This window comes from Lathyrus oleraceus, chromosome 3, assembly GCF_024323335.1.
Source record: "Lathyrus oleraceus cultivar Zhongwan6 chromosome 3, CAAS_Psat_ZW6_1.0, whole genome shotgun sequence".
NCBI classification, from domain to species: Eukaryota; Viridiplantae; Streptophyta; class Magnoliopsida; order Fabales; family Fabaceae; genus Lathyrus; species Lathyrus oleraceus.
Genome location: NC_066581.1, coordinates 89,751,492 through 89,856,028, shown reverse-complemented (window position 1 = coordinate 89,856,028; position 104,537 = coordinate 89,751,492). Strand labels below are relative to the sequence as shown.

At 30.9% G+C, this 104,537-nt stretch overlaps 3 protein-coding genes and 20 long non-coding RNA genes across 29 annotated transcripts; 20 read left to right on the top strand and 3 right to left on the bottom strand.

Annotated features, from left to right (window-relative positions):
* The first annotated feature begins 3,134 nt into the window (after positions 1-3,134).
* LOC127125536 (uncharacterized) lies at positions 3,135-3,578 on the top strand. Its single transcript, XR_007804685.1, has 2 exons — positions 3,135-3,235; positions 3,330-3,578. It is a non-coding gene; the product is annotated as an uncharacterized LOC127125536 (long non-coding RNA).
* Positions 3,579-6,023: 2,445 nt separating this feature from the next.
* On the top strand, positions 6,024-6,472 carry LOC127125548 (uncharacterized). The gene is made up of 2 exons (XR_007804697.1): positions 6,024-6,129; positions 6,224-6,472. It is a non-coding gene; the product is annotated as an uncharacterized LOC127125548 (long non-coding RNA).
* Positions 6,473-8,910: 2,438 nt separating this feature from the next.
* LOC127125537 (uncharacterized) lies at positions 8,911-9,375 on the top strand. The gene is made up of 2 exons (XR_007804686.1): positions 8,911-9,032; positions 9,127-9,375. It is a non-coding gene; the product is annotated as an uncharacterized LOC127125537 (long non-coding RNA).
* A 2,424-nt stretch (positions 9,376-11,799) lies between these two features.
* Positions 11,800-12,248, top strand: LOC127125547 (uncharacterized). Its single transcript, XR_007804696.1, has 2 exons — positions 11,800-11,905; positions 12,000-12,248. It is a non-coding gene; the product is annotated as an uncharacterized LOC127125547 (long non-coding RNA).
* Positions 12,249-14,701: 2,453 nt separating this feature from the next.
* On the top strand, positions 14,702-15,150 carry LOC127125552 (uncharacterized). Its single transcript, XR_007804702.1, has 2 exons — positions 14,702-14,807; positions 14,902-15,150. It is a non-coding gene; the product is annotated as an uncharacterized LOC127125552 (long non-coding RNA).
* Positions 15,151-17,638: 2,488 nt separating this feature from the next.
* LOC127125539 (uncharacterized) lies at positions 17,639-18,076 on the top strand. The gene is made up of 2 exons (XR_007804689.1): positions 17,639-17,733; positions 17,828-18,076. It is a non-coding gene; the product is annotated as an uncharacterized LOC127125539 (long non-coding RNA).
* A 763-nt stretch (positions 18,077-18,839) lies between these two features.
* Positions 18,840-20,555, bottom strand: LOC127125554 (uncharacterized). The gene is made up of 2 exons (XR_007804704.1): positions 20,434-20,555; positions 18,840-19,085 (listed from the first exon to the last, which is right to left on the bottom strand). It is a non-coding gene; the product is annotated as an uncharacterized LOC127125554 (long non-coding RNA).
* A 1,996-nt stretch (positions 20,556-22,551) lies between these two features.
* Positions 22,552-22,989, top strand: LOC127125551 (uncharacterized). Its single transcript, XR_007804701.1, has 2 exons — positions 22,552-22,646; positions 22,741-22,989. It is a non-coding gene; the product is annotated as an uncharacterized LOC127125551 (long non-coding RNA).
* A 763-nt stretch (positions 22,990-23,752) lies between these two features.
* On the bottom strand, positions 23,753-32,010 carry LOC127125555 (uncharacterized). 2 transcript variants are annotated; one of them, XR_007804707.1, is made up of 2 exons: positions 31,932-32,010; positions 23,753-23,998 (listed from the first exon to the last, which is right to left on the bottom strand). It is a non-coding gene; the product is annotated as an uncharacterized LOC127125555 (long non-coding RNA). The 2 variants fall into 2 exon arrangements; XR_007804706.1 differs by lacking the exon at positions 23,753-23,998 and adding an exon at positions 30,306-30,551.
* Positions 32,011-34,025: 2,015 nt separating this feature from the next.
* On the top strand, positions 34,026-34,463 carry LOC127125549 (uncharacterized). Its single transcript, XR_007804698.1, has 2 exons — positions 34,026-34,120; positions 34,215-34,463. It is a non-coding gene; the product is annotated as an uncharacterized LOC127125549 (long non-coding RNA).
* A 2,452-nt stretch (positions 34,464-36,915) lies between these two features.
* Positions 36,916-37,448, top strand: LOC127125538 (uncharacterized). The gene is made up of 2 exons (XR_007804687.1): positions 36,916-37,021; positions 37,116-37,448. It is a non-coding gene; the product is annotated as an uncharacterized LOC127125538 (long non-coding RNA).
* Positions 37,449-39,813: 2,365 nt separating this feature from the next.
* Positions 39,814-40,346, top strand: LOC127125540 (uncharacterized). The gene is made up of 2 exons (XR_007804690.1): positions 39,814-39,919; positions 40,014-40,346. It is a non-coding gene; the product is annotated as an uncharacterized LOC127125540 (long non-coding RNA).
* Positions 40,347-42,712: 2,366 nt separating this feature from the next.
* LOC127125546 (uncharacterized) lies at positions 42,713-43,245 on the top strand. Its single transcript, XR_007804695.1, has 2 exons — positions 42,713-42,818; positions 42,913-43,245. It is a non-coding gene; the product is annotated as an uncharacterized LOC127125546 (long non-coding RNA).
* Positions 43,246-45,613: 2,368 nt separating this feature from the next.
* On the top strand, positions 45,614-46,146 carry LOC127125550 (uncharacterized). Its single transcript, XR_007804700.1, has 2 exons — positions 45,614-45,719; positions 45,814-46,146. It is a non-coding gene; the product is annotated as an uncharacterized LOC127125550 (long non-coding RNA).
* A 2,362-nt stretch (positions 46,147-48,508) lies between these two features.
* On the top strand, positions 48,509-49,041 carry LOC127125542 (uncharacterized). The gene is made up of 2 exons (XR_007804692.1): positions 48,509-48,614; positions 48,709-49,041. It is a non-coding gene; the product is annotated as an uncharacterized LOC127125542 (long non-coding RNA).
* Positions 49,042-51,412: 2,371 nt separating this feature from the next.
* Positions 51,413-51,945, top strand: LOC127125541 (uncharacterized). Its single transcript, XR_007804691.1, has 2 exons — positions 51,413-51,518; positions 51,613-51,945. It is a non-coding gene; the product is annotated as an uncharacterized LOC127125541 (long non-coding RNA).
* Positions 51,946-54,324: 2,379 nt separating this feature from the next.
* LOC127125544 (uncharacterized) lies at positions 54,325-54,846 on the top strand. The gene is made up of 2 exons (XR_007804694.1): positions 54,325-54,419; positions 54,514-54,846. It is a non-coding gene; the product is annotated as an uncharacterized LOC127125544 (long non-coding RNA).
* A 2,378-nt stretch (positions 54,847-57,224) lies between these two features.
* On the top strand, positions 57,225-57,661 carry LOC127125543 (uncharacterized). The gene is made up of 2 exons (XR_007804693.1): positions 57,225-57,319; positions 57,413-57,661. It is a non-coding gene; the product is annotated as an uncharacterized LOC127125543 (long non-coding RNA).
* An 8,177-nt stretch (positions 57,662-65,838) lies between these two features.
* LOC127125534 (uncharacterized) lies at positions 65,839-70,226 on the top strand. 6 transcript variants are annotated; one of them, XR_007804679.1, is made up of 4 exons: positions 65,839-66,042; positions 69,112-69,156; positions 69,654-69,860; positions 69,943-70,226. It is a non-coding gene; the product is annotated as an uncharacterized LOC127125534 (long non-coding RNA). The 6 variants fall into 6 exon arrangements; XR_007804680.1 differs by lacking the exon at positions 69,112-69,156 and adding an exon at positions 66,152-66,196; XR_007804681.1 differs by lacking the exon at positions 65,839-66,042 and adding an exon at positions 68,894-69,002.
* Positions 67,335-67,886, top strand: LOC127125553 (uncharacterized). The gene is made up of 2 exons (XR_007804703.1): positions 67,335-67,432; positions 67,527-67,886. It is a non-coding gene; the product is annotated as an uncharacterized LOC127125553 (long non-coding RNA).
* Positions 70,227-78,210: 7,984 nt separating the features above from the next.
* LOC127125532 (uncharacterized) lies at positions 78,211-79,796 on the top strand. Its single transcript, XM_051054332.1, has 2 exons — positions 78,211-78,299; positions 78,542-79,796. Exon 2 carries the CDS (start codon positions 78,584-78,586, stop codon positions 79,655-79,657), a length of 1,074 nt encoding a protein of 357 aa, XP_050910289.1. The 5' UTR covers positions 78,211-78,299; positions 78,542-78,583; the 3' UTR covers positions 79,658-79,796.
* A 186-nt stretch (positions 79,797-79,982) lies between these two features.
* Positions 79,983-82,700, top strand: LOC127125533 (protein root UVB sensitive 3). The gene is made up of 10 exons (XM_051054333.1): positions 79,983-80,134; positions 80,279-80,342; positions 80,693-80,776; positions 81,070-81,152; positions 81,256-81,385; positions 81,494-81,586; positions 81,735-81,873; positions 81,974-82,014; positions 82,106-82,293; positions 82,398-82,700. The coding sequence occupies exons 1-10, from the start codon at positions 80,102-80,104 to the stop codon at positions 82,494-82,496; spliced, it is 954 nt and encodes a 317-aa protein (XP_050910290.1). The 5' UTR covers positions 79,983-80,101; the 3' UTR covers positions 82,497-82,700.
* A 7,637-nt stretch (positions 82,701-90,337) lies between these two features.
* Positions 90,338-93,112, bottom strand: LOC127125529 (pentatricopeptide repeat-containing protein At5g50280, chloroplastic). Its single transcript, XM_051054327.1, has 2 exons — positions 92,289-93,112; positions 90,338-91,858 (listed from the first exon to the last, which is right to left on the bottom strand). The coding sequence occupies exons 1-2, from the start codon at positions 93,110-93,112 to the stop codon at positions 90,571-90,573; spliced, it is 2,112 nt and encodes a 703-aa protein (XP_050910284.1). The 3' UTR covers positions 90,338-90,570.
* Positions 93,113-104,537: the final 11,425 nt, after the last annotated feature.

The following is a 104,537-nucleotide window of genomic DNA, read 5'->3' as shown; positions in this document are numbered from 1 at the left end:
TTTTAAAAACTAGTTTATAAATAAAATATTAATATTTATTACCAATTATCTCATTAGAATCAATACTTTATATTTTTTTTATTCAATTTGTAAAGGATATATAAAGAATAAAACATATATATTTTTGCATTTGACTATATATCCAATTTTAATAATCTTTATAAAATAAAATAAAATAAAATATTAATTTATTACCATTAAGATAACTTTTTACCTATATAATGAAAGTAATGTTAGTGTCTTGTAAATCAAAAGTAAACACATAAGGTGAAATTCAAAATATGACTTCTAAAAGCTATCAATCTTCTTATATTCTAGTTGTTTTATGCATGAGTTTTATTATGATATCTGGTAAGTAGATATTTTTCTATCTTTGTAATATATGTTTAGATAAATAACTTACAAGATTTAATTGAAATTATATTGTCTTTGTTTGATTCAGAAATTGTTACAAGTTTGAAGACTCCAATATTAGTTGAAAAGCCAAGGCCAATATGTATTCGTGGGAGTGACGTAGACCCAAGATTTGCTGCATAGGGAGTAGTCCCACCAATTGTTCTACTGATTGCATCAATAAGGGATATGTAAAGGTGGACAGTGTAATTCTAAACTTGGAAATAAGTGTTGTTGTTTTGTATAATGAGTTCAATGTATCACTATGATTGTTGAAAATAAAGATGCACTTTTTCTTAATTTTGGAACTTAATGTGTAAGAACTTTATGTTTTATTGGAGAACCATCAACTTGATTATGAATAAAACCACCTTAAAATGTATGAGTGTTTTCAAGGTGATTTGAATGGTTTTGAAGAAACATTATAATATAAATTGTTTGGTTCCATTATGAATAACTATTTAAAAAATTGAATTCAACAAATTCAATTCAATATGGTTTATTTTCAATCAATTTTAAGATATTAAATTGACATATTAAATTTTTTAATTCAAATATTATAAATATGCGGCAAAATAATAAGCTTGTTTAAAATATAACATTTAACATATTAAAACTTAAAATTAGAAAATGAAATTCATCGAATATGTTTTTAAACATTTTTTAATGGAAATATAATATAATTGTTACACTTGAATTTTTCAATTATAGAAAGTCAATAAAGAATGTTAATAAAAGACATTTGTTGTGAGAAAGCATTAATAAAGTGTTTTAAAGAGGGACAAACTGATAACGAGGGATCAACCGAGTTGTCCACTACAAGAAATTGCTTGATTAGTCCGGGGCATTTTTGAGGTGAAAACCTCTCACTAAATTTCTATATTGTTTGGGTTTTTATCCCATTGCAATGCATAAAAAAAAAATTAATAAAGCAAATTGTGTGGGGTAACCCCTCCAAATCTTAAGAAGGGATATTTTAAATTTTGAAATTGACCATTTTTAGGGGAAACCCCTAGCTAAAAGTTTCGGTAACATTAGCAAGGGGAAACAGAAACCCATAGCTAATAGTTTCAACCATTTTAAAATTGTCCTGTCACAACTACTTTGTGTCAGTCACTTTAATAAAGGTGTTTACAATTGTGAAGGGTAACCCCTAGCCATATATTTCTGTTGGATTTCTGAGGGACAACCCCTAACTAATTTGAGTTGCATCTGCACGTTATCCCATCACCTGAGCGCACGTCAGTCTCTTTAATAAAGTCATTATAATTGTGATGAGCTACCCTAACTATTTATTATCGTTCAACTGGCATGGGGAGCCCCCTCAAATACAATCATATATTTGATGCACCACTTTCATTTCCCCATTCCTCCACCACTTCAGCATCTATTTCTCTTTCTACTTGTCTGATTTTTTCATTTCCCCCAATGTTACGTCATTAACCTCACTCTTCCACCACCAAACTCATATTTTTCATCAAAAATCTTCAACAGGCTTATTTAAAGGGTAATTTTATAAAAAAATCTTTTGATTTTGGATTATATCAAATCCCTAATTTTAATATATTTTATTCATTTTCTATTTTTTTAATAAATATTTAAACTTTTGCAAGGAGAATAAAATCAAAGATTCAAAGTTGTTTAATTTTTCCTCTAAGGTACACATTTCTTCTCCATGTTTTTTAAAAATCTGAATTTATGAATCTTTGAATCTTTTGTTGTTATAAGTTTATATTTGTTGGATATTAGTTAATATATTAATATTGACTTTTAGATATATATTAATATCTGATATATATATATATATATATATATATATATATATATATATATATATATATAGATATATATATATATATATATATATATATATACTATATATATATATCTCGGTCACATCCGATTCTCAATTCAATCAATTTGATCCGTTGATTCAATCCGATTTTTAAAATCTATCACTTATTTTCCAATTGGAGTAGATAATAAACATGAATATTTAAAAAGTAAATGCTTCTAACTAAAAATACTCTTACAATATTTCTTAGCAAGTTGTAATTTTAATAATACTTAAATAATAAAACTAATTTAGACAAAAAATCAATAAGAATTAAATTTTCAATCATATGATAGTATAATTTATATTTCTTATAAAATTGAGGAAGAGAAAGTGATTAGTTATAAACAAAATAGTAATGATGAATGTCATGAAAATGATTTAAATCATTTGTTTGAAATTATGTGTCAATCTCTTATTATTAAAATAAAATTTTATTAATTATAATTAATATTAAAAAAATAGTTGACATGCATTCTTAGATCTTATATTAAATAACTAGTGACTAATTATATTTATATTTATAGATAACAAATATATTTTATTACTAATTAAAAAGAATTATCTATTTAAATATATTTTAATCTCTTATTAAAATAGTATTGAAAATTAAACTACCAAATAAATTTTTTCAATTTTCACATTTCAAAAACAATTTTAAAACTAGTTTATAAATAAAATATTAATATTTATTACCAATTATCTCATTAGAAGTCAATACTTTATATTTTTTTATTCAATTTTGTAAAGGATATATAAAGAATAAAACATATATATTTTTTGCATTTGACTATATATTCAATTTTAATAATCTTTATAAATAAAATAAAATAAAATATTAATATTTATTACCATTAAGATAACTTTTTAGCCTATATATGAAAGTAATGTTAGTGTCTTGTAAATCAAAAGTAAACACATAAGGTGAAATTCAAAATATGACTTCTAAAAGCTATCAATCTTCTTATATTCTAGTTGTTTTATGCATGAGTTTTATTATGATATCTGGTAAGTAGATATTTTTCTATCTTTTGTAATATATTGTTTAGATAAATAACTTACTAGATTTAATTGAAAATGTTATTGTCTTTGTTTGATTCAGAAATTGTTACAAGTTTGAAGACTCCAATATTAGTTGAAAAGCCAATATGTATTCGTGGGAGTGACGTAGACCCAAGATTTTGCTGCATAGGGAGTTGTAGTCCCAATTGTTCTACTGATTGCATCAATAAGGGATATGTAAAAGGTGGACAGTGTAATTCTAAACTTGGAAATAAGTGTTGTTGTTTTGTATAATGAGTTACAATGTATCACTATGATTGTTGAAAATAAAAGATGCACTTTTTCTTAATTTTGGAACTTAATGTGTGTAAGAACTTTATGTTTTATTGGAGAACCATCAACTTGATTATGAATAAAACCACCTTAAAATGTATGAGTGTTTTCAAGGTGATTTGAATGGTTTTGAAGAAAACATTATAATATAAATTGTTTGGTTCCATTATGAATAACTATTTAAAAAATTGAATTCAACAAATTCAATTCAATATGGTTTATTTTCAATCAATTTTAAGATATTAAAATTGACATATTAAATTTTTTAATTCAAATATTATAAATATGCGGCAAAATAATAAGCTTGGTTTAAAATATAACATTTAACATATTAAAACTTAAATTAGAAAATGAAATTCATCGAATATGTTTTTAAACATTTTTTAATGGAAATAATATAATTGTTACACTTGAATTTTTCAATTAATAGAAAGTCAATAAAGAATGTTAATAAAAAGACATTTGTTGTGAGAAAGCATTAATAAAGTGTTTTAAAGAGGGACAAACTGATAACGAGGGATCAACCGAGTTGTCCACTACAAGAAATTGCTTGATTAGTCCGGGGCATTTTGAGGTGAAAAACCTCTCACTAAATTTCTATATTGTTTGGGGTTTATCCCATTGCAATGCATAAAATAAAAAAATTAATAAAGCAAATTGTGTGGGGAACCCCTCCAAATCTTAAGAAGGGATATTTTAAATTTTGAAATTGACCATTTTTTAGGGGAAACCCCTAGCTAAAAGTTTCGGTAACATTAGCAAGGGGAAACAGAAACCCATAGCTAATAGTTTCAACCATTTTAAAATTGTCCTGTCACAACTACTCTGTGTCAGTCACTTTAATAAAGGTGTTTACAATTGTGAAGGGTAACCCCTAGCCATATATTTCTATTGGATTTCTGAGGGACAACCCCTAACTAATTTGAGTTGCATCTGCACGTTATCCCATCACCTGAGCGTACGTCAGTCTCTTTAATAAAGTCATTATAATTTGTGATGAGCTACCCTAACTATTTATTATCGTTCAACTGGCATGGGGAGCCCCCTCAAATACAATCATATATTTGATGCACCACTTTCATTTCCCCATTGCTCCACCACTTCAACATCTATTTCTCTTTCTACTTGTCTGTTTTTTCATTTCCCCCAATGTTACGTCATTAACCTCACTCTTCCACCACCAAACTCATATTTTTCATCAAAAAATCTTCAACAGGCTTATTTAAAGGGTAATTTTATAAAAAAAAATCTTTTGATTTTTGGATTATATCAAATCCCTAATTTTAATATATTTTATTCATTTTCTATTTTTTTAATAAATATTTAAACTTTTGCAAGGAGAATAAAATCAAAGATTCAAAGTTGTTTAATTTTTCCTCTAAGGTACACATTTCTTCTCCATGTTTTTTAAAAATCTGAATTTATGAATCTTTGAATCTTTTGTTGTTATAAGTTTATATTTGTTGGATATTAGTTAATATATGTTAATATTTGACTATGTTAGATATATAGTTAATATGCTTATATATATATATATATATATATATATATATATATATATATATATATATATATATATATATATATATATATATATATCGGTGACACATCCGATTCTCAATTCAATCAATTTGATCCGTTGATTCAATCCGATTTTTAAAATCTATCACTTATTTTCCAATTGGAGTAGATAATAAACATGAATATTTAAAAAGTAAAATGCTTCTAACTAATAATACTCTTATAATATTTCTTAGCAAAGTTGTAATTTTAATAATACTTAAATAATAAAACTAATTTAGACAGAAAAATCAATAAGAATTAAAATTTTCAATCATATGATAGTATAATTTATATTTCTTATAAAATTGAGGAAGAGAAAGTGATTAGTTATAAACAAAAATAGTAATGATGAATGTCATGAAAATGATTTAAATCATTTGTTTGAAATTATGTGTCAATCTCTTATTATTAAAATAAAATTTTATTAATTATATAATTAATATTAAAAAATAGTTGACATGCATTCTTAGATCTTATATTAAATAACTAGTGACTAAATTATATTTATATTTATAGATAACAAAATATATTTTATTACTAATTAAAAAGAATTATCTATTTAAATATATTTTTAATCTCTTATTAAAAATAGTATTGAAAATTAAACTACCAAATAAATTTTTTCAATTTTCACATTTCAAAAACAATTTTTAAAAACTAGTTTATAAATAAAATATTAATATTTATTACCAATTATCTCATTAGAAGTCGATACTTTATATTTTTTTATTCAATTTTGTAAAGGATATATAAAGAATAAAACATATATATTTTTTGCATTTGACTATATATTCAATTTTAATAATCTTTATAAAATAAAATAAAATAAAATATTAATATTTATTACCATTAAGATAACTTTTTAGCCTATATAATGAAAGTAATGTTAGTGTCTTGTAAATCAAAAGTAAACACATAAGGTGAAATTCAAAATATGACTTCTAAAAGCTATCAATCTTCTTATATTCTAGTTGTTTTATGCATGAGTTTTATTATGATATCTGGTAAGTAGATATTTTTCTATCTTTTGTAATATATTGTTTAGATAAATAACTTACAAGATTTAATTGAAAATGTTATTGTCTTTGTTTGATTCAGAAATTGTTACAAGTTTGAAGACTCCAATATTAGTTGAAAAGCCAATATGTATTCGTGGGAGTGACGTAGACCCAAGATTTTGCTGCATAGGGAGTTGTAGTCCCAATTGTTCTACTGATTGCATCAATAAGGGATATGTAAAAGGTGGACAGTGTAATTCTAAACTTGGAAATAAGTGTTGTTGTTTTGTATAATGAGTTGCAATGTATCACTATGATTGTTGAAAATAAAAGATGCACTTTTTCTTAATTTTGGAACTTAATGTGTGTAAGAACTTTATGTTTTATTGGAGAACCATCAACTTGATTATGAATAAAACCACCATAAAATGTATGAGTGTTTTCAAGGTGATTTGAATGGTTTTGAAGAAAACATTATAATATAAATTGTTTGGTTCCATTATGAATAACTATTTAAAAAATTGAATTCAACAAATTCAATTCAATATGGTTTATTTTCAATCAATTTTAAGATATTAAAATTGACATATTAAATTTTTTAATTCAAATATTATAAATATGCGGCAAAATAATAAGCTTGGTTTAAAATATAACATTTAACATATTAAAACTTAAAATTAGAAAATGAAATTCATCGAATATGTTTTTAAACATTTTTTAATGGAAATATAATATAATTGTTACACTTGAATTTTTCAATTAATAGAAAGTCAATAAAGAATGTTAATAAAAAGACATTTGTTGTGAGAAAGCATTAATAAAGTGTTTTAAAGAGGGACAAACTGATAACGAGGGATCAACCGAGTTGTCCACTACAAGAAATTGCTTGATTAGTCTGGGGCATTTTGAGGTGAAAAACCTCTCACTAAATTTCTATATTGTTTGGGGTTTATCCCATTGCAATGCATAAAATAAAAAAATTAATAAAGCAAATTGTGTGGGGTAACCCCTCCAAATCTTAAGAAGGGATATTTTAAATTTTGAAATTGACCATTTTTTAGGGGAAACCCCTAGCTAAAAGTTTCGGTAACATTAGCAAGGGGAAACAGAAACCCATAGCTAATAGTTTCAACCATTTTAAAATTGTCCTGTCACAACTACTCTGTGTCAGTCACTTTAATAAAGATGTTTACAATTGTGAAGGGTAACCCCTAGCCATATATTTCTATTGGATTTCTGAGGGACAACCCCTAACTAATTTGAGTTGCATCTGCACGTTATCCCATCACCTGAGCGTACGTCAGTCTCTTTAATAAAGTCATTATAATTTGTGATGAGCTACCCTAACTATTTATTATCGTTCAACTGGCATGGGGAGCCCCCTCAAATACAATCATATATTTGATGCACCACTTTCATTTCCCCATTGCTCCACCACTTCAACATCTATTTCTCTTTCTACTTGTCTGATTTTTTCATTTCCCCCAATGTTACGTCATTAACCTCACTCTTCCACCACCAAACTCATATTTTTCATCAAAAAATCTTCAACAGGCTTATTTAAAGGGTAATTTTATAAAAAAAAATCTTTTGATTTTTGGATTATATCAAATCCCTAATTTTAATATATTTTATTCATTTTCTATTTTTTTAATAAATATTTAAACTTTTGCAAGGAGAATAAAATCAAAGATTCAAAGTTGTTTAATTTTTCCTCTAAGGTACACATTTCTTCTCCATGTTTTTTAAAAATCTGAATTTATGAATCTTTGAATCTTTTGTTGTTATAAGTTTATATTTGTTGGATATTAGTTAATATATGTTAATATTTGACTATGTTAGATATATTAGTTAATATGCTGATATATATATATATATATATATATATATATATATATATATATATATATATATATATATATATATATATATATATATATATCGGTGACACATCCGATTCTCAATTCAATCAATTTGATCCGTTGATTCAATCCGATTTTTAAAATCTATCACTTATTTTCCAATTGGAGTAGATAATAAACATGAATATTTAAAAAGTAAAATGCTTCTAACTAATAATACTCTTATAATATTTCTTAGCGAAGTTGTAATTTTAATAATACTTAAATAATAAAACTAATTTAGACAGAAAAATCAATAAGAATTAAAATTTTCAATCATATGATAGTATAATTTATATTTCTTATAAAATTGAGGAAGAGAAAGTGATTAGTTATAAACAAAAATAGTAATGATGAATGTCATGAAAATGATTTAAATCATTTGTTTGAAATTATGTGTCAATCTCTTATTATTAAATAAAATTTTATTAATTATATAATTAATATTAAAAAATAGTTGACATGCATTCTTAGATCTTATATTAAATAACTAGTGACTAAATTATATTTATATTTATAGATAACAAAATATATTTTATTACTAATTAAAAAGAATTATCTATTTAAATATATTTTTAATCTCTTATTAAAAATAGTATTGAAAATTAAACTACCAAATAAATTTTTTCAATTTTCACATTTCAAAAACAATTTTTAAAAACTAGTTTATAAATAAAATATTAATATTTATTACCAATTATCTCATTAGAAGTCGATACTTTATATTTTTTTATTCAATTTTGTAAAGGATATATAAAGAATAAAACATATATATTTTTTGCATTTGACTATATATTCAATTTGAATAATCTTTATAAAATAAAATAAAATAAAATATTAATATTTATTACCATTAAGATAACTTTTTAGCCTATATAATGAAAGTAATGTTAGTGTCTTGTAAATCAAAAGTAAACACATAAGGTGAAATTCAAAATATGACTTCTAAAAGCTATCAATCTTCTTATATTCTAGTTGTTTTATGCATGAGTTTTATTATGATATCTGGTAAGTAGATATTTTTCTATCTTTTGTAATATATTGTTTAGATAAATAACTTACAAGATTTAATTGAAAATGTTATTGTCTTTGTTTGATTCAGAAATTGTTACAAGTTTGAAGACTCCAATATTAGTTGAAAAGCCAATATGTATTCGTGGGAGTGACGTAGACCCAAGATTTTGCTGCATAGGGAGTTGTAGTCCCAATTGTTCTACTGATTGCATCAATAAGGGATATGTAAAAGGTGGACAGTGTAATTCTAAACTTGGAAATAAGTGTTGTTGTTTTGTATAATGAGTTACAATGTATCACTATGATTGTTGAAAATAAAAGATGCACTTTTTCTTAATTTTGGAACTTAAAGTGTGTAAGAACTTTATGTTTTATTGGAGAACCATCAACTTGATTATGAATAAAACCACCATAAAATGTATGAGTGTTTTCAAGGTGATTTGAATGGTTTTGAAGAAAACATTATAATATAAATTGTTTGGTTCCATTATGAATAACTATTTAAAAAATTGAATTCAACAAATTCAATTCAATATGGTTTATTTTCAATCAATTTTAAGATATTAAAATTGACATATTAAATTTTTTAATTCAAATATTATAAATATGCGGCAAAATAATAAGCTTGGTTTAAAATATAACATTTAACATATTAAAACTTAAAATTAGAAAATGAAATTCATCGAATATGTTTTTAAACATTTTTTAATGGAAATATAATATAATTGTTACACTTGAATTTTTCAATTAATAGAAAGTCAATAAAGAATGTTAATAAAAAGACATTTGTTATGAGAAAGCATTAATAAAGTGTTTTAAAGAGGGACAAACTGTTAACGAGGGATCAACCGAGTTGTCCACTACAAGAAATTGCTTGATTAGTCCGGGGCATTTGTGAGGTGAAAAACCTCTCACTAAATTTCTATATTGTTTGGGGTTTATCCCATTGCAATGCATAAAATAAAAAAATTAATAAAGCAAATTGTGTGGGGCAACCCCTCCAAATCTTAAGAAGGGATATTTTAAATTTTGAAATTGACCATTTTTTAGGGGAAACCCCTAGCTAAAAGTTTCGGTAACATTAGCAAGGGGAAACAGAAACCCATAGCTAATAGTTTCAACCATTTTAAAATTGTCCTGTCACAACTACTCTGTGTCAGTCACTTTAATAAAGATGTTTACAATTGTGAAGGGTAACCCCTAGCCATATATTTCTATTGGATTTCTGAGGGACAACCCCTAACTAATTTGAGTTGCATCTGCACGTTATCCCATCACCTGAGCGTACGTCAGTCTCTTTAATAAAGTCATTATAATTTGTGATGAGCTACCCTAACTATTTATTATCGTTCAACTGGCATGGGGAGCCCCCTCAAATACAATCATATATTTGATGCACCACTTTCATTTCCCCATTGCTCCACCACTTCAACATCTATTTCTCTTTCTACTTGTCTGATTTTTTCATTTCCCCCAATGTTACGTCATTAACCTCACTCTTCCACCACCAAACTCATATTTTTCATCAAAAAATCTTCAACAGGCTTATTTAAAGGGTAATTTTATAAAAAAAATCTTTTGATTTTTGGATTATATCAAATCCCTAATTTTAATATATTTTATTCATTTTCTATTTTTTTAATAAATATTTAAACTTTTGCAAGGAGAATAAAATCAAAGATTCAAAGTTGTTTAATTTTTCCTCTAAGGTACACATTTCTTCTCCATGTTTTTTAAAAATCTGAATTTATGAATCTTTGAATCTTTTGTTGTTATAAGTTTATATTTGTTGGATATTAGTTAATATATGTTAATATTTGACTATGTTAGATATATTAGTTAATATGCTGATATATATATATATATATATATATATATATATATATATATATATATATCGGTGACACATCCGATTCTCAATTCAATCAATTTGATCCGTTGATTCAATCCGATTTTTAAAATCTATCACTTATTTTCCAATTGGAGTAGATAATAAACATGAATATTTAAAAAGTAAAATGCTTCTAACTAATAATACTCTTACAATATTTCTTAGCAAAGTTGTAATTTTAATAATACTTAAATAATAAAACTAATTTAGACAGAAAAATCAATAAGAATTAAAATTTTCAATCATATGATAGTATAATTTATATTTCTTATAAAATTGAGGAAGAGAAAGTGATTAGTTATAAACAAAAATAGTAATGATGAATGTCATGAAAATGATTTAAATCATTTGTTTGAAATTATGTGTCAATCTCTTATTATTAAAATAAAATTTTATTAATTATATAATTAATATTAAAAAAATAGTTGACATGCATTCTTAGATCTTATATTAAATAACTAGTGACTAAATTATATTTATATTTATAGATAACAAAATATATTTTATTAATAATTAAAAATAATTATCTATTTAAATATATTTTTAATCTCTTATTAAAAATAGTATTGAAAATTAAACTACCAAATAAAATTTTTCAATTTTCACATTTCAAAAACAATTTTTAAAAACTAGTTTATAAATAAAATATTAATATTTATTACCAATTATCTCATTAGAAGTCAATACTTTATATTTTTTTATTCAATTTTGTAAAGGATATATAAAGAATAAAACATATATATTTTTTGCATTTGACTATATATTCAATTTTAATAATCTTTATAAAATAAAATAAAATAAAATATTAATATTTATTACCATTAAGATAACTTTTTAGCCTATATAATGAAAGTAATGTTAGTGTCTTGTAAATCAAAAGTAAACACATAAGGTGAAATTCAAAATATGACTTCTAAAAGCTATCAATCTTCTTATATTCTAGTTGTTTTATGCATGAGTTTTATTATGATATCTGGTAAGTAGATATTTTTCTATCTTTTGTAATATATTGTTTAGATAAATAACTTACAAGATTTAATTGAAAATGTTATTGTCTTTGTTTGATTCAGAAATTGTTACAAGTTTGAAGACTCCAATATTAGTTGAAAAGCCAATATGTATTCGTGGGAGTGACGTAGACCCAAGATTTTGCTGCATAGGGAGTTGTAGTCCCAATTGTTCTACTGATTGCATCAATAAGGGATATGTAAAAGGTGGACAGTGTAATTCTAAACTTGGAAATAAGTGTTGTTGTTTTGTATAATGAGTTGCAATGTATCACTATGATTGTTGAAAATAAAAGATGCACTTTTTCTTAATTTTGGAACTTAATGTGTGTAAGAACTTTATGTTTTATTGGAGAACCATCAACTTGATTATGAATAAAACCACCATAAAATGTATGAGTGTTTTCAAGGTGATTTGAATGGTTTTGAAGAAAACATTATAATATAAATTGTTTGGTTCCATTATGAATAACTATTTAAAAAATTGAATTCAACAAATTCAATTCAATATGGTTTATTTTCAATAAATTTTAAGATATTAAAATTGACATATTAAATTTTTAATTCAAATATTATAAATATGCGGCAAAATAATAAGCTTGGTTTAAAATATAACATTTAACATATTAAAACTTAAAATTAGAAAATGAAATTCATCGAATATGTTTTTAAACATTTTTTAATGGAAATATAATATAATTGTTACACTTGAATTTTTCAATTAATAGAAAGTCAATAAAGAATGTTAATAAAAAGACATTTGTTGTGAGAAAGCATTAATAAAGTGTTTTAAAGAGGGACAAACTGATAACGAGGGATCAACCGAGTTGTCCACTACAAGAAATTGCTTGATTAGTCCGGGGCATTTTTGAGGTGAAAAACCTCTCACTAAATTTCTATATTGTTTGGGGTTTATCCCATTGCAATGCATAAAATAAAAAAAATTAATAAAGCAAATTGTGTGGGGTAACCCCTCCAAATCTTAAGAAGGGATATTTTAAATTTTGAAATTGACCATTTTTTAGGGGAAACCCCTAGCTAAAAGTTTCGGTAACATTAGCAAGGGGAAACAGAAACCCATAGCTAATAGTTTCAACCATTTTAAAATTGTCCTGTCACAACTACTCTGTGTCAGTCACTTTAATAAAGATGTTTACAATTGTGAAGGGTAACCCCTAGCCATATATTTCTATTGGATTTCTGAGGGACAACCCCTAACTAATTTGAGTTGCATCTGCACGTTATCCCATCACCTGAGCGTACGTCAGTCTCTTTAATAAAGTCATTATAATTTGTGATGAGCTACCCTAACTATTTATTATCGTTCAACTGGCATGGGGAGCCCCCTCAAATACAATCATATATTTGATGCACCACTTTCATTTCCCCATTGCTCCACCACTTCAACATCTATTTCTCTTTCTACTTGTCTGATTTTTTCATTTCCCCCAATGTTACGTCATTAACCTCACTCTTCCACCACCAAACTCATATTTTTCATCAAAAAATCTTCAACAGGCTTATTTAAAGGGTAATTTTATAAAAAAAAATCTTTTGATTTTTGGATTATATCAAATCCCTAATTTTAATATATTTTATTCATTTTCTATTTTTTTAATAAATATTTAAACTTTTGCAAGGAGAATAAAATCAAAGATTCAAAGTTGTTTAATTTTTCCTCTAAGGTACACATTTCTTCTCCATGTTTTTTAAAAATCTGAATTTATGAATCTTTGAATCTTTTGTTGTTATAAGTTTATATTTGTTGGATATTAGTTAATATATGTTAATATTTGACTATGTTAGATATATTAGTTAATATGCTGATATATATATATATATATATATATATATATATATATATATATATATATATATATATATATATATATATATATATATCGGTGACACATCCGATTCTCAATTCAATCCATTTGATCCGTTGATTCAATCCGATTTTTAAAATCTATCACTTATTTTCCAATTGGAGTAGATAATAAACATGAATATTTAAAAAGTAAAATGCTTCTAACTAATAATACTCTTATAATATTTCTTAGCAAAGTTGTAATTTTAATAATACTTAAATAATAAAACTAATTTAGACAGAAAAATCAATAAGAATTAAAATTTTCAATCATATGATAGTATAATTTATATTTCTTATAAAATTGAGGAAGAGAAAGTGATTAGTTATAAACAAAAATAGTAATGATGAATGTCATGAAAATGATTTAAATCATTTGTTTGAAATTATGTGTCAATCTCTTATTATTAAAATAAAATTTTATTAATTATATAATTAATATTAAAAAAATAGTTGACATGCATTCTTAGATCTTATATTAAATAACTAGTGACTAAATTATATTTATATTTATAGATAACAAAATATATTTTATTACTAATTAAAAAGAATTATCTATTTAAATATATTTTTAATCTCTTATTAAAAATAGTATTGAAAATTAAACTACCAAATAAATTTTTTCAATTTTCACATTTCAAAAACAATTTTTAAAAACTAGTTTATAAATAAAATATTAATATTTATTACCAATTATCTCATTAGAAGTCGATACTTTATATTTTTTTATTCAATTTTGTAAAGGATATATAAAGAATAAAACATATATATTTTTTGCATTTGACTATATATTCAATTTTAATAATCTTTATAAAATAAAATAAAATAAAATATTAATATTTATTACCATTAAGATAACTTTTTAGCCTATATAATGAAAGTAATGTTAGTGTCTTGTAAATCAAAAGTAAACACATAAGGTGAAATTCAAAATATGACTTCTAAAAGCTATCAATCTTCTTATATTCTAGTTGTTTTATGCATGAGTTTTATTATGATATCTGGTAAGTAGATATTTTTCTATCTTTTGTAATATATTGTTTAGATAAATAACTTACAAGATTTAATTGAAAATGTTATTTTCTTTGTTTGATTCAGAAATTGTTACAAGTTTGAAGACTCCAATATTAGTTGAAAAGCCAATATGTATTCGTGGGAGTGACGTAGACCCAAGATTTTGCTGCATAGGGAGTTGTAGTCCCAATTGTTCTACTGATTGCATCAATAAGGGATATGTAAAAGGTGGACAGTGTAATTCTAAACTTGGAAATAAGTGTTGTTGTTTTGTATAATGAGTTGCAATGTATCACTATGATTGTTGAAAATAAAAGATGCACTTTTTCTTAATTTTGGAACTTAATGTGTGTAAGAACTTTATGTTTTATTGGAGAACCATCAACTTGATTATGAATAAAACCACCATAAAATGTATGAGTGTTTTCAAGGTGATTTGAATGGTTTTGAAGAAAACATTATAATATAAATTGTTTGGTTCCATTATGAATAACTATTTAAAAAATTGAATTCAACAAATTCAATTCAATATGGTTTATTTTCAATCAATTTTAAGATATTAAAATTGACATATTAAATTTTTAATTCAAATATTATAAATATGCGGCAAAATAATAAGCTTGGTTTAAAATATAACATTTAACATATTAAAACTTAAAATTAGAAAATGAAATTCATCGAATATGTTTTTAAACATTTTTTAATGGAAATATAATATAATTGTTACACTTGAATTTTTCAATTAATAGAAAGTCAATAAAGAATGTTAATAAAAAGACATTTGTTGTGAGAAAGCATTAATAAAGTGTTTTAAAGAGGGACAAACTGATAACGAGGGATCAACCGAGTTGTCCACTACAAGAAATTGCTTGATTAGTCCGGGGCATTTGTGAGGTGAAAAACCTCTCACTAAATTTCTATATTGTTTGGGGTTTATCCCATTGCAATGCATAAAATAAAAAAATTAATAAAGCAAATTGTGTGGGGAAACCCCTCCAAATCTTAAGAAGGGATATTTTAAATTTTGAAATTGACCATTTTTTAGGGGAAACCCCTAGCTAAAAGTTTCGGTAACATTAGCAAGGGGAAACAGAAACCCATAGCTAATAGTTTCAACCATTTTAAAATTGTCCTGTCACAACTACTTTGTGTCAGTCACTTTAATAAAGGTGTTTACATTTGTGAAGGGTAACCCCTAGCCATATATTTCTGTTGCATCTCTGAGGGATAACCCCTAACTAATTTGAGTTGCATCTGCACGTTATCCCATCACCTGAGCGCACGTCAGTCTCTTTAATAAAGTCATTATAATTTGTGAGAAGCTACCCTAACTATTTATTATCGTTCAACTGGCATGGGGAGCCCCCTCAAATACAATCATATATTTGATGCACCACTTTCATTTCCCCATTCCTCCACCACTTCAGCATCTATTTCTCTTTCTACTTGTCTGGTTTTTTCATTTCCCCCCAATGTTACGTCATTAACCTCAATCTTCCCCCACCAAACTCACATTTTTCATCAAAAAATCTTCAACAGGCTCATTTAAAAGGTAATTTTATAAAAAAAAACTTTTGATTTTTGGATTATATCAAATCCCTAATTTTAATATATTTTATTCATTTTCTATTTTTTTAATAAATATTTATACTTTTGCAAGGAGAATAAAATCAAAGATTCAAAGTTGTTTAATTTTTCCTCTAAGGTACGGATTTATTCTCCATGTTTTTTAAAAATCTGAATAAATGAATCTTTGAATCTTTTGTTGTTATTAGTTTATATTTGTTGGATATTAGTTAATATATGTTAATTTTTGACTATGTTAGATATTAGTTAATATGCTGATATATATATATATATATATATATATATATATATATATATATATATATATATATATATATATATATATATATATATATATATATATATATATATATATATATCGGTGACACATCTGATTCTCAATTCAATCAATTTGATCTGTTGATTCAATCTGATTTTTAAAATCTATCACTTATTTTCCAATTGGAGTAGATAATAAACATGAATATTTAAAAAGTAAAATGCTTCTAACTAAAAATACTCTTACAATATTTCTTAGCAAAGTTGTAATTTTAATAATACTTAAATAATAAAACTAATTTAATCTAAAAAATCAATAAGAATTAAAATTTTCAATCATATTATAGTATAATTTATATTTCTTATAAAATTGAGGAAGAGAAAGTGATTAGTTATAAACAAAAATAGTAATGATGAATGTCATGAAAATGATTTAAATCATTTGTTTGAAATTAATGTGTCAATCTCTTATTATTAAAATAAAATTTTATTAATTATATAATTAATATTAAAAAAATAGTTGACATGCATTCTTAGATCTTATATTAAATAACTAGTGACTAAATTATATTTATATTTATAGATAAAAAAATATATTTTATTACTAATTAAAAAGAATTATCTATTTAAATATATTTTTAATCTCTTATTAAAAATAGTATTGAAAATTAAACTACCAAATAAATTTTTTCAATTTTCACATTTCAAAAACAATTTTTAAAAACTAATTTATAAATAAAATATTAATATTTATTACCAATTATCTTATTAGAAGTCAATACTTTAAATTTTTTTATTCAATTTTGTAAAGGATATATAAAGAATAAAACATATATATTTTTTGCATTTGACTATATATTCAATTTTAATAATCTTTATAAAATAAAATAAAATAAAATATTAATATTTATTACCATTAAGATAACTTTTTAGCCTATATAATGAAAGTAATGTTAGTGTCTTGTAAATCAAAAGTAAACACATAAGGTGAAATTCAAAATATGACTTCTAAAAGCTATCAATCTTCTTATATTCTAGTTGTTTTATGCATGAGTTTTATTATGATATCTGGTAAGTAGATATTTTTCTATCTTTTGTAATATATTGTTTAGATAAATAACTTACTAGATTTAATTGAAAATGTTATTGTCTTTGTTTGATTCAGAAATTGTTACAAGTTTGAAGACTCCAATATTAGTTGAAAAGCCAATATGTATTCGTGGGAGTGACGTAGACCCAAGATTTTGCTGCATAGGGAGTTGTAGTCCCAATTGTTCTACTGATTGCATCAATAAGGGATATGTAAAAGGTGGACAGTGTAATTCTAAACTTGGAAATAAGTGTTGTTGTTTTGTATAATGAGTTACAATGTATCACTATGATTGTTGAAAATAAAAGATGCACTTTTTCTTAATTTTGGAACTTAAAGTGTGTAAGAACTTTATGTTTTATTGGAGAACCATCAACTTGATTATGAATAAAACCACCTTAAAATGTATGAGTGTTTTCAAGGTGATTTGAATGGTTTTGAAGAAAACATTATAATATAAATTGTTTGGTTCCATTATGAATAACTATTTAAAAAATTGAATTCAACAAATTCAATTCAATATGGTTTATTTTCAATCAATTTTAAGATATTAAAATTGACATATTAAATTTTTTAATTCAAATATTATAAATATGCGGCAAAATAATAAGCTTGGTTTAAAATATAACATTTAACATATTAAAACTTAAAATTAGAAAATGAAATTCATCGAATATGTTTTTAAACATTTTTTAATGGAAATATAATATAATTGTTACACTTGAATTTTTCAATTAATAGAAAGTCAATAAAGAATGTTAATAAAAAGACATTTGTTGTGAGAAAGCATTAATAAAGTGTTTTAAAGAGGGACAAACTGATAACGAGGGATCAATCGAGTTGTCCACTACAAGAAATTGCTTGATTAGTCCGGGGCATTTGTGAGGTGAAAAACCTCTCACTAAATTTCTATATTGTTTGGGGTTTATCCCATTGCAATGCATAAAATAAAAAAATTAATAAAGCAAATTGTGTGGGGAAACTGTAACACCCTTCTAAAATACCCCAAATATTTAATTTAAAATAACAACATATATCAATCAGAGTAATCATGCAATTAAGGGTGTCACACAATTATTTCACACCATTCACCATAATAACTGTCATGCTCGTTTATTTCTTCAAAACATAAAACATTTTGCATAATACGCAGCGGATAAAGATCAAATCAATCATATCAAAACATGTAACACAATACATGTAAACTGGTTCACAACCAACAATAAAACACTTAAAACATCCCATCCCGATGTTACATCTATCAGAGCATGACCCACTAAGGAGACTACACTAGACTCCAAGCACTAGCTCCTACTCAATCACTGCTCGTTACCTGAAAAATAGTTGTAAGGCTGAGTTCCTCAATCGATATAATAAGCATTATAAAATATCATGTCATGTTAAGTAATTTAACACATTAATCACCCAAATCAGATTACACATTCAACAACGGCAATATCAACTCAATCATGCTCAACATCAACACAACACACAACACACGTATAATACTGGAATACATCCAATCATATTATACGCCATACATACATTATGCAATGAGACTCCATGCATGCGGTACCGACTATTCGTGAACATATAGTTCAACCTCACCGACCAAATCCAGGTACGGCTACCAAGCTCACTAGTCCCACTCATTTGAGACCTAGTGACTCACTCACTAATTCCTCACCATGGGAATTAGCTACCACCCCAAGGGCCATGCTATGCACGCTAATTCACCTAGCATGCAAACATCAACAACAGTCCATAATGACTAACTCACTAATTCCTCGCCATGGGAATTAGCTACCACCATAAAGGCCACAATATGCATGCTAATCACCTAGCAATGCTAAATCATCAACAACAATTCAAGAATAGACATATGCTCACACTCTAAGCCATAAAACAGTCTATTCACAAATGCACACATAACTGATACATTCACAGCATCATGCATACCATCACACATCATCAGTATTTTATCACATAAGCATATCAGATCATGCCAAATAACAACCACAGTATTAACACACTCTACTAATACTTATACTACTCAAAACAACGGGAAATGATCCCCAATATATCATACCTCAGCTAAATTACATTACTCAGCTGAACAGCTAAAAACTGCACAACAACAGCTCAGGAAAATCACAATCTTGCCCATACGCGTATTGCCTAGTCCCATACGCGTATTGCCTGCCTCATACGCGTATGCTACGCGTACCACATCCTCATACGCGTACCAACAGAGACAAAATCACGTTCAAAACATCATCTTCCTCATCCATACGCGTATTGCCTAGTGCCATACGCGTACCAGACCATCTCATACGCGTATTGCCTAGTGCCATACGCGTATGACCAGAAACCAGAATTTCCAGATCTGCTATGGTTTTCTCTGCTACGAGATCTATCCAATTCAACCTCCCACAGTCCAATTTTACACAGTAATCGTTCATATCATCTAACACAATTCATACCCTATTCAATTTCACCAATTCTAACATTATTCCATCTAATCTCTACGAATTTTCCTTCAATTATAATCCAATTTCGTTCATCCAATATTTCACAATTTTCAGCATACATCATTCTAATCAGAGTCAAATCAATGGTTTATCACTACCCAGTACATGTTATCCCAGAATACCCATTAAACGCTGATAAACCCCCCTTACCTGAGTTAATCCGGCAATCCTTTAGCTTCGAGCTCTTCTTCTCTTCAACCCTTGTTCTCTGGCTCTTTGCCCCTTTTTCCCTTTTCCACTTTTTGAGTCGTTCTCTGTTTTCACGTGAAAACTCTCTTTTACCCAATGAGACCTTTTCTAATTCCAACTTTTATTCCAATAATAATAATAATAATAATAATATTCCAATAATATTCCCAATTAATTAATTAAATTAATAAATATTATATTAATTTAAATTAAATAATTAGCCTTATTTCATCGGGGTGTTACAGAAACCCCTCCAAATCTTAAGAAGGGATATTTTAAATTTTGAAATTGACCATTTTTTAGGGGAAACCCCTAGCTAAAAGTTTCGATAACATTAGCAAAGGGAAATAGAAACCCATAGCTAATAGTTTCAACCATTTTAATATTGTCCTGTCACAACTACTTTGTGTCAGTCACTTTAATAAAGGTGTTTACATTTGTGAAGGGTAACCCCTAGCCATATATTTCTGTTGCATCTCTGAGGGATAACCCCTAACTAATTTGAGTTGCATCTGCACGTTATCCCATCACCTGAGCGCACGTCAGTCTCTTTAATAAAGTCATTATAATTTGTGAGAAGCTACCCTAACTATTTATTATCGTTCAACTGGCATGGGGAGCCCCCTCAAATACAATCATATATTTGATGCACCACTTTCATTTCCCCATTCCTCCACCACTTCAGCATCTATTTCTCTTTCTACTTGTCTGGTTTTTTCATTTCCCCCCAATGTTACGTCATTAACCTCAATCTTCCACCACCAAACTCACATTTTTCATCAAAAAATCTTCAATAGGCTCATTTAAAAGGTAATTTTATAAAAAAAAACTTTTGATTTTTGGATTATATCAAATCCCTAATTTTAATATATTTTATTCATTTTCTATTTTTTTAATAAATATTTATACTTTTGCAAGGAGAATAAAATCAAAGATTCAAAGTTGTTTAATTTTTCCTCTAAGGTACAGATTTATTCTCCATGTTTTTTAAAAATCTGAATAAATGAATCTTTTAATCTTTTGTTGTTATTAGTTTATATTTGTTGGATATTAGTTAATATATGTTAATATTTGACTATGTTAGATATATTAGTTAATATGCTGATATTTATATATATATATATATATATATATATATATATATATATATATATATATATATATATATATATATATATATATATATATATATATATATATATATCGGTGACACATCCGATTCGCAATTCAATCAATTTGATCCGTTGATTCAATCTGATTTTTAAAATCTATCACTTATTTTCCAATTGGAGTAGATAATAAACATGAATATTTAAAAAGTAAAATGCTTCTAACTAAAAATACTCTTACAATATTTCTTAGCAAAGTTGTAATTTTAATAATACTTAAATAATAAAACTAATTTAATCTAAAAAATCAATAAGAATTAAAATTTTCAATCATATTATAGTATAATTTATATTTCTTATAAAATTGAGGAAAGGAAAGTGATTAGTTATAAACAAAAATAGTAATGATGAATGTCATGAAAATGATTTAAATCATTTGTTTGAAATTAATGTGTCAATCTCTTATTATTAAAATAAAATTTTATTAATTATATAATTAATATTAAAAAAATAGTTGACATGCATTCTTAGATCTTATATTAAATAACTAGTGACTAAATTATATTTATATTTATAGATAACAAAATATATTTTATTACTAATTAAAATGAATTATCTATTTAAATATATTTTTAATCTCTTATTAAAAATAGTATTGAAAATTAAACTACCAAATAAATTTTTTCAATTTTCACATTTCAAAAACAATTTTTAAAAACTAATTTATAAATAAAATATTAATATTTATTACCAATTATCTCATTAGAAGTCAATACTTTATATTTTTTTATTCAATTTTGTAAAGGATATATAAAGAATAAAACATATATGTTTTTTGCATTTGACTATATATTCAATTTTAATAATCTTTATAAAATAAAATAAAATAAAATATTAATATTTATTACCATTAAGATAACTTTTTAGCCTATATAATGAAAGTAATGTTAGTGTCTTGTAAATCAAAAGTAAACACATAAGGTGAAATTCAAAATATGACTTCTAAAAGCTATCAATCTTCTTATATTCTAGTTGTTTTATGCATGAGTTTTATTATGATATCTGGTAAGTAGATATTTTTCTATCTTTTGTAATATATTGTTTAGATAAATAACTTACTAGATTTAATTGAAAATGTTATTGTCTTTGTTTGATTCAGAAATTGTTACAAGTTTGAAGACTCCAATATTAGTTGAAAAGCCAATATGTATTCGTGGGAGTGACGTAGACCCAAGATTTTGCTGCATAGGGAGTTGTAGTCCCAATTGTTCTACTGATTGCATCAATAAGGGATATGTAAAAGGTGGACAGTGTAATTCTAAACTTGGAAATAAGTGTTGTTGTTTTGTATAATGAGTTACAATGTATCACTATGATTGTTGAAAATAAAAGATGCACTTTTTCTTAATTTTGGAACTTAAAGTGTGTAAGAACTTTATGTTTTATTGGAGAACCATCAACTTGATTATGAATAAAACCACCTTAAAATGTATGAGTGTTTTCAAGGTGATTTGAATGGTTTTGAAGAAAACATTATAATATAAATTGTTTGGTTCCATTATGAATAACTATTTAAAAAATTGAATTCAACAAATTCAATTCAATATGGTTTATTTTCAATCAATTTTAAGATATTAAAACTGACATATTAAATTTTTTAATTCAAATATTATAAATATGCGGCAAAATAATAAGCTTGGTTTAAAATATAACATTTAACATATTAAAACTTAAAATTAGAAAATGAAATTCATCGAATATGTTTTTAAACATTTTTTAATGGAAATATAATATAATTGTTACACTTGAATTTTTCAATTAATAGAAAGTCAATAAAGAATGTTAATAAAAAGACATTTGTTGTGAGAAAGCATTAATAAAGTGTTTTAAAAAGGGACAAACTGATAACGAGGGATCAATCGAGTTGTCCACTACAAGAAATTGCTTGATTAGTCCGGGGCATTTGTGAGGTGAAAAACCTCTCACTAAATTTCTATATTGTTTGGGGTTTATCCCATTGCAATGCATAAAATAAAAAAATTAATAAAGCAAATTGTGTGGGGAAACTGTAACACCCTTCTAAAATACCCCAAATATTTAATTTAAAATAACAACATATATCAATCAGAGTAATCATGCAATTAAGGGTGTCACACAATTATTTCACACCATTCACCATAATAACTGTCATGCTCGTTTATTTCTTCAAAACATAAAACATTTTGCATAATACGCAGCGGATAAAGATCAAATCAATCATATCAAAACATGTAACACAATACATGTAAACTGGTTCACAACCAACAATAAAACACTTAAAACATCCCATCCCGATGTTACATCTATCAGAGCATGACCCACTAAGGAGACTACACTAGACTCCAAGCACTAGCTCCTACTCAATCACTGCTCGTTACCTGAAAAATAGTTGTAAGGCTGAGTTCCTCAATCGATATAATAAGCATTATAAAATATCATGTCATGTTAAGTAATTTAACACATTAATCACCCAAATCAGATTACACATTCAACAACGGCAATATCAACTCAATCATGCTCAACATCAACACAACACACAACACACGTATAATACTGGAATACATCCAATCATATTATACGCCATACATACATTATGCAATGAGACTCCATGCATGCGGTACCGACTATTCGTGAACATATAGTTCAACCTCACCGACCAAATCCAGGTACGGCTACCAAGCTCACTAGTCCCACTCATTTGAGACCTAGTGACTCACTCACTAATTCCTCACCATGGGAATTAGCTACCACCCCAAGGGCCATGCTATGCACGCTAATTCACCTAGCATGCAAACATCAACAACAGTCCATAATGACTAACTCACTAATTCCTCGCCATGGGAATTAGCTACCACCATAAAGGCCACAATATGCATGCTAATCACCTAGCAATGCTAAATCATCAACAACAATTCAAGAATAGACATATGCTCACACTCTAAGCCATAAAACAGTCTATTCACAAATGCACACATAACTGATACATTCACAGCATCATGCATACCATCACACATCATCAGTATTTTATCACATAAGCATATCAGATCATGCCAAATAACAACCACAGTATTAGCACACTCTACTAATACTTATACTACTCAAAACAACGGGAAATGATCCCCAATATATCATACCTCAGCTAAATTACATTACTCAGCTGAACAGCTAAAAACTGCACAACAACAGCTCAGGAAAATCACAATCCTGCCCATACGCGTATTGCCTAGTCCCATACGCGTATGGCCCATTTCTCAGCCAAACCCATACGCGTATTGCCTGCCTCATACGCGTATGCTACGCGTACCACATCCTCATACGCGTACCAACAGAGACAAAATCACGTTCAAAACATCATCTTCCTCATCCATACGCGTATTGCCTAGTGCCATACGCGTACCAGACCATCTCATACGCGTATTGCCTAGTGCCATATGTGTATGACCAGAAACCAGAATTTCCAGATCTGCTATGGTTTTCTCTGCTATGAGATCTATCCAATTCAACCTCCCACAGTCCAATTTTACACAGTAATCGTTCATATCATCTAACACAATTCATACCCTATTCAATTTCACCAATTCTAACATTATTCCATCTAATCTCTACGAATTTTCCTTCAATTATAATCCAATTTCGTTCATCCAATATTTCACAATTTTCAGCATACATCATTCTAATCAGAGTCAAATCAATGGTTTATCACTACCCATTACATGTTATCCCAGAATACCCATTAAACGCTGATAAACCCCCCTTACCTGAATTAATCCGACAATCCTTTAGCTTCGAGCTCTTCTTCTCTTCAACCCTTGTTCTCTGGCTCTTTGCCCCTTTTTCCCTTTTCCACTTTTTGAGTCGTTCTCTGTTTTCACGTGAAAACTCTCTTTTACCCAATGGGACCTTTTCTAATTCCAACTTTTATTCCAATAATAATAATAATAATAATAATAATATTCCAATAATATTCCCAATTAATTAATTAAATTAATAAATATTATATTAATTTAAATTAAATAATTAGCCTTATTTCATCGGGGTGTTACAACTCTCCCCCACTAAAAGAGTTTTCATCCTCGAAAACATACCTCAAGCGAACAACTCTGGATAAGACTCCTTCATCTGACTCTCAAGTTCCCAAGTCACATTGCCACCTGCTGGTCCTCCCCAAGCTACCTTCACCAAGGCAATCTCTTTACCCCGCAACTGCTTCAACTCTCGATCTTGAATCCTCATAGGTGATGTTTCAACAGTCAGGTTATCTCTCACCTGTACATCATCTACTTGGACCACATGCGACGGATCAGGAATGTACCTCCTCAACTGAGACACATGGAAAACATCATGCAACTTCGCAAGTGACGGCGGTAAAGCGATACGATAGGCTACCTCTCCTATCCTCTCCAAAATCTGATAAGGACCAATAAATCGAGGTGTCAACTTCTTCGACTTCAAAGCTCGACCAACCCCAGTTATCGGAGTAACACGAAGAAACACATGATCTCCCTCTTGGAACTCAAGTGCCTTCCTCCTCTTGTCATGATAACTCTTCTGACGACTCTGAGCAATTCTCATCTTCTCCTGAATCATCTTAATCTTTTCTGTAGTTTGTTGAACAATCTCCGGTCCAACCACAGCACTCTCACCGGACTCATACCAACATAAAGGTGTCCGACATCTCCTACCATACAAAGCTTCAAACGGTGCCATACCAATGCTCGAATGAAAACTATTGTTATAGGTAAACTCAATCAAAGGTAAATAACAATCCCAAGCACCTCCCTTTTCCAAAACACAAGCCCTCAAAAGATCCTCTAGTGACTGAATCGTCCTCTCAGTCTGACCATCAGTCTGCGGATGATATGCAGAACTCAATCTCAGCTTAGTTCCCAAAGCCCTCTGCAAACCTTCCCAAAACTTCGATGTAAATCTAGGATCTCTGTCCGAAACAATACTCGACGGAATACCATGCAAACTTACAATTTTCTCAATATACAACTCGGCTAATCTCTCTAACGGATAATCCATTCTGATCGGAATGAAATGAGCCGATTTCGTCAATCTATCAATAATCACCCAAATAGCTTCAAAATTCTTAATCGTCCTCGGTAAACCCGAAACAAAATCCATACTGATACTATCCCACTTCCACTCTGGAATAGCCAACGGTTGCATTAGTCCAGACGGCTTCTGATGCTCAATCTTTGACTTTTGACAAGTCAAACAAGAATAAACAAAACTCGCAATTTCTCTTTTCATTCCCGGCCACCAAAATAACTTTTTCAAATCATGATACATCTTCGTAGCTCCAGGATGAATACTCAGGCCACTACGATGTCCTTCCTCAAGAATACTCTTCTTAAGCTCGGTAACATCCGGAATACACACCCGATTACCAAAATTCAAAACACCATTCTCATCAACTCTGAATTCACCACCTTGACCTTGATTCACTAGAGTCAACTTATCAACCAAAAGCACATCGGATTTCTGACCCTCCCTGATCTCATCCAGAATACCACTCGTTAACTTCAACATCCCCAATTTAACACTATTGTGAGTACTCTCACACACCAAACTCAAGTCTCTAAACTGCTCAATCAAATCCAATTCCTTAACCATTAACATAGACATATGCAATGATTTCCGACTCAATGCATCAGCCACTACGTTTGCTTTACCCGGATGGTAATTCAAACCAAAGTCATAATCTTTCAGAAATTCTAACCATCTCCTCTGTCTCATATTCAGCTCTTTCTGATCAAACAAATACTTTAAACTTTTATGGTCACTGAAAACTTCAAATCTTGACCCATATAAGTAATGTCTCCATAACTTTAGAACAAACACAACAGCTGCCAACTCTAAATCGTGCGTCGGATAGTTCCTCTCATGAACCCTCAGCTGTCTCGAAGCATAAGCTATGACCTGCTTATTCTGCATCAACACGCCACCCAAACCCAACAATGAAGCATCACAGTAAACTTCAAATAATTCCGACGAACTCGGTAATATCAGAATAGGAGCAGTAGTTAACCTTCTCTTTAACTCTTGGAAACCTTCTTCACATTTTGAGTCCCAAACAAACGCTTGCCCCTTTCTAGTCAACATCGTCAACGGTAACGCCAACATAGAAAATCCCTCAATGAACTTCCTATAATAACCTGCAAGTCCAAGAAAACTCCTTATCTCAAAAACTGACTTCGGAGCTTCCCACTTAGATACCGCTTCTATCTTAGAAGGATCAACAGCAACACCGCCTCTTGAAATCACATGACCAAGAAACTAACCTCTTCTAACCAAAATTCACACTTTGACAGTTTAGCGAATAACTTCTTTTCTCGTAGAATTCCCAAAACCACTCTCAAATGTTCGGCATGCTCTTCTTCAGATTTCGAATACACCAAAATATCATCAATAAACACCACAACAAACTTGTCTAGGTACGGATGGAAAATCCTATTCATATACTCCATAAATACTCCAGGCGCATTAGTCACACCAAAAGGCATTACAGAATACTCATAATGTCCATACCTCGTTCTGAAAGCAGTCTTCTGAATATCCTCAGTTTTCACACGTATCTGATGATATCCCGATCTCAAATCTATTTTGCTGAACACACTCGCACCAACCAACTGATCCATTAAATCATCAATCCTCGGCAAAGGATACCGATTTTTGATCGTCACTTTATTCAGTTGCCTGTAGTCCACACACAACCTCATAGTACCCTCTTTCTTCTTAACCAACAACACTGGTGCACCCCACGGTGACACACTCGGACGAATAAATTTCTTATCCAACAGATCTTCCAACTGACTCTTTAATTCAGTTAACTCAACAACAGACATACGGTACGGAGCCATCGATATCGGCCTAGTACCAGGTACCAAATCAATCGAGAACTCAACTTCACGCTCTGGCGGTAATTCATTCACTTCTTCCGGAAACACATCAGGAAAATCACACACCACGGCTAGATTGCAAATCACTAGTTTATCTTTAGCCTCCAAAGTCGCTAACAGCATAAACAACTCTGCCCCATCTGCTACTTCCTCATTCACCTGCCTTGCTGATAGAAACAAACTCTTTCCTTCCTCAATCTCAGGAAAGATCACAGTCTTATCAAAACAATTGATATAAACTCGGTTAAACACCAACCAGTTCATACCCAGAATAACATCAATCTGCACTAGTGGAAGACACACTAGGTCTATCCCAAAGTCTCTACCAAAAATACTCAAAGGACAATTTAAACAAACTGAAGTAGTAGTCACTGAACCCTTTGCAGGAGTATCAATCACCATACTTCCACGCATCTCAGATATCTCTAACTTAAGTTTCACAGCACAATCCAAAGATATAAAGGAATGAGTCGCACCTGTGTCAATAATAGCTACAAGAGGAAAGCCATTAATATAACACGTACCTCGGATCAAACGATCATCTGCAGAAGTCTCAGAACCCGATAAAGCAAAAACCTTGCCTCCCGACTGGTTCTCTCTCTTCGGCTTAGGACACTGTGGGCTGATATGACCTACCTCTCCACAGTTGAAACAAGTCACAGTCTTCGACCGGCACTCTGCAGCCAAATGACCACCTTTGCCACACTTGAAACACTTCCTCTCAGCACTGGTACACTCATGGATACGATGTCCAGCCTGACCACAACTGAAACACTTAGCAGGGGCACTGGAGTCTCCCCCACTTGGCCTCTTCATCCCACTCTTTCTCTGAAAACCTTTGCCAGCTGCATATGGTTTCCCACGATCATTCTGATTCTTGCCTTTCCTATCAACCCTCTGCTGATAGCTCTCCGCTCTGGCCTTGGTATCCTGCTCAAAAATTCTGCAACAGTCAACCAAATCAGAAAACACTCTAATCCGCTGATACCCAATAGCCTGCTTGATCTCGGGACATAACCCGTTCTCAAACTTCACACATTTTGAAAATTCCCCAGTAGCCTCATCATAGGGAGTGTAATACTTCGACAGCTCTGTGAACTTAGCAGCATACTCAGTAACAGACCGGTTGCCCTGCTTCAATTCTAAGAACTCTATCTCTTTCTTTCCTCTGACATCCTCTGGAAAATACTTCCTCAGGAATCTCTCTCTGAACACAGCCCAAGTGATCTCAGCATTCCCAGCAGATTCCAACTCAGTGCGGGTAGCAACCCACCAATCATCTGCTTCTTCTGACAGCATATGTGTACCGAACCTGACCTTCTGGTTATCAGCACACTCAGTCACTCGGAAGATCCTCTCGATCTCCTTCAACCACTTCTGAGCACCATCTGGATCGTATGCTCCCTTGAACATTGGAGGATTGTTCTTCTGGAACTCACTCAGTTGACGAGCAGCTCCCATTCCCACAACATTCGGATTCCCTCCAAGTACTCCAGCTAGCATACCCAGAGCCTCAGCAATCGCAGCATCGTCTCTACCTCTTCCAGCCATCTCTATTCTGAAAACCCAACAAGCTAAAACAATAAGTACCGATAGGGTTACACAACACCTATCCCGTACAGGGGAAACAGGATAATTACGACTCGACTCGACCGACTATGCTCTGATACCACTAATGTAACACCCTTCTAAAATACCCCAAATATTTAATTTAAAATAACAACATATATCAATCAGAGTAATCATGCAATTAAGGGTGTCACACAATTATTTCACACCATTCACCATAATAACTGTCATGCTCGTTTATTTCTTCAAAACATAAAACATTTTGCATAATACGCAGCGGATAAAGATCAAATCAATCATATCAAAACATGTAACACAATACATGTAAACTGGTTCACAACCAACAATAAAACACTTAAAACATCCCATCCCGATGTTACATCTATCAGAGCATGACCCACTAAGGAGACTACACTAGACTCCAAGCACTAGCTCCTACTCAATCACTGCTCGTTACCTGAAAAATAGTTGTAAGGGTGAGTTCCTACTTCGATATAATAAGCATTATAAAATATCATGTCATGTTAAGTAATTTAACACATTAATCACCCAAATCAGATTACACATTCAACAACGGCAATATCAACTCAATCATGCTCAACATCAACACAACATACAACACACGTATAATACTGGAATACATCCAATCATATTATACGCCATACATACATTATGCAATGAGACTCCATGCATGCGGTACCGACTATTCGTGAACATATAGTTCAACCTCACCGACCAAATCCAGGTACGGCTACCAAGCTCACTAGTCCCACTCATTTGAGACCTAGTGACTCACTCACTAATTCCTCACCATGGGAATTAGCTACCACCCCAAGGGCCATGCTATGCACGCTAATTCACCTAGCATGCAAACATCAACAACAGTCCATAATGACTAACTCACTAATTCCTCGCCATGGGAATTAGCTACCACCATAAAGGCCACAATATGCATGCTAATCACCTAGCAATGCTAAATCATCAACAACAATTCAAGAATAGACATATGCTCACACTCTAAGCCATAAAACAGTCTATTCACAAATGCACACATAACTGATACATTCACAGCATCATGCATACCATCACACATCATCAGTATTTTATCACATAAGCATATCAGATCATGCCAAATAACAACCACAGTATTAGCACACTCTACTAATACTTATACTACTCAAAACAACGGGAAATGATCCCCAATATATCATACCTCAGCTAAATTACATTACTCAGCTGAACAGCTAAAAACTGCACAACAACAGCTCAGGAAAATCACAATCCTGCCCATACGCGTATTGCCTAGTCCCATACGCGTATGGCCCATTTCTCAGCCAAACCCATACGCGTATTGCCTGCCTCATACGCGTATGCTACGCGTACCACATCCTCATACGCGTACCAACAGAGACAAAATCACGTTCAAAACATCATCTTCCTCATCCATACGCGTATTGCCTAGTGCCATACGCGTACCAGACCATCTCATACGCGTATTGCCTAGTGCCATACGCGTATGACCAGAAACCAGAATTTCCAGATCTGCTATGGTTTTCTCTGCTACGAGATTTATCCAATTCAACCTCCCACAGTCCAATTTTACACAGTAATCGTTCATATCATCTAACACAATTCATACCCTATTCAATTTCACCAATTCTAACATTATTCCATCTAATCTCTACGAATTTTCCTTCAATTATAATCCAATTTCGTTCATCCAATATTTCACAATTTTCAGCATACATCATTCTAATCAGAGTCAAATCAATGGTTTATCACTACCCAGTACATGTTATCCCAGAATACCCATTAAACGCTGATAAACCCCCCTTACCTGAGTTAATCCGGCAATCCTTTAGCTTCGAGCTCTTCTTCTCTTCAACCCTTGTTCTCTGGCTCTTTGCCCCTTTTTCTCCCTTTTCCACTTTTTGAGTCGTTCTCTGTTTTCACGTGAAAACTCTCTTTTACCCAATGGGACCTTTTCTAATTCCAACTTTTATTCCAATAATAATAATAATAATAATAATAATAATAATATTCCAATAATATTCCCAATTAATTAATTAAATTAATAAATATTATATTAATTTAAATTAAATAATTAGCCTTATTTCATCGGGGTGTTACAGAAACCCCTCCAAATCTTAAGAAGGGATATTTTAAATTTTGAAATTGACCATTTTTTAGGGGAAACCCCTAGCTAAAAGTTTCGGTAACATTAGCAAGGGGAAACAGAAACCCATAGCTAATAGTTTCAACCATTTTAATATTGTCCTGTCACAACTACTTTGTGTCAGTCACTTTAATAAAGGTGTTTACATTTGTGAAGGGTAACCCCTAGCCATATATTTCTGTTGCATCTCTGAGGGACAACCCCTAACTAATTTGAGTTGCATCTGCACGTTATCCCATCACCTGAGCGCACGTCAGTCTCTTTAATAAAGTCATTATAATTTGTGAGAAGCTACCCTAACTATTTATTATCGTTCAACTGGCATGGGGAGCCCCTCAAATACAATCATATATTTGATGCACCACTTTCATTTCCCCATTCCTCCACCACTTCAGCATCTATTTCTCTTTCTACTTGTCTGGTTTTTTCATTTCCCCCCAATGTTACGTCATTAACCTCACTCTTCCACCACCAAACTCACATTTTTCATCAAAAAATCTTCAACAGGCTTATTTAAAGGGTAATTTTATAAAAAAAAATCTTTTGATTTTTGGATTATATCAAATCCCTAATTTAATATATTTTATTCATTTTCTATTTTTAAATAAATATTTATACTTTTGCAAGGAGAATAAAATCAAAGATTCAAAGTTGTTTAATTTTTCCTCTAAGGTACGGATTTCTTCTCCATGTTTTTTAAAAATCTGAATATATGAATCTTTGAATCTTTTGTTGTTATTAGTTTATATTTGTTGGATATTAGTTAATATATGTTAATTTTTGACTATGTTAGAGATATTTGTTAATATGCTGATATATATATATATATATATATATATATATATATATATATATATATATATATATATATATATATATATATCGGTGACACATCCGATTCTCAATTCAATCAATTTGATCCGTTGATTCAATTGATTTTTAAAATCTATCACTTATTTTCCAATTGGAGTAGATAATAAACATGAATATTTAAAAGTAAAATGCTTCTAACTAAAAATACTCTTACAATATTTCTTAGCAAAGTTGTAATTTAATAATACTTAAATAATAAAACTAATTTAATCAGAAAAATCAATAAGAATTAAAATTTTCAATCATATTATAGTATAATTTATATTTCTTATAAAATTGAGGAAGAGAAAGTGATTAGTTATAAACAAAAATAGTAATGATGAATGTCATGAAAATGATTTAAATCATTTGTTGGAAATTAATGTGTCAATCTCTTATTATTAAAATAAAATTTTATTAATTATATAATTAATATTAAAAAAATAGTTGACATGCATTCTTAGATCTTATATTAAATAACTAGTGACTAAATTATATTTATATTTATAGATAACAAAATATATTTTATTACTAATTAAAAAGAATTATCTATTTAAATATATTTTAAATCTCTTATTAAAAATAGTATTGAAAATTAAACTACCAAATAAATTTTTTCAATTTTCACATTTCAAAAACAATTTTTAAAAACTAGTTTATAAATAAAATATTAATATTTATTACCAATTATCTCATTAGAAATCAATACTTTATATTTTTTTATTCAATTTTGTAAAGGATATATAAAGAATAAAACATATAGATTTTTTGCATTTGACTATATATTCAATTTTAATAATCTTTATAAAATAAAATAAAATAAAATATTAATATTTATTACCATTAAGATAACTTTTTAGCCTATATAATGAAGGTAATGTTAGTGTCTTGTAAATCAAAAGTAAACACATAAGGTGAAATTCAAAATATGACTTCTAAAAGCTATCAATCTTCTTATATTCTAGTTGTTTTATGCATGAGTTTTATTATGATATCTGGTAAGTAGATATTTTTCTATCTTTTGTAATATATTGTTTAGATAAATAACTTACTAGATTTAATTGAAAATGTTATTGTCTTTGTTTGATTCAGAAATTGTTACAAGTTTGAAGACTCCAATATTAGTTGAAAAGCCAATATGTATTCGTGGGAGTGACGTAGACCCAAGATTTTGCTGCATAGGGAGTTGTAGTCCCAATTGTTCTACTGATTGCATCAATAAGGGATATGTAAAAGGTGGACAGTGTAATTCTAAACTTGGAAATAAGTGTTGTTGTTTTGTATAATGAGTTACAATGTATCACTATGATTGTTGAAAATAAAAGATGCACTTTTTCTTAATTTTGGAACTTAAAGTGTGTAAGAACTTTATGTTTTATTGGAGAACCATCAACTTGATTATGAATAAAACCACCTTAAAATGTATGAGTGTTTTCAAGGTGATTTGAATGGTTTTGAAGAAAACATTATAATATAAATTGTTTGGTTCCATTATGAATAACTATTTAAAAAATTGAATTCAACAAATTGAATTCAATATGGTTTATTTTCAATCAACTTTAAGATATTAAAATTGACATATTAAATTTTTTAATTCAAATATTATAAATATGCGGCAAAATAATAAGCTTGGTTTAAAATATAACATTTAACATATTAAAACTTAAAATTAGAAAATGAAATTCATCGAATATGTTTTTAAACATTTTTTAATGGAAATATAATATAATTGTTACACTTGAATTTTTCAATTAATAGAAAGTCAATAAAGAATGTTAATAAAAAGACATTTGTTGTGAGAAAGCATTAATAAAGTGTTTTAAAGAGGGACAAACTGATAACGAGGGATCAACCGAGTTGTCCACTACAAGAAATTGTTTGATTAGTCCGGGGCATTTGTGAGGTGAAAAACCTCTCACTAAATTTCTATATTGTTTGGGGTTTATCCCATTGCAATGCATAAAATAAAAAAATTAATAAAGCAAATTGTGTGCGGAAACCCCTCCAAATCTTAAGAAGGGATATTTTAAATTTTGAAATTGACCATTTTTTAGGGGAAACCCCTAGCTAAAAGTTTCGGTAACATTAGCAAGGGGAAACAGAAACCCATAGCTAATAGTTTCAACCATTTTAATATTGTCCTGTCACAACTACTTTGTGTCAGTCACTTTAATAAAGGTGTTTACATTTGTGAAGGGTAACCCCTAGCCATATATTTCTGTTGCATCTCTGAGGGACAACCCCTAACTAATTTGAGTTGCATCTGCACGTTATCCCATCACCTGAGCGCACGTCAGTCTCTTTAATAAAGTCATTATAATTTGTGAGAAGCTACCCTAACTATTTATTATCGTTCAACTGGCATGGGGAGCCCCCTCAAATACAATCATATATTTGATGCACCACTTTCATTTCCCCATTCCTCCACCACTTCAGCATCTATTCTCTTTCTACTTGTCTGGTTTTTTCATTTCCCCCCAATGTTACGTCATTAACCTCACTCTTCCACCACCAAACTCACATTTTTCATCAAAAAATCTTCAACAGGCTTATTTAAAAGGTAATTTTATAAAAGAAAACTTTTGATTTTGGATTATATCAAATCCCTAATTTTAATATATTTTATTCATTTTCTATTTTTTAAATAAATATTTATACTTTTGCAAGGAGAATAAAATCAAAGATTCAAAGTTGTTTAATTTTTCCTCTAAGGTACGGATTTCTTCTCCATGTTTTTTAAAAATCTGAATATATGAATCTTTGAATCTTTTGTTGTTATTAGTTTATATTGGTGGATATTAGTTAATATATGTTAATTTTGACTATGTTAGAGATATTTGTTAATATGCTGATATATATATATATATATATATATATATATATATATATATATATATATATATATATATATATATATATATATATATATATATCGGTGACACATCCGATTCTCAATTCAATCAATTTGATCCGTTGATTCAATTTGATTTTTAAAATCTATCACTTATTTTCCAATTGGAGTAGATAATAAACATGAATATTTAAAAAGTAAAATGCTTCTAACTAAAAATACTCTTACAATATTTCTTAGCAAAGTTGTAATTTTAATAATACTTAAATAATAAAACTAATTTAATCAGAAAAATCAATAAGAATTAAAATTTTCAATCATATTATAGTATAATTTATATTTCTTATAAAATTGAGGAAGAGAAAGTGATTAGTTATAAACAAAAATAGTAATGATGAATGTCATGAAAATGATTTAAATCATTTGTTTTAAATTATGTGTCAATCTCTTATTATTAAAATAAAATTTTATTAATTATATAATTAATATTAAAAAATAGTTGACATGCATTCTTAGATCTTAAATTAAATAATTAGTGACTAAATTATATTTATATTTATAGATAACAAAATATATTTTATTACTAATTAAAAAGAATTATCTATTTAAATATATTTTAATCTCTTATTAAAAATAGTATTGAAAATTAAACTACCAAATAAATTTTTTCAATTTTCACATTTCAAAAACAATTTTTAAAAACTAGTGTATAAATAAAATATTAATATTTATTACCAATTATCTCATTAGAAGTCAATACTTTATATTTTTTTATTCAATTTTGTAAAGGATATATAAAGAATAAAACATATATATTTTTGCATTTGACTATATATTCAATTTTAATAATCTTTATAAAATAAAATAAAATAAAATATTAATATTTATTACCATTAAGATAACTTTTTAGCCTATATAATGAAGGTAATGTTAGTGTCTTGTAAATCAAAAGTAAACACATAAGGTGAAATTCAAAATATGACTTCTAAAAGCTATCAATCTTCTTATATTCTAGTTGTTTTATGCATGAGTTTTATTATGATATCTGGTAAGTAGATATTTTTCTATCTTTTGTAATATATTGTTTAGATAAATAACTTACTAGATTTAATTGAAAATGTTATTGTCTTTGTTTGATTCAGAAATTGTTACAAGTTTGAAGACTCCAATATTAGTTGAAAAGCCAATATGTATTCGTGGGAGTGACGTAGACCCAAGATTTTGCTGCATAGGGAGTTGTAGTCCCAATTGTTCTACTGATTGCATCAATAAGGGATATGTAAAAGGTGGACAGTGTAATTCTAAACTTGGAAATAAGTGTTGTTGTTTTGTATAATGAGTTACAATGTATCACTATGATTGTTGAAAATAAGAGATGCACTTTTTCTTAATTTTGGAACTTAAAGTGTGTAAGAACTTTATGTTTTATTGGAGAACCATCAACTTGATTATGAATAAAACCACCTTAAAATGTATGAGTGTTTTCAAGGTGATTTGAATGGTTTTGAAGAAAACATTATAATATAAATTGTTTGGTTCCATTATGAATAACTATTTAAAAAATTGAATTCAACAAATTCAATTCAATATGGTTTATTTTCAATCAATTTTAAGATATTAAAATTGACATATTAAATTTTTTAATTCAAATATTATAAATATGCGGCAAAATAATAAGCTTGGTTTAAAATATAACATTTTAACATATTAAAACTTAAAATTAGAAAATGAAAATTCATCGAATATGTTTTTAAACATTTTTTAATGGAAATATAATATAATTGTTACACTTGAATTTTTCAATTAATAGAAAGTCAATAAAGAATGTTAATAAAAAGACATTTGTTGTGAGAAAGCATTAATAAAGTGTTTTAAAGAGGGACAAACTGATAACGAGGGATCAACCGAGTTGTCCACTACAAGAAATTGCTTGATTAGTCCGGGGCATTTGTGAGGTGAAAAACCTCTCACTAAATTTCTATATTGTTTGGGGTTTATCCCATTGCAATGCATAAAATAAAAAAATTAATAAAGCAAATTGTGTGGGGCAACCCCTCCAAATCTTAAGAAGGGATATTTTAAATTTTGAAATTGACCATTTTTTAGGGGAAACCCCTAGCTAAAAGTTTCGGTAACATTAGCAAGGGGAAACAGAAACCCATAGCTAATAGTTTCAACCATTTTAAAATTGTCCTGTCACAACTACTTTGTGTCAGTCACTTTAATAAAGGTGTTTACATTTGTGAAGGGTAACCCCTAGCCATATATTTCTGTTGCATTTCTGAGGGACAACCCCTAACTAATTTGAGTTGCATCTGCACGTTATCCCATCACCTGAGCGCACGTCAGTCTCTTTAATAAAGTCATTATAATTTGTGAGAGCTACCCTAACTATTTATTATCGTTCAACTGGCATGGGGAGCCCCCTCAAATACAATCATATATTTGATGCACCACTTTCATTTCCCCATTCCTCCACCACTTCAGCATCTATTTCTCTTTCTACTTGTCTGGTTTTTTCATTTCCCCCCAATGTTACGTCATTAACCTCACTCTTCCACCACCAAACTCATATTTTTCATCAAAAAATCTTCAACAGGCTTATTTAAAAGGTAATTTTTTTAAAAAAATTCTTTTGATATTTGGATTATATCAAATCCCTAATTTTAATATATTTTATTCATTTTCTATTTTTTAATAAATATTTAAACTTTTGCAAGGAGAATAAAATCAAAGATTCAAAGTTGTTTAATTTTTCCTCTAAGGTACACATTTCTTCTCCATGTTTTTTAAAAATCTGAATATATGAATCTTTGAATCTTTTGTTGTTATTAGTTTATATTTGTTGGATATTAGTTAATATATGTTAATATTTGACTATGTTAGATATATTAGTTAATATGCTGATATATATATATATATATATATATATATATATATATATATATATATATATATATATATATATATATATATATCGGTGACTCATCCGATTCTCAATTCAATCAATTTGATCCGTTGATTGAATCCGATTTTTAAAATCTATCACTTATTTTCCAATTGGAGTAGATAATAAACATGAATATTTAAAAAGTAAAATGCTTCTAACTAAAAATACTCTTACAATATTTCTTAGCAAAGTTGTAATTTTAATAATACTTAAATAATAAAACTAATTTAATAAGAAAAATCAATAAGAATTAAAATTTTCAATCATATTATAGTATAATTTATATTTCTTATAAAATTGAGGAAGAGAAAGTGATTAGTTATAAACAAAAATAGTAATGATGAATGTCATGAAAATGATTTAAATCATTTGTTTGAAATTATGTGTCAATCTCTTATTATTAAAATAAAATTTTATTAATTATATAATTAATATTAAAAAAATAGTTGACATGCATTCTTAGATCTTATATTAAATAATTAGTGACTAAATTATATTTATATTTATAGATAACAAAATATATTTTATTACTAATTAAAAAGAATTATCTATTTAAATATATTTTTAATCTCTTATTAAAAATAGTATTGAAAATTAAACTACCAAATAAATTTTTTCAATTTTCACATTTCAAAAACAATTTTTAAAAACTAGTTATAAATAAAATATTAATATTTATTACCAATTATCTCATTAGAAGTCAATACTTTATATTTTTTTATTCAATTTTGTAAAGGATATATAAAGAATAAAACATATATATTTTTTGCATTTGACTATATATTCAATTTTAATAATCTTTATAAAATAAAATAAAATAAAATATTAATATTTATTACCATTAAGATAACTTTTTAGCCTATATAATGAAAGTAATGTTAGTGTCTTGTAAATCAAAAGTAAACACATAAGGTGAAATTCAAAATATGACTTCTAAAAGCTATCAATCTTCTTATATTCTAGTTGTTTTATGCATGAGTTTTATTATGATATCTGGTAAGTAGATATTTTTCTATCTTTTGTAATATATTGTTTAGATAAATAACTTACTAGATTTAATTGAAAATGTTATTGTCTTTGTTTGATTCAGAAATTGTTACAAGTTTGAAGACTCCAATATTAGTTGAAAAGCCAATATGTATTCGTGGGAGTGACGTAGACCCAAGATTTTGCTGCATAGGGAGTTGTAGTCCCAATTGTTCTACTGATTGCATCAATAAGGGATATGTAAAAGGTGGACAGTGTAATTCTAAACTTGGAAATAAGTGTTGTTGTTTTGTATAATGAGTTACAATGTATCACTATGATTGTTGAAAATAAGAGATGCACTTTTTCTTAATTTTGGAACTTAAAGTGTGTAAGAACTTTATGTTTTATTGGAGAACCATCAACTTGATTATGAATAAAACCACCTTAAAATGTATGAGTGTTTTCAAGGTGATTTGAATGGTTTTGAAGAAAACATTATAATATAAATTGTTTGGTTCCATTATGAATAACTATTTAAAAAATTGAATTCAACAAATTCAATTCAATATGGTTTATTTTCAATCAATTTTAAGATATTAAAATTGACATATTAAATTTTTTAATTCAAATATTATAAATATGCGGCAAAATAATAAGCTTGGTTTAAAATATAACATTTAACATATTAAAACTTAAAATTAGAAAATGAAATTCATCGAATATGTTTTTAAACATTTTTTAATGGAAATATAATATAATTGTTACACTTGAATTTTTCAATTAATAGAAAGTCAATAAAGAATGTTAATAAAAAGACATTTGTTGTGAGAAAGCATTAATAAAGTGTTTTAAAGAGGGACAAACTGATAACGAGGGATCAACCGAGTTGTCCACTACAAGAAATTGCTTGATTAGTCCGGGGCATTTGTGAGGTGAAAAACCTCTCACTAAATTTCTATATTGTTTGGGGTTTATCCCATTGCAATGCATAAAATAAAAAAATTAATAAAGCAAATTGTGTGGGGCAACCCCTCCAAATCTTAAGAAGGGATATTTTAAATTTTGAAATTGACCATTTTTTAGGGGAAACCCCTAGCTAAAAGTTTCGGTAACATTAGCAAGGGGAAACAGAAACCCATAGCTAATAGTTTCAACCATTTTAAAATTGTCCTGTCACAACTACTTTGTGTCAGTCACTTTAATAAAGGTGTTTACATTTGTGAAGGGTAACCCCTAGCCATATATTTCTGTTGCATTTCTGAGGGACAACCCCTAACTAATTTGAGTTGCATCTGCACGTTATCCCATCACCTGAGCGCACGTCAGTCTCTTTAATAAAGTCATTATAATTTGTGAGGAGCTACCCTAACTATTTATTATCGTTCAACTGGCATGGGGAGCCCCCTCAAATACAATCATATATTTGATGCACCACTTTCATTTCCCCATTCCTCCACCACTTCAGCATCTATTTCTCTTTCTACTTGTCTGTTTTTTCATTTCCCCCCAATGTTACGTCATTAACCTCACTCTTCCACCACCAAACTCATAATTTTCATCAAAAAATCTTCAACAGGATTATTTAAAAGGTATTTTTTTTATACAAATTCTTTTGATATTTGGATTATATCAAATCCCTAATCTTAATATATTTTATTCATTTTCTATTTTTTTAATAAATATTTAAACTTTTGCAAGGAGAATAAAATCAAAGATTCAAAGTTGTTTAATTTTTCCTCTAAGGTACAAATTTCTTCTCCATGTTTTTTAAAAATCTGAATATATGAATCTTTGAATCTTTTGTTGTTATTAGTTTATATTTGTTGGATATTAGTTAATATATGTTAATATTTGACTATGTTAGATATATTAGTTAATATGCTGATATATATATATATATATATATATATATATATATATATATATATATATATATATATATATATATATATATATATCGGTGACTCATCCGATTCTCAATTCAATAATTTGATCCGTTGATTGAATCCGATTTTTAAAATCTATCACTTATTTTCCAATTGGAGTAGATAATAAACATGAATATTTAAAAAGTAAAATGCTTCTAACTAAAAATACTCTTACAATATTTCTTAGAAAAGTTGTAATTTTAATAATACTTAAATAATAAAACTAATTTAATAAGAAAAATCAATAAGAATTAAAATTTTCAATCATATTATAGTATAATTTATATTTCTTATAAAATTGAGGAAGAGAAAGTGATTAGTTATAAACAAAAATAGTAATGATGAATGTCATGAAAATGATTTAAATCATTTGTTTGAAATTATGTGTCAATCTCTTATTATTAAAATAAAATTTTATTAATTATATAATTAATATTAAAAAAATAGTTGACATGCATTCTTAGATCTTATATTAAATAATTAGTGACTAAATTATATTTATATTTATAGATAACAAAATATATTTTATTACTAATTAAAAAGAATTATCTATTTAAATATATTTTTAATCTCTTATTAAAAATAGTATTGAAAATTAAACTACCAAATAAATTTTTTCAATTTTCACATTTCAAAAACAATTTTTAAAAACTAGTGTATAAATAAAATATTAGTATTTATTACCAATTATCTCATTAGAAGTCAATACTTTATATTTTTTTATTCAATTTTGTAAAGGATATATAAAGAATAAAACATATATATTTTTTGCATTTGACTATATATTCAATTTTAATAATCTTTATAAAATAAAATAAAATAAAATATTAATATTTATTACCATTAAGATAACTTTTTAGCCTATATAATGAAAGTAATGTTAGTGTCTTGTAAATCAAAAGTAAACACATAAGGTGAAATTCAAAATATGACTTCTAAAAGCTATCAATCTTCTTATATTCTAGTTGTTTTATGCATGAGTTTTATTATGATATCTGGTAAGTAGATATTTTTCTATCTTTTGTAATATATTGTTTAGATAAATAACTTACTAGATTTAATTGAAAATGTTATTGTCTTTGTTTGATTCAGAAATTGTTACAAGTTTGAAGACTCCAATATTAGTTGAAAAGCCAATATGTATTCGTGGGAGTGACGTAGACCCAAGATTTTGCTGCATAGGGAGTTGTAGTCCCAATTGTTCTACTGATTGCATCAATAAGGGATATGTAAAAGGTGGACAGTGTAATTCTAAACTTGGAAATAAGTGTTGTTGTTTTGTATAATGAGTTACAATGTATCACTATGATTGTTGAAAATAAGAGATGCACTTTTTCTTAATTTTGGAACTTAAAGTGTGTAAGAACTTTATGTTTTATTGGAGAACCATCAACTTGATTATGAATAAAACCACCTTAAAATGTATGAGTGTTTTCAAGGTGATTTGAATGGTTTTGAAGAAAACATTATAATATAAATTGTTTGGTTCCATTATGAATAACTATTTAAAAAATTGAATTCAACAAATTCAATTCAATATGGTTTATTTTCAATCAATTTTAAGATATTAAAATTGACATATTAAATTTTTTAATTCAAATATTATAAATATGCGGCAAAATAATAAGCTTGGTTTAAAATATAACATTTAACATATTAAAACTTAAAATTAGAAAATGAAATTCATCGAATATGTTTTTAAACATTTTTTAATGGAAATATAATATAATTGTTACACTTGAATTTTTCAATTAATAGAAAGTCAATAAAGAATGTTAATAAAAAGACATTTGTTGTGAGAAAGCATTAATAAAGTGTTTTAAAGAGGGACAAACTGATAACGAGGGATCAACCGAGTTGTCCACTACAAGAAATTGCTTGATTAGTCCGGGGCATTTGTGAGGTGAAAAACCTCTCACTAAATTTCTATATTGTTTGGGGTTTATCCCATTGCAATGCATAAAATAAAAAAATTAATAAAGCAAATTGTGTGGGGCAACCCCTCCAAATCTTAAGAAGGGATATTTTAAATTTTGAAATTGACCATTTTTTAGGGGAAACCCCTAGCTAAAAGTTTCGGTAACATTAGCAAGGGGAAACAGAAACCCATAGCTAATAGTTTCAACCATTTTAAAATTGTCCTGTCACAACTACTTTGTGTCAGTCACTTTAATAAAGGTGTTTACATTTGTGAAGGGTAACCCCTAGCCATATATTTCTGTTGCATTTCTGAGGGACAACCCCTAACTAATTTGAGTTGCATCTGCACGTTATCCCATCACCTGAGCGCACGTCAGTCTCTTTAATAAAGTAATTATAATTTGTGAGGACCTACCCTAACTATTTATTATCGTTCAACTGGCATGGGGAGCCCCCTCAAATACAATCATATATTTGATGCACCACTTTCATTTCCCCATTCCTCCACCACTTCAGCATCTATTTCTCTTTCTACTTGTCTTGTTTTTTCATTTCCCCCCAATGTTACGTCATTAACCTCACTCTTCCACCACCAAACTCATATTTTTCATCAAAAAATCTTCAACAGGCTTATTTAAAAGGTAATTTTTTTAGAAAAATTCTTTTGATATTTGGATTATATCAAATCCCTAATTTTAATATATTTTATTCATTTTCTATTTTTTTAATAAATATTTAAACTTTTGCAAGGAGAATAAAATCAAAGATTCAAAGTTGTTTAATTTTTCCTCTAATGTACACATTTCTTCTCCATGTTTTTTAAAAATCTGAATATATGAATCTTTGAATCTTTTGTTGTTATTAGTTTATATTTGTTGGATATTAGTTAATATATGTTAATATTTGACTATGTTAGATATATTAGTTAATATGCTATATATATATATATATATATATATATATATATATATATATATATATATATATATATATATATATATATATATATATCGGTGACTCATCCGATTCTCAATTCAATAAATTTGATCCGTTGATTGAATCCGATTTTTAAAATCTATCACTTATTTTCCAATTGGAGTAGATAATAAACATGAATATTTAAAAAGTAAAATGCTTCTAACTAAAAATACTCTTACAATATTTCTTAGAAAAGTTGTAATTTTAATAATACTTAAATAATAAAACTAATTTAATAAGAAAAATCAATAAGAATTAAAATTTTCAATCATATTATAGTATAATTTATATTTCTTATAAAATTGAGGAAGAGAAAGTGATTAGTTATAAACAAAAATAGTAATGATGAATGTCATGAAAATGATTTAAATCATTTGTTTTAAATTATGTGTCAATCTCTTATTATTAAAATAAAATTTTATTAATTATATAATTAATATTAAAAAATAGTTGACATGCATTCTTAGATCTTAAATTAAATAATTAGTGACTAAATTATATTTATATTTATAGATAACAAAATATATTTTATTACTAATTAAAAAGAATTATCTATTTAAATATATTTTTAATCTCTTATTAAAAATAGTATTGAAAATTAAACTACCAAATAAATTTTTTCAATTTTCACATTTCAAAAACAATTTTTAAAAACTAGTGTATAAATAAAATATTAGTATTTATTACCAATTATCTCATTAGAAGTCAATACTTTATATTTTTTTATTCAATTTTGTAAAGGATATATAAAGAATAAAACATATATATTTTTTGCATTTGACTATATATTCAATTTTAATAATCTTTATAAAATAAAATAAAATAAAATATTAATATTTATTACCATTAAGATAACTTTTTAGCCTATATAATGAAAGTAATGTTAGTGTCTTGTAAATCAAAAGTAAACACATAAGGTGAAATTCAAAATATGACTTCTAAAAGCTATCAATCTTCTTATATTCTAGTTGTTTTATGCATGAGTTTTATTATGATATCTGGTAAGCAGATATTTTTCTATCTTTTGTAATATATTGTTTAGATAAATAACTTACTAGATTTAATTGAAAATGTTATTGTCTTTGTTTGATTCAGAAATTGTTACAAGTTTGAAGACTCCAATATTAGTTGAAAAGCCAATATGTATTCGTGGGAGTGACGTAGACCCAAGATTTTGCTGCATAGGGAGTTGTAGTCCCAATTGTTCTACTGATTGCATCAATAAGGGATATGTAAAAGGTGGACAGTGTAATTCTAAACTTGGAAATAAGTGTTGTTGTTTTGTATAATGAGTTACAATGTATCACTATGATTGTTGAAAATAAGAGATGCACTTTTTCTTAATTTTGGAACTTAAAGTGTGTAAGAACTTTATGTTTTATTGGAGAACCATCAACTTGATTATGAATAAAACCACCTTAAAATGTATGAGTGTTTTCAAGGTGATTTGAATGGTTTTGAAGAAAACATTATAATATAAATTGTTTGGTTCCATTATGAATAACTATTTAAAAAATTGAATTCAACAAATTCAATTCAATATGGTTTATTTTCAATCAATTTTAAGATATTAAAATTGACATATTAAATTTTTTAATTCAAATATTATAAATATGCGGCAAAATAATAAGCTTGGTTTAAAATATAACATTTAACATATTAATACTTAAAATTAGAAAATGAAATTCATCGAATATGTTTTTAAACATTTTTTAATGGAAATATAATATAATTGTTACACTTGAATTTTTCAATTAATAGAAAGTCAATAAAGAATGTTAATAAAAAGACATTTGTTGTGAGAAAGCATTAATAAAGTGTTTTAAAGAGGGACAAACTGATAACGAGGGATCAACCGAGTTGTCCACTACAAGAAATTGCTTGATTAGTCCGGGGCATTTGTGAGGTGAAAAACCTCTCACTAAATTTCTATATTGTTTGGGGTTTATCCCATTGCAATGCATAAAATAAAAAAATTAATAAAGCAAATTGTGTGGGGCAACCCCTCCAAATCTTAAGAAGGGATATTTTAAATTTTGAAATTGACCATTTTTTAGGGGAAACCCCTAGCTAAAAGTTTCGGTAACATTAGCAAGGGGAAACAGAAACCCATAGCTAATAGTTTCAACCATTTTAAAATTGTCCTGTCACAACTACTTTGTGTCAGTCACTTTAATAAAGGTGTTTACATTTGTGAAGGGTAACCCCTAGCCATATATTTCTGTTGCATTTCTGAGGGACAACCCCTAACTAATTTGAGTTGCATCTGCACGTTATCCCATCACCTGAGCGCACGTCAGTCTCTTTAATAAAGTAATTATAATTTGTGAGGAGCTACCCTAACTATTTATTATCGTTCAACTGGCATGGGGAGCCCCCTCAAATACAATCATATATTTGATGCACCACTTTCATTTCCCCATTCCTCCACCACTTCAGCATCTATTTCTCTTTCTACTTGTCTTGTTTTTTCATTTCCCCCCAATGTTACGTCATTAACCTCACTCTTCCACCACCAAACTCATATTTTTCATCAAAAAATCTTCAACAGGCTTATTTAAAAGGTAATTTTTTTAGAAAAATTCTTTTGATATTTGGATTATATCAAATCCCTAATTTTAATATATTTTATTCATTTTCTATTTTTTTAATAAATATTTAAACTTTTGCAAGGAGAATAAAATCAAAGATTCAAAGTTGTTTAATTTTTCCTCTAATGTACACATTTCTTCTCCATGTTTTTTAAAAATCTGAATATATGAATCTTTGAATCTTTTGTTGTTATTAGTTTATATTTGTTGGATATTAGTTAATATATGTTAATATTTGACTATGTTAGATATATTAGTTAATATGCTGATATATATATATATATATATATATATATATATATATATATATATATATATATATATATATATATATATCGGTGACTCATCCGATTCTCAATTCAATAAATTTGATCCGTTGATTCAATCCGATTTTTAAAATCTATCACTTATTTTCCAATTGGAGTAGATAATAAACATGAATATTTAAAAAGTAAAATGCTTCTAACTAAAAATACTCTTACAATATTTCTTAGAAAAGTTGTAATTTTAATAATACTTAAATAATAAAACTAATTTAATAAGAAAAATCAATAAGAATTAAAATTTTCAATCATATTATAGTATAATTTATATTTCTTATAAAATTGAGGAAGAGAAAGTGATTAGTTATAAACAAAAATAGTAATGATGAATGTCATGAAAATGATTTAAATCATTTGTTTGAAATTATGTGTCAATCTCTTATTATTAAAATAAAATTTTATTAATTATATAATTAATATTAAAAAAATAGTTGACATGCATTCTTAGATCTTATATTAAATAATTAGTGACTAAATTATATTTATATTTATAGATAACAAAATATATTTTATTACTAATTAAAAAGAATTATCTATTTAAATATATTTTTAATCTCTTATTAAAAATAGTATTGAAAATTAAACTACCAAATAAATTTTTTCAATTTTCACATTTCAAAAACAATTTTTAAAAACTAGTGTATAAATAAAATATTAGTATTTATTACCAATTATCTCATTAGAAGTCAATACTTTATATTTTTTTATTCAATTTTGTAAAGGATATATAAAGAATAAAACATATATATTTTTTGCATTTGACTATATATTCAATTTTAATAATCTTTATAAAATAAAATAAAATAAAATATTAATATTTATTACCATTAAGATAACTTTTTAGCCTATATAATGAAAGTAATGTTAGTGTCTTGTAAATCAAAAGTAAACACATAAGGTGAAATTCAAAATATGACTTCTAAAAGCTATCAATCTTCTTATATTCTAGTTGTTTTATGCATGAGTTTTATTATGATATCTGGTAAGCAGATATTTTTCTATCTTTTGTAATATATTGTTTAGATAAATAACTTACTAGATTTAATTGAAAATGTTATTGTCTTTGTTTGATTCAGAAATTGTTACAAGTTTGAAGACTCCAATATTAGTTGAAAAGCCAATATGTATTCGTGGGAGTGACGTAGACCCAAGATTTTGCTGCATAGGGAGTTGTAGTCCCAATTGTTCTACTGATTGCATCAATAAGGGATATGTAAAAGGTGGACAGTGTAATTCTAAACTTGGAAATAAGTGTTGTTGTTTTGTATAATGAGTTACAATGTATCACTATGATTGTTGAAAATAAGAGATGCACTTTTTCTTAATTTTGGAACTTAAAGTGTGTAAGAACTTTATGTTTTATTGGAGAACCATCAACTTGATTATGAATAAAACCACCTTAAAATGTATGAGTGTTTTCAAGGTGATTTGAATGGTTTTGAAGAAAACATTATAATATAAATTGTTTGGTTCCATTATGAATAACTATTTAAAAAATTGAATTCAACAAATTCAATTCAATATGGTTTATTTTCAATCAATTTTAAGATATTAAAATTGACATATTAAATTTTTTAATTCAAATATTATAAATATGCGGCAAAATAATAAGCTTGGTTTAAAATATAACATTTAACATATTAATACTTAAAATTAGAAAATGAAATTCATCGAATATGTTTTTAAACATTTTTTAATGGAAATATAATATAATTGTTACACTTGAATTTTTCAATTAATAGAAAGTCAATAAAGAATGTTAATAAAAAGACATTTGTTGTGAGAAAGCATTAATAAAGTGTTTTAAAGAGGGACAAACTGATAACGAGGGATCAACCGAGTTGTCCACTACAAGAAATTGCTTGATTAGTCCGGGGCATTTGTGAGGTGAAAAACCTCTCACTAAATTTCTATATTGTTTGGGGTTTATCCCATTGCAATGCATAAAATAAAAAAATTAATAAAGCAAATTGTGTGGGGCAACCCCTCCAAATCTTAAGAAGGGATATTTTAAATTTTGAAATTGACCATTTTTTAGGGGAAACCCCTAGCTAAAAGTTTCGGTAACATTAGCAAGGGGAAACAGAAACCCATAGCTAATAGTTTCAACCATTTTAAAATTGTCCTGTCACAACTACTTTGTGTCAGTCACTTTAATAAAGGTGTTTACATTTGTGAAGGGTAACCCCTAGCCATATATTTCTGTTGCATTTCTGAGGGACAACCCCTAACTAATTTGAGTTGCATCTGCACGTTATCCCATCACCTGAGCGCACGTCAGTCTCTTTAATAAAGTAATTATAATTTGTGAGGAGCTACCCTAACTATTTATTATCGTTCAACTGGCATGGGGAGCCCCCTCCAATACAATCATATATTTGATGCACCACTTTCATTTCCCCATTCCTCCACCACTTCAGCATCTATTTCTCTTTCTACTTGTCTTGTTTTTTCATTTCCCCCCAATGTTACGTCATTAACCTCACTCTTCCACCACCAAACTCATATTTTTCATCAAAAAATCTTCAACAGGCTTATTTAAAAGGTAATTTTTTTAGAAAAATTCTTTTGATATTTGGATTATATCAAATCCCTAATTTTAATATATTTTATTCATTTTCTATTTTTTTAATAAATATTTAAACTTTTGCAAGGAGAATAAAATCAAAGATTCAAAGTTGTTTAATTTTTCCTCTAATGTACACATTTCTTCTCCATGTTTTTTAAAAATCTGAATATATGAATCTTTGAATCTTTTGTTGTTATTAGTTTATATTTGTTGGATATTAGTTAATATATGTTAATATTTGACTATGTTAGATATATTAGTTAATATGCTGATATATATATATATATATATATATATATATATATATATATATATATATATATATATATATATATATATATCGGTGACTCATCCGATTCTCAATTCAATAAATTTGATCCGTTGATTGAATCCGATTTTTAAAATCTATCACTTATTTTCCAATTGGAGTAGATAATAAACATGAATATTTAAAAAGTAAAATGCTTCTAACTAAAAATACTCTTACAATATTTCTTAGAAAAGTTGTAATTTTAATAATACTTAAATAATAAAACTAATTTAATAAGAAAAATCAATAAGAATTAAAATTTTCAATCATATTATAGTATAATTTATATTTCTTATAAAATTGAGGAAGAGAAAGTGATTAGTTATAAACAAAAATAGTAATGATGAATGTCATGAAAATGATTTAAATCATTTGTTTGAAATTATGTGTCAATCTCTTATTATTAAAATAAAATTTTATTAATTATATAATTAGTATTAAAAAAATAGTTGACATGCATTCTTAGATCTTATATTAAATAATTAGTGACTAAATTATATTTATATTTATATTTATAGATAACAAAATATATTTTATTACTAATTAAAAAAGAATTATCTATTTAAATATATTTTTAATCTCTTATTAAAAATAGTATTGAAAATTAAACTACCAAATAAATTTTTTCAATTTTCACATTTCAAAAACAATTTTTAAAAACTAGTGTATAAATAAAATATTAGTATTTATTACCAATTATCTCATTAGAAGTCAATACTTTATATTTTTTTATTCAATTTTGTAAAGGATATATAAAGAATAAAACATATATATTTTTTGCATTTGACTATATATTCAATTTTAATAATCTTTATAAAATAAAATAAAATAAAATATTAATATTTATTACCATTAAGATAACTTTTTAGCCTATATAATGAAAGTAATGTTAGTGTCTTGTAAATCAAAAGTAAACACATAAGGTGAAATTCAAAATATGACTTCTAAAAGCTATCAATCTTCTTATATTCTAGTTGTTTTATGCATGAGTTTTATTATGATATCTGGTAAGCAGATATTTTTCTATCTTTTGTAATATATTGTTTAGATAAATAACTTACTAGATTTAATTGAAAATGTTATTGTCTTTGTTTGATTCAGAAATTGTTACAAGTTTGAAGACTCCAATATTAGTTGAAAAGCCAATATGTATTCGTGGGAGTGACGTAGACCCAAGATTTTGCTGCATAGGGAGTTGTAGTCCCAATTGTTCTACTGATTGCATCAATAAGGGATATGTAAAAGGTGGACAGTGTAATTCTAAACTTGGAAATAAGTGTTGTTGTTTTGTATAATGAGTTACAATGTATCACTATGATTGTTGAAAATAAGAGATGCACTTTTTCTTAATTTTGGAACTTAAAGTGTGTAAGAACTTTATGTTTTATTGGAGAACCATCAACTTGATTATGAATAAAACCACCTTAAAATGTATGAGTGTTTTCAAGGTGATTTGAATGGTTTTGAAGAAAACATTATAATATAAATTGTTTGGTTCCATTATGAATAACTATTTAAAAAATTGAATTCAACAAATTCAATTCAATATGGTTTATTTTCAATCAATTTTAAGATATTAAAATTGACATATTAAATTTTTTAATTCAAATATTATAAATATGCGGCAAAATAATAAGCTTGGTTTAAAATATAACATTTAACATATTAATACTTAAAATTAGAAAATGAAATTCATCGAATATGTTTTTAAACATTTTTTAATGGAAATATAATATAATTGTTACACTTGAATTTTTCAATTAATAGAAAGTCAATAAAGAATGTTAATAAAAAGACATTTGTTGTGAGAAAGCATTAATAAAGTGTTTTAAAGAGGGACAAACTGATAACGAGGGATCAACCGAGTTGTCCACTACAAGAAATTGCTTGATTAGTCCGGGGCATTTGTGAGGTGAAAAACCTCTCACTAAATTTCTATATTGTTTGGGGTTTATCCCATTGCAATGCATAAAATAAAAAAATTAATAAAGCAAATTGTGTGGGGCAACCCCTCCAAATCTTAAGAAGGGATATTTTAAATTTTGAAATTGACCATTTTTTAGGGGAAACCCCTAGCTAAAAGTTTCGGTAACATTAGCAAGGGGAAACAGAAACCCATAGCTAATAGTTTCAACCATTTTAAAATTGTCCTGTCACAACTACTTTGTGTCAGTCACTTTAATAAAGGTGTTTACATTTGTGAAGGGTAACCCCTAGCCATATATTTCTGTTGCATTTCTGAGGGACAACCCCTAACTAATTTGAGTTGCATCTGCACGTTATCCCATCACCTGAGCGCACGTCAGTCTCTTTAATAAAGTAATTATAATTTGTGAGGAGCTACCCTAACTATTTATTATCGTTCAACTGGCATGGGGAGCCCCCTCCAATACAATCATATATTTGATGCACCACTTTCATTTCCCCATTCCTCCACCACTTCAGCATCTATTTCTCTTTCTACTTGTCTTGTTTTTTCATTTCCCCCCAATGTTACGTCATTAACCTCACTCTTCCACCACCAAACTCATATTTTTCATCAAAAAATCTTCAACAGGCTTATTTAAAAGGTAATTTTTTTAGAAAAATTCTTTTGATATTTGGATTATATCAAATCCCTAATTTTAATATATTTTATTCATTTTCTATTTTTTTAATAAATATTTAAACTTTTGCAAGGAGAATAAAATCAAAGATTCAAAGTTGTTTAATTTTTCCTCTAATGTACACATTTCTTCTCCATGTTTTTTAAAAATCTGAATATATGAATCTTTGAATCTTTTGTTGTTATTAGTTTATATTTGTTGGATATTAGTTAATATATGTTAATATTTGACTATGTTAGATATATTAGTTAATATGCTGATATATATATATATATATATATATATATATATATATATATATATATATATATATATATATATATATATATATATCGGTGACTCATCCGATTCTCAATTCAATAAATTTGATCCGTTGATTCAATCCGATTTTTAAAATCTATCACTTATTTTCCAATTGGAGTAGATAATAAACATGAATATTTAAAAAGTAAAATGCTTCTAACTAAAAATACTCTTACAATATTTCTTAGAAAAGTTGTAATTTTAATAATACTTAAATAATAAAACTAATTTAATAAGAAAAATCAATAAGAATTAAAATTTTCAATCATATTATAGTATAATTTATATTTCTTATAAAATTGAGGAAGAGAAAGTGATTAGTTATAAACAAAAATAGTAATGATGAATGTCATGAAAGTGATTTAAATCATTTGTTTGAAATTATGTGTCAATCTCTTATTATTAAAATAAAATTTTATTAATTATATAATTAGTATTAAAAAAATAGTTGACATGCATTCTTAGATCTTATATTAAATAATTAGTGACTAAATTATATTTATATTTATAGATAACAAAATATATTTTATTACTAATTAAAAAGAATTATCTATTTAAATATATTTTTAATCTCTTATTAAAAATAGTATTGAAAATTAAACTACCAAATAAATTTTTTCAATTTTCACATTTCAAAAACAATTTTTAAAAACTAGTGTATAAATAAAATATTAGTATTTATTACCAATTATCTCATTAGAAGTCAATACTTTATATTTTTTTATTCAATTTTGTAAAGGATATATAAAGAATAAAACATATATATTTTTTGCATTTGACTATATATTCAATTTTAATAATCTTTATAAAATAAAATAAAATAAAATATTAATATTTATTACCATTAAGATAACTTTTTAGCCTATATAATGAAAGTAATGTTAGTGTCTTGTAAATCAAAAGTAAACACATAAGGTGAAATTCAAAATATGACTTCTAAAAGCTATCAATCTTCTTATATTCTAGTTGTTTTATGCATGAGTTTTATTATGATATCTGGTAAGCAGATATTTTTCTATCTTTTGTAATATATTGTTTAGATAAATAACTTACTAGATTTAATTGAAAATGTTATTGTCTTTGTTTGATTCAGAAATTGTTACAAGTTTGAAGACTCCAATATTAGTTGAAAAGCCAATATGTATTCGTGGGAGTGACGTAGACCCAAGATTTTGCTGCATAGGGAGTTGTAGTCCCAATTGTTCTACTGATTGCATCAATAAGGGATATGTAAAAGGTGGACAGTGTAATTCTAAACTTGGAAATAAGTGTTGTTGTTTTGTATAATGAGTTACAATGTATCACTATGATTGTTGAAAATAAGAGATGCACTTTTTCTTAATTTTGGAACTTAAAGTGTGTAAGAACTTTATGTTTTATTGGAGAACCATCAACTTGATTATGAATAAAACCACCTTAAAATGTATGAGTGTTTTCAAGGTGATTTGAATGGTTTTGAAGAAAACATTATAATATAAATTGTTTGGTTCCATTATGAATAACTATTTAAAAAATTGAATTCAACAAATTCAATTCAATATGGTTTATTTTCAATCAATTTTAAGATATTAAAATTGACATATTAAATTTTTTAATTCAAATATTATAAATATGCGGCAAAATAATAAGCTTGGTTTAAAATATAACATTTAACATATTAATACTTAAAATTAGAAAATGAAATTCATCGAATATGTTTTTAAACATTTTTTAATGGAAATATAATATAATTGTTACACTTGAATTTTTCAATTAATAGAAAGTCAATAAAGAATGTTAATAAAAAGACATTTGTTGTGAGAAAGCATTAATAAAGTGTTTTAAAGAGGGACAAACTGATAACGAGGGATCAACCGAGTTGTCCACTACAAGAAATTGCTTGATTAGTCCGGGGCATTTGTGAGGTGAAAAACCTCTCACTAAATTTCTATATTGTTTGGGGTTTATCCCATTGCAATGCATAAAATAAAAAAATTAATAAAGCAAATTGTGTGGGGCAACCCCTCCAAATCTTAAGAAGGGATATTTTAAATTTTGAAATTGACCATTTTTTAGGGGAAACCCCTAGCTAAAAGTTTCGGTAACATTAGCAAGGGGAAACAGAAACCCATAGCTAATAGTTTCAACCATTTTAAAATTGTCCTGTCACAACTACTTTGTGTCAGTCACTTTAATAAAGGTGTTTACATTTGTGAAGGGTAACCCCTAGCCATATATTTCTGTTGCATTTCTGAGGGACAACCCCTAACTAATTTGAGTTGCATCTGCACGTTATCCCATCACCTGAGCGCACGTCAGTCTCTTTAATAAAGTCATTATAATTTGTGAGGAGCTACCCTAACTATTTATTATCGTTCAACTGGCATGGGGAGCCCCCTCAAATACAATCATATATTTGATGCACCACTTTCATTTCCCCATTCCTCCACCACTTCAGCATCTATTTCTCTTTCTACTTGTCTGGTTTTTTCATTTCCCCCCAATGTTACGTCATTAACCTCACTCTTCCACCACCAAACTCATATTTTTCATCAAAAAATCTTCAACAGGATTATTTAAAAGGTATTTTTTTATACAAATTCTTTTGATATTTGGATTATATCAAATCCCTAATCTTAATATATTTTATTCATTTTCTATTTTTTTAATAAATATTTAAACTTTTGCAAGGAGAATAAAATCAAAGATTCAAAGTTGTTTAATTTTTCCTCTAAGGTACACATTTCTTCTCCATGTTTTTTAAAAATCTGAATATATGAATCTTTGAATCTTTTGTTGTTATTAGTTTATATTTGTTGGATATTAGTTAATATATGTTAATATTTGACTATGTTAGATATATTAGTTAATATGCTGATATATATATATATATATATATATATATATATATATATATATATATATATATATATATATATATATATATATATCGGTGACTCATCCGATTCTCAATTCAATCAATTTGATCCGTTGATTCAATCCGATTTTTAAAATCTATCACTTATTTTCCAATTGGAGTAGATAATAAACATGAATATTTAAAAAGTAAAATGCTTCTAACTAAAAATACTCTTACAATATTTCTTAGAAAAGTTGTAATTTTAATAATACTTAAATAATAAAACTAATTTAATAAGAAAAATCAATAAGAATTAAAATTTTCAATCATATTATAGTATAATTTATATTTCTTATAAAATTGAGGAAGAGAAAGTGATTAGTTATAAACAAAAATAGTAATGATGAATGTCATGAAAATGATTTAAATCATTTGTTTGAAATTATGTGTCAATCTCTTATTATTAAAATAAAATTTTATTAATTATATAATTAATATTAAAAAAATAGTTGACATGCATTCTTAGATCTTATATTAAATAATTAGTGACTAAATTATATTTATATTTATAGATAACAAAATATATTTTATTACTAATTAAAAAGAATTATCTATTTAAATATATTTTTAATCTCTTATTAAAAATAGTATTGAAAATTAAACTACCAAATAAATTTTTTCAATTTTCACATTTCAAAAACAATTTTTAAAAACTAGTGTATAAATAAAATATTAATATTTATTACCAATTATCTCATTAGAAGTCAATACTTTATATTTTTTTATTCAATTTTGTAAAGGATATATAAAGAATAAAACATATATATTTTTTGCATTTGACTATATATTCAATTTTAATAATCTTTATAAAATAAAATAAAATAAAATATTAATATTTATTACCATTAAGATAACTTTTTAGCCTATATAATGAAAGTAATGTTAGTGTCTTGTAAATCAAAAGTAAACACATAAGGTGAAATTCAAAATATGACTTCTAAAAGCTATCAATCTTCTTATATTCTAGTTGTTTTATGCATGAGTTTTATTATGATATCTGGTAAGTAGATTTTTTCTATCTTTTGTAATATATTGTTTAGATAAATAACTTACTAGATTTAATTGAAAATGTTATTGTCTTTGTTTGATTCAGAAATTGTTACAAGTTTGAAGACTCCAATATTAGTTGAAAAGCCAATATGTATTCGTGGGAGTGACGTAGACCCAAGATTTTGCTGCATAGGGAGTTGTAGTCCCAATTGTTCTACTGATTGCATCAATAAGGGATATGTAAAAGGTGGACAGTGTAATTCTAAACTTGGAAATAAGTGTTGTTGTTTTGTATAATGAGTTACAATGTATCACTATGATTGTTGAAAATAAAAGATGCACTTTTTCTTAATTTTGGAACTTAAAGTGTGTAAGAACTTTATGTTTTATTGGAGAACCATCAACTTGATTATGAATAAAACCACCTTAAAATGTATGAGTGTTTTCAAGGTGATTTGAATGGTTTTGAAGAAAACATTATAATATAAATTGTTTGGTTCCATTATGAATAACTATTTAAAAAATTTAATTCAACAAATTCAATTCAATATGGTTTATTTTCAATCAATTTTAAGATATTAAAATTGACATATTAAATTTTTTAATTCAAATATTATAAATATGCGGCAAAATAATAAGCTTGGTTTAAAATATAACATTTAACATATTAATACTTAAAATTAGAAAATGAAATTCATCGAATATGTTTTTAAACATTTTTTAATGGAAATATAATATAATTGTTACACTTGAATTTTTCAATTAATAGAAAGTCAATAAAGAATGTTAATAAAAAGACATTTGTTGTGAGAAAGCATTAATAAAGTGTTTTAAAGAGGGACAAACTGATAACGAGGGATCAACCGAGTTGTCCACTACAAGAAATTGATTGATTAGTCCGGGGCATTTGTGAGGTGAAAAACCTCTCACTAAATTTCTATATTGTTTGGGGTTTATCCCATTGCAATGCATAAAATAAAAAAATTAATAAAGCAAATTGTGTGGGGCAACCCCTCCAAATCTTAAGAAGGGATATTTTAAATTTTGAAATTGACCATTTTTTAGGGGAAACCCCTAGCTAAAAGTTTCGGTAACATTAGCAAGGGGAAACAGAAACCCATAGCTAATAGTTTCAACCATTTTAAAATTGTCCTGTCACAACTACTTTGTGTCAGTCACTTTAATTAAGGTGTTTACATTTGTGAAGGGTAACCCCTAGCCATATATTTCTGTTGCATTTCTGAGGGACAACCCCTAACTAATTTGAGTTGCATCTGCACGTTATCCCATCACCTGAGCGCACGTCAGTCTCTTTTATAAAGTCATTATAATTTGTGAGGAGCTACCCTAACTATTTAATATCGTTCAACTGGCATGGGGAGCCCCCTCAAATACAATCATATATTTGATGCACCACTTTCATTTCGACATTCCTCCACCACTTCAGCATCTATTTCTCTTTCTACTTGTCTGGTTTTTTCATTTCCCCCCAATGTCACGTCATTAACCTCACTCTTCCACCACCAAACTCATAATTTTCATCAAAAAATCTTCAACAGGCTTATTTAAAAGGTATTTTTTATAAAAAAAATCTTTTGATATTTGGATTATATCAAATCCCGAATTTTAATATATTTTATTCATTTTCTATTTTTTTAATAAATATTTAAACTTTTGCAAGGAGAATAATATCAAAGATTCAAAGTTGTTTAATTTTTCCTCTAAGGTACACATTTCTTCTCCATGTTTTTTAAAAATCTGAATATATGAATCTTTGAATCTTTTGTCGTTATTAGTTTATATTTGTTGGATATTAGTTAATATAAGTTAATATTTGACTATGTTAGATATATTAGTTAATATGCTGAAATATATATATATATATATATATATATATATATATATATATATATATATATATATATATATATATATATATATATATATATATATATATATATATATATATATATATCGGTGACTCATCCGATTCTCAATTCAATCAATTTGATCCGTTGATTCAATTCGATTTTTAAAATCTATCACTTATTTTCCAATTGGAGTAGATATTAAACATGAATATTTAAAAAGTAAAATGCCTCTAACTAAAAATACTCTTACAATATTTCTTAGAAAAGTTGTAATTTTAATAATACTTAAATAATAAAACTAATTTAATAAGAAAAATCAATAAGAATTAAAATTTTCAATCATATTATAGTATAATTTATATTTCTTATAAAATTGAGGAAGAGAAAGTGATTAGTTATAAACAAAAATAGTAATGATGAATGTCATGAAAATGATTTAAATCATTTGTTTGAAATTATGTGTCAATCTCTTATTATTAAAATAATATTTAATTAATTATATAATTAATATTAAAAAAATAGTTGACATGCATTCTTAGATCTTATATTAAATAATTAGTGACTAAATTATATTTATATTTATAGATAACAAAATATATTTTATTACTGAAAATGTTATTGTCTTTGTTTGATTCAGAAATTGTTACAAGTTTGAAGACTCCAAGATTAGTTGAAAAGCCAATATGTATTCGTGGGAGTGACGTTGACCCAAGATTTTGCTACATAGGGAGTTGTAGTCCCAATTGTTCTACTGATTGCATCAATAAGGGATATGTAAAAGGTGGACAGTGTAATTCTAAACTTGGAAATAAGTGTTGTTGTTTTGTATAATGAGTTACAATGTATCTCTATGATTGTTGAAAATAAAAGATGCACTTTTTCTTAATTTTGGAACTTAAAGTGTATTGGAAATAAGAACTTTATGTTTTATTGGAGAACCATCAACTTGATTATGAATAAAACCACCTTAAAATGTATGAGTGTTTTCAAGGTGATTTGAATGGTTTTGAAGAAAACATTATAATATAAATTGTTTGGTTCCATTATGAATAACTATTTAAAAAATTTAATTCAACAAATTCAATTCAATATGGTTTATTTTCAATCAATTTTAAGATATTAAAATTGACATATTAAATTTTTTAATTCAAATATTATAAATATGCGGCAAAATAATAAGCTTGGTTTAAAATATAACATTTAACATATTAAAACTTAAAATTAGAAAATGAAATTCATCGAATATGTTTTTAAACATTTTTTAATGGAAATATAATATAATTGTTACACTTGAATTTTTCAATTAATAGAAAGTCAATAAAGAATGTTAATAAAAAGACATTTGTTGTGAGAAAGCATTAATAAAGTGTTTTAAAGAGGGACAAACTGATAACGAGGGATCAACCGAGTTGTCCACTACAAGAAATTGCTTGATTAGTCCGGGGCATTTGTGAGGTGAAAAACCTCTCACTAAATTTCTATATTGTTTGGGGTTTATCCCATTGCAATGCATAAAATAAAAAAATTAATAAAGCAAATTGTGTGGGGCAACCCCTCCAAATCTTAAGAAGGGATATTTTAAATTTTGAAATTGACCATTTTTTAGGGGAAACCCCTAGCTAAAAGTTTCGGTAACATTAGCAAGGGGAAACAGAAACCCATAGCTAATAGTTTCAACCATTTTAAAATTGTCCTGTCACAACTACTTTGTGTCAGTCACTTTAATTAAGGTGTTTACATTTGTGAAGGGTATTAGAAGTAATTCATATTTAATTGTACTATTTTCTTAGCCCCTAAGTTTGTTAGAGGGTATTTTAGTATTTTATCCTATTCTAGTAACCCTAGTTTTAGCTTATAAATAGGGTGACAATCATTGTAACTTTTATCATGTTTGTAGCCGTCATTCTCTTTATAATAATATTCTACCTTTGCACCAACAATTGGTATCTAGAGCTCCGGTTCGGATTCATTGGGAAACACGGGAAACACGAGTGAACGTGAGGTCTTGTGTGTTTGATTTTGATTCTTAGATTCGTGTTGAATCTTGAACAAAATCTGATCAGAATTTTAATTCTGTGGGTTGGGAAACACTGTGTGAGAAATCTGAGTGTACTGTGCAAGGTAGAAAGATGAACGGAAACGGCAACATGAACACCAAACTTCCAGTATTTGACGGTAAAAACTGGAATCGTTGGATGATCCAAATGCGTGTACTGTTCGGTGCTCAAGATGTTCTAGATCTTGTCACTGATGGTTATGTTCCGGTAGCAGCAGATGCGACGGATGAACAGAAAAACGCGCAGAAGGAAGTAAGGAAGAAGGATCAGAAAGCATTGTTCTTCATTCATCAATGTGTTGATGTAAATGTGTTTGAGAAGATTGCAGATTCAACGACAGCAAAGGCTGCGTGGGACACACTGGTTAGATGTTATGGTGGTGACGCATCAGTGAAGAAGGTGAAGCTTCAGTCCTTGAGAAAGCAATATGAGAATCTCAACATGAAGAATAATGAGAAAGTTTCCGAATACATCTCCAGAGTGATTCTGATCACTAATGAGATGAAAGCGTGTGGAGAAACTCTTTCTGAAGAAACAATCATGGAGAAGGTATTGAGATCCCTTACCTCTCAATTTGATTACATTGTGGTAGCAATAGAACATTCCAAAGATCTGAGCACCATGAGAATTGAAGAGCTGCAGAGCAGTCTAGAAGCGCAAGAGTTGCGTTTGATTGAGAGAACTTCTGAAAGGGAAGTAGAGCAGCAGGCTCTGAAAGCAACTTCTGATAGGAGGTATCAGAAGCAGTCAGAAGCCAGGAGAAGATCTGATGGTGGTCAGAAGTCAGAAAGCTCAACCTCTGATAGACAAAAGAATGCTCAGAAGGGAAAAGAGAAGTATGACAAGAAGAAAATCCAATGTTACTGCTGTAAGAAGTTTGGTCACTTTGCTAGAGACTGTTGGTCAAACAAGGAGAGAAAATCAGAAGAAGCAAATATAGCCAGAAGTTCTGATGACGAATCTGTGCTATTGATGGCCTCTGAATCTAATGATATGGATCTGATAGACTGGTGGTATATGGACACTGGCTGTTCAAATCATCTTACTGGAAACAAGAAATGGCTGGTTGACTTTGACTCTGAAAAAAGGATAAAGATCAGATGTGCTGATGACAAATATCTTAATGCAGAAGGTATGGGAAATGTCAGAGTGATTCTGAACAATGGGAAAACAGCATTGATTCAGAACGTGTGGTATGTACCTGACATCAGAAGCAATCTGATGAGTGTGGGACAATTAATTGAGAAAGGTTTTTCAGTTACCATGAAGGACAATCTTCTGAAGCTGTATGACTGCAATCAGAAGTTGATTATGGAGTCAGAACAGGGAAGGAATAGAACATTCAAGGTGAATGTCAGAACTGCAGACTCAGAATGTCTTAGTGCAACAAGTGCTGAGAAGGAGAGTGAGCTGTGGCACAGAAGATTTGGTCATTTGAATTTCAGAAGCTTAAAACATCTGAATTCAAAGAAGTTGGTACATGGAATTCCTGCAATTAAGAAGCCTGAAAAGTCATGCAAAGTTTGCATGGAAGGAAAACAACCACGATTGCCATTTGCGTCAGAAACTGCTCCAAGAGCAAAACATGCCTTGGGAGTTGTACATTCTGATGTGTGTGGTCCATTTCCAGTAGCATCGATTGGAGGGAATAAATACTTTGTGTTATTTGTTGATGAATTCACAAGAATGACATGGGTATCCCTTATTAAGTTTAAACACGAGGTGTTTGATGAATTCAAGAAGTTCAGAATGAAGGCTGAGAATCAGAGTGGTCAGAAGTTGAAGATTCTTAGAACTGACGGTGGAGGTGAGTATAACTCCAAAGAGTTCCAGAAGTTCTGTGAGGAGAATGGAATTGAGCATGAGGTTACTGCTCCTTATACCCCTCAACACAATGGTCTTGCTGAAAGAAGAAACCGCACTTTGCTTGATATGGTGAGAAGCATGCTAAAGGAGAAGAAGCTTCCTCAGAAGCTCTGGGGAGAAGCTGTTGCCACCGCAACGTATGTACTCAACCGATGTCCTACGAAGAAGTTGAAGGAAATAGTTCCAATACAGAAGTGGACTGGAGATAAGCAAAGTGTTAGTCATCTGAAGGTGTTTGGTTCTGTTTGCTATAAACATGTTCCAGAAGCCAGAAGACAGAAGCTGGATGATAGAAGCAAAGTGATGATTCTGATAGGGTACCACAGTACAGGTGCATACAAGCTCTATTGTCCAGAAACCAATAAAATTGAATTCAGCAGAGATGTGATTGTGAAGGAATCAGAAGTTTGGAATTGGGATAAGTCTCAATCTGATTCTGATGTTAGAACCTCTGAAGAAAGGTCAGAGTTAAGAATTTTTGAAGATGTTGATTCTGATTCTGATAGTGAGTCTGACTCTGGAGAAGACTCAGAAGATGAAGGTGACTCTGATGATCCAGACTCTGATGACCCAGACTCTGATGGTAATCCAGATTCTGGTGGCAATTCAGACTCTGGAAATATGTCAGACTCTGAAGATGATCAAAGCTCTGGAGGAAGTCAACCATCTGAAGCTAGAAACTCTGAAGCTCAAGACTCTGAACAAGTTCAGAGACCACAAAGAACCAGAAACATCCCCAGAAGATATGCAGAATTTGACATGCTGCAAGACACTGAAGTAGACTCTGAAGGAGAAGTTATTCAGTGTGCCATGTTAGTAGACTCTGAACCCATAAGTACAGAAGAGGCTCTTAAGCAGAAGCTCTGGCTGAAGGCCATGAAAGAAGAACTTGATGCTATAGAGAGAAACAAGACTTGGAAGCTGACAGAACTTCCAAAAGACAAGAAAGCCATCAGCGTCAGATGGGTTTTCAAGCAGAAGTTAAAGCCAGATGGTTCAATTAGCAAACATAAAGCAAGGTTGGTAGCCAGAGGATTTCTACAGAAACCTGGGCTGGATTACTCTGAAGTGTTTGCACCTGTAGCAAGACATGAAACAATCAGAATGGTGATTGCAATAGCTGCTAACAGGAATTGGCCTCTGATGCATTTAGATGTAAAATCTGCATTTCTGAACGGTCCATTAGAAGAAGAAGTTTACGTGTCACAACCTCCTGGATTTGTGAAAAAGAATCAGGAAGGGATGGTGTACAGATTATATAAAGCTCTATATGGATTGAAACAAGCGCCCAGAGCTTGGAATCAGAAGATTGATTCATTTTTCAAGAAGCAAGGCTTTCAGAAATGTGAGATGGAGTACGGTGTCTATGTTCAGCATACTTCTGAAGGAAATATGACTCTGGTATGTTTATATGTTGATGATATACTGCTGACTGGAAGTTCTGAACAGGAGATAGCCAAGTTCAAGAAAGTTCTGATGAATGAATTCGAAATGACTGATCTAGGCAAAATGACATACTTTCTAGGGATGGAGTTCAGATACTCTGAGAAAGGTATTATTTTGCATCAGCTCAAGTATGAATTAGAACTTCTGAAGAGATTTGAACTGAAGAATTGTAAGATTGCTGTCACACCTTCTGATACAAATCAGAAACTGGATTCTGACTCTGATGGAAAGGATGTGGACGCTACAACCTTCAAACAGTTGGTTGGTTCTCTAAGGTATTTGTGCAATACCAGACCTGATATTTGCTATTCAGTTGGGATGGTTAGTAGGTTCATGAGTAAACCTAAGTGGTCCCATTACCAAGCTGCTGTCAGGATTCTGAGGTATATCAAGGGAACTCTGAAGTATGGAGTATTATTTCCTTCTAGAAGAAAGGATGAGTCAGAACTTCTGAGTTATTCAGATTCTGATTGGTGTGGAGACAGAGTTGACAGAAGAAGTACGTCTGGGTACTTATTCAAATTTCTGGGAGGTCCCATTTCTTGGTGTTCCAAGAAGCAACCTGTTGTGGCGTTGTCAACTTGTGAAGCTGAATACATTGCAGGTGCTGTTACTGCATGCCAAGCTGTGTGGATTCTGAATCTATTGCAGGATCTGAAGATTAAAGTAAACAAACCTCTGAAGCTGATGATTGACAACAAGTCTGCAATCAATCTTGCCAGAAACCCAGTGTTGCATGGGAGAAGCAAGCACATTGAGACCAAGTATCATTTTCTGAGACATCAAGTTCAGAGGGGACTGTTAGAAGTTGTGCACTGCAGCACTCAGAAACAGTTGGCAGATGTTCTGACAAAAGCTATCAAGACTGATCAATTTCTCAGATTAAGGGATGGAATTGGTGTTACAAGTTTTGATGGAATATGAATTAAGGGATGGTATTAGAAGTAATTCATATTTAATTGTACTATTTTCTTAGCCCCTAAGTTTGTTAGAGGGTATTTTAGTATTTTATCCTATTCTAGTAACCCTAGTTTTAGCTTATAAATAGGGTGACAATCATTGTAACTTTTATCATGTTTGTAGCCGTCATTCTCTTTATAATAATATTCTACCTTTGCACCAACAAAGGGTAACCCCTAGCCATATATTTCTGTTGCATTTCTGAGGGACAACCCCTAACTAATTTGAGTTGCATCTGCACGTTATCCCATCACCTGAGCGCACGTCAGTCTCTTTAATAAAGTCATTATAATTTGTGAGGAGCTACCCTAACTATTTATTATCGTTCAACTGGCATGGGGAGCCCCCTCAAATACAATCATATATTTGATGCACCACTTTCATTTCCACATTCCTCCACCTTTTCAGCATCTATTTCTCTTTCTACTTGTCTGGTTTTTTCATTTCCCCCCAATGTCACGTCATTAACCTCACTCTTCCACCACCAAACTCATAATTTTCATCAAAAAATCTTCAACAGGCTTATTTAAAAGGTATTTTTTATAAAAAAAATCTTTTGATATTTGGATTATATCAAATCCCGAATTTTAATATATTTTATTCATTTTCTATTTTTTTAATAAATATTTAAACTTTTGCAAGGAGAATAAAATCAAAGATTCAAAGTTGTTTAATTTTTCCTCTAAGGTACACATTTCTTCTCCATGTTTTTTTAAAATTTGAATATATGAATCTTTGAATCTTTTGTCGTTATTAGTTTATATTTGTTGGATATTAGTTAATATATGTTAATATTTGACTATGTTAGATATATTAGTTAATATGCTGAAATATATATATATATATATATATATATATATATATATATATATATATATATATATATATATATATATATATATATATATATATATATATATATATATATATATATATATATATATATATATATATCGGTGACTCATCCGATTCTCAATTCAATCAATTTGATCCGTTGATTCAATCCGATTTTTAAAATCTATCACTTATTTTCCAATTGGAGTAGATATTAAACATGAATATTTAAAAAGTAAAATGCTTCTAACTAAAAATACTCTTACAATATTTCTTAGAAAAGTTGTAATTTTAATAATACTTAAATAATAAAACTAATTTAATAAGAAAAATCAATAAGAATTAAAATTTTCAATCATATTATAGTATAATTTATATTTCTTATAAAATTGAGGAAGAGAAAGTGATTAGTTATAAACAAAAATAGTAATGATGAATGTCATGAAAATGATTTAAATCATTTGTTTGAAATTATGTGTCAATCTCTTATTATTAAAATAATATTTAATTAATTATATAATTAATATTAAAAAAATAGTTGACATGCATTCTTAGATCTTATATTAAATAATTAGTGACTAAATTATATTTATATTTATAGATAACAAAATATATTTTATTACTAATTAAAAAGAATTATCTATTTAAATATATTTTTAATCTCTTACTAAAAATAGTATTGAAAATTAAACTACCAAATAAATTTTTTCAATTTTCACATTTCAAAAACAATTTTTAAAAACTAGTGTATAAATAAAATATTAATATTTATTACCAATTATCTCATTAGAAGTCAATACTTTATATTTTTTTATTCAATTTTGTAAAGGATATATAAAGAATAAAACATATATATTTTTTGCATTTGACTATATATTCAATTTTAATAATCTTTATAAAATAAAATAAAATAAAATTTTAATATTTATTACCATTAAGATAACTTTTTAGCCTATATAATGAAAGTAATGTTAGTGTCTTGTAAATAAAACGTAAACACATAAGGTTAAATTCAAAATATGACTTCTAAAAGCTATCAATCTTCTTATATTCTGGTTATTTTATGCATGAGTTTTATTATGATATCTTGTAAGTAGATTTTTTTCTATCTTTTGTAATATATTGTTTAGATAAATAACTTACTAGATTTAATTGAAAATGTTATTGTCTTTGTTTGATTCAGAAATTGTTACAAGTTTGAAGACTCCAAGATTAGTTGAAAAGCCAATATGTATTCGTGGGAGTGACGTAGACCCAAGATTTTGCTGCATAGGGAGTTGTAGTCCCAATTGTTCTACTGATTGCATCAATAAGGGATATGTAAAAGGTGGACAGTGTAATTCTAAACTTGGAAATAAGTGTTGTTGTTTTGTATAATGAGTTACAATGTATCTCTATGATTGTTGAAAATAAAAGATGCACTTTTTCTTAATTTTGGAACTTAAAGTGTATTGGAAATAAGAACTTTATGTTTTATTGGAGAACCATCAACTTGATTATGAATAAAACCACCTTAAAATGTATGAGTGTTTTCAAGGTGATTTGAATGGTTTTGAAGAAAACATTATAATATAAATTGTTTGGTTCCATTATGAATAACTATTTAAAAAATTTAATTCAACAAATTCAATTCAATATGGTTTATTTTCAATCAATTTTAAGGTATTAAAATTGACATATTAAATTTTTTAATTCAAATATTATAAATATGCGGCAAAATAATAAGCTTGGTTTAAAATATAACATTTAACATATTAAAACTTAAAATTAGAAAATGAAATTCATCGAATATATTTTTAAACATTTTTTAATGGAAATATAATATAATTGTTACACTTGAATTTTTCAATTAATAGAAAGTCAATAAAGAATGTTAATAAAAAGACATTTGTTGTGAGAAAGCATTAATAAAGTGTTTTAAAGAGGGACAAACTGATAACGAGGGATCAACCGAGTTGTCCACTACAAGAAATTGCTTGATTAGTCCGGGGCATTTGTGAGGTGAAAAACCTCTCACTAAATTTCTATATTGTTTGGGGTTTATCCCATTGCAATGCATAAAATAAAAAAATTAATAAAGCAAATTGTGTGGGGCAACCCCTCCAAATCTTAAGAAGGGATATTTTAAATTTTGAAATTGACCATTTTTTAGGGGAAACCCCTAGCTAAAAGTTTCGGTAACATTAGCAAGGGGAAACAGAAACCCATAGCTAATAGTTTCAACCATTTTAAAATTGTCCTGTCACAACTACTTTGTGTCAGTCACTTTAATTAAGGTGTTTACATTTGTGAAGGGTAACCCCTAGCCATATATTTCTGTTGCATTTCTGAGGGACAACCCCTAACTAATTTGAGTTGCATCTGCACGTTATCCCATCACCTGAGCGCACGTCAGTCTCTTTAATAAAGTCATTATAATTTGTGAGGAGCTACCCTAACTATTTATTATCGTTCAACTGGCATGGGGAGCCCCCTCAAATACAATCATATATTTGATGCACCACTTTCATTTCCACATTCCTCCACCTTTTCAGCATCTATTTCTCTTTCTACTTGTTTGGTTTTTTCATTTCCCCCCAATGTCACGTCATTAACCTCACTCTTCCACCACCAAACTCATAATTTTCATCAAAAAATCTTCAACAGGCTTATTTAAAAGGTATTTTTTATAAAAAAAATCTTTTGATATTTGGATTATATCAAATCCCGAATTTTAATATATTTTATTCATTTTCTATTTTTTTAATAAATATTTAAACTTTTGCAAGGAGAATAAAATCAAAGATTCAAAGTTGTTTAATTTTTCCTCTAAGGTACACATTTCTTCTCCATGTTTTTTAAAAATCTGAATATATGAATCTTTGAATCTTTTGTCGTTATTAGTTTATATTTGTTGGATATTAGTTAATATATGTTAATATTTGACTATGTTAGATATATTAGTTAATATGCTGAAATATATATATAAAAAGGAATAGTTCAGTAAGGGAAGAGGAAGAGGAATAGGAATAGTTCAATAAGGGACACCAATAAGAGTTCAAAAGGTAACCTCTTTTTGTTTTATTAATTTTTGTGAATCCATGATAATCATGAGTCAGAGATGTGATTATGGAGAAATTTGCAATTTTTTTAGAAATAAATATTTGCTCTGCATTTGTGTGGTACTAAATAAACAAATGTTGTCACGAGTGATGTTTGAGAAAGGACATGATGTCTGAATAACACATGGCTCCTATATTTTTTATTTAATTTTTTGGGGTACATTTTGTTTGGTTGAGATAAGAACAAGATGTGTGATTATTATTTGTAGGAGACGAGGAACAGAGAAACAGCAATGAGAAAACAGGGGAAAGTGTACAATGTAACGGAATATCCAAGGAAGGCAGTGAACAAAAAGAAGAAGACATTACATGTAAACGACGTCGTTTGTAAGGCTTCTTTACCAACGAAACTTCCAAAACCAGTTGATGAAGATCTCTACAAAATCTCTCCAGAACTCCTTCGCACAACCAAACGAGTTCGTCACTTTTTGTTTTTTTAATATTAAATGTTGAGAATTGTGTTATTGGTGATTTGATTCATTAATTTGACTTGTGCAGAAGAAAATGTTTGGTTTCATTTCCATGTGTCTGCTGCCTACTGCATGTGTTTCATGACCAATCAATTACGTTGCCGACAAGCATCAACGAAGATTTTTATTTTTAGGTTTTTTTGTTAGTTATGCTGCTGGCTTTGTAATGCTTGTTTTCTTGTGCATTCAAAGGTGGATGATTTTTTATTTGAATGAATTAATGTACAAGTCATTACTATTACTATCTAATTGGATGTCATGAGCTTGATTGTATTCTTTATTTAAAGGAATGGAGTTATTTGAACACTCAAATACTTTAATATTGGCGTTTGACATTGTATACCAGCATCATGTACAAATATCATTTATAACGGGTGATGGGACAAAAGAAAAGAGAATAAAATAATAAATTATAAGAAATCCTATAAAAAAAATATAAAATTGGATAATTCAGTAAGGGACACCAATAAGAGTTCAATGCACCAATGTTTTTGACGCACTAGGGGTTGAGAATGATCATGTGGTGTACCAAGATATTGGAAGATGATGCTTGCTTGGAACATTCGGGGGATAAATAAAAAGGGTAAGCTCAGAGAAATTAGCTCCCGTATCCTAGAGTTCCGACCCAACATTGTTATCTTATTGGAAATTAGGGTGAAGAAAGATAATGCTACTAATATCAGGAAGTTGCTTCATCTTTAAGGTACTTATCTTGAAAAGTTTGCTAATCATGCTAATGGTAGGATTTGGATAGCCTGGGATAATACTTCCGTTGACATTAGGGTCATTAGTAGTACTAGCAAATTGGTTCACTGTGGTGTGTATGATCTTCAGGGAAAGTTTCAATATTGGCTAACTGCTATCTATGCCCTTTATACCCTTGATCAAAGAAGAATTTTATGGAAAGATATTGAAGTTAATCGTGGTCAACAGTAGGGTCTTTTGTGATTGCTTGGTGACTTCAATAATGCTACGAAGACTCAAGATAGAATTGAAGGTAAAATGGTTACAGTAGTCGAGTACATTGATCTTGCCTAATCACATTTGATACCAAGTGGTCCGTCAGATCTTAAACTAAACTTTTGATACCATATTAAGAAATATAGTTAGACCTAACTCAATCTACACATATGCGTGCCATATATTAGGATTCTAAACAAATTCAAAAAAATTTATTTTCTAATTTTAAGTTTTAGTATGGTATATTTTAAGCCAAACTTATTATTTTACTGCATCTTTGCAATATTATAATTAAAAACTTCAATTTATAAATTTCAAATTCTAACATTTTTTTCAAAATAAATCACATTAAGTTAGATCTATTTTGATCGGGCTTTAGAAATAACTATTCAAAATTGAACCCTACAATATAAATTATTATCTTTATCTCAAAACTGTAGCAAACACCCATACTAATTTGTATAATTGATTTCTAATGAACAAATATAAATCTTAAAGTGCTTTTATTCCTAATCAAGTTTACGGTTCTCAAATAAATAGTTCTTACACACTATAAGTTCTAAAGCCAAAAATAAAACGCATCTATATATTTTCAAGAATTATAGCAAGAAATTGTAACTCATTATACTAAACAACAACAACACTTATTTTCAAGTTGAGAATTACACTCTCCACCTTGTACGCATCCCCTCATTGATGCAATATATAGAACAGTCAGGACTACAACTCCCTATGCAGCAAAATCTTAGGTCTACGTCACTCTCATGAATATATATTGATTTTTCAACTAATGTTCAAGTCTCCAAATTTGTTACAATATCTGAATCAAACATAAATAGTTATTTTAAACATATAAGTTATTTATCTAAAAAATATACAAAAAAAAAGATAAAAAAGAAATTCCACTTACCTAATATCATTATAAATTCATGCATAAAACAACTAGAATATAAGAAAACTGACAACGTTGAGAAGTCATATTTGTTGGTGCAAAGGTAGAATATTATTATAAAGAGAATGACGGCTACAAACATGATAAAAGTTACAATGATTGTCACCCTATTTATAAGCTAAAACTAGGGTTACTAGAATAGGATAAAATACTAAAATACCCTCTAACAAACTTAGGGGCTAAGAAAATAGCAAAACTAATAAATATGAATTACTTCTAATACCATCCCTTAATTCATATTCCATCAAAACTTGTAACACCAATTCCATCCCTTAATCTGAGAAATTGATCAGTCTTGATAGCTTTCGTCAGAACATCTGCCAACTGTTTCTGAGTGCTGCAGTGTACAACTTCTAACACTCCCCTCTGAACTTGATGTCTCAGAAAATGATACTTGCTCTCAATGTGCTTGCTTCTCCCATGCAACACTGGGTTTCTGGCAAGATTGATTGCAGACTTGTTGTCAATCATCAGCTCCAGAGGTTTGTTTACTTTAATCTTCAGATCCTGCAATAGATTCAGAATCCACACAGCTTGGCATGCAGTAACAGCACCTGCAATGTATTCAGCTTCACAAGTTGACAACGCCACAACAGGTTGCTTCTTGGAACACCAAGAAATGGGACCTCCCAGAAATTTGAATAAGTACCCAGACGTACTTCTTCTGTCAACTCTGTCTCCACACCAATCAGAATCTGAATAACTCAGAAGTTCTGACTCATCCTTTCTTCCAGAAGGAAATAATACTCCATACTTCAGAGTTCCCTTGATATACCTCAGAATCCTGACAGCAGCTTGGTAATGGGACCACTTAGGTTTACTCATGAACCTACTAACCATCCCAACTGAATAGCAAATATCAGGTCTGGTATTGCACAAATACCTCAGAGAACCAACCAACTGTTTGAAGGTTGTAGCGTCCACATCCTTTCCATCAGAGTCAGAATCCAGTTTCTGATTTGTATCAGAAGGTGTGACAGCAATCTTACAATTCTTCAGATTAAATCTCTTCAGAAGTTCTAATTCATATTTGAGCTGATGCAAAATAATACCTTTCTCAGAGTATCTGAACTCCATCCCTAGAAAGTATGTCATTTTGCCTAGATCAGTCATTTCGAATTCATTCATCAGAACTGTCTTGAACTTGGCTATCTCCTGTTCAGAACTTCCAGTCAGCAGTATATCATCAACATATAAACATACCAGAGTCATATTTCCTTCAGAAGTATGCTGAACATAGACACCGTACTCCATCTCACATTTCTGAAAGCCTTGCTTCTTGAAAAATGAATCAATCTTCTGATTCCAAGCTCTGGGCGCTTGTTTCAATCCATATAGAGCTTTGTATAATTTGTACATCATCCCTTCATGGTTCTTTTTCACAAATCCAGGAGGTTGTGACATGTAAACTTCTTCTTCTAATGGACCGTTCAGAAATGCAGATTTTACATCTAAATGTATCAGAGGCCAATTCCTGTTAGCAGCTATTGCAATCACCATTCTGATTGTTTCATGTCTTGCTACAGGTGCAAACACTTCAGAGTAATCCAGCCCAGGTTTCTGTAGAAATCCTCTGGCTACCAACCTTGCTTTATGTTTGCCAATTGAACCATCTGGCTTTAACTTCTGCTTGAAAACCCATCTGACGCTGATGGCTTTCTTGTCTTTTGGAAGTTCTGTCAGCTTCCAAGTCTTGTTTCTCTTTATAGCATCAAGTTCTTCTTTCATAGCCTTCAGCCAGAGCTTCTGCTTAAGAGCATCTTCTGTACTTATGGGTTCAGAGTCTACTAACATGGCACACTGAATAACTTCTCCTTCAGAGTCTACTTCAGTGTCTTGCAGCATGTCAAATTCTGCATATCTTCTGGGGATGTTTCTGATTCTTTGTGGTCTCTGAACTTGTTCAGAGTCTTGAGCTTCAGAGTTTCTAGCTTCAGATGGTTGACTTCCTCCAGAGCTTTGATCATCTTCAGGGTCTGGCATATTTCCAGAGTCTGAATTGCCACCAGAATCTGGATTACCATCAGAGTCTGGGTCATCAGAGTCTGGATCATCAGAGTCACCTTCATCTTCTGAGTCTTCTCCAGAGTCAGAATCACTATCAGAATCAGAATCAACGTCAGAGTTTACTCCAACTTCAGAAATTCTTAACTCTGACCTTTCTTCAGAAGTTCTAACATCAGAATCAGATTGAGACTTATCCCAATTCCAAACTTCTGATTCCTTCACAATCACATCTCTGCTGAATTCAATTTTATTGGTTTCTGGACAATAGAGCTTGTATGCACCTGTACTGTGGTACCCTATCAGAATCATCACTTTGCTTCTATCATCCAGCTTCTGTCTTCTGGCTTCTGGAACATGTTTATAGCAAACAGAACCAAACACCTTCAGATGACTAACACTTTGCTTATCTCCAGTCCACTTCTGTATTGGAACTATTTCCTTCAACTTCTTCGTAGGACATCGGTTGAGTACATACGTTGCAGTGGCAACAGCTTCTCTCCAGAGCTTCTGAGGAAGCTTCTTCTCCTTTAGCATGCTTCTCACCATATCAAGCAAAGTGCGGTTTCTTCTTTCAGCAAGACCATTGTGTTGAGGGGTATAAGGAGCAGTAACCTCATGCTCAATTCCATTCTCCTCACAGAACTTCTGGAACTCTTTGGAGTTATACTCACCTCCACCGTCAGTTCTAAGAATCTTCAACTTCTGACCACTCTGATTCTCAGCCTTCATTCTGAACTTCTTGAATTCATCAAACACCTCGTGTTTAAACTTAATAAGGGATACCCATGTTATTCTTGTGAATTCATCAACAAATAACACAAAGTATTTATTCCCTCCAATCGATGCTACTGGAAATGGACCACACACATCAGAATGTACAACTCCCAAGGCATGTTTTGCTCTTGGAGCAGTTTCTGACGCAAATGGCAATCGTGGTTGTTTTCCTTCCATGCAAACTTTGCATGACTTTTCAGGCTTCTTAATTGCAGGAATTCCATGTACCAACTTCTTTGAATTCAGATGTTTTAAGCTTCTGAAATTCAAATGACCAAATCTTCTGTGCCACAGCTCACTCTCCTTCTCAGCACTTGTTGCACTAAGACATTCTGAGTCTGTAGTTCTGACATTCACCTTGAATGTTCTATTCCTTCCCTGTTCTGACTCCATAATCAACTTCTAATTGCAGTCATACAGCGTCAGAAGATTGTCCTTCATGGTAACTGAAAAACCTTTCTCAATTAATTGTCCCACACTCATCAGATTGCTTCTGATGCCAGGTACATACCACACGTTCTGAATCAATGCTGTTTTCCCATTGTTCAGAATCACTCTGACATTTCCCATACCTTCTGCATTAAGATATTTGTCATCAGCACATCTGATCTTTGTCCTCTTTTCAGAGTCAAAGTCAACCAACCATTTCTTGTTTCCAGTAAGATGATTTGAACAGCCAGTGTCCATATACCACCAGTCTATCAGATCCATATCACCAGATTCAGAGGCCATCAATAGCACAAATTCGTCATCAGAACTTCTGGCTATATTTGCTTCTTCTGATTTTCTCTCCTTGTTTGACCAACAGTCTCTAGCAAAGTGACCAAACTTCTTACAACAGTAACATTGGATTTTCTTCTTGTCATACTTCTCTTTTCCCTTCTGAGCATTCTTTTGTCTATCAGAGGTTGAGCTTTCTGACTTCTGACCACCATCAGATCTTCTCCTGGCTTCTGACTGCTTCTGATACCTCCTATCAGAAGTTGCTTTCAGAGCCTGCTGCTCTACTTCCCTTTCAGAAGTTCTCTCAGTCAAACGCAACTCTTGCGCTTCTAGACTGCTCTGCAGCTCTTCACTTCTCATGGTGCTCAGATCTTTGGAATGTTCTATTGCTACCACAATGTAATCAAATTGAGAGGTAAGGGATCTCAATACCTTCTCCATGATTGTTTCTTCAGAAAGAGTTTCTCCACACGCTTTCATCTCATTAGTGATCAGAATCACTCTGGAGATGTATTCAGAAACTTTCTCATTATTCTTCATGTTGAGATTCTCATATTGCTTTCTCAAGGACTGAAGCTTCACCTTCTTCACTGATGCGTCACCACCATAACATCTAACCAGTGTGTCCCACGCAGCCTTTGCTGTCGTTGAATCTGCAATCTTCTCAAACACATTTACATCAACACATTGATGAATGAAGAACAATGCTTTCTGATCCTTCTTCCTTACTTCCTTCTGCGCGTTTTTCTGTTCATCCGTCGCATCTGCTGCTACCGGAACATAACCATCAGTGACAAAATCTAGAACATCTTGAGCACCGAACAGTACACGCATTTGGATCATCCAACGATTCCAGTTTTTACCGTCAAATACTGGAAGTTTGGTGTTCATGTTGCCGTTTCCGTTCATCTTTCTACCTTGCACAGTACACTCAGATTTCTCACACAGTGTTTCCCAACCCACAGAATTAAAATTCTGATCAGATTTTGTTCAAGATTCAACACGAATCTAAGAATCAAAATCAAACACACAAGACCCACGTTCACTCGTGTTTCCCGTGTTTCCCAATGAATCCGAACCGGAGCTCTAGATACCAATTGTTGGTGCAAAGGTAGAATATTATTATAAAGAGAATGACGGCTACAAACATGATAAAAGTTACAATGATTGTCACCCTATTTATAAGCTAAAACTAGGGTTACTAGAATAGGATAAAATACTAAAATACCCTCTAACAAACTTAGGGGCTAAGAAAATAGCAAAACTAATAAATATGAATTACTTCTAATAATTATGAATCAAACCACCTTAAAATGTATGAGTGTTTTCAAGGTGATTTGAATGGTTTTGAAGAAAACATTATAATATAAATTGTTTGGTTCCATTATGAATAACTATTTAAAAAATTGAATTCAACAAATTGAATTCAATATGGTTTATTTTCAATCAATTTTATGATATTAAAATTGACATATTAAATTTTTTAATTCAAATATTATAAATATGCGGCAAAATAATAAGCTTGGTTTAAAATATAACATTTAACAAATTAAAACTTAAAATTAGAAAATGAAATTCATCGAATATGTTTTTAAACATTTTTTAATGGAAATATAATATAATTGTTACACTTGAATTTTTCAATTAATAGAAAGTCAATAAAGAATGTTAATAAAAAGACATTTATTGTGAGAAAGCATTAATAAAGTGTTTTAAAGAGGGACAAACTGATAACGAGGGATCAACCGAGTTGTCCACTACAAGAAATTGCTTGATTAGTCCGGGGCAACCCCTCCAAATCTTAAGAAGGGATATTTTAAATTTTGAAATTGACCATTTTTTAGGGGAAACCCCTAGCTAAAAGTTTCGATAACATTAGCAAGGGGAAACAGAAACCCATAGCTAATAGTTTCAACCATTTTAAAATTGTCCTGTCACAACTACTTTGTGTCAGACACTCTAATAAAAGTGTTTACATTTGTGAAGGGTAACCCCTAGCCATAATTTTCTGTTGCATTTCTGAGGGACAACCCCTAACTAATTTGAGTTGCATCTGCACATTATCCCATCACCTGAGCGCACGTCAGTCTCTTTAATAAAGTCATTATAATTTGTGAGGGGCTACCCTAACTATTTATTATCGTTCAACTGGCATGGGGAGCCCCCTCAAATACAATCATATATTTGATGCACCACTTTCATTTCCCCATTCCTCCACCACTTCAGCATCTATTTATCTTTCTACTTGTCTGGTTTTTTCATTTCCCCCCAATGTTACGTCATTAACCTCACTCTTCCACCACCAAACTCATATTTTTCATCAAAAAATCTTCTATAGGTTTATTTAAAAGGTAATTTTATAAAAAAAAATCTTTTGATTTTTGGATTATATCAAATCCCTAGTTTTAATATATTTTATTCATTTTCTAATTTTTTAATAAATATTTAAACTGTTGCAAGGAGAATAAAATCAAAGATTCAAAGTTGTTTAATTTTTCCTCTAAGTTACACATTTCTTCTCTATGTTTTTTAAAAATCTGAATATATGAATCTTTGAATCTTTTGTTGTTATTAGTTTATATTTGTTGGATATTAGTTAATATACGTTAATATTTCAATATGTTAGATATATTAGTTAATATGCTGATATATATATATGTGTTGGATATTAGTTCAATATGTTGGATATTAGTTTTAATATATGTGTGTATATATATACATATATATATATATATATATATATATATATATATATATATATATATATATATATATATATATATATATATAATGATACCGCTTTTTGATTAACAACATCCTCAAAGATTAACGAGACTTTCTCAGTCGGTAGTGAAGAACCTAACAACATCTTCTGCATTAAAGGGATCTCTCAGTCGGAAGTGAAGTACTATAAATGCTGAACTGAGCGCAACACTGCAATTCTCTGTTGTTAATCGTGAAATGCGGAGGTTCGTTTCTTACTCCAAATTTCTCACTTCCTTTCACTCACTCTCTTCGTTTAGGGTTTTCTCTCATTCTCAATATTGGAAGGAGCAGCCCGTTACCGGCTCCGTTCCGCCCTTCGCACCCGCCATTGACGGCCCTTCTTCAGTCCCCTCTCTCTGCCAGAACCACCGTTGTAGGCGAGGACCTCCCTTCACTATGTTGTTCATTAATATGTCTTTTTGATTAGATTCAGTTTTCTTTTCAGGCTGTTTGATTTGTAGAACAACATAAAACCTATTAGTTATTTATGGTTTCAATCCTCAAATTCCGTAGAATCTTCTACACAATAGAAGCCACACGCAAAGAATCATATGGTGCTTTGAGACACTGTCATTCTGAGAAGCTATGTAGAGTAGGGCTTTTCTGGGATTTGGATAACAAACCACCCAATTCAATTCCACCCTATGAAGTTGCCAATAAGCTCAGAGTAGCTGCAGCTTCCTTCGGGGTTGTTCGCCATATGGTGGCTTATGCGAATAGCCACACTTTCAGCCATGTCCCTCATGTTGTTCGGGAGAGTCGGAAAGAGAGGCAATTGTTGTATAGTTTGGAGAATAAGGGTGTGATCAAACGTAATGAGCCTCATCTTTGTCGTGTTTGCGGGAGAAAGTTTTATACTAATGAAAAACTTGTTAACCATTTCAAGCAGCTGCATGAGCGTGAGCACGCGAAAAGGGTGAATCAGATAGAGTCTGCTAGAGGGAGTAGGAAAGTGAAATTGGTGGGAAAGTATTCTATGAAAATGGACAAGTATAAGAAGGCTGCAAGGGCTGTTCTGACTCCTAAAGTTGGGTATGGTTTGGCTGATGAGCTGAAACGGGCAGGGTTTTGGGTTCAAACCGTGTTGGATAGGCCGCAAGCTACAGATGTTGCGCTGCAAAAGCATATGGTGGATATGATGGATCACAGGCGGGTTGAGTGCGTGGTCCTTGTATCAGATGATTCTGATTTTGTTGATGTGATAAAGGAAGCAAAGTTGCGATGTCTCAAGACTGTTGTTATTGGGGATATTAGTAGTAACGGAGTCTTGAAAAGGACTGCCGATACTGCATTTTCCTGGGAGGAAATTTTGATGGGGAAGGCTAAGAAGGAGGCTGTATCGGTTATGGAAAATTGGAAAGATCGTGATATATTGAAAAGGTTGGAGTGGACGTACAATCCAGATGTGGATAAAAAGAAACTCAACATGGATGATGCAGATGCTGAAGCATCTGGAGATGATGATATTGAAGATATCTATGATGAAATTGATAATGACTACAATGATGACAAAGGTTCTTGGTGGAAATTAGACTCCGATGATAATGATGTTACAAATTGATAATCACTGAAAGCTATCCATCTTACATGTGAAGCTCGTCAAGAAAGCTACTGATATTGTAGATTTTAAGTAGATCAATGCCAACCTAATGCAATTCTTGATAGTTATATATTATGTTTGGTTTGCTGCTTTCCAAATACATATTTCAGTTTTTCAATCATGATTTTACAATTTAAATTTGTTTGTGTAAACTCTTGTCTGGTGTTCAACACGAGTCTGTGTCAGTGTCAGAAACCGACACATGTGGTTACTTTCATTTTTCAAATTATTATTAATGTCCCAACGTGTGAGTATCATGTCTGGTGTTTGCATGGTGTCGGGCTTGGGGCTGTTTGTCTTTTTTGGTTTTATTTTGGTAAGTTGCTTTTAGTGTTTCTTAGGCTGCATTGTGTTGGTATTGAATGTTGAAACTATTTCCAGTGGTTTTTGAGAGATCTAACTGGCATGGTTGGAGGAATCTTATTCACGTTCTACCAGGTCTGTATCTCAAATGAAATTATAGTTCTTATTAATTTTGAAATGAAATATGCAGCAATAACTCTATGCGGGTTCAATCTCCACTCAAATGATTCTGAAAGCATGATTTATTAACTATATTTCTATTTATTGTATATGCTGCAGGGATCAAATCTTGATAGTAATGCAAAAATGTGGCGTCTGGTTGCAGATCTCATGAACGATCTTGGTAGATTATTTGACACTTCGTCTTTTTATAGAAGAGATTTGTGTAACCATGTTCTTTATGAAAATTTTCCTGTGATGTATAGGCATAGGCCAATAATAGTTTAACCGATTGAATGTTAGTTTCATAGTATATCAATTCAAGGACTGAGATTGGAAATGAATCTTGAGGCCTACATGTGCATCATTCTCCCCTTTCGACCAAACAACATAACACTATTTGGTCGTAAGGGGAGAATGATGCCGGAAGGCTTCAATATATCTTTTATTGATGCTACATTGTTATATTTGATCGTCTACATTGCAATCTTTGTATCTCATATCAATCTGTTAAGTTGTATGAACCGATTGCAGGTATGCTAATGGACCTCATTTCACCATTGTTTCCATCAGCTTTTGTTTTTATTGTTTGCTTAGGAAGCATATCAAGATCTTTCAGTAAGTTCCAACATTTCTTTAACTTCAAAAATAGATCTGTAACATAATTTATTAGTTAGTTTCTGTAATTTTTTACTTCTCTTTAGTTTCCATGTCAGTAATTTTGTAAGATAAGTTGATGTTACATTATAGACTAAACCATTTCCTAAGAATTAAAGCTGTTAAACAGAAATATATGCTTGGAATTATCCAAAATCAGGATACTCTTTTTCTTCTTTTATTTCCCGATTGATATCGTATTTGAATTTTTTTTAAATTAATATTTTGCTTCTTAAATCATGATTTTGAACTAGCCGGAGTTGCGAGTGGAGCCACTAGAGCAGCTTTGACTCAACATTTTGCTCTTCAGGATAATGCTGCAGATATATCTGCTAAGGTATAAATTGTATTAATATTAACTGTTTAGATTATCATTAAGTCTTTTATTTAGTAGGGCATTAAAAATAGAGATATTTTGATTTGTGAACATACATCAATAGGAAGGAAGTCAAGAAACTGTGGCTATGATGGTTGGCATGGCACTGGGAATGCTTGTTGCTCGCATTACTATTGGACACCCACTAGCAATTTGGTTTTCTTTTTTGTCTCTGACCATGTTTCATATGTATGGTATGTTTTCAAATTGTAATTTGTTTTTATGCATTCTTTCGAGTTTTGGAATTGTGAAGAACATTAAAAGAAAATGAGGCTATATATTAAAAGCTTGTTTCAATGTAGCAAACTACCGAGCTGTTCGATGCTTGGCACTGAACTCACTAAACCCTGAAAGAAGCTCTATTCTTTTGCACCATTTCACCGAGACTGGCCAAGGTATTATCTGTTTCCATTTTTACGACTTATCTTTGATGTTAGAGTTAGCACCCTGTGAAAGAGAATGTTATTTCCAATTTAGAAACTAGCTTATTCTGTTCTCATTGTTTCTCTCTATATTAATGCCTGCTTCTAAACTTTTTGCCAGTTCTCTCCCCTAAACAGGTCTCTTCACTGGAGCATGTTTTACCGATACAACTAACTCCATGGCATTCAAAGAAGGCTAATTCATTGGATACAAAAGTACGTTTAGGCACAAGGATTTCTTCATTCGATGAAATGGAAATGTGAGTTTCTAAAATTTAGTCCGTGCCCTCATCATAGATAACAAATTTCTTCTTTGAAATGCCATTCATAAAGCTTACTTAGAAAACTCTCTTTGTACAGTAAGGAGCATTTGCTTTCGGTAGCATCTTACTACACAAAAGGTTAATTTCTCAAAAAAAATTCAACTACTTGCTTTCCGCTTCTTACTTTAAGTCTTAAAACCTTATTTCGTTTTCTCGATGCTGTATTTAGCCAAGTACTTACTAGTGGAAAAGAAAGGAATCGTTAACGTTATTGTTCATAAAGATTCAAATGGCGCTGATATCCTAAAGTCCTTTATTCACGCTCTTGTCCTTGCAAATAATGCTTATAAAAGCAAATCTTTGCATTCAGACAGCCAAACATGGATGGAAAATCAGTATGAAGTATTTATTCAGAAGGTACATATTTGAATATGGATGGAAAACTAAGGCATCGTCTAAATAACTCGGTTATTGTAAGATTCTTTTGAAGAGTTTATCGAAACTGAGTCTGTTTGGTACAGGTCAAGTCATTAGGGTGGAAAACAGAACGGCTCCTATCGTCACCTATCATATGGAGAGCAAACTGGATACACCAATCAGCGACCGAAAAAAACGATTAGGCGAAGAGGAAGCTAATGGAAGGACTCGATGGACTGAGTTATTTATGATTGTACAACATGTTTATGGTTTTATTGAAGTTCTGTCAAAATAGAGAAATTTGATCATGTAACTGTCAAAATACAAATTATATGCTTTAAAATAAAACAAACTTGTAATCACTGAGAGATGTGATATTTGATGAAAAGAAAAGTTGGAACTAGAAACTAGTCACGGTAAGCAGAAGTTCTAACAATGAAGATATGTATGAAATGATATAAAAGTTGTTGTATTAAAAGAAGACCAACTGAAACACTGAGGTTCCTGAAAAAAGTTTAAGATCAAATAGGACTATAACTCAATCAATTAGGAGTTATGATGTGTTTCCTAATCTAGTAATCACATAAGACGATTACTTAGTTAATAAGGTCACCACTGCAGAGTTAGAGCCAATTAATTTTAATAAAGCTTTAAATGGTTTAGTATTCAACCATGAAACTCAAGAATATTGACAAGAACAATAATGTGTGGAAATAACAATATAGAGATTGGACTATGCATCTAAGTAGATGTAAAATTTATTGGAGATTTCTTAATGCACCTTATATATTATTAGGGCACCACGTGAAAATACAAAAGTGTTTCTAAATTTCGGAGTTGCATCTCCAAAAGCATCCCAAACACACGCGATCTAACCCAATTATTGAGCGTGACTTTTTTTTGATTTGGAGATGTATCTTCTGAATCTGTCCGTAGATGCATCTCCGTAGCATACTGAGACAGAAAAATAAAAGAAAAAACTATAAAGTTGTATTTTAACAAAATAAAATGACCATTCATAACATAAAATCAACATTACAGGTGATGTTAACATACAATCAGACATTATATTTCAATATTCAGGTGGACGATACAACATCTTCACAATTATCTTTGATCGGTCTTGAAATTGTCGCTTCCACCTCGATCAGAACTTTTGTTTCGAAACGGAAAAATATATTCCACATAGTCCTTACATTTGCATTTGTCTTAATCTCATAGTTGTTGAATTCAATCTTGTCTTCGTTGTTAATTGACAGTGAACGATATTCGAACTTCACAATTTTTCAATTTTCTCGGTAAGGTAGAAGATTATGCACTTCGTATTGCATATCTGCAAAAGAGGTGTACTCATTGATCTTTAATTTCCGCCTGGGTGTTGCGCTGGAAAAGGAGACATTTGTGAAATATCAGATTATTTTCATTTGCGGCATTTTATGTTTATATGAAATAAAAAACATGAGTCTATATTTATAAAAGTTGTAGACAAACATGAACATAAAAAAATTATATCGAGATTCCGGAGATGCATCTCCGGTACCACCCTATTATCTTATTCTGGAGATGCATACCCGAAACTTCTTCTAATCTAAATAGAAAACATAATCTGTGTGTTTTGTTTGGCAAATGGACAATTTTTTTGACAAACATCACAATGGATTAAAATATTTGAAATCGTATATATTACACTTCATTAATACTAGTACACAATTACATACAATTAATTGATGACGAAAAACTAAAAAGAATAGAAAGATTTTCCGTCGGCTAAATCTATAAGTATGGGTGGTCCCCCTTTGAATTTTGTGCATTTGATTCTCTTTCAATGCCACTCAATTTGGTGAAGTCTTCATCCTTTCCACAAATTGATCCGGCCAAGTCTCGACTTTTGTTGTTGAATGAGTCGTTCACTCCGTTGAACAAAGTGTCGTGATTTTGAAAGCCACCCAATATACATAATACGATCATTTGATGAAATACAAGAATGCAGATTTGGAGTGAAAATGTTGATTGAGAATGAAAGGATTTTTGTAAAGGGTTTGGAGTTGAAAGCAAGTATGGGTTTGCGATTGTGCAGGTGAGTGTTTTATCAATTTATTTCGGAAATACAACTCCGTAAATACCAGACATGCAAAGGTGACAGATATTTCAAAATTCCGCCCCAAACCTCCGGAGATGCATCTCCAGAATATCCACTGTGTTGCTCAAATATCAATATATTTGTTGAAAATACCCGAAGATTCATCTCCGAAATAAAATTTTGTTTTACTCTTAGGTCACACTCATTTGATGCGTCATAAAGTGGTGCATGGTGCCTCCAGTTATGTATCTCCGGAATATGAGAGACATTTTCAGTTTTCTATAGAGTATTCTTCCACCCAATAGAATGAAATAAGAAATTCCCAAATCTATTTCCTTAAATGAGCCATTAAAAAAATCAATGTATCTAAATTATATGCGGTTCAAATATATTAATTCTTCAATAAATTTAAAAAATAATTTTTTTATTATATTAACTATCAGAGATAGTATAGGATTTGAAGTGGAAATTTAAAGTTTGGAATAAAATAATTGACACTTTCCTCCTCAATTAATGTACATCAGAAGATTGTTAGTATTGTGTCTATATAAGAAAAACAAGCAATAAGAAGTTGTTAATATTGTGTCTATATCATTGGAGCAAATGAAGAGGAGTTAAAAGCCTTCAAGGTAGTCATAATGCAAAGTTTGAAATGTCTGACTTTTAAAACATGTCATATTTATTGGGAATGGAATTTATGTAAATAAGCATAAATATCTTTCTAAAAAAGAAGTATGTTGAATATATATTGAAAAGGTTTCATTCAAGCGATTGCCATGCTACAATAACTCCAATGGAACGGGGAGCACAATTGGGAAAAATACACAACTTCAGTTGATGCATCACTATACAAATAAAGCACTGGCTCCTTCATGTACTTATGCAATACAAGGTTAATAAAGTGTAGTCTTGACGAGAAGATTCATGGAATAGCCAAGAATATGTCATCTAATGATTTCAAAAAGGGGCACTCGGAATGTTAAAGGCACAATTGTGGAATTTGATACCAAACCAGACGGATAGTAAAGGAGATGCAATTGCATATGGTTACTCAAATTTGGAGGGAGAGGTGATAAGATGACAAGAATGATCCAAAAGATAAAAACAAGAAAAAGTAATGTAGACTATCTATTTATGATTGATGGAACACCAATCTCAGAGAGTTCAAAAAAGAAATCAATAGTTACTCTATCATATTGTGAGATAAAATATGTTGTAGCCTCAAAGCTTGTCAATCACAATGGATTGATATGTTACTTGAAGAATTGAAGATTCATGAAGCTGGAAGAATAAATTTGCTAGTTAATAAACTTCACAATTTCTTTTGGTAGCTCATTCTGAGTCAAATACCAAACAATATGTATCATCCATCCCCTTGCATTATCCAATGTCATAACTTCTTCAACCTCTGTACTCGGTGCTTCTAAGGTCTCTTGAATTACCGTCTTGCTTAAATCGGAATCTTTGGTGCTCGCTAACCGGGCTAAGAGGTCGACTATGACATTCTCCTATGGGAATATGGTTTACCTCAAATTCCACAAACGCCTGAGATATCTTGAGAGCTTTTTGCAAGTATCTGACTAACGATGGATCCTTCTTCTGAAACTCTCCTCTGACCTGGCTGGTGATTAACTGAGAGACAGTTTGAACAAGCAAATGTATTACTCCAACCTCTTTTGCCAACCTCATTCCTGCAATCAAAGCTTCATACTCTGCCTATTTATTGTTAGCCTAAAAATTAAAACACAAAGAATATTCTAAGATCAGGTCACCTGGGCCCTCCAATACTATCTCAACTCCACTTCCTTTAAGATTAAAGGATCCATCCACAAATGGAGTCCATCTGGATGATGACTCTTCTGAGGCCGAAGCACTCAATTCAACCAGGAAATCAACAAGCATTTGAGATTTGATGTTACTCTGAGGCACAAACTCTATATCATACTCTGACGATCTATTGCCCATACCACCATTCTTCCTGCCAAGTCCGGTTTCTTCAAGACCTGCTTGATAGAATAATTGGTTCTGACAATGATAGGGTGTCCCTGGAAGTAGTATCTCAACTTCCGAGTTGTAATCACTACTGCCAATGCAAGACATTCAATCTTATGATAACACAATTCCGCTCCTCTTAGCACCTTACTAACAAAATATATTGGCTTCTCTCCTTCCTCCGTCTTTTGGACTAACACGAAACTCATAGCCTTGTCTGAAATGGCCAGATACAGGATGATACATGGTTCTCCTTCGGTCGTATCAGGATGAGAGGTGCAGCCATGAAACGTTTTACTTATTTAAAAGCATTTTCACATTCTTCCGTCCACTGGAACTTCGCTGACTTCTTCACCGCGGCGAAGAAATGAATAGACTTATCTCTTGCACAAGACAAGAAGCGAGATAAAACGACCAAACGTAATGTCAACTGTTGTACCTCTTTTACTATTAATGGACTTCTCATATCATTGATTGCTTGATATTTATCTAGGTTTGCTTTTATTCCCCTGTTGGTCAACATAAACCCAAGGAATCTCCCAGCTTGTACCCAGAAAGTGCACTTGTCCGAGTTAAGCCTCATGTTGTAACTTATGATTGACGCAAATGTTTCTTCTAAATCTTTGACGTGTTTCCAGTTTTATGGGGTTTTTATCACCATATCATCCACATATACCTCCAGGTTCCGCCCTATCTATCAAGCGAATACCATATCCATCAGTCTTTGGTAGGTAGCCCCTGCATTTTTTAGTCTAAAATGCATCACCTTATAATAATTATTATTCATGTTCGTCATGAACCATCTTAGGAGCATCCAACGGATTCATCCGTATCTGATCGTAACCCGAGTAAGCATCCATGATACTGAGAAGACAGAAACCAGAAGCCCCGTCGATGAGCCGATCAATGTGAGGAAGAAGATAACGATCTTTGGAACATCCCTTATTCAAGCCAGTGAAATCCATGCACATTTTCCACTTTCCCACTTTCTTTTTTACCATGACTATATTAGCCAACCAGGCCGGGTACTTAATTTCCTGGATGAAACCGACCCTCACAAGCTTTCCGACTTCATCTTCTATCGCTCTTCTCCTCTTCTCTCCATCCTTTACTCTCTCTGAGACACTGGCTTGATGGTTGCATCCAACGCCAGATGGTGGCAAATTATGTTTGGATCGAATCCAAACATGTTAGTCGGTTTCCATGCGAACATATGTATGCTCTCCTTCAATATTCTTATGATCTCGACTTCCTCCTCTAGAGACAAATTAGAACCAATTTGAGTCGTCTGGGATGTTTGGGAACCAATCTGTACCTTCTTCACATCCTCGATGGGTGTCAGACTATCTTCCGCTGAGTCTTCTCTTGTATCAACATCAATTAGATTCACCTATAAATGATCACCTTTTATTGGTTAATCAACTTGAGCTTTCTTTTTTAGCTTCAGAATATCTTTATAACATTGCTAATCTTTGATCACCTTTTACTACCCTTACACGGTCATCTTCGAGAGGATATTCAGTGTAAGGTATAAAGTGGATAATGTCGCCTCTAAAATATTGAATGGCAGTCTGTCAATAATAATGTTGTAGGGATACGCGGCATTGACAATCAAGTACTTAACCTTGACACTTTTCGTGTTGTCTTCACTTCCAAAAGTTGTTATCACAGGCATATACCCTAGAACCTGCACTTGTTCTCCGGAGAAGTCGACCAAAGTACCTTTAAAAGGTAACAACTCGATCATATCAAAATTCATACTCTTGAATGCATCCCAATATGAAACATCTGCTGAACTTCCCGGAGCTACTAAGACTCGCTTCACGCTCCAGTCATGAATTTGTACTTTAATTACCATTGGGTCGTTCTTGTGAGCCAATACTCCTTCGACATCTTTTCTAGAAAAACTGGTTACGATCGAGTTTTCATCTTCTTCTAAAAGTGGGTTTTGTCTGATATGCATCACTTCCCAGGCATATCTTTTCCTGGATGAACCGGTTTCTCCTCCTCCTGTGAATCCTCCAACAATGGTGTTCAATGTATGACGGGTCACTCGGGCTTCGCGAACCTCATGTGTATTCTTCCCCTTCTTTTGCGGAGGATTTTCCGAGCTGATATCCCCCCTGGGAGGACTTCTCTTTCCTGGTTGTCCTCTGACATCTTTCACATAAGACAACAAACAAACTCTCTAAATTAAGATCTCGATTTCTCTTTTGAGCTGATGACAACCTTCCGTGTGATGACCACGAAGTCTATGGTAGCACATCATGCACTCTCGTCTTTTACCATCACGACTTGGACCCCTTTTGGACTCCTCGGGATGGGGAGTAATTTGAGATGATAGACTTATCTCAAAATGTCTTCACGTCTGGCATTCAGTGACGTATACTCGACATCTTTTGTCAAACGGTCGTCGGGATGGTCTTATCATTGTCCGATCTCTAGGTTCGGGCTTAGGGTACTCCTTCCTATACCTGACTTCATATTCTTTAGCTCGCATTTTTCCTTGGCGTCTCGAGACCTCTTTTCCATGTTGCTCTCCTGCCTTTTGATATAGCATTATGCTCTGGTAATAACCTCATCCATGCTGGATGACGATTTTTGTGCTAGGGATTTGTTGAACTGACCGACTTTGAGACCATGTTGAAATTCCCCCACGAACATCTCCTGGTTCGGATGAGACACCTTAAAAGTTTCTTCGTTGAACCTCGCCAGATACTCTCTGAGAGACTCCGAGTACCCTTGTCTGACGTTGAATAAACTGGTAGTCAATATTTTTCTATGTTTGCTTGTTGAAAAGTGTTGTACCATCTTTTAATTTAGGTCCTGGTAGCTAACGACCGAGAATCCGGGTAAGCTCATATACCATCGCAAAGCCTCTTCCTTAAAAGTACCTGCCATGAGTTTACATTTAAGAGGGACAGAAGCCCCTATTATTTCCATCTGATTATTGATCATACTAATGTGCTCCTGTGGGTCGGTTTTATCATCAAAAGATACCAATAATGGTGGTTTGAAGTTCTCTGGAACTTGATCATCCTAGATCGCCTCAGACAATGGTTGGGAATCCAGAAGCTTCTCCTCTGCATCCCCGTCCTGTTGACTATGTGTTTGCAAAATGTGGACGCTATCTTGCAATGTTTCATTTTATTGATGGAAAGCATCCACCACTACGAATAATTGGGTTAAAGCTGGTGGTGGAGGTGGATCACTTCGGCTAGGAGATGATTCGGACATCGCACAGCTGGGCTATTAGCGATTTTGATGATGATTTTTTGTGTGGCCTGGAAAAATTTACCAAGACCACACGGTGGGCGCCAAACTTTCTTGCTAAAAACACTAAAAGGTTGACTTCTCCCATGCTAGTCAAGGAGAGCCTCAAATGGTTGGTTAAGTGTCTGTAAATGTTTTTTCGGGTAGTTATTGTTTGTCTTTCCCCATTTCTTGATGTCCCTTATATAGGCTCATTTCTCACCCTCAACAATAATGAAGAACCCTTTTCTCTTCCTTTCTGCATTCAATGCCTAGAAAATCGTCATCGCTTTATCATTTAATTTCACTTCTTAATGGCTTGTAACATCTGCTTCATTATGGTGTCGTTATGACCTTTCATTTTTGGAGAGCGTTTTCAGATGGTGGCCCTTCGTCCGACTATTATCTCGGCTTATTCGGATTCCATACTCGACGACACGAGACTCTCCACTTCGGCCCATCAGGACTCTCAACCCGGCAATACTATGATTTCGTTAGGCCGGATTATATCTCAAGTATCCCTTAGGCGAATTCGTGTTCTAGCCCAGGCTACTACTCGACTTCCACCCAATCATTCTTACTTCATCATAGACTTCTTTCGATTTTACACATCGACTGGTCAAAATAATTTATAGAATGTACATCTTCAAAACTATAGTAATAGAGAGGAAAAATGGAGAGGATCTGGACACTGTTAATAGCTACTACTTGTGTTACAAATAATCCAACTATTCTTCTTTTATTCCTTCAATCTCAATTTCTTCGATCACTATTAACCAAGACTTTAAACTTCATTAACCATACACTTAATATACTTTTGGAATACAAATTGACTAATATAATTATCATATGATGACACATTGTTCAAAGTTAAAATGAAGAAACTTAATTGGATCAAAATTGAACTTACAAGGCATTGCACCATTAACTTCTACTATACATCAACATCAGAACTAAGGTTTTTTTACATGTCTCGTCTTGTACTTCCAAAACTCATCTTTTTTCCTCTTATTTTTCATAATGCCCATCTTTTTGTTAATTGCACCATACAAGGCTACCTTATCACTCTTATTCTTGTCTGCGGCTTTGACATCGAGAATATCCCGTAGCTTCCGGTAAGAATTGATATCCATCACCTGCCCATTCTTGATCATCTGCTTGTGATAAAAAAATGCCCGCTTATAGTCTCGAACACGGACAAAGGCGTATAACATGGTTGAATATGTTATCGAATCTGGTCTTAATTTAAGAGCTTCCATTTCTTTCAACAACTGCGGCAGCTTCGAGTCTAACCCTCCTCGTGCATATGCATTCATCAGCATATTATAGGTCATCACTGTTGGTTGCAATCCGATCTTCCCGAATTCAAAGATCACATCTCTTGCTTCCATGAAGAGACCTTGTTTGGCAAAACCATCAACAAGAATGTTGAATGTAACCTGTGTTCCTTTAACTTTCTCCCTCATCATCAGCTTCCATATTTTCATCAATGTTTCGGTGTCACCAGCTTGTCTGAACGCATCTAGTAAAGTAGTGTAGGTTTCTATTGAAGGTCTGGTACCTTCTCTGATCATGTTTTCAAATGCAGCATAAGCTTTTTCGTACCAGCCACTAGCTGAATAAGCATGGATCACTGCTGTATAGGAATGTGAAGTGGGTTTTATACCGACTTTCTTCATCTTCAAGAATACATCATAAGCCATGTCGCTCATATTTTTCTGCCTCCCATATGCGCTGATTAGACAAGTATATGAATTGGCATTTGGCTTCAAGCCAAAATCCTGCATTTCTGAAAGCAGATTCTCTACAATCTTAGGTTGCACTCTTCGGCTGTATGCATGCATTAGAATGTTGAAGGTAACAGCGGTTGGTTTAATCCCTTTAGCTTTCATCTCGACAAAAAGCCCTTCGGCTTCTTTTACGCGGTTGGATTTACAATATCCATCCATCAGAGTGTTGTACACAATTGCATTGGAAGAAACCCCTTTCTTCTCCATTTCAGATTGAATGATGAGAGCTTCACTCAGCAGACCCTCCACACAAAATGACTTTATCAGTGCACCGAGGACTTCTACGCCCAATCGGACTCCTTTTTTGTTCATTTTCTCGAAAAACTGCCATGCATCTTTTGCACAATGGCCAAGTTTTCTCATAACAATAATCATAATAGAGCACGTAACATGATCAGGAAGAACATTATCTGTTTCCATCGACTCATAAACCTTCCAAGCATCTTCATATCTAATAAACACAACCACGAACGCATCAACATCAAACTCTTATGTTATGCAGTATTCTAAGGTATAAAAGACTACCATAGTGCTACAATGGAAAAACTAGATTGGTATGAACAGATACAATAACAATCATGGAATAACACATAGATACTATACCAAGTAACACATAGATACTATACAATAACTCAGGATCGTCTTTTAGGACACAGAATCAAAATTTGTCACAGTTAAACCGTGGTTAAATAGAGCCTCATACAAACATTTGTCACAATGAAGTGTGATCAAATACGGCCTCTATTTAATTTGCCACATTTATACTATGGTTAACCTACATAGTACCTCCAAAAAAGTTGAAACGACCTGCAATAAGACACCTACACAGATGCTATACCAGTAATATAGAAATGATGGAATGTGAATAAATGTGTAGCTACCTGCCATCAGAGAGAAGGCCTGAAATTGCAGCATTATAAACACGAACATTTCTGAATTCCTTGCCAGAGGGCAAGTTTCTGAACAAAACCATCAACTTATCACCCATCTTTGCTCTTCCCAACAAAGGGAACAACACAGTAAAAACCCTTGGTGTAACAAGCGATGGTTCCTGTGACCTCATCCACTGAAAGAAATACAAACAACACACCATAAGGTGTTCTTTCCCAAGTGTTTCCAAAACCTCTACACACTCTTTCTCATTGACCCTTTTTTCATACTCTCCCAAAGCTTCCTCTAGAGTCAAATTCTGTGGCAAATTCTTTGCAAGATGAAGAATTTCCCCAACAACGCCTTGAGGCAGTGATGATTCCTTCTTTTGAGACCCCGTTTCTTGATTGTCTTCAACCAACAAAGGGATTTCTTCTTCTTCTACTTCTTCTTCTTCGTCGTCAAATTCTTCTGAAGCAAGGTGCCACGTTGTACGACGATTTCTCTGAAGGGACAATTTCCCTTCTTTTCCAGGGTTTTGAGATGGAACCGTAGTGCGGGTTTTGAAGAATTTGTAGATTGGATCATCTGGGTGATGGGATTGTTCATTTTGTTCTTGTATGTTTTGCTCTTGTTCGTGTAGCTCAAAATATGGGAGAAAAATGGGGGTAGTTGAATAATTTGGAGTTGTAGTTAGAGAAAGTGGGGTTTTGTGTGAGTGAATGTGGAAAGAGGGTTTAGTGTGAGTGTTGGGTGAAATTGAAGGTTGAAGATAGAAGAAGCAATAAGAAGAAGAAGAAAAAGAGAGTTTATGGTTTATGAGACTGAGAAACATAGCTTGTGTGGGTTTGGATTTGGAAGGATAAAGAAATTTGGGTAAAATAAGGGATTGGTGGTATTATGGTCTTGTTTGAAATTCGAAGAAAACAAAATTGTTTGGATTTTGTTTTTGTTTTAGAAAAAAGTTATTTGAAAGTGTTCATGTGTCTTTTTTTTTAAATGCACATTGAAAGTCTACATGTGATTTTTTTTAGGATAAGTCTCTAATAACAATAATTAACAAATGATAACAAAAATCATACACACTAGTGTTTAGTTTTAGGATGTGTGCATGTTTTGTGTGAGATATTCATTAAAATGCATAATTCTCAATTTACTTTAAAAGGTTCACATGATTTTTTTTTTGGTTTGGGTAGATGATTTTGATAGTCATGTCACTAAAGTGGGCGAAATACTTTTTTCAAAGATTTAGGAGGACTATGGAGAATATTGAATAGGTTGGTGGTAGACACATTTTCGTGTCTGCTCGTCGCAAACTGATGGACCAACTTCTTTATTAGGTCATGATAGCGGGTGATTGAGAGTCGTGGTAGACTCAAGTGTCACTTTAATGATGCGTCTCCAAAGGTTTCAGAGGGAAGTTTGTATTTTAGGGAATTGGAGATTTTGTCATTTATGTATTGATGGATTTGACATGTTCTTGGGGTCATTGTTGTTAACCGAGAATATGGAGATGAAACGGTCAAGAAATGGGAGGGGTTGAATAGAACGACTCCCTTATACCATTTTCAAAAACAAATTCTTTTCAAAAAATCTGAGTTTAAAGCGTGGAAGCAAAATATAACAGCTGGATTCAAGAAATATATGTTTCATCGTCTTTTTAATAAGAATGGTTCAATTAATATTACAAACAACGAATGTAAAAGAAGTTGTTTTAAAAAGAAATGTAAATTCAAAATTTTAGGGTTAACAAAATCTCAATTGACGAATAAAATGTTCAATGAATTAGATGCATCGAAAATCTAAACTTATATGATAAAACATTATATGACATTCTAAAGATGAACAAAATATAATACATATGGTATTATGCAGAAAATTAAAACATAGATAGAGAAAGAAAAATGTACACGAAGATATATAATGGTTCGACAATTCGTCATCGATATGCCTACTCTACTCTTCAATGGTTTTAACTATTGGAAACGATAACATCTTCCACTATTTCAAAGTTAATGATACAAATATTTTGGTACAACGAGTTATCATCAAACTAAATAGTAACAACTCAATGCTTTAGCCAACACATATAAAAAACGATATTCCTTTTGCTGATGAAGATTACTCAACTGCTAACACACAAACAAGATCTTCAATGATCTTGATCCAAACACACTTGCAAGACATAATAATCATGCTTCAAACTTCAATTCCGTAATAACTTTTACTCGAATCGGACGAAGACTTATCTGAGCGATTGCTTTAACCAAAAATGATTGGACAACTTGCAACTTTGATATGCGACAACCTTTACCTAGTTCCACCAAAGTCTTCTATGGAGTATTGAGAAACTCTTATCTTGCTCGATATACACCATCTAATACGTTGGACAAGAAGAGATCCTTTCTCCTGATACACAGAACAAATTTCACAGAAAAATATTAGATTCCCTAATGTACCTTTAATCTACCTCTCATACTCAAGCTTTAGAATTGAGCATCACAATAATGGTTTCTTAGTATAAGATTGAAGATGATGAATAATATCTAAAGCATCTCACACAACACAACTACAAACTCTCACAATATTAATATTCTAAGAAGTTTTTCACAAGTTTGAATTAAGGAATAATGTGTGTGAATGAAAAAGCTCTCATGGCTTCTCTCAAGATTCTTGACAAAAGGAGTATTTGGTTCTTGGTGAATATCTTGATTACTCTCAACTAACCATCAATAATGATTATTGAAAAATGATTATCTCACATCAAGTACTTTTTAGAAGAGACACTAATTGGTTAAATATGTGCATGAGGTTTGGCACAAAAAGATGAAAGGAAGAAAATAAGATTTGAGTTAAATCACGAGGTTATGATTTAAATAAAGAAAGAAGGATTTGAATTAAAGGAGTGAAGTGAAGAATTTATTATTTTATTTGAATCATGTTCCATGTCTATGATTTGAGTCACACTAAATCATGATTCGAATCACAATTGATTTTAAAGAAAAAATTTTGGTTCACATGAGTCAAATCAAATACCATGTGATTCGTGTAACACCCTTCTAAAATACCCCAAATATTTAATTAAAATAGCAATATATCAATCAGAGTAAATATGCAGTCAAGGGCGTCACACAATTACTTCACACATTTCACCATAATAACTGTCATGCTCTTTTATTAATTCAAAACATAAGCATTTGCATAATACGCAGCGGATAGAAATCTCATCAATCATGTAAAACATGTAACACATTACATGTAAAATGGTTCACAACCAACAATAAAACATTAAAAACATCCCATCCCGATGTTACATCTACCAGAGCATGACCCACTAAGGAACTACACTAGACTCCAAGCACTAGCTCCTACTCAATCACTTCTCGTTACCTGAAAAATAGTTGTAAGGGTGAGTTCCTCAATCTATATAATAAGCATTATAAAATACCATGTCATGTTAAGTAATTTAACACATTAATCACCCTAATCATAACACACATTCAGTAACGGCACACCAACTCAAACGTCATACTCAACAGTAACATAAAGCACATGTATAATCTCAAATCATACTCAACATCAACACAAACACACGTATAATATTGGAATACATTCATTCATATTATACGCCATACATACATTATGCAATGAGACTCCATGCATGCGGTACCGACTATTCTTGAACATATAGTTCAAGCTCACCGTCCAAATCCAGGCACGGCTACCAAGCCCACTAGTCCCACTCATTTGAGACCTAGTGACTCACTCACTAATTCCTCACCACGGGAATTAGCTACCACCCCTCAAGGGCTATGCTATGCACGCTAATCACCTAGCATGCAAACATCAACAACAATCCACAATGATTTACTCACTAATTCCTCACCATGGGAATTAGCTACCACCATAAAGGCTACAATATGCATGCTAATCACCTAGCAATGCCACATCAACAACAAACCAAGAATAGACATATGCTCACACTCTAAGCCATAAAACAGTCTATTCACAAATGCATACATAATAGATACAACCACAACATTATGCATACAATCATACATCATCAACACATGTATCAAAACATCATATCATGTCAAATAATTAATCACAGTATTAGCCCACTCTACTAATACCTATACTGCTCAAAACAGCGGGAAATGATCCCTACCATATCACGCACCGATATAGGCAACCATCAATTAGGCATACAACATTTTAAATAACAATTTTTCCACTTTTCAACAGTGTTAACCGGTTAACGCCCTGGGTTAACCGGTTAACGCAGGCAGAACACGCTTCCTGGAAATTCACAACAGTGTTAACCGGTTAACACCCTGGGTTAACCGGTTAACGCAACAAAACAGCAATATTTCACAACTCACAACAGTGTTAACCGGTTAACACCCTGGGTTAACCGGTTAACGCAGACAAAACAGCAAATTTACACAATTCAAAACAGTGTTAACCGGTTAACACCTTGGGTTAACCGGTTAACGCAAGACAGAAAGTTGTTCCTGCGCTAACACAAAGCAGAATGCAGAATTCTCCGCATTTTCCGCCGTTGGAGGACTTCCGGACCTCCGATTCCAATTCCGTAAAAAGCTACACTTTCGGAAAATCACTACCCATCCAATTACAGATTCAATTACGGCTTTAACACAGTTTATTCATCACAATTTTTCAGCATTCAACATCCCAATTAGGGTCAATTCAACGGTTTATCACTACCCATTACATGCTAACCCATAATACCCATTAAACGACGATAAACCCCCCTTACCTGAGTTAATCCGGCGAATCTTTAAGCTTCAGCTCTTCCCTTCTTCAACCTTCTTCCTCTTGCTCTGCCTCTTTGCCCTTTTCCTCTTTTTGAGCCGCTTCTCTGTTTTCACGTGAAAACTCTTTTTACCCAATGGAACTCTTTTTCCTTATTTCCAACTTATATATATTTTCCAATAATTATTATTTCAATAATAATAATAATAATCCAATAATTCCAATTATTTAATTAAATTAATAAATATAATATTAACTTAAATTAAATAATTATCTTATTTTTATCGGGGTGTTACAACTCTCCCCCACTAAAAGAGTTTTCGTCCTCGAAAACATACCTCAAGCGAATAACTCCGGATAAGACTCCTTCATCTGACTCTCAAGTTCCCAAGTCACATTGCCACCTGCTAGTCCTCCCCAAGCTACCTTTACCAAAGCAATCTCTTTACCCCGCAACTGCTTCAACTCTCGATCCTCTATCCTCATAGGTAATGTTTCAACAGTCAGGTTATCTCTCACCTGTACATCATCTACTTGGACCACATGCGACGGATCATGAATGTACCACCTCAACTGAGACACATGAAAAACCTCATGCAAATTCGCAAGCGACGGCGGTAAAGCAATACGATAGGCTACCTCCCCTATCTTCTCCAAAATCTGATAAGGACCAATAAATCGAGGTGTCAACTTCTTCGACTTCAAAGCTCGACCAACACCAGTCATCGGAGTAACACGAAGAAACACATGATCTCCCTCTTGAAACTCAAGTGACTTCCTCCTCTTGTCGTGATAACTCTTCTGACGACTCTGAGCAATCCTCATCTTCTCCTGAATCATCTTAATCTTTTCCGTAGTTTGTTGAACAATCTCCGGTCCAACCACAGCACTCTCACCGGACTCATACCAACATAAAGGTGTCCGACATCTCCTACCATACAAAGCTTCAAACGGTGCCATACCAATGCTCGAATGAAAACTATTGTTGTAGGTAAACTCAATCAAAGGTAAATAACAATCCCAAGCACCTCCCTTTTCCAAAACACAAGCCCTCAAAAGATCCTCTAGTGACTGAATCGTCCTCTCAGTCTGACCATCAGTCTGCGGATGATATGCAGAACTCAATCTCAGCTTAGTTCCCAAAGCCCTCTGCAAACCTTCCCAAAACTTCGATGTAAATCTAGAATCTCTGTCCGAAACAATACTCGACGGAATACCATGCAAACTTACAATTCTCTCAATATACAACTTGGCTAGTCTCTCTAACGGATAATCCATTCTGATCGGAATGAAATGAGCCGATTTTGTCAATCTGTCAACAATCACCCAAATAGCTTCAAAATTCTTAATTGTCCTCGGCAAACCAGAAACAAAATCCATACTGATACTATCCCACTTCCACTCTAGAATAGCCAACGGTTGCATTAGCCCAGACGGCTTCTGATGCTCAATCTTTGACTTCTGACAAGTCAAACAAGAATAAACAAAACTCGCAATTTCTCTTTTCATTCCCGGCCACCAAAATAACTTTTTCAAATCATGATACATCTTCGTAGCTCCAGGATGAATACTCAGGCCACTACGATGTCCTTCTTCAAGAATACTCTTCTTAAGTTCGGTAACATCCGGAATACACACCCGATTACCAATTTTCAAAACACCATTCTCATCAACTCTGAATTCACCACCTTGACCTTGATTCACTAGAGTCAACTTATCAACCAAAAACACATCGGATTTCTGACCCTCTCTAATCTCATCCAGAATACCACTCGTTAACTTCAACATTCCCAATTTAACACTATTGTGAGTACTCTCACATACCAAACTCAAGTCTCTAAACTGCTCAATTAAATCCAATTCCTTAACCATTAACATAGACATATGTAATGATTTCCGACTCAATGCATCAGCCACTACATTTGCTTTACCCGGATGGTAATTCAAACCAAAGTCATAATCCTTCAGAAACTCTAACCATCTCCTCTGTCTCATATTCAGTTCTTTCTGATCAAACAAATACTTTAAACTTTTATGGTCACTGTAAACCTCAAATCTTGATCCGTACAAGTAATGCCTCCATAACTTCAGAACAAATACCACCGCTGCCAACTCTAAATCGTGCGTCGGATAGTTCCTCTCATGAACCCTCAGTTGTCTCGAAGCATAAGCTATAACCTGCTTATTCTGCATCAACACACCACCCAAACCCAACAATGAAGCATCACAGTAAACCTCAAATGATTCCGACGGACTCGGTAATATCAGAATAGGAGCAGTAGTTAACCTTCTCTTTAACTCTTGGAAACCTTCTTCACATTTTGAGTCCCAAACAAATGCTTGCCCCTTTCTAGTCAACATCGTCAACGGTAACGCCAACTTAGAAAATCCCTCAATGAACTTCCTATAATAACCAGCCAAACCAAGGAAACTTCGAATCTCAGCAACAGACTTCGGAGCTTCCCACTTAGATACCGCTTCTATCTTAGAAGGATCAACAGCAACACCACCTCTTGAAATCACATGACCAAGAAAACTGACCTCTTCTAACCAAAATTCACATTTAGAGAGTTTAGCAAATAACTTTTTTTCTCGTAGAACTTCTAAAACCACTCTCAAATGCTCAACATGCTCTTCTTCAGATTTCGAATACACCAATATGTCATCAATAAACACCACAACAAACTTATCTAGGTACGGATGGAAAATCCTATTCATATACTCCATAAATACTCCAGGCGCATTAGTCACACCAAAAGGCATTACAGAATACTCATAATGTCCATACCTTGTTCTGAAAGCAGTCTTCTGAGTATCCTTAGTTTTCACACGTATCTGATGATACCCAAATCTCAAATCTATCTTGCTGAACACACTCGCACCAACCAACTGATCCATCAAATCATCAATCCTCGGCAAAGGATACCGATTCTTGATCGTCACTTTATTCAGTTGCCTGTAGTCCACACACAACCTCATAGTACCTTCTTTCTTCTTAACCAATAACACTGGTGCACCCCACGGTGACACACTCGGATGAATAAATTTCTTATCCAACAGATCTTCCAACTGACTCTTCAATTCATTTAACTCAACAGCAGACATACGGTACGGAGCCATCGATATCGGTCTAGTACCAGGTACCAAATCAATCGAGAACTCAACTTCACGCTCTGGAGGTAATTCATTCACTTCTTCAGGAAACACCTCAGGAAAATCACACACCACTGCTAGATCACAAATCACCAGTTTATCTTTAGCCTCCAAAGTCGCTAACAGCATAAACAACTCTGCTCCATCTACTACGGCCTTATTCACCTGCTTTGCTGATAGAAACAAACTCCTTTCTTCCCCAATCTTAGGAAAGATCACAGTCTTATCAAAACAGTTGATAGAAACTCGGTTAAACACCAACCAGTTCATACCCAAGATAACATCAATCTGTACTAGTGGAAGACACACAAGGTCTATCCCAAAGTCTCTACCAAAAATACTCAAAGGACAATTTAAACAAACTGAAGTAGTAGTCACTGAACCCTTCGCAGGAGTATCAATCACCATACTTCCATGCATCTCAGACATCTCTAACTTAAGTTTCACAGCACAATCCAAAGATATAAAGGAATGAGTAGCACCGGTGTCAATAATAGCTACAAGAGGAAAGTCATTAATATAACACGTACCTCGGATCAAACGATCATCTGCAGAAGTCTCAGAACCCGATAAAGCAAAGACCTTGCCTCCCGACTGGTTCTCTTTCTTCGGCTTAGGACACTGTGGACTGATATGACCCACCTCTCCACAGTTGAAACAAGTCACAGTCTGCGACCGGCACTCTGCAGCCAAATGACCACCTTTTCCACACTTAAAACACTTCTTCTCATTACTGGTACACTCATGGATACGATGTCCAGCCTGACCACATCTGAAACACTTAGCAGGAGCACTAGAGTCTCCCCCACTAGGCCTCTTCATCCCACTCTGCCTCTGGAAACCTTTGCCAGCTGCATATGGTTTCCCACGATCATTCTGATTCTTGCCTTTCCTATCAACCCTCTGCTGATAGCTCTCCGCTCTGGCTTTGGAATCCTGTTCAAAAATCCTGCAACAGTCAACCAAGTCAGAAAACACTCTGATCCGCTGATATCCAATAGCCTGCTTGATCTCGGGACGTAACCCGTTCTCAAACTTCACACATTTCGAAAATTCTCCAACAGCCTCATTATAGGGAGTGTAATACTTTGACAACTCTGTGAACTTAGCAGCATACTCAGTAACAGACCTGTTACCCTGCTTCAATTCCAAGAACTCTATCTCTTTCTTTCCTCTGACATCCTCTGGAAAGTACTTCCTCAGGAATCTCTCTCTGAACACTGCCCAAGTGATCTCAGCATTCCCAGCAGCTTCCAACTCAGTGCGGGTAGCAACCCACCAATCATCTGCTTCCTCTGACAGCATATGCGTACCGAACCTGACCTTCTGGTTATCGGCACACTCAGTCACTCGGAAGATCCTCTCGATCTCCTTCAACCACTTCTGAGCACCATCTGGATCGTATGCTCCCTTGAACATTGGAGGATTGTTCTTCTGGAACTCACTCAGTTGACGAGCAGCTCCCATTCCCACAACATTCGGATTCCCTCCAAGTACTCCAGCTAGCATACCCAGAGCCTCAGCAATCGCAGCATCGTCTCTACCTCTTCCAGCCATCTCTATTCTGAAAACCCAACAAGCTAAAACAATAAGTACTGATAGGGTTACACAACACCTATCCCGTACAGGGGAACAGAATAATTACGACTCGACTCGACCGACCATGCTCTGATACCACTAATGTAACACCCTTCTAAAATACCCCAAATATTTAATTAAAATAGCAATATATCAATCAGAGTAAATATGCAGTCAAGGGCGTCACACAATTACTTCACACATTTCACCATAATAACTGTCATGCTCTTTTATTAATTCAAAACATAAGCATTTGCATAATACGCAGCGGATAGAAATCTCATTAATCATGTAAAACATGTAACACATTACATGTAAAATGGTTCACAACCAACAATAAAACATTAAAAACATCCCATCCCGATGTTACATCTACCAGAGCATGACCCACTAAGGAACTACACTAGACTCCAAGCACTAGCTCCTACTCAATCACTTCTCGTTACCTGAAAAATAGTTGTAAGGGTGAGTTCCTCAATCTATATAATAAGCATTATAAAATACCATGTCATGTTAAGTAATTTAACACATTAATCACCCTAATCATAACACACATTCAGTAACGGCACACCAACTCAAACGTCATACTCAACAGTAACATAAAGCACATGTATAATCTCAAATCATACTCAACATCAACACAAACACACGTATAATATTGGAATACATTCATTCATATTATACGCCATACATACATTATGCAATGAGACTCCATGCATGCGGTACCGACTATTCTTGAACATATAGTTCAAGCTCACCGTCCAAATCCAGGCACGGCTACCAAGCCCACTAGTCCCACTCATTTGAGACCTAGTGACTCACTCACTAATTCCTCACCACGGGAATTAGCTACCACCCCTCAAGGGCTATGCTATGCACGCTAATCACCTAGCATGCAAACATCAACAACAATCCACAATGATTTACTCACTAATTCCTCACCATGGGAATTAGCTACCACCATAAAGGCTACAATATGCATGATAATCACCTAGCAATGCCACATCAACAACAAACCAAGAATAGACATATGCTCACACTCTAAGCCATAAAACAGTCTATTCACAAATGCATACATAATAGATACAACCACAACATTATGCATACAATCATACATCATCAACACATGTATCAAAACATCATATCATGTCAAATAATTAATCACAGTATTAGCCCACTCTACTAATACCTATACTGCTTAAAACAGCGGGAAATGATCCCTACCATATCACGCACCGATATAGGCAACCATCAATTAGGCATACAACATTTTAAATAACAATTTTTCCACTTTTCAACAGTGTTAACCGGTTAACGCCCTGGGTTAACCGGTTAACGCAGGCAGAACACGCTTCCTGGAAATTCACAACAGTGTTAACCGGTTAACACCCTGGGTTAACCGGTTAACGCAACAAAACAGCAATATTTCACAACTCACAACAGTGTTAACCGGTTAACACCCTGGGTTAACCGGTTAACGCAGACAAAACAGCAAATTTACACAATTCAAAACAGTGTTAACCGGTTAACACCCTGAGTTAACCGGTTAACGCAAGACAGAAAGCTGTTCCTGCGCTAACACAAAGCAGAATGCAGAATTCTCCGCATTTTCCGCCGTTGGAGGACTTCCGGACCTCCGATTCCAATTCCGTAAAAAGCTACACTTTCGGAAAATCACTACCCATCCAATTACAGATTCAATTACGGCTTTAACACAGTTTATTCATCACAATTTTTCAGCATTCAACATCCCAATTAGGGTCAATTCAACGGTTTATCACTACCCATTACATGCTAACCCATAATACCCATTAGACGACGATAAACCCCCCTTACCTGAGTTAATCCGGCGAATCTTTAAGCTTCAGCTCTTCCCTTCTTCAACCTTCTTCCTCTTGCTCTGCCTCTTTGCCCTTTTCCTCTTTTTGAGCCGCTTCTCTGTTTTCACGTGAAAACTCTTTTTACCCAATGGAACTCTTTTTCCTTATTTCCAACTTATATATATTTTCCAATAATTATTATTTCAATAATAATAATAATAATCCAATAATTCCAATTATTTAATTAAATTAATAAATATAATATTAACTTAAATTAAATAATTATCTTATTTTTATCGGGGTGTTACAATTCGAGTCAAGAAGTACAATGATTTGAATCACACACTTTCCTAATTCGAATCAAGGTGGCATAACCAAATTATAAACATCTAGGGAAGTGTTTGATTCAAATCATAACATGTATGATTTGAATTAATCTTCACAAAAACCTTGATTTAAGTATTCTAACTTGTGATTAAAGCTACACTCAAGATTTTGACTTACATCAAATTGTATAGGCTAAAAAGATACATTATCATAGGTCCAAAAATAATACATTGAGTATAGGGGTATCTAAAGGTACATGTCTAAAAAAATAGTCAAAATGATCAACTTACAAACAAATTACAAACGAATTACAATAATGCAATAAATCAAATTACACACACATATCAAATTTAGACAGAACATCACAATAAATGATACTGACTGCAATGCAATTTCAGCTACGCGTTCTTGTGCAGGGATGTCCAAGTGGGTGTGGAGTTAGAGTAAGTTCACACAAGGATTGTAAGAAGATTTGTATATGAGTGATTGTTGAGTGAATTGAATCTCCCTTTCTCACCTCATGGCTGAGGTATTTAAATGAATTGTTTAGGCCTGGGTCTTAAGACCTAAGAGATTGGTTATGATACTCTTCTCTCTCTCAGGAAT

Coding starts and splice junctions, on each gene's coding strand:
- LOC127125532 (XM_051054332.1), top strand. CDS start 78,584: ATGGTTTCAATCCTCAAATTCCGTAGAATCTTCTACACAATAGAAGCC.
- LOC127125533 (XM_051054333.1), top strand. CDS start 80,102: ATGGTTGGAGGAATCTTATTCACGTTCTACCAG. Junction 80,135..80,278: donor TCTTATTCACGTTCTACCAG/GTCTGTATCTCA, acceptor TATATGCTGCAG/GGATCAAATCTTGATAGTAA. Junction 81,153..81,255: donor CTGCAGATATATCTGCTAAG/GTATAAATTGTA, acceptor ATACATCAATAG/GAAGGAAGTCAAGAAACTGT.
- LOC127125529 (XM_051054327.1), bottom strand. CDS start 93,112: ATGTTTCTCAGTCTCATAAACCATAAACTCTCTTTTTCTTCTTCTTCT. Junction 91,859..92,288: donor GGCCTTCTCTCTGATGGCAG/GTAGCTACACAT, acceptor TGTGTTTATTAG/ATATGAAGATGCTTGGAAGG.